Genomic DNA, 116,365 nt, shown 5'->3' on the forward strand with positions numbered 1-116,365 from the left:
AGAATTGTACAAGATAAAAACCTCCAACCCTATCAAAATATGGGGAGACGAAATGAACAGAAGTTTCCTCAAAAAAGAAATACAATTGACCAAAAGACACATGAAAAAATGCTCCACATCACTGGTCATCAGGGAGATGCAAATCAAAACAACAGTGAGATAACATCTCACACCACAGAGACTGGCACACATTCAAAAGAACAAAAGCAACCAGTGCTGGAGTGGATGTGGGGGGGGGAAAGGGACACTCTTTCACTGTTGGTAGGAATGCCCACTAGTTCAGCCTTTCTGGAAAATAATATGGACAGTCCTTCAATAACCAGAAATTGAGCTTCCATATGACCCCACAATACTACCTCGGGAATATATCTGGAGGATGCAATAAAGCAGAGTAGAAATGACATCTGTACCTATATGCTCATTGCAGCACTGTTCACAATAGCCAAAATCTGGAAACAACCCTAGTGCCCTAAACAGATGACTGCTTAAAGAAACTTTGGTACATCTACACAATGGAATACTATGCAGCTGTCAGGAGAGATGACGTCATGAAATTTACTTAAAAATCGATAGACATGAAGAGTATCAAGTGTTTCCTTTGTTGCTTGCCACCAAGGAAACACCAAGAGATGGTTGTGAAGCCACATACCGCACTCAGTCTTGCTTGTTCAAGACATGCACCCCCGATACCTTCATTAACCCCTTGGGTCTTTGAAAACAATCTTTTTCTTGAAAAAGAAATATTTAAGCCTTTTAAAATAAGTATGAAGGAAGAAAAACATATTCTACAAGAATGATAGTGGCAAGAAATGGTAAATTGTCTGAAAAATATAGAATGGAAAAAAATTCTTTGGGGAAAAAAGAAGATATTTTGAGGTAATAGAAAGGTTTTAAGCAACAGAGGTTATTTTGACAATTTGCTTCAAGATAGTTATATAACTTTTGCTCGATTTGCTTGAGTGGGCCCAGTAACGTCTCCATTGGAGACTTTGCTGTTACTGTGTTTGGCATATTGAATACGTCATGGGGAGTTTGCCAGGCTCTGTTGTGCGGGCAAGATACTCTCCGTAGCTTGCCAGGCTCTCCGAGAGGGGCGGAGGAATCGAACTCGGGTCGGCCATGTTGGCTGCGTGCAAGGCAAATGCCCTACCGCTTTGATTTTGCTCCAGCTATAACTTTTAAGGTCAAGAAAATTCTGAATCACTTTGTATTTCTCAATGTTGATGAGCATTTCTGGATATGTATAGAGGTCAGGTAGAATCTCACAAGGAACTTGTAAACAGAGTCTCTATCTTTCTATGCTTTAATTTTGCTCTTCTTTTTCTTTTGACCGCAATCATGAGAAAACATTTGTAGTACCAAACTTGGAACCTTTGTTTAGTCCAATATTTTGCAGAATTTTCTTTTTCTTTTTCCTCAGAATAATTCCCATATTTTCTCTTAAAATACAAACATTATTCAAGATTTATCTCGTGTACTACTGACTCTATAAAATATTTATTTTCATGTTCTTTAAGGATTGTTCATAATTATTAAGTTTGCATTAATATTGTGATCATATTTTGTATGATCACCTGATTATTATTTCATTATAATTATGTTATTGCTCTTTATGTCCTCAGCTAGGCTAGAATCAGTCTCTTGGTATTAATCATTTTTGATGCATAATATGTCATGATATGTAGACAATGACACAGATGATATCCAGAAATTCTGTTTACCTACATTAATGTCATGTCTATGGGAACTCAATGAAATTTTTCTCATATAAAACTGACTTTCTATTGTCTGACAATTAAAATAACTTTTAGTCACAGTTTAATGTTTGGAATTAGTCATATGTAAACTCATAAGACATAATAATAATACCAACTACAATTTGTTAACTGGCTAAATATTAAAATTATGCTGTTTTTAACTTTGCACTCAACCATTTTTAGCCAGATTAATATCAGTGCAAGTTTCATTTTAAAAAATTCTTGATAAATATAAGTAATCTATTTTTATTAGTTAGTCCCTTTTATTGGTTATTCCCTCAAGGTCTTAAAATAAAAAGGCATGGCCAGAGATACAGGGGCTAAGGTGAGGCAAGCATCTGCATCCTGCTGACCCTGTTTCAAATTCCCCAGCATCACATATGGTCATCTCTGCACTGGCAAGGGTCACTTCTGAGCACAGATCCAGGAATAGCCCTTAATAATGCTGGGTGTGTCTCCCTATCCCTCAAACAAATTCATGGGGAAAAAAGATTTAAAGTTTTATAGTTTCTGAATCCATAACTCAGTTTTCCCCAACTCCTTACTACTTATACTTTGCTTTCTTCAAATTGCATGCAGAATTTTAACTTATCATTGATTTTCTTTGCTGTTTTTGTCTCATCTGTATTTGGTGGTCAGAATCTAGATTGAGTACACTGACTCAGGGATTGAATCATCAGCCTCTATCATTAAATCTAAGCATGGTCAATAATATGACTGAAGTAATCATCTCCCAAATTGAATGAAAGATTTAATGAATTACAACATATACTAGTAATTTAATCATTTGGGAGCTATTTGACTGATAACATAACAATTATACTTTTTAAACTATAAGTAAGTTTTATAGTTTTTATATGTTCCAAACTTAATATATATGAAAAATAAAACTCCTAGACTAGGCATGTGTTAAATAAAATGTAGCATATCAAAATATCCTAGTCTATAATTAAAACTGAAGGTGGTTCACAAAATAGCCAAACCTAATTTGTCTTGAAAAATATTGGAAAACATTTCAGCACTAGGCTGACATTTGCCCATACTTGATTTAAGTATGTACTTTCTGTGGAGAATGTACTGGCCTCATGTCACTACTGCTTCCTCTTCTGACACACAGTGCATCAGCCATGGACAGCTGGCCTACATCCCTCACTATATTAACTCTCTGTTCTTACTAGACATGTGAATATATCAATATTTATTTAAGAAAAATATATAAATATTCATTTAAGAAATAATAAATTTATTTAAGAATCACTTGATCACTTGACATCCCATTATTCATTGATTTGCTCAAGCAGGCACCAGTAATGTCTTCATTCGTCCCTATCGCGTGCTAGTGTAGCCCAATGACGTCTGCTCACTTCAGGAATACAAAGAGCCTCAAACTGTTCATTTAGGGTCTTGATGAAGAAGTCTGACCATCTCATAGGTGGACAGCTACACAATCTTTTGATGTCCCATGGAATCCAGTTAGTATTGGCTCTAGTCCAGTGGTCATGTCCAAATCGCATTATGTGTCCAGCCTATCTGATTTTCTTTATTCTACTTTCTCATATTTGGCAGATATTTACACAGATAAAATATTTCACAGTATATTTTACAATGTCTTTATAAAACCTACATATTGAAGAGCATCAGACATTTATACCATTTTATCACATCTTTCATAAATGCATTTCTGACTGTTGCTTTTATATCCTCTATCAGAAATATCCCTATTTCATGATTTTTCTTGAGTAATGATAGCCTTGTCTCCAAATAAAAATTTTATCACGCCTTCTCGAATCTGTTTGGTCTTTACTCCATAAACAATGGGGTTCATTGTAGGGGGCATTAGCAGATAGAGATTGGCTATAATAATGTGGATATGGTGAGGGATACTGTGTCCTCCAAAACGATGAGTGAAAAAAGTGAAAAAAGCTGGGACATAGGTGATCACAATGGCACATATATGAGATGTACAAGTACTAAAGGCTTTGTGACGAGCATCTGCAGATGATAAACTCACCACTGCCCGCAAAATCATGGTGTATGATACAGATATACAACAGATATCAAACACACCGATTAGAAGGGCAACCATGAGACCATAGATAGCATTGACCCTGAAATTGCCACAGGACACCTTGGCCACTGACATGTGGTCACAATAAGTGTGGGGAATGAAATTACCCCTGCAATAAGGCAGACGTTTTGTGAGGAACGTGAAGGGAATAATGAGCATTACACTCCTCAAGAAGGTGACAAGGCCAGCCTTGGCAATGACAGAGTTGGTCAGGATGGTGGCATAGCGTAAGGGGTAGCAGATGGCCACATAACGGTCCAGGGCCATGAGCATGAGCACCCCAGACTCCATCCCAGTCAACATGTGAACAAAAAACATCTGGGCCAGGCAAGCATGAAAGTCAATCTCCTTAAGGTCAAACCAGAATATGCACAGCATATTGGGTACAGTGGAGGTGCACAGGGTGACATCTGTGAAGGCAAGCAGTGCCAGGAAGTAGTACATGGGTCTGTGCAGGGCCTCCTCATGACGAATGAGGTAGATGAGTCCACAGTTCCCCACAACAGCAATGATGTACATGAAGCAGAAGGGCAGGGAGATCCAGACATGTGCTTCTTCCAAACCAGGGATCCCATTTAAAATGAAATATTCAGGTGTCAGGCTGGATCTGTTGACTTTTGACATAATGACTGAGAGGAGGTGAGCATTTTACATTCTTTAGATATGGTTGTTTCCTGGACAAGAAAACAAGTTGAGTGAAAACTTGGAAAGTAAGTGAAAAAAATCACCCATGATTCTTTTAATTGGTAGTATTGATTATGTTTTCTTTAAATCACATTGTTTCATTTCATATTTAATTTTTGCTTCTTTCATTTTTTTGTTTACTTTGATTCTTTTTACAGAAGGCTGTTTGACTTATTATGCCTCAATTTTCTCATTCTCAAATGCTATGCAAAATACGATGTCAAACTCAGAAAATTGTCAGTATTCAATAAAATGCTTTCTATGACACATTGAAACTAGTGAACACACATTAAACGGAAGCAATGTTATTATTGTTATTGCTTTATTATCATTGATCATTTCCCACTATTAAGCATCTCAGGAGATCAAATTTATTTTCATTAACATGAGAAATCTAATGTATCTTCATGCCTTATGTAATTCAGGTGCTAATGTGAACTTCAAGCATGTTATGATTAAATTTTAAAAATTTAGTGAAAGAATTACAAGATTTTAAAAACCTGGCTTACATTGTGTGACTAATAAGTCAACTTTAGAAGACTCTTAGCAGTTTATACCTTAAATAGATTAAAAAAACATTTTCATATTTTAGAGAAAATAAAGCTCTAAGTCCAGTGATGGGGTCCAAGTGTATATCAACCAATTAAATCGCTGCAAGTATCCTACTAGCTGTTGTTAATTGATATCTGCCATTGGAACATTTACAAAGAGACTTGGTATGCAAGGGACACAATCTTCAGTGTTACTTCCTTCAAAGGTAGGCAAAAGGTTCTAAAAGTGACAGGATCATAAAATTAATACTTCGATATTATATCAATGGAAAAAGAACAAGACTTAAAACTAAAGCTAATCACTGTGCAAAACTCTCGGGCCTCTAGAACCATTATAAAACTAAAAAAATGAATCCACATTTATTAAATCATATACAATCAGTATTATTTTTTTCCAGTTTCAGTAAATAATACTCTTTTTACTATGCTTATAATTATTTTGCAGGAGGGATAGTACAGCGGATAGGGCGTTTGCCTTGCACACGGCTGACCTGGCCAACCTGAGTTTGATTCCTCTGCCCCTCTGAGAGAGCCTGGCAAGCTACCGAGAGTATCAGAGCTACACGGCAAAGCTACCTATGGGGTATTCAATATTCCAAACACAGTAGCTACAAGTCTTACAATGTTACTGGGCCCGCTCAAGCAAATCGATGAACGGGAGGATAGTGCTATGGTATCACTCTAATTTATAGGAATACATTGACTAACAGAAACATCTTCTCATTTATAGAACTAAATTTTAATAGGTGTTAATTTTTATTTAAATGTATAGTAACAAATCTACTAGCATAGATGTTATTATATTTATTTTATATACAAGAACTGCAAGTTAAGTAGGACTCAATAAACTGTGAGTTGATAAAAATTTAAAGTTGGAATCAAAATTCAAATCCAAGCTTGACTTTGAGTCCATTTTTAATAAATTTTATCTGATATAATTTTCTAACTCTAATCTTGAGTAATACAAAACTGGGCTTTATTAGATGAAACAAGTTGTGATGACATAAAAAATGCTTTCTTAATAGTATCTTATGGAAGAGATAGAACAAATACTATTTCAGAAAGTTAGTCTTTAATTAAGAGATCTGTCTGGACAGAAGTACCTTATCTGTGAGGGGGAACCTCTTTGTGAGAGATGAATTTTCATTCTTGAACTCATTCATAAAACATAGCACCTGGTAAAGGAGTTGCACAGGCAGATCAATCCAAGGAAGCCCTTCTAAGGATTTCTCTCAATATCTTAGACTTAGACAACACCTAGACTTTAGTACATTTCATTTGCTCACAAAGGCCATTCATTATGAAAGTTCTAACTATTCATTACTGAGTATCCCCAAAATTCTGTTTTCCTCCCATAAGAACCCTCAATTGTCTTGAATTCCATATCTTTGACAAATTAGGAGGTAGTTTTGAATTTATTTTACAGCTGGAGAAACATTTCTTGTCATAAAGTTTAGTCCCTAAAAAATTGGTCATCTCTTATTACTGTCAAGATGAAATACTAAATTTCCAAATCAATCACACCTTAAGCACCCATGATTCTTATGGGAAAAAATGCAAGTACATGAGAATAACGAACTTACCTCAATCTCAGGAAAAAAACGATTCATAAGCATAACTGAGACTTCCGAGCATCAAAGAGTTTTACAACAACCAGATTCCACCAATAAATAGCATCTCTAACCCCTTTGAGGATGCACCACACATGTGACTAGGTCCTGATTCTGATGTCTCGGAGGACTTGAGTCAGAGTAAAGACTCTTTTGATCTTTTGAGAAAACTATTTTAATTAGTTTATGAAACATGAATAAAATCACAACACAAAAAGTTTTAAAATTACTTTCCCTAGGGTATGACTTTGACTTAAAATTTTAATAGCTATAGTACTTGTGTTTCAATTATCTTGCATTACAAAATAACAGTAAAAATACGTAAGTGTAAAATTCCAATCTTTTAGAAAACACTTGCAAAATTAAACTTACCATTTCACCACTCTGAACATATTTTTGAAATGTGTATTTCATGGAATTATGTATATGGGAACATATGACAAAGAACAAGTATATGTATATAATAAAGAGTTACAGAAAGAGAAAATGATAAAAAATATACAAAAAAGAGAATAGAATGTCATATAAGAAGTAATAATAATATTATATGACATATTTCTAACTTAGTTTGTTCAGTTTATTTGAAAAGTTAATAAATACATAAACTCACAGGATTTCACATACTTTTATACATGTTTTATTTAATTTTGAAGGAAAGTCTCACAAGTAGTGCCCACGGTGTCCTGAGGTTACTACTGGCATTGGTACGCTGGGCCTGAGGAAGCAATATTGCTCACGTCCTGCGATTCATCCTAGCAATACTCAAGTGTCTTTATGATACAGAGGCAAGATTCTTTTGTATTACAAAAATTTTGTTTAATTTACTTTTCTTCTTTGATTTTTTATTGTGAAATAAAAAAACAAGTCCTTAAAGGAACAGAAAATTGCCTCAGGAATAAATGAATTACACTCTCAAATCAAAAGTTGTATAGCAGCTAATAGATACACAAAAGCACAAGTTAGATCTAAATGTTATGCTGTCTTGCAGTGACACATTTAATTTTTTTATTAAAATTTTTTTAATAGTGAGACATCATGAGGTACAGTTGCAGACTTACACATTTTTGTGCTTGGGTTTCAATTATATAATGATCAAATACCATCCCTCCACCAGTGCCCACTTCCCACCACCACGCATCCCAGTATCTATCTATCTATCTATCTATCTATCTATCTATCTATCTTGGGGGGACACCTAGCAATGCTTTAGTTACTCCTGGTTCTGTGCTCAGAGATCACTCCTGGAGTGATTCAGGGGGCCTATGGGATGCTAGGAATAGAACCCTGTTGGTTTAATGCAAGGCAAGTGTCCTGCCACAGCCCACTGTACTATCACTCCAGTTCCCTGATACACTTATTTTTAAGAAAGCATGTAGGCAGGAATGGCTGGAAAAAGCTGCTCCAGAAAAACAAATTTAATAGAGCAGGGATAGCTACACTCTAAGCCAAGATCTATACCAAGAAACAAGTAAGATCATTGCATGATGAGAAACAGGCAATAAATTAAAAAGATAAAGCAATTATGAATAGATATGTTCCCAAGATTAGAGCACTTAGATATATTAAACAATGGTTAATAAATCTGAACAAAGAAAAAGAAATACTATAATAGTAGTAAACTTCAAAACTCAACTTTCTGCAGTAGATCAATTCGTCCTACAAATAGAAAAAATATAGACAGGTTTTCATTATACTTTAAACCAATGAATTTATACAAATAAATAGCATTCTACCCAACATTTAAAACCAAGTTTATCAAGCCAACACAAACCATTATGTAAGATTGATCTTGTGTTACTTCACAAAGAAATATTAACAAATTTTAAAGATTGTTATTGTATTAAATATCTTTCTGACCATAATGGTATGAAAATAAATATAGTTAATGGAAATAATTCTGGAACTTCACAACTATATGAAAATTAAACAACACCTCTACCTCAAGACAACTAGTGTGTCAAAAATAAATGAAAGCATAGCTGAAAAGAAATGGAAATAAAATATACTGAATATATGGACAGAGGAAAAAAATAGTTCTAAAATTAAAGTTGTAGAGATGAATGCTACATTAAGTAAAAGAAACACCTTAAATAAATAACTTTTCATCTCAAGATACTGTAAAAATTAAAACCAATATTTGCAGAAGAAATATCAAAGATAAGGGTAAAATCGACGAACTAATAATGAAATAAAATTAATTAGACACTAGGAAATATCACAAAAGGTTGACAAACAGACACATCAACAACTCAACTCTTCTGGTTCACTAATGTTCTCTGCAGAGATGTCAAGCTATGAATAATTTCAGGTAGCTGGTGCCCAGGCTGAGAGCTTTGGTGTCTTCTTGGAGTGGAGGTGGGCAGCCTCCCTCCCATCATCCCTGAAACTCCTTTACTTACAAAGCCCACCACCCACAGCCACCCCCATGTCAACTCATTGTCCCAGGTCATAGATATTGAGGCTCTGGACCATGTGGCCGGATACACAACTATGTGACTCCTCCTAAATCCTCAATATTGAAATTCCAGTAAGAACACACCAAATTAGATGAGAAAGTAACATAGAAGTCAACTAAACTCAACAAACAAAAATAATAACAGAGTAGGCTCAGCTAGCAATAGTTTAGTAAATTCTTAGACAAAGACACTTGGACAACAACACTGTGATGAGATATAACAAATTTCACATAAAATTTTTGATTTTTTGTATTTATCAATTTTAATATTAGAGCCCTATTATCTTATCAATTTTAACTCTAGAATTATATAAAAGATTGGGGCTTTTCAAACTTAATTTAAAAAATAAAATGAAAAAGTTTGGAGGGATAATGGTATCAGTGGTGGTTGGCACTGGTGGAGGGATGGGTACTCAATCATTGTAACTGAAACCCAAGCACAAAAATTTGTAAGTCTACAACTGTACCTCATGGTGTTTCACTAATAAATCACTTGATCACTTGATTTCCCGTTAATCGGCAATTTGCTCGAGCAGGCGCCAGTAACATCTTCATTTGTCCCTGTCATGTGCTAGTGTAGCCAAATGGCATCTATTCGTTCTAGGAACATGAAGAGCCTCAAACTGATCATTCACGATCTTGATGAAGAAGTCTAACTATCTGGTAGGTGGGTGGCCACGCAGTCTTTTGACATCCCGTGGAATCTAGTCGGTAACGGCTCTAGTTCAGCAGTCGTCTCCAAATCTCATTACATGTCCAGCCCATCTGATTTCTGACGCCTTGGAAAATGAGACAGAGTCCCTGATTCTTGATTGTCAACTGAGGTCAGAAGTCCGGATTCTTTCTTTCATTTGAGTGAAACGTGATACTCCAACCATAGCTCTTTTGACTCCTCTTTGGGAGACCTGAATAGCGTTCTCATCCTGTTTGCCTAGGGCCCAGGTCTCAGAGGCGTATGTTAATGCAGGAAGGACATGTAATCAAAGAGATGTGCCCAGAGGCAGAGGTTCTTCGTCCTCTTAGTTATTTCTTCCACGCTCTTGAAGGCGGTCCAAGCTGCTCTCTTCCTCCTGCGCAAGTCATGTGCGAGGTCATTTGTCATGTTGACTTCTCAACCTAGGTACACATAACTATTGCATTCGGAGATGATCAATCCATTGAGAGATAATGGAGCGTCAAGAACGAGGCTGTTTCTCATAAACATTATCTTCATAAGATTCAGCTGTAGTCCAACCTTTCCACACTCACGGTTGAAGTCGGCCAGCATTTGTGCTGCTTAGTTAATGTTTGATGTTATTAGAACAATGTCATCAGCAAAGCAGAGGTGGTGTAGTTGCCGACCATCTATCTTCACTCCCATGCTTTCCCATTCCAGTCGTCGCATGATGTTCTCGAGGGTGGCACTGAAGAGTTTCGGTGAAATGGTATCACCCTGCCGAACCCCTCTCTTGACATCAATGATTACTTCTTTATAGAATGGTGAGATCCTGGTAGTGAATCGATAATACAGCTCACGGAGGATCCTGATGTATTTAGTTTGAATGCTCTGATTGGCTAGGGCTTCAATGACTGCTTCCATCTCAACAGAATCAAAGGCCTTCTTTAAATCAATGAACGTTAGACAGAGTGGCATCTGGAACTCCCAAGAAACCTCAATGAGCTTGATTATCATGCAGATATGGTCGGAACCTGGCTTGCTCGCATGTTTGTCCTTCATCTAGTATTCTGCCAATCCTATTCAGGATGACTCGAGTGAACAGCTCGTAGATGACAGACAATATGCAGATTGGGCGATAGTTGCCAATGTCGTGGGTGTATCTCTTCTTGTACAGTAGTACAGTCCTGCTTGTTGTCCATTGGGATGGAACCTTGCATTCAGGCAGGTAGCATGTGAAGAGCCAAGCCAGCGTATTGATGAGTATTGATGGCAGTTTCTTCAGGTGTTCAGGTCTGACCTTGTCTGGGCCGGGTACTGTTTGTTTCTTTACCAACAAAATGGTGTGTCGGATTTCGGAAGAGAGAACATTGGGAATGACATATTCATCCTGTGGAATTTGGTATGTCGGCAGATGGACATGGCTATCAAAGAGATCTGAATAGAAGTTATGGATAATCTTCTGCATTGCCCTTCTGGAAGATGTGACAGATCCATCAGGATGTCAGAGGGCAGTCATCTTGGTCTTGTAGTTGGCAAAGGAGAAGTGGGTGTTAAGAATATTTTTCCCGGCTTCTGCCACATCTACCATCACTTCTGCTCTTCTCTCTTTGAGGTCTTCCTTGATCACATCTCTGCACTGCTTTGCAAGCTCAGACATTCACTTGTGTTTGCCTGAGGCATGTGCCAAACCACGTTAGCAAATAAGCTCAAGAGTTTTCAAAGACAGGCTTTTTTTTGTGGCTATCTCTCTTGGCATTCCTCGCAGAATAATGGAGGTGCTGTACCAGTCGATTGTATTCCTCACCAATGTTGTCAACAATGGCATCTTCCCATGTTGCAGCAATAGTGCCAAAGAGCTCCAAGTTGGTGGTCATTCTGGGAGTTCTCTTCTTAAACTTTGCAGCTCTTTCTTCCCACTCTGTGAAGTAGAATTTTGCACGAAGGAGATGGTGGTCTGATCCCGTTTGGAATTTTGGGACAACAGTGACATCAGTCAGGCAAAACCATCAATTGAATATGATGTGGTCTATTTCATTGTGGAACCATCCACCGGGAGACTCCCATGTCCAACGTTTAGAATTAGCCTTCTGGAACTGTGAGTTACCATGGATGGTCTTGGTCAACATAATGAACTCAGACAGTCTCTCACCCTGTTCGTTCCATTCTATGCCATGGGTCCTGATGTGGAGTTCTTCTGGCATTAAAATCACCCACAATGATCTTGTAGAAGATGTGGTCTTCTTTATAGAACTTCTCCAGCTCCATGTAGAACTTCTCAATTTCTCCTTCATCATAATTGGATGTTGGTGTGTAGTCAATGAAGATAGAAACTGCCAGCAGTGAGCCACATCTATTCAAGTGTAAACATCCGATTCGGGTTGTTAGGCATTCAAATGAATCAATGCTCATGGCCAAGTTCATGTTGACAAGGACACCAACGCCTCCGATGCCTCTTTTCTCGTATGTTCTGAGGAACACTTCTTCTCCAGTGTCAAGAACAGCGTGATGTGATTGATGCCTTCTTGTCTCAGTTAGACCAATGATGCCGTACTTGATCTTTCGCACTTGTACCATCAGGTCCTCTATGGGTGCATCCAATGCTAGTATACGTGCATTGAAAGTACAGACAATCATTTTTGTCTTCCTTCATTTTGGCAGCCTAGTTTGGCCTTGAGATTTTATCAGCCTCTCCTTCCTCTTCCTTCTCAACGCTGCCATATTGGTGATGCCTTCAGGGTCAGGGGAATGAGAACCATTGTAATTACTGCACTACTTCCACTACCTCCACTACTTCCACAACCCAGCTGCCGCCACGATCCAGAACGCTTTCCGAATGGTAGGGCCGAGACTCAAGCATGACTGAAGCCCTACAGAACAAGATAAGCGGATTTCTGAGACCTTAGTATCCAGGCTCAACGGACCCAGGGACAGAAATTCTCTGCTTGCTCCCACAAACCATAGGTGATGAAGGGATTAAAATCAGGAGCCCTACACTACCCTGCCCTGTCTGCTTCCACCAACTGCCAGAGACCCAGGGACTGGATTGTGCACAGAAGACCCATCCTACCCCTACCGCAATCAGATAAATACCTCACTGAAAGACCTCTACTAACTCCACTACCTCCACTACCCAGCTGCTGCCACGCTCCAGGATGCTTTCCAGACCACGTGGCCACTTTGTGCTGACACATTATAAAACACTTAATATCCATCTTCCAAAATTGCCATACCACATTTGATAGGGTTCAAATATGGTTTGAACCATAGAAACACCTACAAGGGTGATTAGAGGCCACCCTAAAAGCCTCTATTCCTCTCAGAGAGCCTGGCAAACTATCAAGAGTATTCCACCCACATGGCAGAGCCTCACAAGCTATCGTTGTGCATTCAATATGCCAAAACCAGTAATTCACTAATAAAAATAAAAAAAAAAGTTTGGTGAAACTAAGAGCAATTTTTTTTCCTCTTTCGATCACACCCAGCAATGCTCAGGATTACTCCAGGCGGTTCTGGGAAGACCAATCCAGGTCAGCCACATGAAAAACAAACGCCCTCTCCACTGTACATTGCTCCAGCCCCAAGAGCAACTTTTAAAAGGATAAAATTAACAGATTACCAAAAAATTAAGGATGTTAGAAAAGATTGAAATAAATGTAATAGTATATGGCAGAAAAGATATTACTACTGGAAAAGACATTTTGTACACTGTATATGAAAAAAATTGAATTGCATTGAAGAAAATTAAAAATTCCTAGAGCTATACGACTACTGGTATTGTCATGAACAAAAAATGGAAGTTCTACTCATACCAATAACTGCATGTTTAGAAAGTGGATAAAGGATCAAACATGGTAACCTCTCAGGGTCTGTATTGCTAACCATAATGCCCCAAAGTAGATGTATGGGGAATCACGTCTGCCATGGAGGCAGGGGGAGGGTGGGAAAGAGGGGGTATTCTGGGGATATTGGTGGTGGGGAATGTGCACTGGTGGAAGGATGGGTTGTTGGATCATTGAGTGATTATAACCAAAACATGAAAGCTTGTAACTATCTCATGGTGATCCAATAAAATTAAAAAACAAAAAACAAAAAACAAAAACCATTCACCGAACATTGCAACCTTTTAAAACCATGAGTAAACCCAGGTTTCTAGGATGCTATTGTTTTGGACAGCCTAACTATTTTCCAAAATTTTAAACTTCCAAGTAATTTTTTGTGATTGGACAATGTAAAAGCAGCTACATCTAAAAAAAAAGTTTCTCAAGAAAAACCAGAACCAGGTGGAATCAGAGCATCCTACTCAAACAGTACTGCAAAGCTTTAGTAATCAAAAAAGTAGAATATTTATATGACTGAAGATGTATAGGCAAAGAGGATGGGAAACAAAGAAATAAATTCCTAGGTACACAAAACAAAATAATCATTGACAGGAGTACCAAGAACAATTGGAAAATGATAGACTTTAGTAGATGGCTATGGGAAAGTTGAATATTCATGTGAAAAAAATAGAAAAAAACTTCAATAACAAAAATTACCTCGTCATTTGTTTTCCTAGAAACATGGTAGGATAGAATTTAGAATGCATGCTGCCTCTAAATTGTACTGAAGTCAACTATAAATTACCATAAAAACTCATTAGCTCACAGTCTAGTTGACCTGAAAGACCCATGCATCTGTGTATCTGAGAATTGGGAACTATGTTTTATGGAAAAGAAGAGTGGAGATAGATCATTACTTATGGTATTTATAATGTAGTGCTCAATATAAACAGCTCTCATTATTGTTGAATGAGTTGATCCTATCTGAGAAGATTTGAGAGTGTTAATCTTATAGTGCTTAACATAAATAAACTTTGGTTGGATAGTGACACACTGCATTAGAATACTGATAGTAAAAGTTGAATCTTGGTGTTTCAAGATAAAGGCAGAATTCTCAGAGCTGGACCCAGAATTCTGGATGCACTGCTGGTAGAACTTTATATTAGTGAAAAAACACAAAAAATTAAGAACATAAATGTATTAGATAACAAAATGAAAGAACATGAGTATGAAGCAACAGTATGTTATCAAGCAGTGGTTAATTACAATACACATTTATCTGATATATTGTGTAGCAAATGCTTTGTACTCCATGGTTCCTTGTTGGAGTAACAACAGACTGAATAAGTTCCTAAGTTCCAGACCAATGGGGCCAGCAGCCACATCATTAGGAGCCCTAAGGGAAGCCAAGGGAATCATCCCAGTGTGAGAGTAGACCCAGAAGAGCAAGCAGTCTGTGTCCTACTTCTCAATTAAAGAGCACTGGAAAACACTAAAAAAAGAAAGAACTTAAGCCGTATCAACAGAGTGTCAATAGTCAAGGAAGAGCCCATCAACCCTTAATCATTTTTTTTTTTTTTTGCTTTTTGGGTCACACCCGGCAATGCACCGGGGTTACTCTTGGCTCATGCACTCAGGAATCACTCCTGGCGGTGCTCCAGGAACCATATGGGAAGCTGGGAATCGAATCCAGGTCAGCTGCATGCAAGGCAAATGCCCTATACTTGGCACTGTTGTTCCAGCCCCAACAACTAATCTTTTTAATCTTCCTAAAGACTTTAGAACAACAATTGCATCTTTGCTTTAAAAGATATTTGAACAAAAGGAATAACTAAACTTGAAAACTTGAAACATAATAAATTAAAATTAGTTATTAAAGAGTAATTTTTTCTTTTATAAATTTATTATTTTTTAAATTAAATCACAGTACTAATCTTGGTCATTCTTGCTCCATGACTTGGAGGCCAGCCACACATGCTAGGGGAGAAGGCAGCTCAGAGATAGAAGGGAGCACCAAATAAAGGGTGTTGGGAGGATCCTCCCAGGATCGGAGAAGCATGCTAAAAGTAGACTAAAGATAAAACATGATTGCCACTCAATGCCTCTTTTGCAAACCACAACACCCAAAAGGAGAGAGAGAACAGAGGGGAATGTCCTGTCACAGAGGTAGGGTGGGATGGGGGGGATGGGGGGTGGGAGGAATACTGGGATTCGTGGTGGTGGGAAATGGGCATTGGTGGAGGGATGGGTATTTGATCATTGTATAATTGAAACCTAAGCACAAAATTTGTATGTCTACAACTGTACCTCATGGTGTCTTACTAATAAAATTTTTTAAAAAATTGTAAATAAAAAAAAGAAATGTAATCATGTGCTTGCATACAGCATAATGTATTATTTTGATCAAAAGTGATTAAAATTGGTGTCTTAAAAAAAAAGAAAAAATATTAAATCATAGTAATGTATGCACTGAAGGGCTGGAGCGATAGCACAGCTGTAGGGCCCCTTTGCCTTACAAGGGGCCAACATGGCTGACCCGAGTTCGATTCCTCCGCCCCTCTCGGAGCACCAGGCAAGCTACTGAGAGTATCTCCCCGCATGGCAGAGCCTGGCAAGCTACCCGTGACATATTCGATATGCCAAACACAGTAACAACAAGTCTCATGATGGAGATGTTACTGGGCCCACTCGAGCAAATCGATGAACAACGGGAGGACCGTGACCGTGACAATGTATGCAGTTAAAAAGTTATTTATGTTTCAGTTTCAGTCAATATTTCAACACCTTTCCAGTCCCTTCATCAATGTATGTTTCTCACCACTAATGGTTGTTTGGATTTCTCTTTGGGAGACCCGAATAGTGTTCGCATCCTATTTTTGTAGGGCTCAGGTCTCTGAGGCGTATGTTAATGCAGAAAGAATGGTGGAATCAAAGAGATGTGCCTGGAGCTGGAGGTTCTTCGTCCTCTTAGCTATTTCTTCCACGCTTCTGAAGGCATTCCAAGCTGTTCTCTCCCTCCTCTGCAATTCAGGTGCCAGGTCTTTGTTATGTTGAGTTCTCGACATAGGTACACATAACTGTTGCTTTCAAAGATGTTCGTTCATTAGAGCGAATGGAACGTCAGGAATGAGTCCATTTCTTATAAACATTGTCATTGTGAGATTCAGCTGTAGTCCGATCCTTCCACCAAAGTTGGCCAGCATTTGTGCTGTTTGGCTAATGTTTGGTGTTATTAGAACGATGTCATCAGTGAAGCAGAGGTCATGTAGTTGCCGACCATCTATATTCACTCCCATTCTTTTCCATTCCAGTTATTGCATGATGTTCTTGAGGGTGGCACTAAAGAGTTTCAGTGAAACGGTATCATCTCTCTCTTGACATGGACCTTGTGGAATGGTGAAATCCTGGTAGTGAATCATAATACAGCTCACAGAGGATCCTGATGTATTGAGTTTGAACACCCTGTTTGGCTAGGGCTTCGATGACCGCTTCAGTCTCAACAGAACCAAAGGCATTCTTTAAATCAATGAACGTTAGACAGAGCAACATCTTAAACTTCTGAGAAACTTCAATGATCTTTGGTTACCAAGTGGATATGGTCTATCATGCTGAATTCTTTTTTGGAACCCGGCTTGCTCACATGGCTGTCCTTAATTTAGTGTTCTGCCAATCCTATTCAGGATGACTCGAGTGAACAGCTTGTAGCGACAGACAACAGGCAGATCAGGCGATAGTTGCCAATGTTGTGGATGTCTCCCTTCTTGTACAGTAGAACAGTCCTGCTGGTTTTTCATTGGGACAGAACCTTGAATTCAGACAGGTAGTGTGTGTAGAGCTGAGCCAGTGTATTGATGAGTACTGATGACAGGTTCTTCAGTGTTTGGGTCTGGCCTTATCTGGGCTGAGTGCTGTTCGCTTCTTTACCGATGAAATGGCGTGTCAGATTTCAGAAGGGAGAATTTTGGGGATGACATATCCAACCTGCAGATATTTTTTAATATATATTGGTTTGCAGGGAAACACTAAGAATTGGACTCACTGGGTATTATGGGAGATCTATCTCACCTTTGAGAACTCTCCATACAGTGGTTAACCTGGATTATATTCACCTTTTTCACCACATCCAGGCCATCACTGATTGCTTCAGTTCTTTTTTGAAAATTATCATTCTCAATATTGTTTGATAATAGCTCATTGTTTATTTGTTTTGTACTTCTGGCATAGTAAGTGAAGATAAGCACTTTTTTATATATCTACTGGCCATCTGTATGTCTTCTTAGGGGAAGTGTCGTTTATATCCTCTTCACATAATTTAGTGGGATTATTGTTTTGTTTTGACCTGCTCCGTTTCCGACCTGGCCCGGTTCACCCCTCCTTAGGCAACCTGGTGGTCCTCCGCTCCCGGAGGGCTGGAGCAATAGCACAGTGGTAGGGCATTTGCCTTGCACGCAGCCAACATGGCCAACCGAAGTTCGATTCCTCCACCCCTCTCAGAGAGTCCGGCAAGCTACTGAGAGTATCTCGCCTGCATGGCAGAGCCTGGCAAGCTCCCACGTGACGTATTCGATATGCCAAACACAGTAACAACAAAGTCTCCAATGGAGACGTTACTGGGCCTGCTCGAGCAAATCGATGATCAACGGGAGGGCCTTTACTTTACTTTACTATTGTTTTGTTGCTGCTGTTGCTGCTGTTCAGCTTTGCAATTGTTTTATAAACACATAGAGGAAAATTTAGGTCAAACTCTCCAGAAACTCACCTCAGAGGTGTTTTCAATTATTTGATTCCAGAGGTAAGGTAGCAAAAATACACAAAACCAAATGTTACTATGTCAAATTTAAAAAAATGTTTTTCAGAAGAAAAATTAAAACCTCAAACAAAAACATTTTTAAACTACTGAATGGAACAAAACATTTGCTACACAATATATCAGATAAATGTCTATTTAAATTTGTTTTTTAATAATATAAAGTTATGCATTATGTTTTATTTTGGAACATTTGTTTTTGGAAGTCATTTTCATTAAGCTTTTTGTTAGTATCTGAGATAAACTATCACTTTTTCTTCATACTACTTTCCCTTTCTTCATTTTCAACTAGAGCTTAATTTGTCTATTATGTTTTTTAAATGAATGTGTTGTAAATATGCCATTGTTTATTTTATCTCTCATCATTCAAATACTTAAATAGGAAGGAAAGAGTAAAATACTGGCTCCTAGACCAAGGCCTTACTGGGGCCACTCTCCACACACTTGGATAAGCCTCAAACATAACAGAACTGGCAGAGGAACCCAGGTGTGTGGGACCCGGGGCTGATATCTCCAAGCCTGCACGGTTTGGGACTGGACCTGTCAGTAGCTAGACAGTTACACCCTCCAACTGCCGTGTAACCCCAAAAAAGGCCAGGATCCAGAGATTATCACAACAAGCTCCCGGGAGTGCGTGGCCACAGGCCACGCGACTATTTATTTACTTTTCTCTAAATTTTCAGGGTACCTTAAATATCCTTAAATATCCAACCCGCATGGCAGAGCCTGGCAAGCTATCCGTGGTCTTTGCCAAATAGACCAAATTGATATGCCAAATCCAGTAATAAATGGATCTCATTTCCCTAACCCTGAATATGCAGAGTCGAGAAGGATATGGAAGGAGAGGCTGATAAAACACCAAGGCAGACATAGGCTACCAAAACGCAGAAAAACAAAAATGATTGTCTGTACTTTTAATGCTCATACAGTGGCATCTGCTGCATCCATTGAAGACCTTATGGTACAAGCACGAAAGATCAAGTACGACATCATTGGTCTGACCGAAACGAGAAGACATCAATTCCATCATGCTGTTTTCGACACTGGAGAAGAACTGTTCCTTGGAACATGTGATAAAAGAGGCGTCTGTGGTGTCGGTATCCTTGTCAACACAAACTTAGTCACGAGCATTGATTCATTTGAATGCCTAACAACCCGAATCGGACGATTACACTTGAATAAATGTGGCTCACTACCGGCAGTTTCTATCTTTGTTGTCTATGCACCAACATCCAGTTATGGTGAAAGAGAAACTGAGAAATTCTACATGGAGCTGGAGAAATTCTATAAAGAAGATCACACCTTCTACAAGATCATTGTCGGTGATTTTAATGCCAAGATAGGACCAAGAAGATCAGTCTATGAACTCCACATCGGAACCTATGGCCTGGAATGGAACGAACAGGGTGACAGACTGTCTGAGTTCATCATGTCAACCAAAACCTTCCATGGTAACTCACAATTCCAAAAGGCTGAATCTAAACGTTGGACATGGGAGTCTCCCGATGGACGGTTCCACAATGAAATAGACCACATCATATTCAATCGGCGGTTTTGCCTAACCGATGTTGCTGTTGTCCCAAAATTCCAAACGGGATCAGACCACCGTCTTCTTCGTGCAAAATTCTACCTCACAGAACGAGGAGAAAAGAATGCAAGGTTTAAGAAGAGGACTCCCAGAGCAACCACCAACTGGGAACTCTTTGGCTCTGTTGCGGCAACATGGGAAGATGCCATCATTGACAACATTGATGAGGAATACGATCGAATGATTCAACACCTCCATGATTGTGCAAGGAATGCCAAGAGAGAGATAACTACAAAAAACCGTCTTTCTTCGAACATTCTTGAACTTATTCACCAACGTGGCTTGGCACGTGCCTCAGGCAACCACAAGCAAACGTCCGAACTGGCAAAACAGTGCAGAGAAGCCATCAAGGATGACCTCAAAAACAGGAGAGCAGCAGTACTGGTAGATGTAGCAGAAGCTGGGAAAAACATTCGTAATGCCCGCCTGTCCTTCACCAACTACAAAACCAAGATGACTGCCCTCCGACATCATGATGGATCTATCACATCTTCCAGAAGGGCAATGGAGAAGATTATTCATGACTTCTACTCAGATCTCTTTAATAGCCACATCCACTTGCCCACATACCACATACCACATGATGGATATGTCGTTCCCAATGTTCTCCCTTCCGAAATCCAACATGCCATCTCGTCGGTAAAGAAACAAAGAGCACCTGGCCCAGACAAGATCAGACCTGAACACCTGAAGAACTTACCATCAGTACTCATCAATACATTGGCTCGACTCTTCACACGCTACCTGTCTGAATGCAAGGTTCCATCCCAATGGAAAACCAGCAAGACTGTACTACTATACAAGAAAGGAGACATCCACGACATTGGCAACTATCGCCCAATCTGCCTATTGTCTGTCATCTACAAATTATTCACTCGAGTCATCCTGCATAGGATTAGCAGAACACTAGATGAAGGACAACCATGTGAACAAGCTGGATTCCGAAAAGGATTCAGTACCATCGACCATATCCACACAGTAACCAAGCTCATTGAGGTATCTCGGGAGTTCAAGATGCCACTCAGTCTAACGTTCATTGATTTAAAGAAGGCCTTTGATTCTGTTGAGACGGAAGCGGTCATAGAAGCCCTAGCCAATCAGGGCGTACAAACTCATTACATCAGGATCCTTTGTGAGCTCTATTGCGGATTCACTACCAAGATCTCACCATTCTACAAAGAAGTAATCATCCATATCAAGAGAGGGGTTCGGCAGGGTGATACCATTTCACCAAAACTCTTCAGTGCCACCCTCGAGAACATCATGCGACGGCTGGAATGGGAAAACATGGGAGTGAAGATAGATGGTCGGCAACTACACCACCTCCGCTTTGCTGATGACATCGTTCTAATAACACCAAACATCAACCAAGCGGCACAAATGCTGAACGACTTTGACCGTGAATGTGGAAAGGTCGGACTGCAGCTGAATCTTGCGAAGACAATGTTTATGAGAAACAGCCTTGTTCCTGACGCTCCATTCGCTCTCAACGGAACCACCATCTCCGAATGCAACAGTTATATATACCTAGGTCGAGAAATCAACATGATGAATGACCTGGCACCTGAGTTGCGCAGGAGGAAGAGAGCGGCTTGGAATGCCTTCAAGAGCATTGAAGAAATAACTAAAAGGACAAAGAACCTCCAGCTACGAGCACATCTCTTTGATTCCGCTATTCTTCCTGCATTAACATATGCCTCAGAGACCTGGACCCTACGAAAACAGGATGAGAACACTATTCGGGTCTCTCAAAGAGGAATCAAAAGAACTATGCTTGGAATATCACGATTCACTCAAATGAGAGATAGAATCCGGAGTTCTGATCTTCGTCAATGCTCAAGAATCAGGGACGCTGTCTCATTTGCCAAGACATCAAAAATCAGATGGGCTGGACACGTAATGAGGTTTACAGACAACCACTGGACTAGAGCCATTACTGATTGGATTCCACGAGACATCAAAAGATCACGTGGACGCCCACCTATAAGATGGTCAGACTTCTTTGTCAAGACCCTAAATGATCGGTTTGAGGCTCTACATGTTCCTAAAACTAACAGATACCATTGGGCTACGCTAGCACGCAACCGGGATGAATGGAGACGTTATTGGCACCCGCTCGAATAAATCGATGAATAACGGGGACTAAGTGATTAAGTGATTGAGACCAATTGTCATTTTCTGAAAAAATTTGAACCACTTCTCACTTCTCCTGAAGAAGAGTTCTCCTATGATTGCTAATATATACCACACAATTCTCAGAAATAGAAAGTTGCCTATATCATCAATCATAGTAATTATTATTAAAGAAATGTGGGCTAAATGTATACTATATACCCTACATATTAATCATTTCTTTTTAATACCTACTATTTGTATTATTGCAATGATATAAACAATTTCAATTTTCCTTTGAGTTTGTTCAAGGTCGGTATGTATAGTTATCTATTAAAAAGTAGAAGATTAAGAGAGAAATATGATATTTTATAATGTGCTGTCACTATCACTGTTCTCCCCTTGTTCATTGATTTGCTCGAGCGGGCCCAGTAACGTCTCCATTGTGAGACTTGTTGTTACTGTGTTTGGCATATCGAATACATCATGGGTAGCTTGCCAGGCTTTGCCGTGTGGGCGAGTGAGATACTCTTGATAGCTTGCCAGGCTCTTCGAGAGGGGCAGAGCAATTGAACCCGGGTTGGTCGGGTTGGCTGCGTGCAAGGCAAATGCCCTACCGCTGTGCTATCACTGCAAGAAATATATTTCCCACATACAAAAATAATAAGAATGAGCGCATAGAGAAACTGTGCCCAGAAATTAATTGTATGGACCCAGACGCGAGGCCCGCCGAGCGAGCCCCGCCGGAGGAGAGCGCGGACCCCAAGCCCCAGCCCGCGTCCAGATCCGGAGCGGCGCGCCCGGCAGCCCACCGGCCCCTCCCATCCAGGTGGGTTGGAGGACCCCAGCGGAGCCCCGCCCCTGAATCCAGACGCGCGGCCAGCCCAGAGAGCCCCGCCGGAGAACAGCGTGGATCCCAGGATCCTGGGAGGGAGTGGACTGGGATTGTCTAGGGGCGTGGCCTCTAAGAAGGGGCCGTGGCCTCCTAAAAGTGGGCGTGGCCTGCTTCTGAGCGGGCGGACGCTTACACGGCCGCAGGTATATCACTCACTTCAAGCAACTTGGACCTTCATCCTTTCATTCTTTTCATCAACTTGTTACCTAATACCAACCAAAATTTCTCACCTCTTCTACTACAATTCAACAAAATCCCACTTGCCTACTCCATTTCCAACAAAAGTTCAGTTGGAAAATAGCTATACAAGCTCAGTAGTAAATAGTAACGCCTCCAAAAGTTTCACTCAATGTCAGTTATAAAACAAAGAATAACGCCTGATTGAGAAGAAGGTCAGACTCAGAAAGGTAGAAGAGGCGCATTTAGCAGCAACAAAGCTGAACGGCTCCTGGCAGCCTCTCCTCACTCAACTAGAACAGTAGCAGTGAGTGTGAAGGACCAAACCACACTGGTCACAATGGTAAAGCAACGCAAAAGCCCACCAAACTTTCTTATTCACGAGGCTAGCCCAGACGACACCAACAGTAATATAGCGTTAGACAACCTCTCTGACAAGGAATTCAGAATGGAGCTACTCAGGATGCTTAGGGAACTAAAAGAAACAATGGAAACCAATGCCAATAAAAGACAAGAGGATTTGAAGGCAGAAATGAGGAAAATGCAATCGGAAATGTCAGACCTGAAAAATCTGGTAGCCGAATTGAAAACCACAGTGAAAGGCCTCAGCAGCAGAGTAACAGCGGCTGAGAACAGAATCAGTGAGCTCGAAGATCAAGTTCAGAGTCTTGTCAGAAAACAGCAGAAAATGGAAAAGACACTCACAGTTCGAGAACAGATGGCAAGAGAAGATCGTGACGAAGCCAAGAGGGGTAACATAAGAATTATTGGAGTCCCAGAGGGACGGGAAGAAAACCTTGATGAAGAAGAAACTGTCAAAGAAATCATTGCTACAACGTTTCCAGAGCTGAAGAAAACTTGTGACCACATCCAGGAGGCCCGAAGGGTACCGGCTAGAAGAAATCCGAATAAAAATACCCCAAGACACATCCTGATCAAAATGACCAAAACTTTAGACAGAGACAAAATTCTGAAAGCAGCAAGATCGAAGAAAGAAATCTCTTACAAAGGAGCATCCTTAAAATTCACAGCTGATTTTTCTGATGAAACCCTCAGGGCCCGAAAACAGTGGTGGGACATAGTGAAAAAACTCAATGAAATAAATGCTCCTCCAAAAATACTTTACCCAGCGAGACTCTCATTCATAATAGAAGGAACAACACACAGTTTCACGGACAAACAACAGCTCAGGAACTTCATAGACTCAAAACCATGGTTACAAGTACAACTAAATGGGCTACTTTAAGGCAAGACAGGCCTCTCAAATACACCAAATTTCAACAGAACAATGGGACAAAATCCCATAACAATAATCTCTCTCAATGTCAATGGGCTAAACGCACCAATTAAAAGACATAGAGTGGCAGGATGGATTAGAAAATTGAACCCAACATTCTGCTGCCTGGAAGAAACACATCTCAATAGTCAAAGCAAACACAGACTCAGAGTCAAAGGCTGGAAAACAATCCTACAGGCAAACAGCTCCCATAAAAAAGCTGGGGTAGCTATCCTAATATCAGACCACATCGATTTCAGAGTGAAGAAGGTCATAAGAGACAGTGAAGGCCATTTCCTATTGACCAAAGGATCTGTACAACAGGAAGAACTTACAATAATAAATGTATATACACCTAATGAGAGACCAGCAAAGTACTTAAAACAATTACTCATAGATTTGGAAAAAGACATCGATAGCAACACAATACTAGTGGGAGACCTCAACACCGCTTTGTCACCTCTTGATAGATCAACCAGACTCAAGCTTAGCAAGGACATACTTCGTCTTAGGGAAACAATGGAAGAAAGGGGCTTAGTAGATATATACAGGACACTTCATCCACAAAAAGCTCAATACACATTCTTCTCAAGTGTACATGGAACGTTCTCCAAGATAGACCACATGCTGAGCCACAAAACATGCCTCCATAAAATTAAGAAGATAGAGATTGTATCAACAATCTTCTCAGACCACAATGCGCTGAAATTAGAAGTAAATCACACACAAAAACAGAAAACTAAATTAAACACATGGAAATTAAACAGTGCGCTATTAAACAACGAGTGGCTTAGACAGGAAATTAAAGAGGAAATCAAAAGATTCCTAGAAACGAATGAAAATGAGGACACGAGTTACCAAAACTTATGGGACACAGCAAAAGCGGTCTTAAGAGGAAAGTTTATAGCTCTACAAGCATTCCTCAGAAAGGAGGCGCGAGCCCACATAAATAAACTAACCTCGCAGCTTAAGAACTTGGAGAAGGACCAACAAAAGGAGCACAACCCTAACAGGAGGAAGGAAATAATAAAACTCAGAGCAGAGATTAATGAGATGGAAACCCAGAAAACAATCCGAAAGATCAATGAAACCAAGAGCTTGTCTTTGAGAAAATTAACAAAATCGATAAGCCCCTAGCAAAACTCACAAAGAAAGGGAGAGAGAAAACCCTAATAAACCGAATCAGAAATGAAAAGGGGGTCATTACAACAGAAATCACAGAAATTCAAAGGATCCTCAGGGAGTACTTTGAAAAGCTTTATGCCACAGAACATCAAAACCTCGAAGAAATGGATAGACTCCTACAGACTCCCAAGGCTGAACCAAGAAGACCTGGAATACCTGAACAGACCTATCACCATCAAGGAAATTGAAATGGTAATAAAAAGTCTCCCCAAGCACAAAAGCCCTGGCCCGGATGGATTCACCAGTGAATTCTTCCAAATCTTTAAAGAAGACTTACTCCCAATCCTCTTTAAGCTTTTCCATGAAATTGAAATATCAAATGCACTTCCGAACAGTTTCTCTGAAGCAAATATCACACTGATACCAAAAGCAGAGAGAGATAACACAAAGAAAGAGAACTACAGGCCGATATCCCTGATGAACACAGATGCAAAGACCCGCAGCAAACTACTAGCAAATAGAATCCAACTACTCATCAAAAAGATCATACACCATGACCAAGTAGGATTCATCCCAGGGATGCAAGGATGGTTCAAGATTCGGAAATCAATCAACATAATCCATCATATCAACAAAAGAAAAGATAAAAAGCATATGATCATATCAATAGATGCAGAGAAAGCATTTGACAAGATCCAGCACCCCTTTATGATGAAAACCCTAGCCAAAATGGGTATAGAGGGGACTTTCCTCAACATCGTTAAAGCCATCTACCACAAGCCTACAGCAAGCATCATCCTCAATGGGGAAAAACTGAGAGCCTTCCCTCTAAGATCAGGGACAAGACAGGGATGCCCACTCTCTCCACTGCTGTTCAATATAGTACTGGAAGTACTTGCAATAGCAATTAGGCAAGAAAAAGATATTAAGGGCATTCAGGTAGGAAAGGAAGAAATAAAGCTCTCACTATTCGCAGATGATATGATACTCTACTTAGAGAACCCAATAACTTCCACCAAAAAACTCCTAGAAACAATAGACTTGTATAGTAAAGTTGCAGGTTATAAAATCAATACCCAAAAGTCCATGGCTTTCCTATACGCAAACAGTGAGAGAGAGGAAAGCTATATGAAAAAATCAATCCCGTTCACAATTGTGCCCCAGAAAATCAAGTACCTAGGAATCAGCTTAACTAAGGAAGTAAAGGACCTGTACAAAGAAAACTACAAAACGCTACTTCAGGAAATAAAAGAGGACATGAGGAAATGGAAAGACATCCCCTGCTCATGGGTCGGAAGAGTTAACATTGTCAAAATGGCAATACTACCGAAAGCATTGTATAAATTCAATGCAATCCCTATAAGGATACCCATGACATTCTTCAAAGAAATGGAGCAAACACTCCTGAAATTTATATGGAACAATAAACCCCCACGAATAGCTAAAGCAATTCTGGGGAAAAAGAAAATGGGAGGAATCAACCTCCCTAACTTCAAACTTTACTAAAAAGCGGTAATAATCAAAACAGCATGGTACTGGAACAAAGGCAGAACTGCAGACCAATGGAACAGAGTTGAATACACTGACATCTCCCCTCAATCATATGATCATCTAATCTTTGATAAAGGTGCAAGAAATGTGAAGTGGAGTAAGGAAAGCCTCTTTAACAAATTGTGCTGGCATCACTGGACGGCTACATGCAAAAAAATGGGCTCAGAACTCTGCCTAACACCATGTACAAAGGTAAGATCAAAATGGATTAAAGACCTCAACATCAGACCAGAAACCATAAGATACACTGAAGACAAAGTTGGCAAAACCCTCCATGACATTGAGGCTAATGGTATGTTCAAAGATGACACGCCACTGGCTGAGCAAGTGAAAACAGATAGATAAATGGGACTATCTTAAACTAAGAAGCTTCTGTACCTCCAAAGAAACAGTGACTAAAATACAAAGACAGTCTACAAAATGGGAAAGAATATTCGCCGAATACACATCTGACAAGGGGTTGATATCAAGGATATACAAAATACTGGTTGAACTCCACAAGAAGAAAACATCCAACCCCATCAAAAAATGGGGCAATGAAATGAACAGAAACTTTCTCAAAGAAGAAATCCGAATGGCAAAAAAGCACATGAGAAAATGCTCTACATCATTAATCATCAGGGAGATGCAGATGAAAACCACAATGAGATACCATCTCACACCTCAGAGACTGGCCCACATTCAAAATAACAAAAGCAACCATTGCTGGCGCGGATGTGGCGAGAAAGGGACACTCCTTCACTGTTGGTGGGAATGCCGACTGGTTCAGCCCTTTTGGAAAACAGTATGGACGTTCCTCAAAAAATTAGAAATTGAGCTCCCATTTGACCCAGCGATACCACTCCTGGGAATATATCCCAGAGAGGCAAAAATGTGTAGCCGAAGTGACATCTGCACTTGTTTGTTCATTGCAGCACTCTTTACAGTAGCCAGAAACTGGAAGAGACCTGAGTGCCCAAGAACAGATGACTGGTTAAAGAAACTTTGGTACATCTACACAATGGAGTACTATGTGGCTCTTAGAAAAGATGAAGTCATGAACTTTACATACAAGTGGTACAATATGGAAAGTATCATGCTAAGCGAAATGAGTCAGAAAGAGAGGGATAGACATAGAAAGATAGCATTCATCTGGGGGATATAAAATAATAAAATATGAGATTAATACCCAAGAATAGCTGAGAGCAACACCAGGAGAATTACTCCATAACTTAGAGGCCAGCTGGGTATTCTAGGAAAAAGGACAATTCAGATAGAAAGGGAAACACCAAGTGGAGGGTGTTTGGAGGATCCTCCCAGGAGGGGAGATGCAGGTTGAAAGTAGACTGGACTGAACATGTTCGCCACTCAATGCCTCTTTGGCTGATCACAACACCCAGGAGGAGAGAGAAAACAAAAGGGAATGCCCTGCCACAGTGGCAGGGGGGGATGGGGGGATGGAAAGATGGGGGGGGGGATATTATCCTGGTGGTGGAAAATGGGCACTGGTGGAGGGATGGGTATTTGATCGTGGTATGACCGAGATCCAAGCACAAAAATTTGTAAATCTACAACTGTACCTCATGGTGTTTCACTAAAAAAAAAAAAAAAAAAGATATTAATTGTATGTTTATATCTCCTTTGATCCAGCAACAGTGAAGCATGCTTCTTTGGTGTTTCAAAAATTATTTTTATAATAGTGTATTTTCTGTGTTTAGTTCTCACTTAGACTGTATAAATTTTTATTTGCTTTTGAGTCACACATGTTTTAGCTGAGGGCTTATGCTTGTTTCTACAGGGTTCACTCTAGATGCGTGGGGGCATGATACGGTGTGCCACGTATTGAACCACATGTAAGGCAAGCATGTCATCTTCTGGATTCTCTCTCCATCCTCTGAGACAGCGAAAAGAATCTTGACTTTATACTTTGTTCAACTTTTTACATATAGATTATTCTTTCAAACATTTAAGTCATTTGATTGAAGCCTTTCTATAGGTTGTGTTTTTATTTTCTTCATGACTCTCATTTTTCAACTGATTTAATACTTTGATTTTAGTAATACTACAATTTTTCTTTGCTTTATGAGACATGTGAAGAAGTGCTCAAAGATCACTCCTGGGAAGACTTGTGGAAACATATAGAGTGCCCAGAAACAACCTCCAGTGGTATATGCAAGGCAAGCAACTGATCCACTGTACTATCTCTCTGGCTCCAATATTACTATCACTTGATCACTTGAATTTCCGTTAATCGTCAATTTGCTCGAGCGGGCGCCAGTAATGTCTCCATTTGTCCCTGTCGCGTGCTAGTGTAGCCCAATGGCGTCTGTTCATTGTAGGAACACGAAGAGCCTCAAACCGATTGTTCATGATCTTGATGAAGAAGTTTGAACATCTGGTAGGTGGGCGGTCACGTGATCTTTTGACATCCTGTGGAATCCAGTCAGTAATGGTTCTAGTCCAGCGGTCATCTCTAAATCTAATTATGTGACCAGCCCATCTGATTTTTGATGCCTTGGCAAATGAGACAGTGTCCCTGATTCCTTATCTTCTATGGAGGTCAGAACTCCGGATTCTTTCTCTCATTTGAGTGAAACATGACACTCCAAGCATAGCTCTTTCAATTTCTCTTTGGGAGACCTGAATAGCATTCTCATCCTGTTTGCCTAGGGCCCAGGTCTCAGAGGCATATGTTAATGCAGGAAAAACAGTGGAATCAAAGAGATGTGCCAGAGCTGGAGGTTCTTCGTCCTCTTAGCTATTTCTTCCACACTCTTGAAGGCGTTCCAAGCCACTCTCTTCCTCCTGCTCAGCTCGGGTGCCAGGTCATTTGTCATGTTGACTTCTCGACCTAGGTACACATAGCTGTTGCAATCAGAGATGGTAGTTTCGTTGAGAGCGAATGGGGCATCAGGAACGAGGCTGTTTCTCATAAACATAGTCTTCGTAAGATTCAGCTGTAGATGACCTTTCCACACTCACGGTCAAAGGTCAAAGTCGGCCAGCATTTGTGCCGCTTGGCTGATGTTTGGTGTTATTAAAACAATGTCATCAGCAAAGAGGAGGTGGTGTAGTTGCCGACCATCTATCTTCACTCCCATTCCTTCCCGTTCCAGTCGTTGCATGATGTTCTTGATGGTGGCACTGAAGAGTTTCGGTGAAATGGTATCACCCTGCCAATATTACTATAATTTTAAATAATTTTCTATTGTCTAAAAACATATTTGTATATTTAATATTTCCTTATTCATCTATTTTTTTCAGTCACACAGTGTTCCAACAACCATTCCTCCACCTCCAGAGGGATGGGTGTTTGATCATTGTATCACTGAAACTCAAAAGGAAAGCTTTGTAACAGTGATTCAATTAAAAAAAAATAGATGTAGTATTAGGGACACTAAGATTGAACTAGAGGTGATACAGGGGTAGTGGTCGAGGACCATGGGCACTTTGGTTGTATGTGGCAATGGAGTGCAGTAGTTTTTACATCAGCACCATAAGCTTTAACACTATTATGACTATACTACGAAACTATAACAAAAGAACAAGAAAGACAATTAAAAGATCAGTGAAACAGGGAACTCATCCTTTAATAAGGTAAAGGTAAAGGTCCTCCCGTTGATCGTCGATTTTGCTCGAGCGGGCCCAGTAACATCTCCATTGGAGACTTTGTTGTTACTGTGTCTGGCATATCAAATACTCTGGGTAGCTTGCCGGGCTCTCCGAGAGGGGCGGAGGAATCGAACTCGGGTTGGCCATGTTGACCGCTTGTAAGGCGAACGCCCTACCGCTGTGCTGTCGCTCCAGCCCATCCTTTAATAGAATTAGCAATATTAATAAACCCTTAGCTAAGGTCACAAAGAAAGAAAACGCTAATAAACAGAATCAGACATGAAATCATCTAAGTTATAACAGATACCAACTAAATACAAAATAATCATGAGACTACTAAGATCTACATTTTTTACAGGTGAGTGGCCATTTAGACTACATCCAGCTGTGTCCAGGGCTTTGTCCTGACTATGTGCTCAGAGGTTATTAATGTCAGGGCAGAATAGGAAATATATACAGTGCTACCATATGGATGGAATGATGAACTACAGGTTCATATTAAATAAAGTAAATCAGAAGGCAAAAAATAGTCACATGATTTCAATCTTTTGTTTTCGTTTGGCAGCCACACCCAGCATTAATCAGAGCTTACTTCTGGTTCTGTGCTTCAGTCACTTCTGGCTGGTTTGGGGGGCCATATGTGGTGCTGGGGATAAAACCTGGATCTGCCACGTGCAAGGCAAGTGGCCTATCCATGTACTATCTTTACAGTCCCATATTGTCTCATTCTTATTGGTAGATAAGAAATTTATAAAGGGAATAGATACTGGTCAATGAAAACAAGTCAATTTTGTTGACAGACCCAAGGTTATAAATCAGGGAGTGAACAAAAAGGGTCTGATGGGTAATGGTAATAGGTATTTCTGTAGTGATGATTTGCAGCAACATTGTAACCCTAAAACATAAGCATTTACACTCTTGCCAGTCAATGTTACCTCAGTGTATTAATATATCACAACAAATCACAAATCATCCTGTTATTCATCGATTGCCTCGAGCAGGCCCCAGTAATGTCTCCTTCATCCTAGCCCTGAGATTATATTCAAGGCTCTTTAGGAGAATGAGACCCATCATTGTTACTGGTATTTGGCAGATTGGGCACGCCAAGGGGAGTTTGCCAGACTCTGCCCTGCGGGCAGGCTACATTCGGTAACCTGCCAGTTTGTCCAAAGTAGGAATGAGATAATAAAATGTCATAATAAGATGTGCATTTGCGGCCATGCGGTTCCAGGATCTGGTTTTTATAGTCTCTGAGTCTTGGCCGCTGATGGGATTACATGGCACCAGGGGGGCAGTTGGTGGGTGTGACCCCCGCCTACTGGAATTTGGAGGATCTGGGTGGAGGATGCTCGGCCCAAATCTGAGTAGGCTTGGAGATCTCGGCCCCGGAACCTGCGTGATTTTGTCCCTCTGCCAGTACCTTCATATGTGCGGAGAGTGGTCTCAGCATGGTGGTGGCTGGTCCTGGAGGTCTTTGGCTGCCGGAGCCCTGGTCGGGGCAGGGAGGAAAGCTCAACCCGCTCCCCTCCAAGGGGTCCCGGCGAGCGAGGACAGTTAGGAGCGGGGGCAGAAGACTGCACTCTTCTCTTCCGGGATCTGGTTTTTATAGTCTCTGAGTCTTGGCCGCTGATGGGATTACGCGGCGCCAGGAGGGCAGTTGGTGTGTGTGACCCCCACCTACTGGAATTTGGAGGATCTGGGTGGAGGATGCTCGGCCCAAATCCGAGTAGGTTATATTAATTATATTAATATATGATTTCAGAAAATGCAATGGATCCACTTAAGTTTTTACTGTATTTATAAATTTCATTACCAGTATTAATGATAAAAGAATCCCAGACCTACTTAGAAAGAGACCAGCTACAGGTGGAGGGATGGGTATTTGATCATTGTATAATTGAAACCCAAGCACAAAAATTTGTAAGTCTACAACTGTACTTCATGGTGTCTCACTAATAAAACTTTAGAAAAATGTTTGTTTGCCTGTATTGAAAAGACAGTAGAGGAGCTGGAGAGATAGTACAGAGGGTTGGTGCTTTCCATGCAAGTGGCTGACCCCAGGTTCAATCCCCAGTACCCTCTATGTGTCCTGAAAGGAGTTATCTCTCAACACAAAGCCAGGAGTTCACTCTAGCACAGCCAGATGTATGTGGTCCAAAACTAAAAGCACATAGCAAACAAAGAGATTTAATGCAATTATTTTATTAAATTTAAATCAGTTGAATTATCTTACACAAGGACTCTATGCATGAATAATTTATTTTTATTTTTAAGATAATAAGAATTGGTATGATACATTATTTAAATATAGAGATGGGATTATTAATTTGAAGCTCCTAGTTCCCAGAGTAGATATGCTTAATTCTAGTAAACTCTTTAAAGAAAAAGACAAAAAAAGGTTTCTATAATCTATCTAATCTATCTTTTTGGGGAGAGGGGTCACATCTGGTTGTGCTCAGCACTCCTGGTTGCAGGAGGGGGGTGTCGTGCTCAGGGTAGTACATGGGATATTATTGATCAAATCTGGCTTGGTACATGCAAAATCACTCCATCCCCCTCCATCATTTTTTTTTTTTTGCTTTTTTGGGTCACACCCGGTGATGCTCAGGGGTTACTCCTGGCTCATGCACTCAGGAATTTCTCCTGGCAGTGCTCAGGTGACCATAGGGGATCTGGGGATCGAACCCGGGTTGGCCACGTGCAAGGCAAATACCCTACCCACTGTGCTATCGCTCCAACCCCTAAATATCACACTTTTAAAATGTAAGTATTTTTAAAATTAGTATGCTCTTATCCAAATATGTGAAAATTTTATTATAAAAGTACCTATTATAAAAGGTACCTATTTCATAATTATTTGATTGAAAACAATGTGCTATTCAAATTATTAATTTTTATAGATTATAATACATTGCTTTAATATTATTAATATTTCTTTATTCTAATCAATTACTATCTACTTTATGATCACAATGTACTTCTCCAGTTTCCTCTTACCCTCTGAATGCCTTATTTAATACAGCATTCCATTTTTTTTGGTGTTCCTAACTTCTCATCAGTTTTTCCCTCTAAAGTTAATACCAGAATTTCTTGATTGGCAAAATTGTGAACTTCCTTTAAAACCTTTTTCTTTTACTACTTACAAAACAAAATCTTATCAACTGTCTTTTTTAGTATCAGTGTGTCATTGTTTCTCCGCCCCCTTCCCTTTTACCCCCACGTTCCCAAGGATAACTTTCCAAGTTTGGTTGAACCAGTAACTCAGTCATTCCAACTTCATTTGGATGTTTCATAGACTATTCTTTTTTATTTTTTTTCTTTTTGGGTCACATCCAGTGATGCTCAGGGCTTATTCCTGACTCTTTACTCAGGAATTACTCCTGGCGGTGCTTGGGGGACATGTGGGATGCCAGGGATGGGACCCAGGTTGGCTGCATACAAGGCAAATGCCCCACCTGCTGTGCTATTGCTCCGTCCCCTGTTTAGTAGACTATTCATTGGAATCAAAACTATCTAAACAGCAAATTCTAGAATTGAGGACAGAATAACATCCTTAACAAAACAAAGATGTTCAGGTTTTACATAAATGCGGAATAAAAAAGGAAAACAAAGTAAGAACAGAGGTTCTGAGGAAGTGATATGTGCTTCCATATAATATACAGGACAGTTTGCTTATGTGTATTCATCCATAATCTGTGACTTTTCTTGTCTATCCAAACTTCATTCATTCTGTCTACTCTTTCACAGTTTGTAGATCAAAGTGCTTTAATAATTAAAATTTTATTTGATGTGTGATAACCTAACTATTCCATTCTGCACAGCCACTCTAAATAGCCAAAACATGTGGTAAATAAAATAATTTCTATACATATGAGGTCTCAGTATAAAGATTATGTAACTGTTTCATTTCATAGAAGAATATTTACATGTAGTCTCTTCTGCTTTATGGCTATGGAATTTTCTTTTTCTTCATTCATGCTTTTTCATTTTATCTAAGCTAACTGCATACTTTTGTAACATAGTAATATACCTATATTATTTTGTATTCAAAATATCTTTCTCTCTAGAAAACAGTTTAATCACTCCTTCACGAATCTGCTTGGTCTTCACTCCATAGACAATTGGATTCAAGGTGGGAGGCAGCACCAGGTAGAGGTTGGCTATAATAATGTGGACATGATGTGGTATGGTTTGAGCCCCAAACCGGTGGGTGAAGAAGTTAAAAAAGGCTGGGACATAAGTGATAACAATAGCACATATGTGTGCTGTACAGGTACTGAAGGCTTTGTGGCGAGCATCTGCAGACGATAGGCTTACTACAGCACGAATAATCATGATGTAAGACAAGGAGATACAGACCATATCAATTCCTCCAATTAATATGGCAATTATGAGACCATAGATAGCATTCATCTTTATATTACCACAAGATAATTTGGCCACAGCCATGTGGTCACAGTAGGTGTGGTCGATAAGGTTGCCTCTGCAGAAGGGGAGGCGTTTGATTAGGAACATGAATGGAATCATGAGTAACGCACTTCGAGTGAGAGTAATAAGCCCTATTTTGATAATTACAGTGTTGGTGAGGATTGTAGAATAGCGTAAAGGATAGCAAATGGCCACGTAGCGATCCAGCGCCATAAGCATAAGCACTCCAGACTCCATGGCCGTCAGCATATGGATGAAAAACATCTGCGCAAGGCAGGCATTAAAGGTAATCTCTGTGAGATGGAACCAAAAAATGCATAGCATGTTTGGAACAAATGAAGTGCATCCACTAATATCTGTAAGGGATAATAAGGCTAGGAAGTAATACATGGGCCGATGCAGTGCCTCCTCATGGATGATGAGGTAGATAAGTCCACAGTTCCCCACCACCGCAATGCTGTACATGACGCAGAATGGCAGGGAAATCCAAACATGTGCAGCTTCCAGGCCAGGGACCCCATTAAGGATGAAATATCTTGGTGTCAGGTGGGAGCTGTTGGCTCCATTCATTATGGTCAATTGCAAGCCATGCTACTTTTTCTACCAATAAAGTTATCCTGCATAGAAAGAGAGTAATGACATTATTTTCAGCCGAAGATAAAAGATGCACAAATAATTTGCACAGTATAAATGCTTGTTTTTGTAACTTTTACTAATTTCTCTATCAGGAGTCTTCTTTGAAACATTGATTCTCCTTACTTATATCATCTTTATTTTTCAACATTATGTCAAATGTGTCTACTGGTTCACTTAGATTATATGAAGGCTTACTTATGACCACGTGTTTTATAGGATAGAGCAAATTTTTTCACAGCTATAAATACAGAAAACTAGATTTCCTAAATGAATAAATTTGACTGGTCAAAAAATTATGTAAGTTGCAACATAAAAAGTAGGAGCGGGGCTGGAGTAATAGCACAGTGGGTGGGGCGTTTGCCTTGCTCACAGCCAACCCGGGTTCGATTCCCAGAATCCTATATAATCCCCTGAGCACCGCCAGGAGTGGTTCCTGAGTGCAGAGCCAGGAGAAACCCCTGTAGATCGCTGGGTGTGACCCAAAAAGCAAAAAAAAGAAAGGGGGGGGGTATGTACATGTTGCATTATATCTTTAAATAGTTCTTGCTTTACAGCTGAAATATTTTAGTACTTTGATGACAGTTAAAATAATTGTCATAGATTGATTGAGTCCCTCAGATTTACAGGTGTATAAAATGGTTAATAAATAACAATTTTAGGTCTTTATTTGGGGGGTGCATTATCTTTTGTCTCTTTAGATTCTTGAGAACAACTAGAATTCCAGTTTTTTAATTCTGGGGTTTAGATCTAGCATAAAAGCCATTTTATTAGAATACTAAGACTGAGTTTTTGGTAAAAATTATTTTCTTGTGTTTTTAGAAGTCCGTTCTCAATTTTTTGTTTTAGATTATCAACTTCAGTTATTTTTCAACAGAATTATATTGTTTATTTCATTGCATTTTCAATCGTTACTTTATATATTCTTTCTATTCTATTTTAATTTTTCATTTATAATCTTAGTAGTTTTTAGATTTTGCTAGGGGGTTCTTCTAATCAGTGCTCAGGGTGCCCAGAAGGTACTCAGAACGATACTCTGTCAACTGGGCCAGACAATGGGTGTTTCTCAGACCCTGAAGAACTGAGAAACACCAGAGCATTCCCTGTGGTGTTTGTGGCCTCTAGGGCTATTAGTTGTGATGTTGATAGGGTCCTGCATATGCAAAACATAAACCTCGAACTACTCATATGTGTTATCTCTCCCACTTTTCATATGTCTTTTAAAAAATACAATTAAAAAAAATATTTTGGTTTCTTTTGTTTTGGGTCATGCCTAATGGTACTTAGGGCTGCAACCTGTCTCTTTGCCTAGGGCTGCCTCATGGCAGTGCTCAGGGAACCATGTGTGATGCTGGGAATTCACCCTGGTAGGTCATAAAGCAAGCACTTTAACACTTGTACTATTTTTCACTTGTGAAAAACATTCCAAGTAACGCAATATAAGACAGTATTGGGGGCTGGAGCGATAGCACAGCAGGTAGAGCGTTTGCTTTGCATGCCGCTGACTTGGGTTCAATTCTCAGCATCCCATATGGTCCCCCAAGCACCACCAGGAGTTAATTCCTGTGTGCATGAATCAGGAGTAACCCCTCTGCATAGCTGGGTGTGACCCAAAAAGCCAAAAAAAAGACAATATTAATACAAAAACATGAAATCATTTTCTAGGAAACAAGAAAAACTTAAACCTCGTGACTTTTAAAATACATTTTCTAAAATTTGTAATTCATGCTAGGGGAAAAGGGAGCTCAGATAGAGAAGGGAACACCAAATAAAGGGTGTTGGGAGGATCCTCGCAGGATGGGAGAAGCATGTTGAAAGTAGACTATAGGCCAAACATGATTGTCACCCATTGCCTCTTTTGCAAACCACAACACCCAATAAGGGAGAGAGAACAAAAGGGAATGCCCTGCCACAGAGGCAGTGTGGGATGGGGGGGGGACTGGGGGGTGGGAGGGATACTGGGACCCGTGGTGGTGGAAAATGGGCACTGGTGGAGGGATGGGTGTTTGACCATTGTACAATTGAAACCCAAGCACAAAAACTTGTAAGTCTACATCTGTACCTCATGATGTCTCACTAATAAAAATTTAAGAGAAAAATAAAATTTGTAAGTCTACAACTGTACTCCATGGTGTTTCACTAGTAAAATTTTTTAAAAAATAAAATAAAAACTCTATCAAAAATACATTATCTACAAAATACTTTTAACTTTTAGTCACTTTCACTGTCCTGTTGTTCATCGATTTGCTGGAGTGGGCACCAGTAACATCTCCATTGTGAGACTTATTGTTACTTTTTTGGCACATTGAATATGCCATGGGGAGCTTGCCGGACTTTGCCATACAGGTGGGATACTCTCAGTAGCTTGCCAGGCTCTCCAAGAGAGATGGCGGAATTGAACCCTGGTTGGCCGCGTGCAAGGCAAACACCCTACCCGCTGTGCTATCACTCCAGCCAAACCTTCAGTACAATAGACCATAAATACTTCACTAGAGGTCATCATAGCATATTGTAATTGCAAGTATTACCATTATTTTGTTTTATAGAATAATTGTAGGTAGAAACATGTGTATCCTTTTCTTTATCCACCATATACTTACATCTAATTCAGCAAAAGTCACACACTTTTTAAAATAATATCTGATACAATTTGAATACTTTTAAATATTTAAATAAGTCACCCATTGAATCTATTTCCATCTATTTCTCAGTCTGGAAGTCTGGAAGTTTCTCAAATTCCCATATATGTCCATGTTCACAGTTCAGGGCATTCATGATAGCTATTTTCACTGTCACTAAAGTTCTTCCACCAAGCACACATCTTCAACAGATATAGGTCTCTTGGCAGTATAAATTATAAAGCAGGACTTTTGTTTTTTGTTTTATTGTTTTGGGGGCTATACCAGGCAGTGCTTAGGTTTAACTCCTGGCTCGTTGTTCAAGGATCACTGGCGGGGCTCAGGGACTATATGTTGTGCCAGGAATCAAACCTGAACCGGGGTCAGCTACATTCAAGGCAAGTGTTGTACCTGCTGTACCATCACTTTGGCCCTAAAGTAGGACTATTTTTTAATCTTTTAATGTAAAATTATAGCTCCCTGATTCCTGCCATTCTTGGCATGGTATACCCGTTTCTGGCTGCAAGTATTAGTATTATATGCAGCCCATTACAAAAATATACACAGACATTTATATATATGTGTGTGTATATATTTATATATTTAGCTCATACTTAAAATAGAGACTGACAAGAAAAAATCACATAATGTATCAATGACTTTCAAATATTCCTTTTGGTACATCCTGTTCTGCATAAATACCTTAACATATTACTGTGCAATTAGAAAATAAATATGTATTTGAGCAATGGCAGCTTATTTTTAAAATATACAGATTCCTAAATATTTAAAATCAATGAAAGTAGAGATAATTAGAATTGGGATGAGTACAGTAATAGATGCTGGCATCTAAATTTTGTATTATTCTGTGTTTTTTTTATGCTATCCATATGAAGAACAGAAAATGTTACATTAAAGTAGATTTGGATTTTAGTAATACTATTTGTTCATGCAGTCATTAGTCTCTAGTAATATTGCAAGGTTATGACCATCATATCTATTTAAGCAAAGAGGCAATGGCATGTGTAATTAATGCTACTTTGAGAAGGTTGGGCTACATAGCCACCAATATTCCAATTCTTGCACCAATACATTTTCATTGGTAGAGGTCTTGCCACTTCCTAAGGGATATTTCTCTCACCAGAGAGAGCAGGGTACTTTTTCTATTAGTGCACAAAAAGTTGATTGTTTGAAATATTTCTTTGGTCTTTATCACAACAGCATACAGAGTTTTATGTCTCTGGTGTCTAAATTATATTTATTTCTCCTCTTCAAGGACATTTGAAAATATCATTGACTACATAAGTTTAAAAAGTCAACAAAGAAAAATACATTAAAAATTAGGAGAAGATCTGACAGGCATATTCTGGGAAGACATTTAGATAACTTGTGGCATATAAACAATTGTTTTTGTTACTGATTATCAATGAAATGCAAACCAAACCAGCAAAGAGGATGACATATTTAAAAAATGAGAAACAACTACTGCTTTCAGAATAGTTGAGGATAAGGAATCCTCATTCATCATGTATAGAACTGGTTACCTTTCATAGTCAACTATGAAGTCAACTATAATTGTTAAAATCTAAAAATACAGTATGGAGCGTTCACAAAAATTAAAAAGTGAACATTTAGTCACTTTTTACTCTTATGTGTTTATTTTACCACCAGAAAATCAATTTTTAAATATATATGTCTAACAATGTTTATTCTAATATTATTTACAATAGTCAAGATCTGGAAATAATTCATGTACTAAATTAGTAGATAAATAATTTGTGGTTTGTGTATATAATAGAATATTATCAGCTATCAGATGAAGTCTTGACATTTTCTACATCACATATTTAACTGAATGTTGTCATGCTAAGCAAAATAAGTCATAAGGATAAAGACAAATACTGAGTGATTTCATTCATATATAGAATATAAAAAAAACAAAGCATGGGGATAGACAATGTTTGATGCAAACAAATCCTAGGGTCTGGGTCTGTTCTGTAATATTCTAACACAAAAACACAGATATTTACACTTTCGTAAGCTGGTATTAGAGAATACTAGTAAATTAACAACAATAATCAAAAGAATTTTTAAAGTCTAAAAATACAGTGAGATAATTCTATCTTTCTTATTGAACCACCATGTTATGAATGTTCCCTGTTGAGAGTTTTTATCTTATATATATTTCTAATTCAAAATCACTTAGACTCACCTTGACATCAGATGTTTTTAGATACCTATTCATGCTTGATACTGCTCATAAAAATTGCAACACTTTGGTATGGAACCTTATATAACAACACTAGGTGGATTCACAGGGGATTTTCCAAGTAAAGAGCTAAACTTTGGGCTTTCACAGAAAGATATCACATGTCTCAAAGGAGAGAGGAGTAACTTTAACTTCACTGAAATTAAATTTATATTTAGAATATATTAATGCTTGGGAAAGCCTCAATAATTATCTTCATGTTTGTGTAATATTTTCTCTCATGGGATATAGGAACAGTGTCTTCTTATATACATTGAATTATAAACTTGAAATTATAATGCTTCAATTGTAGCTTCATAAATTTTGTCATTTATTTGTCTTCATCATGTGTAAACTTTTACTGAACTCTCTGTTAAAAAGTCAGCAAAGAAAAATATTACAGAGATTCAATAAAACATATTCTATTCAGTCAGACCAGGTTCATCTGCAATTATTAAACATGACCTTATCAAATCTCAATAGAAATACAGTACTCTAAAGTGTTAGTTCCGTTAGTAGAATTTGATCAGTTCCAAGGAAGTGTAGAAGGAATTGAAATTTTCATACTATTGTGGAAATTCTGAAAATGAAGCATATAGGATATTATAACCATGATATGATAACATATTTTAATTTGTAATATGAGTGCAGGATATTAGAAATTAAAGACAAAACAAAAAAAAAGGTGTAATAATTCATCTTTATTTTAGAACAGGCAGATACAATGGACATAAAGAACAAATTGAGAGGCTGGAGAGATAGCACAGCAGGTAGGACATTTGCCTTACATGCTGCCAACCCGAGTTCGATTCCCAGAATCCCATATGGTTCCCTGAGCACCGCCAGGAGTAATTCCTGAGTGCAGAGCCAGGACTAACCCCTATGCACTGCCACCTGGGTTCGATTCCCAGCATCCCATATGGGGACACGCAGGGGGCTCAAGGTGTGTCCCAAAAAGCAAAAATAATAATAATAATAATAATAATAATAACAAGTAGATTTTTTTCTCTGATGGTAAACTAGCCCACTTACTAAAGTTCATAAATATGTTTCACATAACAAATAACAGAGCCCATAATGGAGTCTCAATTATTATGAAATAAGACATGGCTTCACTTTAAATACAAGTATAGTTATAATAAATTAAAAGTGCAGAGTTAAGCTTTGTCTAAATATGCTGTTATAATATTAATATAATTATAGACTAATGTTTAAATGAGAAGTTAAAGCTGGAAGAATATGATTTTTCCTAGTGCACTGCATTATGGGTCTGAGCATTGAATTATTTTAGGGTGCTATAGCTAGTCCCAGATCCTCTGAAAATTGCTTGGGAGATCTTCACCCTTTCTCAAGTGGAAAAACTCGAGTTGAAAACTGTCATGGAAATTGACTTCAATAGAAAATTGTCACTTTAACACTATTGTTTTGATAAAGGAGAAACTGGTGATTTCCACAGTATCAATTTGGTTTAGATAGAATTGGATTTCTTATAATTGTTTTTCTCATTTATTGGTAGCCTAGAGTTGGACAAAGAGAGTTTGCATTATATTTGTAAGTAGAGCAATGCAGCAGTCATGTCTCTCTATAAATCATTAAACATAGTAAAAGACAGACAAGAGGTGATGAATATTTGTGCTTGCTCAATGTCTCAAATGTCACCACAGAATGCAACTACAGAAATGCAAATCACTTTTTAAGGTTCAAACTAATATTTAAAAATAAGGAAAAATAGGGTCTGGAGAGATAACTCAAGTGATAACACACATGCCTAGACTGGACAAGGCTCTGAATGTAACACACAATAACATATATACACAATGAAATCATATTCATGCATGTAAAAGAAGAAAACTTTACAACATGGATGGATGTAACACAATAATAAGCAGGTAAGAAAGATACTATATGGCCTTACTTGTGTAACCTAGAGTATGAGTAAGAGTAAATTTCTAGGGGCAGAGATCCACATGACGAGATGCTGATCAAGGTGTAAAATACACAGTTGTAAGATGAATATGTTGAGCATTTAATTTATTGCAAGATCATTATAGTTAATGCTGCATTGTATCTAAGTTGATATAGGATCCGAGATTAGGTCCTCACCATAACAATAATAAAGTGATAATTATATGTGATAAGATGTGTGTCAATTAATCTGAATGATAAGCATTGCAAGACATATGTGTATAAAATATCATATAGCAAGCCTTAAATGCAAAAGTTATATGACAATTTGTCTCAATAAATCTTGAAAAGAAGTATCCATAAAATCTATGTAAATATTATATGCAAAGATTATGGTAATGATTTTATAGTAATTCAGAATTATCTTTTCTTAGCTATGAAATTAAACTTTATTAAAAACTTAAAATGTTATTTCAGGATATGTGGGTATATATGGGATATATTTAAAATCCATGTGAAGTTTATCAACTTGGGAAAACAGGGACACTTAGAAATTACTGTAGAAGCAGTTGGCCAAATGTGATTTATTTATTAATAATGATTTTATCATTGCATAGCTGCTTTTCCCCACTGTAGCATAAGTTCATCTTCAAATAATTGTTTGAAAGTAGGAGCATATAAGGGTCAGAGAAATTATGCAGTAGGTAATTTATTTTGCAAGCAGCTGACCCAATTCAATTCTTGGCACCCTATACGATGCCAAGAGCAAGACCAGAAGTGATCCCTAAGCACTGTTAGGGGATAAGACCTGAGTACCAACAAATGTGGCCCAACAACAAACAAAAGAAGACATTAGAAACATATATATTATAGCAGATTTCAATACATCTAATTACCATTAATGATTCAAAGATTTCCATAATCACCCTATAAAATATGACACATAGCCATATTTAACCCCTTCACCCCATATGGTCCCTTAGTCCTGCAATGAGTATAACCTTAGCACTGAAGCATGAGTAAGTCCTGAACACCACTGGATATGGCCCCCAAATGAAAATAAATAAATAAATAAATAAATAAATAAATAAATATCACATATAACCAAATCAATTTTTAAAATGTCAAAAAATACAAGCGGGAGAGACAAAATATTTTGTATTCACAATGACAAGGAGTATATTTAAATAATTTGAAATAGTCTTTAGAACCATTGTTTAAATTGATATTTATCAATGACACTAGAAATGTCACATATAATTTCATGCAAACATAAACGCTTTTCTCCAATAATATATTAAGTACAAATTTTGTTCATGACATTCTTCTGGGTTTTGAAATAGAGAATATGTGTTTTTTCAAAAAGATATAATTCCCAAAGTCCAAATTATTTCAAATAAACTTTTTCCCCATATAATTTCAAACCTACAAGTCTTAACTATAGTGAGAGATAAAATAATTCCTAAGATATCAATCAGGGATTGAGATGGGATCTTTGGGTCCAAGATCTAATTCTTAAAGATCTAATTCCTAAGTGTCCTTTTATCAAATTATAGATACCACATACACATAGGAAATCAGTTCTCTTCTGAGATTACCTTAATTAACTACACACACACACAAACACACACACACACAAACAAAATATTCCCCTACTCCACCCCTGTGCCTATTATTGATCTCCATATATTCTTCTCTCTTTCAAGTGGGACCAAGGGCACACAAAGACATGAATATGACTTAATCCATGAATATGTCTTTAGTTCCTTGAAGAGCTCCACTGACTTTCAGGGTGAGAAGATTTCTAAATTGGGCGTGTGTGTGTGTGTGTGTGTGTGTGTGTGTGTGTGTGTGTGTGTGTGTGTTCTTATTAAAGGGGTAGGTTCCGATTATAGTAGCTCAAGGTGAAGAAGAGTAAGAGAGTTGTCATTTAGGGTTATTCTTCTAATGCTTAAAATGGTAGAATGTACCAACCATAAGACTATTTATACTTGCTAGCTTGTATTTTTGCTTTGAAACATACAGTTATATTTGATCTATTGAGATAATCCTTCTGGAGAGCAGTTAAAAGAAAAGGTAATCAATCCTGCCAACTGTGAAAACTGAAAACAGCATTTCTAAGAGAATTTAAATAGAACCATTTTTAAATTGTAATAAAGAAAGGGGTGATGGTAGGCATATTCTATATTGGATTGTTTTGCTCACTTCTCCTTTCAAGGAATTGCATCTGTCCAACATCACATTTATGACATTTCATGTCATAAATTCAAATTATATTAGGCTTATCTGTTCAATTTTTATGTTTAAAAATTTGAGTTATCGGCAAAATTGAAGAAAGAACAAATTTTACATAACCATAAACTTCCAGTGAAAACACCTCTGAATTTGTCAAATGGATTGCCTATTAAACATCCAGAAAGCACTTTAAATTTCAACACAGGTATAAAATTTTCAAAGACACTGTTGCTTTCTATTTTAAATGCTTTTTTGTATAAACATAAGTTGAATCAAACTACTTGCATATTTTTTAAATCAGTATATTCCAGTTCATATTTGATTTATATATCCATCCTAAAGGACTTTGTTCTTATTGCCTCACAATTCACTAATACACTAAATAATTTCCTTTTTACTACTCAAGCATTTTTATCAATTATTGTTCTCTCAAAGGTTCTTTTTATCTCAAATATTTTGAGAACTGAAGTGATAATATAGCAGTTAGGGTTAGGTCATTTGCCTTAAATGGACCAAGCCGGGTTAAATCCCTTGGTGGGGTCATCTGAGCCCCACCAAGAGTGATACCCAAGTGCAGAGATAACCATAAGCCCTGAGCACTGCCAGGCGAATAAAAAAGGTGAATATCTCCTATATAATAAAAATTAGTTTTATGTGCTGCTCATATAGAACAAGAAATCTTTGACTTGTGACTTTCCAAAGCTGTGATCTGAACAGAAAATAAAGTGTTATATTCTAAATGCATTGCCTATTCTGTTTGTGATTAGAATATTTATTCTTCAGTTAATTTCTAGAGACCATTAAGACAAGACCTTTATTATTTAGGAAATCATTAAACTTTCATGTTATCATTTTCAATGATTCTTAGTCTATGCTATATAGTGATACTTATCAAAGATGCTAATAGGTGACATTTTGATGGTATTGGGAAGGATATATTTTTTACATTTAAGATTATTGTATCACAAAAGAAAGCTATTGACACCGGGTATAATTTTCAGTTTTCTCAATTTAGATTCCTGAAAACTGAAAGAGCAGAAATCAAGCAAAACTTAGGTTCAAATTATCAGCTTGTGCTATGTGTACAGCAGATTAACTCTGGAAAGTGACCCTATAAGAACCATTGAAGATTGCTCACATTTCAGAATGGAATAAATATCTCCTATCAAGATGGCAAGCACCTAGAAAACAGCAAATTTTCACTCTGTTTTTGTTCAGTTGGTTGTGTACTTTCAACTGCCATCTAGAGAATGAGCTATGCCACATGAAAAAAAAGACATCAGATCTACCACATCAATGGGACTTGGACTTGTTTATGTCATGTACTTCCCCAAAGCCCTTATGAGGAAGAGAATCTTGCCTGCCAGTTAATTTCTAAACTTATTTTTATCTTATGCTTACAGAAAGAATAATTCTGTAACTGCTATATCATAAGCCTTTATTAGTCATTATGCTATTTCGAAACACTACGAGCTTAAATCCAACTACATTCATTTTAAATGGTATTCCTGGACTGGAAGAAGTACATTTATGGATCTCTTTTCCTCTGTGTACAATGTACAGTATTGCACTTATAGGAAACTTTGGCATCATATACCTTATTTACTCTGAAGAGACCTTACACAGACCTATGTATATCTTCCTTGCCCTTCTTTCCTTCACTGATTTGCTCATGTGTACCAGCACTCTTCCTAACACACTCTTCATATTGTGGTTCAACCTCAAGGAAATTGACTTCAATGCCTGTTTGGCCCAGATGTTCTTTGTTCACACCTTCACAGGAATGGAGTCTGGGGTGCTAATGCTAATGGCCTTAGACCGCTACGTAGCTATATGTTACCCACTACGGTATGCTACTATACTCACTAATTCAGTTATTGCCAAAGCTGGGCTCCTTACTTTCACTAGAGGTGTAATTCTTGTTATCCCTTTTACTTTCCTCACAAAGCGCCTGCCGTATTGTAGGAGCAATGTCATACCACACACCTACTGTGACCACATGTCCGTGGCCAAAATATCCTGTGGCAATGTTAAGATCAATGCCGTCTATGGTTTGATGGTTGCCATCCTGATTGGTGGCTTTGATATCTTGTGCATCACTATCTCATACACTATGATTCTTCGAGCAGTTGTGAGTCTGTCATCAGCAGATGCTCGACAAAAAGCTTTTAGTACCTGCACTGCCCATATCTGTGCTATTGTCATCACCTATGTCCCAGCCTTCTTTACCTTCTTTACACACCGTTTTGGGGGTCACACCATTCCTCCACACATACACATTATTATGGCTAATCTCTATCTTCTTATGCCTCCCACAATGAATCCTATTGTGTATGGAGTTAAAACCAAGCAGATACGAGAAAGTGTCATTAGGTTCTTGTTAAAGGGGAAGCATAAATCTGCTCATAATATTTAAATAAAGTGTTTTTGAGAAGCTACAGTTCTCTTAGCTAGGTTAAGATTACAAAGGCATTAAGAAATTCTCCTAATGAGAACAGAATCTAGTCACAGGGAAAAAATATGTATGACTTAGATTTTTCCACCTCTAGAGAGAGTGTTGCTATGCTCACATAGGCAAAACATGCTTTTATAAAATACTATGTTCTTCAAAGCTTCTATAATTTTAGAGGATTTCAATTTATTTTTTAATTCAAGATTTCAAGTTGCTTTATGGTACACTGACTTTGTGGTACAGTGGTTAAACCATCATGATTAGAGATTTTTGTTTTGGGGGATTATGTTTTAGAAGTTTTAAGTCTCTGGATAAACATGAGCTATAATCATTCATGGCTGTGAGAATTTATTTAATTCAATATTCTCCAGCCTAAAACATTGAGTTGACTTTACTTCCCAAAGTCTTACCTCCTACTTCTTTCTCAAGCACTTTTAGATATATATATACACCAGTGTATATGTATGCTCAACATAAAAGTGAAAATATAAAAATGATAATCAGAAATTATTTCCCAAAATAAAATTGAATAAATTAATAATTGTGGTCTGTCAAATAAAGAAAATCATGCATATTATCATATATTTAGTTTATATTACATTCCCAAACACACAAAGCTAATTCATTGTGCTAGAAATTTGTATAATTAGGCCAGAGATTTGGTACAGGGATTAAGGTGCTCACTCTGCATGCTATTAACCCCACCTGGATTCCCAGCACTCTATACTGCCCTTTAAGCCACGTCACTAAGAGTGATCCCTGAACAGAGTCAGGAGTAATCCCTGAATACAGTTGGATGCAGCAGAAAGAAAAGGAAGAGAAAGAAAGAAATAAGGAAAGAAAGAAAGAGAAAGAAAGGAAGGAAGGAAGGAAGGAAGGAAGGAAGAGAAAGAGAGGAAGAAAGAATAGGGAGACAGAAAGAGAAAGCGAAAAAGTGAGGGAGAGGGAGAGTGACAGAGAAAGAGAGAGAGAAGAAAGGGAGGGAGAGAAGGAAGGAAGAAGGGAGAGAAAGAAGGAAGGAAGGAAGGAAGGAAGGAAGGAAGGAAGGAAGGAAGGAAAGATGGATGATGTTGAAACTTGAGAACAAGAGTCCAGGTTAATGGTTGAAATCAGTACAATGACAGAAGGATCCTTCTAAGGTGCTGGGAATAATTTATTTTTTTATCTGAATGCTGATCATGATGAATACAAGTGATATGTACCTACTTTTGCATCTTTGTTATATTTTAGTAAAATATCTTTAAAATAATATGTCATAAGCATACTCTGACCTCTTTATGTTTCTTCCTTGACTCCTATACCTATGTGTTGCAAATGTACAATATTTTTCTTTAAGATGTATAAAAATATTATAAAATACGTGTATTTGTGTAAATTATAAACAAACAAAACATAATAAAATATCATTAATATTTTAATAAAAGCAAGGAAGAAAATAAAAAGTTTTTAAAAAAAATTTTTCCATTTAGTTCCTTCACAGAAATGGTCTTTTGAAAATATGTGTATATTTTGTTCATTTTTGTCTTTACTTCATAGTTTTATGTTTGAATTTTTATTTATCAATTATCTTTTATAAAACCAAGCTTATTAAGCTGTTGGAGTTGTGGAATTGAATCTGGGGTTCACATAATATTTGGTAACAGCAATATTGTGAGTGTGCAATAAACAAAAATTATCTTAAAATAACTGCTCATTGTTCCCATTGTTCATTGATTTGCTTTAGTAGGCACTAGTAACATCTCTATTGTGAGACTTGTTGTTACTATTTTTTGGCATATTGAATACCTCACAGATAGCTTTCCAGGCTTTGTCATGTGGGTGGAATACACTCGGTAGCTTGCGGGGCTCTCTAAGAGGGATGGAGGAATCAAACCCGGGTCAACCACATGCAAGGCAAGCCCTACCCACTATGCTATTGCTCTGGCCTTAAATCTATCTATCTATCTATCATCTATCTATCTATCTATCTATCTATCTAAAAGACTTTTTATTGCATTTTGTTCCTCTCCCTCAAGACATTATAATCTTACCTTAAATCTCTGATACCTTCCTTGCAGTTCAGTGTATTTATGTTTGCTTGATAGAAGCCTATTATTTTTTAATCATGATATTTGTACAATGTTCACTTGATCACTTGACTTCGCATTAATCATCGATTTACTCGAGCAGGAGCCAGTGACGTCTCCATTTGTCTCTGTCGTGTGCTATTGTAGCCCAATGGTGTCTGTTCTTTCTAGGAATGTGAAGAGTGTCAAACCAATCATTCAGGGTCTTGATGAAGAAGTCTGACCATCTTGTAGGTGGGCAGCCACACGGTCTTTTGACGTCCCATGGAATCCAGTTGGTAACGGCTCTAGTCCAGTGGTCATCTCCAAATCTCATTACATGTCTAGCCCAGCTGATTTTCGACACCTTGCAAATGAGACAGCGTCCCTGATTCTTGACAATCGATGGAGGTCAGAACTCTGGATTCTTTCTCTCATTTGAGTAAAATGTGATACTCCAAGCATAGCTCTTTTGATTCCTCTTTGAGAGATCTGAATAGCGTTCTCATCCTGTTTGCCTAGGGCCCAGGTCTCTGAGGCGTATGTTAATGCAGGAAGTACAGTGGAATCAAAGAGAATGCGCCCAGAGCCGGAGGTTCTTTGTCCTCTTAGCTATTTCTTCAATGCTCTTGAAGGTGTTCCAAGCTGCTCTCTTCCTCCTGAGCAACTCAGGTGCCAGGTCACTCATCATGTTCACTTCTAGACCTAAGTACACATAACTGTTGCATTCAGAGATGGTCATTCTGTTGAGAGCGAATGGAACATCAGGAATGAGACTGTTTCTCATAAACATTGTCTTCATGAGATTCAGCTGTAGTCCGACCTTTCCCCACTCATGGTCAAAGTCGGCCAGCATTTGTGCTGTTTGGCTAATGTTTGGTGATATTAGAACAATGTTATCAGCAAAGCAGAGGTGGTGTAGTTGTTGACCATCTATCTTCACTCCCATTCCTTCCCATTCCAGTCGTCACATGACTTTCTCTAGGGTGGCACTGAAGAGTTTCGGTGAAATGGTATCACCCTGCCGAACCCTCTCTTGACATTGATTACTTCTTTGTAGAATGGTGAGATCCTGGTAGTTAATCTATAATACAGCTCACAGAGGATCCAGATATATTGAGTTTGAATGCCTTGGTTGGCTAGGGCTTCAATGACCACGTCCATCTCAACAGAATCAAAGGCCTTCTTTAAATCAATGAACATTAGACAGAGCAGCATCTTGAACTCCCGAGAAACATCAATGAGCTTAGTTACCGTGTCAATATGGTCAATTGTGCTGATTCCTTTTTGGAAACTGGCTTGCTCACATGATTGTCTTTCATCTTGTGTTCTGCCAATCCTATTCAGGATGACTCGAGTGAACAGCTTGTAGATGACAGATAATAGGCAGATTGGGCGATAGTTGCCAATGTCGTGGATGTCTCCCTTCTTGTATAGTAGTACAGTCCTGCTGGTTTTCCGTTGGGATGGAAACTTGCATTCAGACAGGTAGTGTGTGTAGAGCCAAGCCAGCGTATTGATGAGTACTGATGGCATATTCTTCAGGTGTTCAGGTCTGACCTTGTCTGGGCCGGGTGCTGTTCGTTTCTTTACTGACTAAATGACTTGTGGATTTTGGAAGGGAGAATGTTGGGAATGACATATCCATCCTGCAGAATTTGGTATGTGGGCAGGTGGATGTGGCTATCAAAGAGATCTGAGTAGATTATCCATCTACTGCATTGCCCTTCTGAAAGATGAGATAGCTCCATCAGGATGTTGGAGGGCAGTCATCTTGGTCTTGTAGTTATGGTCTTGTTATTCATCGATTGCCTAGAGCAAGCCCCAGTAACATCTCCTTCATCCTAGCCCTGAGATTATATTCAAGGCTCTTTAGAAGAATGAGACCCATCATTGTTACTGGCACTTGGCATATTGGGTACACCACAGGGAGTTTGCCAGACTCTGCCGTGTGGGCAGGCTACATTTGGTAGCCTGCCAGTTTGTCCAAAGTAGGAATAAGATGTTATAATAAGATGTCCGGGAGCTGGTTTTTATAGTCTCTGAGTCTTGGCCACTGATGGGATTACACGGCGCCAGGGTGCCAGTTGGTGGGTGTGACCCCCGCCTACTGGAATTTGGAGTATCTGGGTGGAGGATGCTTGGCCCCAATCCGAGTAGGCTTGGAGATCTCAGCCCCGGAACCCACGTGGCCAGTTGTACAATGTTACCTTCTAAAATTTCCTGCTTATGCATTTGAATTTGTTTTTAAATAGTCCTGTAGGTGGCATTGTAACTTTAGGGATGGAACACTCTTTTGTCTAAATTGTTAGAGAAAAGGTCATTGCTATCTCAAGGCGATTCAATAAAATTTTAAAAAAAAGAAAAAAGAAAAAAGAAAGAAAAAATCATTAGATTAAAACAAAACAAAACAAACAAAAAACCCATATCACAATAATTCTAATGGAAAGATGAGAGAAAAGCAAGCCAGTGGCCAGTTCTATGCTGCTCTTTCTTGTTGTGAGCAACACGAGACCAGGTCCCTATCTGTGCAAAAGTCACTGTTAACTTTTTTGTATTTAAACCATTGTCTGTCATATCTAGTTCTCTAAAAAGTGAGTGTGAGCAGACTTCCTTTAGAACATCAGGACTCACCTTTTTTTGTCCCAGTGTTCATATTTTGTGCTTTTCCCCCAAGAGTAAATATACTGGCATTTTGCATTACAATATCCACTCTATTTTCCCCAAGAATGGGAGAGTTTGCCAAAAGCAAAGGTACGTTATACAACATTTCCCCAAAATGTCTTGGCCTGGAGTTCTCCACATGAAAATTAATATACGAAAATTAATCTAAGAGTTGTCATGGGAACTGGAGTTGGATATATATACCAAGGACAGTAGAAATAAAGGCAAGGAGGATTAGTCCATAGTTGGAAGCCTGCCTCAAGTACTGGGGAAGAAAACAATTGGGATACAGACCATTTGCAAATCCTGACCATTATGACAAAGATAGTTGGAAATGAACACTGCTTAAGAACTGTGTGCTATTAAAAAAAAAAGAACTGTGTGCTGAAAGTAGGTATAAAGAAACAAATACGATAACCTCTCAGTATCTGTATTGCAAACAGTATCTGTATGCCCAAAGGAAAAAAGAGAGAGTGAAGAGAGAAAGAGAGGGGGTGGAGAGGGGCAAAGAAAAATGCCTGCCATAGAACCCAATAGGCAGACTGGGAGAGGCAAGGTGGTAGGAGGGAAACAGGGGTCAATGGTGGTGGGAAATGGACACAGTTGTAGGGATGGGTGTTGGATAATTGTATGATTGAAATCCGATCTTGAACAGCTTTGTAACTGTGTATCTCAGGTTGACTCAATTAAAAAAAAAGTTTTCATGAAAAAACTTGGATTCTTGGGGGCTGGAGTGATAGCACAGCAGGTAAGGAGTTTGCCTTGCATGCGGCCAACCCAGGTTCAATTCCCAGCATTCCATATGGTACCCCAAGCACTCCCAGGGATAATTCCTGAGTGCAAATCCAGGAGTAACCCCTGTGCATTGCCGGGTGTGACCCAAAAAGAAAAAAAAGACACTTGGATTCTTGGTGCACCTTTCATATTCTTATGGTGATATTTAGGTTCTCCAGTAGCTTTACCGCACAGAGGAGCCCCACCCCTTCTTTGGGTGTTGCTTGGGATTCTGCATTTGGGTAATTCCTCAGCTTCTTCTCCATCTCCAAAGGACTCAGGATTTGCATTTCAAAGGAATGAGTTCCTTCTGCCTTTGGGCTACTCCAGGGCTGGACAGTTTCTCCATCACTTTTACACTTTCTCAAAAACTCATTACAAGACCTCCCAGTCTCAAAAACTCATTACAAGACCCCCCAGTCTATCTGCTTGCAACATAGGTGTGCTTATATTAGTGTACTTGTGTATAAAAAATATATGTGAGGTAGGGAAATAAACCCAAGTTGTCACTGTCACTGTCCTCCCGTTGTTCATACATTTGCTCAAGCGGGCCCAGTGATGTCTCCATTTGTTGTTACTGTGTTTGGCATATTGAATACGTCACGGGTACCTTGCCAGGCTTTGTCATGTGGGTGAGATACTCTCGGTAGCTTGCCAGGCTCTCTGAGAGGGGGAGAGGAATCGAACCTGTGTAAACACACAAAAAACAAAAAGGCCGGCAGTCAGGCCGTTTCCCCACTCCAGAGAGGTCGATGGTGATGGTCAGGTGAAGGAAGGAAACGAGGCCAAGCTGGTTGGTCTTAGCAGCAGTTTATTACATGGAAGAGATGTATGTCATGGAGGTCCCAGGATCTCTCAAGCACGTGCACCTTTGTTCTCTCAGCTTTTGTCCTCAACCCCATCTTCCAGGTTCTCTGATGCACATGTCCCCCAGAGAGCCCTGAAATATCCTTTATATTGATCTCAGTACCTCTAAAGGGCGCAATATAGTGAAGTCATCAAAAGGAGTTACAGAAAGAACATTGAGGGGCAAACCATACATTGTTTCTTTACATCAGCAGGCCAGTAATCCTGGCCTCACCTTTTACAAACTTGGATTAGCACAACAAAGACCAGTCAGCTAGAGTTTGGAATCTATATCTCCAAGATCAGCCTGCCTGGAGCCAGACATCTACATCCCAAAGATCAGGCCTGGTTTAGCACCTGGGATCTGCATACCTAAGACTAGCTAGGTTCCTGTGAGTTAAGGGAAACTGCCTCAATATACTGAAATTATTTACTGAAGGCAGTTTGAAGGGGAGAAAGTTCAGTCTCATCCAAGCTAGTCAGGACACACGGGAAAGCAGTTTCTAGGGCAGATTCTCATTTAGCAGATCAACTCACCCTAGAACAGAATTCCCTGGGTGTGTTTCTCCTCTCCTTGTCCGACCAACATATAAGCATACATAATATAAATCATTTTGTATGGACACAATAAGAAATACTTTAAGCTTATAGAATTGATCTCATAGGGCCATCTTGATCTCAGACTGCAGTGCTCAGGCCAGATAGCTTTCCTATTCTTAGCAGCAGGGTCCTAGTCTCGTCATTACTTTTGGATCATGACAGCATTTGCCTATGATCAAACTCTTAACGTATAGTTAAGATCGTGGCACCTTGGCCTGGCCCATCGTGATGCGAGGGTAGCACATAACTTACCGGCTTGCCCTGGTTCCATCCAGTCCCACGTCGGGACCCTGCCCTTGGGGTGGTAGGAAGTGAGGGCAACTGAGGCTTAAGTTGAGAAAGCAGATGCCCAGGAGTGAACAATATTCAAAGCCAGTCAACTCCTAAGTTACAAAGCATAATATTAATTAATTGTCTTCCTGTATCTATACAAAAAGACATTGCATTAAGGCAAACTATTCAAAAGACATAAGGAGAGGAGAAAGGCAATATTAACTTACAGTACAGCTTCAGTGTCTAAGAAGGATGAGACCTTACAAATTGGTTGGGGAAGAGAGCACAAAGAAGTAGTTACAGACAAAGTAATGGGAGTGACTCGGGAGCACTGTGATGGGTGCAACCTGATAAACAAGCTTCTTGTACTCCAACAGAACCCTGCTCAGCCGGGCCAGCTGTGCGCAAGGCAAATGCCCTACCACTGTGCTAGTTAGTTTTAATAAATGCTTACAATTTAACATTTTTTGAAGTAACTATTAAAAGATTTCCTGTTTTGTTTTGGGGCCACACCAGGTAGTTCTGGCAGTATGATGGAGGTGGGTGGGCTTCCTGAAAGAAAAGTATCCTACCCATTTTATCTCTCCAACCCCAAAGTCCTGTAAGTCTGGAAACTCAGAACTTTAGAAAGCTTTATCATTTTCATACACATTCATCAGTTCTTTGAACTGGTCAAGTGAGATTGGTGGTGAATATTATGGCACTGTAAAAATTCATTACAACCGAAAATTTGATGCTCAAATTTTTGAGATAATGAGGACAGTGATTCTGACTAATTATAAGTACAAAGAACTTTTATTAGTTGCTAAGTATCAAGACTTTTTAATAGTCTACTAATTTCAATAGTTGGTATACTTATTAATAGTGCAAATAAAAATGAACTTGTAGTGGGAAATGGGCACTGGTGGAGGGGTGGGTATGTGATCATTGTATAATTGAAACCCAAGCACAAAATTTGTAAGTCTACAACTGTACCTCATGGTGTCTCACTAATAAAAATTAAAAAAAAATAAAATAAAAAAATGAGCTTGTAAGGAGATGAAATATCATTTAATTTTTAGGTTTAAAGGTAAATTGTGATACATTTCTTTTGTTTTACTTCCACTCCATTGTTTTTTATTATTATTTTATTTATATATTTATTGCTTTTTGGGCCACACCCAGCGATGCTCAGGGCTTACACCTGGCTCTGCACTCAGAAATTACTCCTGGTGGTGCAGTAATGAGGTGAGACTCAGGCTAAAATATAGTAAGCTAAATATAAACAATCAGAGAGTAGCCCAGGGGCCACCAGAACCACACCCAGAAATGTTTTGGGGGTATGCAGTATGGGGAATCAAGCCTTGGTCCTTGCACATGCAAAGAATGCACTGCCCCAAACTGAGCTACCATGCTGGACCTATAGGTTTCTTTTTCATGAAGATTTTTCTGATAGTTAAGATTCCATTCATCAGTTTCATTATCTTTGGGGGGGAGTTTAATTATTAAATTATTTATTCATTCATGAAACAAGAATCCTGGTACTAGTTTAAAAAGCCACCACATACTTTTCATTCTACTTCCTTTTAAAAGAAGTATATAATATAACAAATAGACATGAAAGAAAATCACAAAAGCAAGCACTTTAGGCAAATTAAGTTTTTTTTATATTCACCTTGAGAACCTTATATAAACTCTGCCTAAGTTCTTTGTTCTTGAGAGCATACACTATTGGATTAAGGGCAGGAGGAATGACACTGTGGAGTACATTGACTAGAACTGGGATAAGAGGAACTGTCTTTGATGCACTATGGGTGATAGAAAGGACAACAACAACAGAGTAGAAGAAAAGGATTAGGATGAGGTGGGAAGAGCAGGTACTTAAGGCCTTTGATGCTGCTTCTGCTGAATTTAGCTTCAGCACAGAGTGAAGTATCAAAGCATATGATAAAATAATCAACCCTAGATCGCCTCCCGTGATTGTCCAGGCCAGAGCTAGCTCATAGATGTTGTTGATTTTTCTGTCATCACAGGATAGACGAGTAACTGCAGGATTAGAGCATAGAAAGTGCTGAACTTGGTTCTGGGAGCAGTAGTGTCTTTGAGCAGCCAACACAGGCACGGCCATGGTAGAAAGACTATTTCTGAGTGTCATGAAGACAGTAGCTTTGATAACAAATGATTCTGTTATGATAGATGAGTAGCGAAGAGGATGACAAATGGCCACATATCTGTCTATACCCATGCAGACAAAGATCCCTGATTCCATGGCCAAAAAACAATGTATAGCATACATCTGAGCAAAGCACTCAGGGAGACTGATAGCCATAGCTCTGAACCACAAAATAGATAAAATCTTGGGTATAATGGTGGTGGTCAGGCCCATGTCTACCACAGCCAGGACAACCAGGAAATAGTACATAGGCTGATGCAACGTTGCCTCTTGTTTGATGATGATCAGGATAAGGATGTTGGCACTTATTGCTAAGAGGTAGAAAAAAGCCAGGGGCAGGGAAAGCCAGTGTTGCCAGCTGTGAATGCCTGGGAATCCCATCAAAATGAACTCAGAGACCTGGTTCTTAGAGTTGTTGGAATCACGGAGGTATTGGAACATCCTTCACTAAGAAGAAAAATAGTCAAGGTTAGTATTCTTAATAATCCCTATGACAATACTTTTTAATTAAATAGGTCCATGACTTAAGAGAGAGGAAACCTTTATCTTTTGTCTCATCCCTTCATGAACAGTCACTTGACATTTTTAGTGAAGCACTAATGTGGTAGTCTTCTCTTCATGTAAATTACAAAAGCTTCTTAAGGTAGGTCAAGTGATACTTTTTCTGCCTTTCTCATTTCTATATACATATACATATGTGTATATATATCAGAAGCAAAAATAAGGGCATTGACCATTATTATGAATACTATAAGTCATCTTATAAGAGGAAAGCTGTCAGATATCAGTCATCATAGTCCTGTGGTTTTGCTAAAGGGATGGCTAGTAGACTTCTTATTATACAGTTAATTAAAGAACTTATTTGGATGGAGAAGGATTTATCCACACCTGGTAGTGTGCTTGGTGGCTACTCCCAGCTCTGTGCTAGTGGATCAATCTCTGCAGAGAAGAAGTCATGCAGTGCCAGGGGTCTAACCAGGGTCACAGCATGCAATGCACATGGCTTAGCCCCTGTACTGTCTCTCCGGCTTCCCATTAAAAAAAAACAGAGAATAGGAGTCAAACCCAGTGGTTCTCTAGAGGCCCAGTATCCACTCCCAGTGGTATAGGCCTAGTTGTTGGGTACTTGGATAGATAATGTGTGTGGCTCAGGCCCAGCAGTGCTAGAGGTCTTCAGTGTTACTCCTGGAGCTTCTCAGTAATTTGGGGGTTTTCAGGGGCTGAATTTAGCACCTTGCATGTACAAATGTTGTTTCTGCCCTTGGAACTATCTAACTAGGGAAGAATTAAAGGTTTCAACACAAGGAAACATTTAGGTTGTTTGTTTCTTATATACTATACTTTATAGTATATAAGAAACAAACCTAAAAAGCTAAAATCTAGTACATGAGAATTAGTAAAATACTCATGAATATTCCTTCGTTTTAATATCACAATTAAGTTACTAATGTCCTTTTGTTGTTTTTTTTTTTTGTTCGAGATGGCCACACCCAGCAATGTTCCTGGCTCTATGTTCAGAAATTACTCCTGGTGGTGCTGGGACACCATGCAAATTGCCTGGGATTTAAGGTGGTTCAGCTGCTTGAAAGTGCCTTCCTGCTTTATTATTAGCCCAGTATTGTCCTTTTTGGGGCACAAAAATGCTGTGAAAGTTTTCTAATAAACTGTATATTGTCAAGTAACTGAAACAGAATATAAAAGAGAGAAATATTTTCTCTATTTGGAAATAATTTTGATTAGCATTGTTGTGTATCTAGTCATATTATAATTAATAAAGATGTTTTACCAAGGGAATTTGATATGCTTTGAAGATCAGTTTCTTAAAATCAAAGGCTGTATAATAAATCTTCTTGAATTAAACATTTATCTATTTTTATATAAAAATTTAAAAAACTCTTTTTCCAGGTGTGTGCTCTTTATTTGTTTTCTTTCAATATATTGAACCAGTAAATATAATAAGACACAATATAGAAATGTGTCAATCAAAATTATAATCTACAAGAGTATAAATGTGAGTATAAAGTTTATTTGCAAGATCCATTGAAACTAATTCAAAAAGTTACATTTCATTACTTTTAACATAATGAAGAAAGATAAATGAAAGAAAATTATAGTTAAACTATTTTTTTGCTAACACTTTTATTAATACAAAATAATTTTGAATTATTTACTTGTATAACTCACTTTGTTTCTCTTAACATTGATTTAGAACTGTTTCTCAAAGATCTTGCATCTTGATTATTAATATTAATAAAAAGTTTTATATATTATATATGTATATGTCTTATCCGACCAATTTGTATGAGTTTTTAAAATATTCCTTTAGTGATATCTTCTGTTTTATTTTTGAAATTTTAGTTATGGGCTGGAGTGATAGTACAGTGGGTAGGGCATTTGACTTGCATGAGACCGACCCAGCCGACCTAGGTTCGATTCCTCCTCCCCTCTCGGAGAGCTTGGCAAGCTACTGGGGTATCTTCACCCACACGGCAAAGCCTGGCAAGTTACCCGTGTCATATTTGATATGCCAAACACAGTAACAAGTGTCACAATGGAGACTTGAGCAAATTGATGAACAATGAGAGGACAGTGACAGTGATAGTTATCAGTTTGGCCAACGACTTTAATTTGCACAGAAAATAATCTACTAATCTACCTGTTAAAGAAGGGCTGATATTCTACCCTAGAAAAAGTAGAAGGAAATTATAAATCTCACTTATAAATATGAATATTGAATTCAAACCTTTCATTATTTATATTTCATGTGTAGGCCTTCATTCCCATTTTTATCTTTATGAGTAGTACATGCTAATGTCTTTTTTAAGACTTAGCTTACATGACATAAGAAAACAACATTATCTAAAGCATTGAATTCATACCATGTCAAAGCATAAACACTCAATTCTTTACCAATATCTCTATTTAACCTCTTATAATAATAATAATAATAATAATCAGTAAAATATTAGGTACTGAATATGCAACTTTCTTTTAAATAACTGGTACACATAAAGCATACTAATTAATAAGAAGTGCTTTTAAAGATATCTCCGATATTATCATAAGCTCTTAGAGTTATGCAGAAGCCAAAAGATAAAAACCCATTTAGAGTTTATTCAGAAAACATCAAAGAGGAAAGTATATGTTTTTAAACCAAAATATGATTACAGGATTGTTACATTAGTATTCTATTCTGTTCTTCCTTGTTATTTTATATTCACATCACATGAATTATTTTACATTTGTGATTTTGAAATCTTCTATTCTATTTTATATCATCTCAACATCAAAGCTATCTTTAATCTTCTCATCCATGAAAAATATTTAACTCTGAAATAAAAAAAAGAAAACCTTCCAGAATTGGAGAGACCATAGAAAAGTCACAGAAAAGTTAAGGTGCAGGTTTTGCAGGCACCCTGCATAGGTTCAATCCACGATACTGCACATAGTCCTCTGATCACCACCAAAAATGGTCCCAGACATAAACCCAGAAGTAAGTCCAGAGCACTGCTGGGTGTGTTCCAACAGCCCACTTAAAGAGTCTACCTTAAATCCTTCTAGTTTGATAAATTAGAGAATTGGCAGTCTTTGTATTAGTAAAAGCAGCTGTAGATAAAATAAATGTTAATAATATTCATAATTTAATAATGGTGCAAAAATATTAAAAACAAAAACAGTTTGATTTTTATTAAAACCAAATTATATTTTGAATCAATGACATTTTATTCCAAATCTTAATGAGTGGACATATTGTATTTATATTTGTATTTAGTTCCTACCAACATAGCATGAGCATATTAGTTAACAAATGTTTCTGAATAAACAACTGGTAATGGATAAAAAAATAAATTTTTATAATATAATTTAAGAATTATTATAAATGAGCTAAATATTATTTTTACAGTCAGAAAATGAATCATCAAAAACATTAATAATGTTTAATTAATAATCAAGAGAAAACATAGATTTCTATAAAAAATTCATTATATATAACAAATATTCTGGCTTGAAAACAAAGCTGAGTTGACTATAGAGCAGTTAGTTTGTAAACATAGCTACATATGAAAAAGCAAAGAAAGCAATCTCAGAGTATATGCAACTATGGTTTTAGAAGCAGAATCATATTAAAATACTAAACTTATACTCCAAAACTAGAATGATTAATGTCAGAAAAAAATAGTTAAAACAAATAAGTATTAATTAAACATTACCTTTGAAAATTATGTTTGAAACCTCAATTAATGATTAACTAAATTATTTCATCTTCATATTTTGTATGGTTTCTTCAAAGACAACGGTAGAAAACTCTGAAATTAATTTTTACTTTATTAGTACACAGTAAACTTTTTTTCATTTTTTCAATGTCAAAAGCTTATTTTAACTTACACAATTATAGGTTTACAATACTGGTTAAGTTCATAGTATTTTTGCAAAAAGTTACCACATACCACCTCCACAAATTTTCCATGACTCCCTACCACTGTCCTGTGGGAATAAGGATATGGTTAAGGATATGTTTGTCCTCTAATTAAACCTTCTTTTATTCCCACCATCCCTCATTTATTTGTCTATGAAGAGTAATAGTTTGGGTTCATACTCTTACCTCCCATAGGTAAGAGTGTTCCAGACTCTACCTATTTTTCTGAGTTATTTCCATTATTTTTTCAGTTTCTAAACAAATTACACTTACAGACTGATACTCAGTTTCCTTTTAAGCATGAGTGGTATCTAATCAAGGAAATGATTGTGATGCTAGCAAAAATCTGTAATTTGCACTATAGGTCACGAATAACATGAGTTTTCAATAGAATGTAATATCTCTATATACTCAAATTGCTAAATAAAATATTTCTAAACAGCTTTTCAATTTTTGCTTAGAGTTTTCTTCATATACTGTATTTTTACATCAAAATTATCATTATAAGCAATAAATTTACATAAGAATAAATTTATTAGGGCTGGAGAGATAGTACAGTGGGCAGTGTGCTTGCCTTGTATTTGGTAGATTGGGGCTTGATCGCTGGAATCCCATATGGTCCTGGAGCTCCACAAGAAGTGATTCCTGAAGTGCCGATCCAAGAGTAAGCCCTGAAGCACTATAAGATCTGATCCAAACACCAAAAGAAAATGAGAAAATAATAATGAAAATATCCACAGATATTTGTACACACATATATGTTTGATTAGTAAGTAAGATAAGTTTTGAGATACATAATTCATATTTCACAAGTGTGTACAAATTGTTAAACTTGTTAAAAACAAGGATTAATGAGGCCAGAGCTATATTACAATGGGTAGGGCACTTGCCTTGATGGGTTCAACCTGAATTTCATCTTCAACATCCTGTATGGTCCCCTGAGCACCTTGAGGAACAATCCCTGAGTGTGGAGCCAGGAGCAAGTCCTGAACACCACTGGGTATGGCTCCCAAATCCTCCCCCCAAAATGCATAGGGTCAATACTTATTTGAATAGTAAACTTCTTAATTTTATCTCAATGACAATGAAGGACTTGAAGAATTATAAGAATTATAGAAATTATAGGCACTGAAGAATTAAGAAAAAAATAAATTTCTGAAGTAATTACTATTCTTACAAAAATATTGCCTATTTATAAGATATGCATCCTATTTATGTATCTCATATATAACATTTTATTGTGTTCCTTGAAATGCAATTTTATACTAAGTGGCAATTTATAAATCACAAATTGTATGATCTAAAATAAGTTCATACTATTTAATATATTTAAATATATTACAGCAAATTTTCTATAAGGAAAGTGAACTTCTACTGACGGAATGAATTCCTACTGATGGTGGGCAGACATACAGAAGTCATAACATTAATATAAAAAGTATTAGCACTTTTGTAGCATATCGTATATTGTTAGCTGCTCTCATTCCAAACCCCATGAAGAGTAAGTTTTATTCCTCACTAGACTTAATTTTACAATAATAAAATTTTTGTCCTTAATCTTTTACAAAATACCTTTTTAAATAAATGGATAATGTTTTTCCCCAAGCTTGTTTTTGCTATCTAAAACTGACTGAATTCTTCAATAAAAACCTCCCTAAATAAAGCAAGTTCATCATACCTCATTTTGGGAACAATGGACAACCAGTCAAAAGGCAATATATTGATATTACCAATATGTACTGCTTATTTCTGCACTTCTTGTCTTAGTGATGATTATATCTGACTTCCACTATAACAACTGATTATTTCAATATTAATAAGATAATATATACATTCATAGCTTATGAATTGATTGTAATTATGATAGAAAGTTTCATTGAACTGTAATATATGATAATAGGGGAAATAAATATATCTTTTTTGCAAACAACATTTTACGTCATACTAAAAATCAGTGGATTGAATTAAATCTGAAATTCTAAAAATGTAATACTTCATAAGTATAAAACCTCACGGCAATTTAATACTAACACAGCAACAGATACCTGCCAACAGTCCTACTTTAAATAGTTCTCTAATGCCTTAGTTTCTTGCCTCAAAGCAGTGAGAAAGAAATAGTTAGCCCCAAAAGTTTAGGACATTGGCAAAAAAATTTATGATCCTACCTTATATGTGGCTGCACAAACTCTAACCGGTAAATCCTCTGATAGATATACTATTGAAATGACCTTTAAATAAAAGCGTTATGTACCCATGAGGATATTGCACACCAGGAGCATTGGAATGGTATGGGAATAAAGTAAATCCCTAATTGTAAAGGAAAATAAGAAATCAGTTATTAGCACATGCAAGATACATAAATAAGAGAAACATTTCATATTCATGTATTTATAGATACTTGAATTAAGGAATATCTGCAGAATGAGAATAAAAACAAAAATGTTAATCAACAATACTAATGATACTATATATTAGTTTTGTTCTCTTTCAAGATTTTTAGAATGTGTGCTAAAGTACTTCAAGTGATTCAATCACTCTATTCTTTATGGTCTCCTTTATTTTAAAATTTCTATTTTATGTAAGGATTATGATGAATACTATAGCAATGTAGAACTTTACCAAGTTCAAATTTTTGTGCATACATACTAATTTAGAAATATTTACGCACCCAAAATTTGAGATAATGGTAGGTAGTGCTGATAATATAATTTACAATAAAATACAATTTCATAAAATTCAGCTTAGTTTTAATTCTTTTGGTTATATTTTATATTATTTTAGTTATCTGATAAATAAAAACATGAATATAATAATTTAAGAAGAAAAATGAACTTTGAGAAAAAACTTAGATATTTGAATCTTTAAATTGAAAAGTACAGACTAAACATGCACTTGTTGCATATTTTTAAAAAACATTTTGAAAATTTCACTCACTGAAACATATATTATATGTTAAGTTATATTAGCATATCCGAGGCAGTAATACTCATTGCAATCTCACAAAAAGACAAAACAAAGTAAAGCATAAAAATGATTATGACCATAGCGAAGGTTTTTTTTGATATTTATTGTTTGTCATATTTATATCAGCTACACAAGCTGCTCACAAATTCTAGGGGTCAATAATAATATAATATTATACTTTATAGAGTTTTTTTTTTAATTTTTATTAGTGAAACACCATGAGGTACAGTTGTAGATTTACAAATTTTTGTGCTTGGGTTTCAGTTATACAATGATCAAATACCCATCCTTCCACCAGTGCCCATTTTCCACCACCATGGATAATATCCCTCCCACCCCCATCCCTCCCATCTCGCCCTGCCTCTGTGGCAGGGCAATGCCTTGTGTTCTCTCTCTCTTTTTGGGTGTAGTGGTCTGCAAAAGAGGCTCTGAGTGGCAAACATGTTCAGTTCATAGTCTACTTTCAACATGCATCTCCCCTCCTGGGAGGATCCTCCAAACACCCTTTATTTGGTGCTCCCTTCTCTATCTGAGCTGCTCTTTCCCCTAGAATGCCTGGCTGGCCTCTAAGCTATGGAGTAATACTCCTGGTGCTGATCTCAGCTATTCTTGGGTATTAATCTCATATTTTGTTACTTTATATCCCCCAGATGAATGCAATCTTTCTATGTCTATCCCTCTCTTTCTGACTCATTTCGCTTAGCATGATACTTTCCATGTTGTACCACTTGTATGTAAATTTCATGACTTCATCTTTTCTAACAGCTACATAGTACTCCATTGTGGAGATGTACCAAAGTTTCTTTAACCAGTCATCTGTTCTTGGGCATTCAGGTTTCTTCCAGTTTCTGGCTATTGTAAAGAGTGCTGCAATGAACAAACAAGTGCAGATGCCACTTCAACTATACATTTTTGCCTCTCTGGGATATGTTCCCAGGAGTGGTACTGCTGGGTCAAATGGGAGCTCAATTTCTAATTTTTTGAGAATCGTCCATACTGTTTTCCAGAAGGGCTGAACCAGTCGACATTCCCACCAACAGTGAAGGAGACTGTTGACTGACAGTATAAATCCAAAGAAACAACAAAATTTAATATTTTTCTGTGTAATTACATGCAATTAATTCATAATGAGTAATTTCTCTAAAACCATAAATAATACTTTAAAATATTTTTCCAAATATAGTCACCCAAGAGTCATCATTGGAGTCCTTTGAATGAATTGCCTTAGGCAGTGTAATGGTTCTTAATTATGTCTTAGTTTAACAAGATGAATTTTGCTATATTATAAAATCTTTTGTAGAACTTGGGTAAATACTCCTGGCATAGTGAAGTCAGATTTTTATAAAGCCTGTTCATAGATCAAATGCTTAATTCCAGTGCCCACGTACCCAAGTATGTATGCTAATTCTCTGATTTCTTTAACTCCACCTCATGCCAAGTATATTTTATTCTTTGAACTATGAAATATACTCAAAGGGCCCTACAAAATCAGGATGAGAACACTATTTGGGTCTCCCAAAGAGGAATCGAAAGAGCTATGCTTGGAGTATCACACTTCACTCAAATGAGAGAAACAATCTGGAGTTTCGACCTCCGTCGACGGTCAAGAATCAGAGATGCTGTCTTGTTTTCCAAGGCGTCAAAAATCAGATGGACTGGACACATAATGCAATTTGGAGACAACCGCTGGACTAGAGCCGTTACTGACTGGATTACACAGGATGTCAAAAGATTGCATGGCCGCCCACCCCCGAGATGGTCAGACTTCTTTGTCAAGACCCTGAAATATTGGTTTGAGGCTCTTCGTGTTTCTAGAACAAGCAGACACCATTGGGCTACACTAGCACGCAACATGAAAAAATGGAGACATTGCTGGCACCAGCTCGAGCAAATCAATGAGTAGTAGGATGTCAAGTGATCAGGTGATTTTTTGAACTATATATTTCATTCATTATAATAATTTTATTCGCATGAGATCTTATCTATTTTTCATGACTCAGTGTATAAGGATACTGTTCAAATAATGGTCACTAAATTTTGAAATAATTGTTATATCTTATTAAAAATTGAGCTACAGAATTTCAAGAAAACACTAAAGTGAGTTTTGTACAATAAGAATTTGACAATAATAATTTTTCTCACCTCTGGTGCTCTTGATACCTAATGCTAGCCTAAGCGTTATTGCCTTCTGCAATAAACAATTTTTTTTTCTGACATGGATCTGAACTTAACTTACCAGAAATTAACCCTTCTGATCTCTTGATCACTTGACTTCCTGTTAATCGTCGATTTGCTCAAGCAGGCACTAGTAACGTCTCCATTTGTCCCTGTCACGTGCTAGTGTAGCCCAATGGCGTCTGTTCATTCTAGGAACACGAAGAGCCTCAAACCTTGATGAAGAAGTCTGACCATCTGGTAGGTGGGCAGCCACACGTTTTTTTGACATTCCGTGGAATCCAGTCAGTAACAGCTCTAGCCCAGCGGTAGTCTCTAAATCTCATTACGTGACCAGCCCATCTGATTTTCGACACCTTGGAAAATGAGACAGCGTCCCTGATGCTTGATTGTTGACGAAGGTCTGAACTCCGGATTCTTTTTCTCATTTGAGTGAAACGTGATACTCCAAGCATAGCACTTTCAATTCCTCTTTGGGAGACCTGAATAGAGTTCTCATCCTGTTTGCCTAGGGCCCAGGTCTCTGAGATGTATGTTAATGCAGGAAGAACAGTGGAATCAAAAAGATGTGCCTGGAGCCAGCGGTTCTTCGTCCTCTTAGCTATTTCTTCAACGCTCTTGAAGGTGTTCCAAGCTGCTCTCTTCCTCCTGTGCAAGTCAGGTGCGAGGTCATTTGTCATGTTGACTTCTCGACCTAGGTACACATAACTGTTGCATTCAGAGATGATCATTCCGTTGATTATGAATGGAGCATCAGGAAAGAGGCTGGTTCTCATAAGCATTGTCTTTGTAAGATTCAGCTGTAGTCCGACCTTTCCACACTCACAGCTGAAGTCGGCCAGCATTTGTGCCTCTAGGCTAATGTTTGGTGTTATTAGAACAATGTTATCAGCAAAGTCGAGGTGGTGTAGTTGCTGGCCATTCCTTCACTCCCATTCCTTCCCATTCCAGTCATCACATGATGTTCTCGAGGGTGGTACTGAAGAGTTTCAGTGAAATGGTATCACCCTGCTGTACCCCTCCCTTGACATCAATGATTACTTCTTTGTAGAATGATGAGATCCTGGTTGTGAATCCATAATACAGCTCATGGAGGATCCTGATGTATTGAGTTTGAATGCCCTGATTGGCTAGGGCTTCAGTGACCACTTTTGTCTCAACAGAAGCAAAGGCCTTCTTTAAATCAATGAACGTTAGACAGAATGGCATCTTGAACTCCCGAAAAACCTCGATGAGCTTGGTTATCGTGTGGATATGGTCGATGGTGCTGAATCCTTTGCGGAACCCAGCTTGTTCGCATGGTTGTCCTTCATCTAATGTTCTGCCAATCTTATTCAGGACGACTTGAGTGAACAGCTTGTAGATGACAACAATAGGCAGATCAAGCGATCATTGGTGATGTCGTGGATGTCTCCCATCTTGTACAGTAGTACAGTCCTGCTGGTTTTCCATTGGAATGGAAACTTGCATTCAGACAGGTAGCGTGTGAAGTGCCGAGCCAGCATATTGATGAGTACTGATGACAGGTTCTTCAGGTGTTCAGGTCTGACCTTGTCTGGGCCGGGTGCTGTTCGTTTCTTTACCAACGAAATAGCGTGTCAGATTTTGGAAGGGAGAACGTTGGGAAAGACATATCCATCCTGTGGTATGTGGGCAGGTGGACATGGGTATCGAAGAGATCTGAGTAGAAGTCATAAACAATCTTCCCCATTGCCCTTCTGGAAGATGTGATAGATTCATCAGGATGCTGGAGTGCACTCATCTTGGTCTTATAGTTGGCGAAGGACAGGCAGGTGTTACGAATGCTCTTCCCAGCTTCTGCCGCATCTACCATCACTTCTGCTCTTCTCTTTTTGAGGTCTTCCTTGATCACATCTCTGCACTGCTTTGCAAGCTCGGACGTTCGGTTGTGGTTGCCTGAGTTATGCGCCAAACCACATTGGTGAATAAGTTCAAGAGTTTTCGAAGACAGGCTTTTTTTTGTGGCTATCTCTCTCTTGGGTGTCTGTACCTGTCAATCGTATTCTTCATCAATGTTTTTGACAAAGGTATATTCTCATGTTGCAGCAATAGTGCCAAAGAGCTCCCAGTTGGTGGCTGTTCTGAGAGTTCTCTTCTTAAACTTTGCAGCCCTTTCTCCCCACTCTGTGAAGTAGAATTTTGCACGAAGGAGACGGTGGTCCGATCCTCCACTACCTCCACTACCCAGCTGCCGCCATGCTCCAGGACGCTTTCCTGGATACATTATAAGACACTTAATACCTATCTTCCAGAATTGCCGTACCATATTTGACAGGGCTCAAATATGGTTTGAACCATGGGAACACCTACAAGGGTGATTAGAGGCCACCACAAAAGCCCCTATCAGAGAGCCTGGCAAGCTACCGAGAGTATTTCGCCCGCACTGTAGCGCCTTGCAAGCTATCCATTGTGTATTTAATATGCCAAAACCAGTAATTACATTGGGTCTCATTTCCCTGACCCTGAAGGCATCACCAATACGGCAGCGTTATGAAGGATGAGGAAGGAGAGGCTGATAAAATCTCAAGGCCGAACTAGGCTGCCGAAACGAAGGAAGACAAAAATGATCATCTGCACTTTCAATGCATGTATGCTAGCATCAAATGCATCCATCGAGGACCTGATGATACAAGCGTGAAAGATCAAGTACGACATCATTGGTCTGACAGGGACAAGAAGGCACCAATCTCATCATGCCGTTTTCGACACTGGAGAAGAATTGTTCCTCAGAACATGCGATAAAAGAGGTGTTGGAGGCATCGGTGTCCTTGTCAACACAAATTTGGCCACAAGTATTGATTCATTCGAATGCCTAACATCCTGAATCGGACGTTTACATTTGAATAGATGTGGTTCACTGCCAGCAGTTTCTATCTTCATTGTCTATGCACCAACATCCAATTATGATGAAGGAGAAATTGAGTTCTACATGGAGCTGGAGAAGTTCTATAAAGAAAACCACACCTTCCACAAGATCGTTGTGGGTGATTTTAATGCCAAGATAGGACCGAGAAGATCAGCCAAAGAACTCCACATCAGGATCCATGGTCTAGAATGGAACGAACAGGGTGAGAGACCGTCTGAGTTCATCATGTCAACCAAGACCATCCATGGTAACTCACAGTTCCAGAAAGCCAAATCTAAACGTTGGACATGGGAGTCTCCTGGTAGACGGTTCCATAACAAAATAGATCACATCATATTCAATCGACGGTTTTGCCTGACTGATATTGCTGTTGTCCCAAAATTCCAAACCTTTCTGATAAGAAGTGAAAAAAAATTAGAATGCAAGAGAACTCAATTTACATAGACGGGTTAGGAATGAGTACGAGAACCATAAGAGGAATTATATAGCATTTAGGGGGTGTCAGTTTTGTAAGATGTAAAGATCTAAAGATAAGTTACATAAAAACCACGGGCTGGAGTCATAGCACAGTGGTAGGACGTTTGCCTTGCAAGTGGCCAACATGGCCGACCCAAGTTTGATTCCTCCTCCCCTCTTGGAGAGCCCGGCAAGCTACCGAGAGTATTTCGCCCACACGACAGAGCCTGGCAAGCTACCCGTGATGTATTCGATATGCCAAACACAGTAACAACAAGTCTCATGATGGAGACATTACTGGACCCACTTGAGCAAATTGATGAAGAACGGGAAGGACCGTGAAATATAAAAACTATATAATTAATACTATTCTATGCTTATGATGTTTACATTGGTAATTTTGAGCTTATCTTCTTTATCACAATAATTAAAAATATGTGCTAAATTCACCATTTTGAGCATCAATTATTATGATATAATTGTGCTTTGGGGACATAACCTGTGGTGCTTGTGGAGCCTTGTCAGGGTCTTGGCAATGGTAGGAAAGTTCTCTACTCTTTGAATATGCTCAAAAGACCCAGTGATTGTGATTTAGAAGATTGTAGAAAATCTTTGATAAGGAAAAATAGGCTATTTCATGTATTTCAAGAAAAATTAAAGAACCCTGAGACTACAAGCTTTCAACCAACTTTCTGATCAAAAGAGGACTTTGAAAATCACTTCCAGTCTGTAATGGAGCCGACTTAGAGAACAGAATACCAATCCTACTTTACTATTCTTCTCATTAAGACTCAAATATACATTAACTAACATGTCCCTTAGCTGTATACTTAGATGCTAATGATATGTGACATGTATGAGCAAACTAGTCTTACAGGCATATACCACTTTAACACCTCAATTTTCTATTTCCAATTATGTGTGTGTATGTGTGTGTGTGTGTGTGTATTTCCCCCTTTAGTTATCTCGCTTTCTTCAAAATTTTAATCCTAGAACACAGTGTGTGATTCTCCCTTGGGTTTCTGCATCTAATTGGTTATGTACTATCTCTTTAATAAATCTACATTTAGCTACACTTAGTCTTATTCTCTATTTTTTTTTCCTTCAAAGAACATTTTTGGCTAGTAGGGGGTGGGTCACAGGAATCATACTTGCATCTTTCTTTCCGGAACAAAAAGATTTTAACCTTTTCCCATCATCTATGTTTTCTAGAGATCTGCATTTCATCTGCAGGGACAGAAAGTTGATATTTTCCTTAGCTGCTGTTTTTCTGCTGTTCTAGTGTTGACCCTTTGTTCTACTTTTTAATGTGATCTACTGTAGTCTTCATTTCTGTAACTTCTGAATGTAGTGTTCTCATTTATGTTCTTATACTCTCTTGTGATTTGTTGTTTCTTTGTGCCAATTGTTTTTTAAGCTCATCGAACACTTTCAATATGGCATCACAAATGTCACTCTGAGAATTTACAGAATTGGTTTGGATGAGTAGAACCTTTCCAGTTACTATTTTTGCTCAAAGAGCTTGGTGGAGTTCTTCGAATCTTTTTGTGTTCACTGTCTCCGTGCTGTACTGAGGGCAAATCTTTGGGGTTAGTCCCCTTGAGAGTCTCTGAGAAACTAGGTTGTGCTTTTTGCTTTTCTACCTGTCTTTAATGGGTGACAAGAGGTATTAAACGTGATCTGTGTTTGGTGTGATGAGTAAAATTGTGAAGAATTCGCATATTCAGGATATGTAGAGATGTCTGATTGAGAAGATGGCAAAGAGTGCCTAGCGTGGAGATAGCCAGGACCCAGTTAAAAGGGAATGGAATCCACTTCTGGATCAGAAAAGGCCCTGGGAGGTCAGTAGGGAGGTTAGGCTCTGCTGGGGTTTGGAAAAGCAAGCAGAGATTCAGAAAATGAGGCAGCTGACAAAGAAGATGGCAGAGGAGGTCAGTTGTGGAGGTCAGCTCCCAAATCCAGCTGGAAAAGAAGAGAATTAGCTACCATACTGGAAAAAGGCCTGGAAAGTCAACAGAAAGGTTAACCTCACCTGGGGGGTTGTAAAAGCAAGCAGAGGGCCAGGGGATCAGATTTGCAAATTTTAAGAATATTTTCAAATGCCAGATCTGCTTTATTAGTTTTCTCATTATGTTTCTGGGGCTGGAGCCATAGCACAGCTGGTAGGGCATTTGCCTTGCACGAGGTCGACTCAGCCAATCTGAGTTCGATTTCTCCACCACTCTCAGAGAGCCCGGCAAGCTACCAAGAGTATCTCGCCCCCACGGCAATGCCTGGCAAGCTACCCATGATGTATTTGATATGCCAAAAACAGTAATAACAAGTCTCACAATGGAGACATTACTGGGCCCACTCGGGCAAATCGATGAACAATGGGAGAACAGTGCTACAGAGCAGTACTATTATATTTCTGTGTTCAATTTTATTGATTTGATTTTTTCCTTCCTTTGCTTATTTTGTATTTATATTCTTATGCTTTTCCTAGGATAAAAGTATAAGTTTTTTCTCCTGAACTCCAGCCTTCTTGTTTCAGTTACTGGAAAGCACCAGAACTTCAGACTTAGCATATTCAAATCGAGATGAAATGACCAGCCCTTTCCTTTGCCTACTGACTTTCCCAATGCCAGAAAAAAAGTATCAAAGACAGGCAGTTGCCCTTGTTCAACATAAGACTTTGGAAGTTTCTCCAATTTTTTTACTTGCCTGAATTTCCTGGGCCACTACTCCAGAGCAGGCCATTCTCCTCTACTGCCTGAATAATTAGTTGGCCCTCAGTTCCTCAAACTTTGCCCTTTTCCATAATATTTTTTTAATGAACATAACATTGTTTCCTTGATCTTCTAGAGAAAAAAATACATCAATTTATTGATGTTCCATTGGGCCAGAGTGATAGCATAGCGGGTAGGGTGTTTGCCTTACACACAGTCAACCCGGGTTCGATTCCTCCGCCCCTTTGGAGAGCCTGGCAAGATATTTAAGAGTATTATGCCCCCATGGCAAAGCCTGGCAAGCTACCTGTGGTGCATTTGATATGCCAAAAACAGTAACAACAAGTCTCAAAATGGAGACATTACTGATGCCTGCTCGAGCAAATAGATGAACAACGGAGGACAGTGACAATGACAGTGCGGTTCCATGCAAAACTACCTCCTTTGTGAAGCCTTGAAAATGTATGGTCCATAAGGTCTTTTATTGATGGTATTACATGGCGACCTGGAAGGGTGGCAGTTGGTAGGTGTAACTGCCTAGCTACTGGAAGGTGGGGGATCTGTGTGGAGGAGGCCTAGTCCCGATCAGAGCAGGCTTGGAGATTTCAGTCCCGGTCCTACACACCTGGGTTCCTCTGCCGGTTCCTTCATGCATGAAGCTCATCTGACCCAAGATCCAGAGAGTATAAAACCAAGCTCCCAGAAGCAAATAGCAGCCACTCGACCTCTTATTGTCTAGTTCTTGCTGCTGAGAGTATCCTGCCAGCATGGCAGAGTCTGGCAAACTCCCAGTGGTGTATTCGATATGCAAAAACCTAGTAACAATGATGGGTCTCTTTCCCCTGACCCTGAAGGAGCCCCAATGTGGCAATTGCTACAATCTCAGAGATAGGACAAATGGAGAAGTTAATGGTGCCTAATTGAGCAAATCAATGAACAACAGGATGGCAGTGATACAGTGACAGTGATACAGGGTCTTTTATTACAGAACACTGTAATATCTCCTGCATAGGAGAAAATGAGTTCATGTATTTAAGAGATAAAAGAAATATGTTGTGATAAAATATGCATTGGGAATTAAGATCTTGAATAATTGTGAAAACACAGTCACTTTTTTTTTGTTTGTCTGTTTGGTTTTTGGGTACCACCCAGCAATGCTCAGGGGTTACTCCTGGCTCTGCACTCAGGAATTACTCCTGAAGATTCTCAGGGGATCATATGGGATGCCGGGGATTGAACCCAGCTGGACCATGTGCAAGGCAAATACCCTCCCCGCTGTGCTATTGCTCCACCCCGAACACAGTCACTTTAAGCAATTAATTGGTTATAAAGGCCTTCCGGTTGATCGTCGATTTGCTCGAGCCGGCCCAGTAACGTCTCCATTGGAGACTTTGTTGTTACTGTGTCTGGCATATCGAATACTCTTGTTAGCTTGCCGGGCTCTCCGAGAGGGGCGGAGGAATCGAACTCGGGTCGGCCATGTTGGCCGCTTGTAAGGCGAACGCCCTATGTGGAGCCAGAGATAAAAAGGGAGGAAGGTGCTTGCCTTGCATGTTTAATTGAGCTTGGTTTAATCCCTGGCACAACATATGTACCTAATACTGTTTCAAAAGAAAAAAGAAAACCAACCCTAAAACAAATGTGCCAATTCCTGTAATGGGTCTAACCAGTGTAATATCTTTAAGTGCTATACTTAAAAAGCCACAAAATCACCTTGATCATATGCTATCGACCAAATTATTTAGCCTAAATACAGTTTTAAGAAGATAATCAGAGAAGCACAAATTGGGGACATACTGTAAAACTGCTAGTCCCCACTTTAATCAGGCAGTGTCTTTAAAGATACTATTCCTCCTCCAAAGGTGACTAAGGAGTGATGACAGTCGAATGGCAGGTGTGATCCTTGACTGACATAAAGCAGCTCTAATAAACATTATTGCCAATTGGGAAAATGGTGTATAGATCAAATATTAGATAATAGCATTCTGTGTTGAATCTCATTCACACAAGGACCATCTTGTCACAGATAATTGTGTATGTGGGGAAATACACTTCATTGTCACAGTTACACATGTTGAAATATTTAAAGATGGAATGTCACAATGTGCACAACAATTCTTTGAATTTTTCAGCAAAAAAGGAATTTGTGGGCTGGAGAAATAATATAAAGTTTATTCAATGAGTGAGTGTGGGTGCTCTTGCACCGCATGTATTAGGTGGCCATGAGCTGCTTCCGCACCTGACCTGCAGCCGCCACCAACAGATGCATGATGGAGGGAAAAGGGCCTTGAAGCTTGTTGGTAATCAGCTGCCATCTATTCCAATCTTTGTCCCTCCATTTGTTCCATTCTCCCTGTGCACCTATTCCAATCTCACTGAACACCCGATTCCAGTCTCACAATGCCCCTCATTCCCATCTCTTCCTGTCCCTCATGCTACTCTTCCTGCACCCAGTCTGGAAACCTTAGTCAAGAGCCCAACTTTCCAGGTTGGGGGTAGCTACAACACCTAGGTCAGGTAGCAAAATCAACAAATGTAAAGCCTTTCAGTTCCTTTTGGGGAAGCCCTTTTAAGACAAAGACCTCATCTTGCTAGGAGATCCACTCGAGGGCGGAATTTCATCTAAAGATGAAATTCCTTTCATCTTTAACAATCTCCTTTAACAATCTCTCCTTTAACAATCTATCTTAATTATAATCTCCATTAACAATCTATCTTAGATTTACTTCTTAATAATTTTTCTAGTCCCTCTCGGAGACCCCCCAGGCTACCGAGAGGATCCTGGCCTCAAGGGCAGAGCCTGGCAAGCTCCCCATGACTTATTCAATATGCTAACGTGATAACAATAATAGGTCTCAGTTCCCTGACCCTAAAAGACCCTCCAATCGTTGGAAAAGACAAGTAAGGAGAGGCTGCTAAAATCTCAGGGCTGGGAGGAATAGAGACATTACTGGTGCCTGCTCGAGTAAATTGACAAACAACAGGATGACAGTGACAGTGACTGTGAAGGTTTTCCTAGAATCTTGATGTGTGAGCCTAGGTTATGTCGTGGGAAACTTTCTCTTATATATGCATTTAGTGCTTTAAATTACATTTTCAAAGATATTTAATGTATTGGAAAAATTTTGGTACTTATTTTTATTTAGTCAGTGTTTCTTTTAATTTCACCAAGATTTTCCTTTGACTCATGAATTATTTAGAAGGCTTTTGCTTAGTTACCAAGAATATGCAGAACCTCTGATTTTGGTTATTAATTTATAATATGAGCCTACTCTAGTTGGAAAATAAGATATTCATTCTTCCAATTTTTTAGATATTTATTTTATTTTAAGGCTTACAGGCTTTCCTGCCTTGGTATTTCCATGAGTTTTCTTTCCCCAGTTAAGTACTTTTTGGTTTCACATTTTAAGCTCTTTTAGTTTAATATACATATGAATAAAATTTATTAATTAACAACTTTATTGAGTTTTAATACTCTCCCGTGAGTTAATTTTCTTTGAACTGTATTTTATCTATAATCAGCTTAGTTAAACCTAACTTACTTTGGTAAATATTTTCATGATATTTTGGTCATTTTGCTAATAATGACTGTATATAAGATGTTGCGCAACCGCAAATGCGGCTGCATGCTTCTGGGAGCTGAGTTTATAGTCTCTGGGTCTTGGCTGTTGATGGGATTACCTGGCGCTGGGGTCAGTTGGTGGGTGTGACCCCTCCCTACTGGAAGATGGAGGATCTGGGTGGAGGATACTTAGCCCTGATCCGATCTGAGCAGGCTTGGAGATCTCAGCCCCCGGACCCGCATGCCTGTGTTCCTCTGCTGGTTCCTTCATGCATGTGTAGAGTGGTATCAGCATGATTGTGGCTGGTTCTGGAGGTCTTCAGCTGCCGGGGCTCTGCTCGGGGCAGAGAGGGAAACTCAACCTGCCTCCCTTCAAGGGGCCCCGGCATTTGCAGCCGCAGGACATCTTATTATCTCATTCTTACTTTGGACAACCTGGCAGGCTACCGAATGTAACCTGCCCACATGGCAGAGTCTGGCAAACTCCCCGTGGCGTATCCAATATGCCAAATACCAGTAACAATGATGGATCTTATTCTCCTAACCCTGAAAGAGCCTTGAATATGGCACTTTTTAAAATTTCAGGGTAGGACGAAGGAGACCTTACTGGTGCCTGCTCGAGGCAATCGACGAACAACAGGATGATTGTAATCGTGACTGTATATAAATAAAATTTTACTTTTATATACATAAATATATCAGTCTACTGATGTTATGTAACCAACACAATAAAAATTATTCATCTCTTTATATTTCTACCTGCTCTCCTGTTTGTTTGATATATTTTAATTCATAAATTTAGAGCCAAATAATTGATTTACATACATGTAAAAGTCTCTTCAATTATCAAAGCTAATTTAGAAAATTAATACTTAGTTGAAAAATAGTTGCACTTTTACACTTATTTTGCTTACTATATTAATTCTTTTTCTCAGACCCCAAGATTTCTTCTACAGAATAATTATTTAGATTTTATGTTTGATGATTTTATTATATTTCAGAATTCTAGAGAAAATATGGTGAATTTATTTCTAACTTATATTCCAAAAGCTGAAATTTCATTCCATGAATGACTTTATAGTATATTTACTATTTTCTCTTTAAGGAAGATAATACTGAGAAAATAGAGAAAATTTAGAATGATGAAGAAATAAGCAGATTTTTTTTTCTTTTTGTGTCACACTCAGTGATGCACAGGGGTTATTTCTGGCTTTGCACTCAGGAATTACTCCTAGCCATGCTCAGGGAACCATATGGGATGATGGGAATTGAACCAGGGTTGACCATGTGCAAGACAAATGCCCTACCCGCTGTACTATGACTCCAGCCCCTGTAGATATCTTCTTATAAAAAATTAGCAGCTGTCCTTCAGCCTGAAAATCCCAGTCCCTATTTGAAAAAAAAAAGAGAAATAAAGACAACTAGGAGAAAATAATCTTTTTCTGATTCATTGCTTTATTTTCAAGGGATCTTGTGTTAGTGATGAGATTAATTTTTCACAGGGGTGAAGTAAAAAAAAGTAAAAGAAATCCTCACAATGAGGTAGGCGATAATGCCACTAAATTTAATAGACGGAGGCACTAAATTCTCCACTAAAAGCCTCTCTTTGCCTTTCTGAAAAAGGCATCTTCAGATTGTTGCTGCATAACAAACAGAGCTTTAATTATTTTTTCTTCCTCTCTTCCTGTTCCAACTTGAAAAAAAAAAAGTTGTCTCAGGTGCTCTGTGATTTGGTGTCCTTAGAACCTGAAAGGATTCTTATGACACAATCCCTTATCTGCTTGGTTTTCACCCCATAGACAATAGGGTTCATGGTAGGGGGTAAGAGCAGATAAATGTTGGCCACAATTATGTGGCAAGATGGAGGAATTGTGTGGCCCCCAAAACGGTTGAAAAAGAAACAGAAGAAAGCTGGACTGTAGGAGAACACTATGGCACATATGTGGGCAGTGCAGGTGCTGAAGGCCTTCTGTCTAGCATCTGCTGAGGAAAGGCTGACTACTGCCCGAAGGATCATAGTGTAGGAGATTGTAATGCACAGGATATCAAATCCTCCAATCAGAAGGGCGATGGTCAGACCATAGATCACATTAACTTTGATATTTCCGCAGGATAATTTGGCTATGGACAGCTGGTCACAATAGGTATGATGTATTATATTCCCTCTGCAATAGGGAAGTCGTTTGGTGATGAAAATCAAGGGAGTGATGAGCAGCACTGCTCTCATAAAAGTTACAAGACCAACCTTGGCAATGACAGAATTCGTGAGGATAGTCGAGTAGCGCAAGGGGTAGCAGATGGCCACATAGCGGTCCAGGGCCATGAGCATGAGCACCCCAGACTCCATCCCTGTGAAAGTGTGAATGAAGAACATCTGAACCAGACAGTCATTAAAGCTGATTTCTTTGAGGTGAAACCAGAAGATGCAAAGAGCTTTAGGGATTGAACTAGAGCACATGACAAGATCAGTAAATGAAAGCATACCCAAAAAGTAATACATGGATCTGTGTAAGGAGTCCTCAAAACCAATGAGGTAAAGCAGTCCACAATTTCCTACCATGGCCACAACATACATTGTGCAGAATGGGAAAGAAATCCAGAGGTGCATATCCTCCAGTCCTGGTATCCCATTAAGGATGAATGAGAGTGGTGTCATATCTGTTTGGTTCAGCATTATTATGACGAGGATTGCACACTCATTAGTAAGTTTGCAGAATTTGGGGTGATTTTTTATTTTGATTTGGTTTTGATTTTGGTTTTGACCCTCCTATATTTGGAAAAGTTTAAAAAAAACATTAGTTATGAGCACACACATTCTCTTTTTTATTTTATTAAAATATTTTAGAATAATATAAAATATAAATGCAAGAAATTTTTACTTAAACCCAAATTTTAATTCAAGAAAATACTTGTAATTCATAATTTTAAAATTTATTTAAAATTACATATTAGCACTACAGTGTTCCAGGTTCTATCACAAATATTGTGTCAGCATTATTTTGAATCAATTGGATACAGATTATATTTTATTAATTTATAACCAAATATAATTTTACTGTGAGCTTTCCAACAGAGTTTTGTAAAGTATCTCATTTCAATATTAATTGTTTTATTCACTTTATAGCTATACCTTTTGAGTCTTCTTTTTAATAAAGTTTATTGATTTATTAGTCAGTGACACATAGGTATGATTACGTATATATACTATTAGTAGTATTATTTGTATTCTTTATGACAAGTTTATAGTTATCTTTACTATATATCAGGCAAATGTCCCAATAATTCTGTAAATGTCAAATCATTAAATTCTCACTTTAAGTTCAAGAAGTATCTTATTTTAATCTGTACCTTATCATGGAAGTAAACAGAACTTCTTTATAGACGAAGTTTCTTTATGCCTCAATTTCAAAAGCATTCTCAGTTTCCCTGCTTCATTTGGGACCATGTTGATTTTGATTCTCTTTACACTTTACTCTTTACACATTTGGTTGATTTTTAACTTTAAGTAATCAAAAAAATCTAAATTTACCAGTAACGTTTTGATAACAGGTATATGTGAGCAAAATAGAATAAATATGCTCCTAAAGTTCTCTTCAAAGATCTCTTGTTATGGCACTATAATAGTCTTATGTTTATAATAGGGGCAATTAGAGATAACTAAGTAAATTTTAAAGAAATTTAGAAATTAAGGGACTGGATCGATAGTGCAGTGGATAAAGTGTTTGCCTTGCACACAGCTGACTTGGGGCCAAATGCTGGGTTTGATTCCCAGCATTCCATATGATCCCCTGAGCACCGCCAGAAGTAATTCCTGAGTGCAGAGGCAGGAATAACCACTGTGCATCACCGGGTGTGACCCAAAAAAGGTTAAAAAAAAAGAAAAAAAAGAAATTTAGAAATTAAGAAAACATTTATAGGAGGAAAAGACAATTGTTCTTCAATCTGAAGAATGGTTGTAGTCTGACAAAATTAACTAAGCAGAATTCTCTTGTTGATTTCTACTCCTATCCTAGTAATATTTTAGTCTGGTGATGGTATAGAGTTATCTTCTTTGACATCTTCACTAATAGACTCTAATATAATATTTTTAGGAAGATTAAATTCTGGGATAGACCCGAGTGCCAAATTCTAAAGTTTTAATATAAATAATAAAACACTAGACTTTAGTTAAGGAAAAGATTGCATATGCGATTAATTTTTCTTATTTTAATATGTTGATATATAAAATACTCTATGTTCTTGAATCATAAAAAAGTAACAAAATTCTTAATATATCAGAATATATTTCATATCTGCAGTATGCAAGTAATTCAGAGAATATTCAATGTCAGTATTTTTGAGTGAACAAATTGCATTTATGAGCATTGATTTGAATTTATCTAAACTCAAAATAAGGGACTGGAGCAATAGCACAGAGGGTAGGGCATTTGCCTTGCTCGCAGCTGACCTGGGTTCAATTCCCAGCATCCCATATGGTCCCCTGAGCACCGCCAGGAGTAATTCCTGAATGCAGAGCCAGGAGTAACCACTGTGCATCGCCGTGTGTCACACAAAAAACAAACACAATAAATAAATAAATAAATAAATTCGAAATAATTATTTGAAAATATGTACATTGGAAAAAGAGGTATATGAGGCTGAAGAGTCTGTACAGGAGATAGGGTACTTGCCTGACTCTGTTTTAATTTTTGGCAGCATGTACAGTCCTCCAAGCCCCACCAGAGGAAATTTCTGAGATCAGAGTCAGAAATTAGCCTTGAAAAAAGAAAAAAAAAGAAATTAGCCTTAGGCACAACCAGGTGTGGTGGCCTCAAAGATCAAATTAATTAATTAAAAAAGTTTATGTGTTTCAATTTTTTTTGTCTTTAGTTTTGGAAATGTTTGTCTATAATCCAAGGACTAAAATATACTGGAATATATGAGTCTTTTCACTTTATTCACAGTGGTTTTTAACGTGCAACATTCACTTATATCAAATGACAGTTTATTAGCTAATCCAAAGTTCTTGCGAAACTAATAAAATCTTCACAATTTTCATTTAATAAGTAATACTATAGCTCTAAAATATAAAATGTCTTTTTTATGAATAAACAAAATTGTCAGTAAGTTTCTTAAAAACAGGATTATAAAAGTGTGATAAACATTTTTCATATTGCTAGCACAAACATTATTGAAATACATTTAAATAATAATTATATATGCTTATGATTGAGCATATATTATTACCAGTAAAATAAATGTTGGAAATTACACTTGAAAAATGTTCTATTCACATACCAAATTGTCATGAGTTGTTGAAAAGTGCTACGACCACTTACTTCACTTTTTAAAAATATTTTAACAATTTTTAAACAATGAAACAGAGACAAGTAGAGAGATTTTAAAAAGTATTTAAACATTCAACTAGAAGCAATATTCTTTCTGAAATTACTGGTGCTATGTTATGAAGACTATTTTTTATTTGAATAAGAAATATATAAATGACTTTAATATTAATATTAGATAAAATATCCTATACATAACTTATGTCTTATTTGATTGCTGTATTTTTTCCAAGAGTAATATTTGCTACATAATAAACTTAGATATCCTTATTTATTTATTTATTTATTTATCTTTTTGGGTCACACCCGGCGATGCTCAGGGGTTACTCCTGGCTTTGCACTCAGGAATCACTCCTAGCGGTGCTCGGGGGACCATATGGGATGCTGGGAATCGAACCCAGGTCGGCCGCCTGCACGGCAAATGCCCTACCCACTGTGCTATTGCTCTAGCCCCAGATGTCCTCTTTCATATATTTGTAGAACTGTTAAAGGTCCAAAGAAATATGATACTAACCACAAAATAAAACATTTGCCAAACCAAATTAAAAAAAATTGCAGTCTATTACATTTTAAATTAGTCTTTGTTAGGAAAAATAACTAATAATATCTGTTAAATGTGAACAGGTATGTTGCGTTAATAATCTTAGCATGAAAATATTATTTAGAAAGCTCAAACTTATTATCATCTAATGTTTCCCATTTCCAAACCCCATAGACAATATGTCTGTTTTATGACTAGACTGTCCTCAATCTTTAAAACTCATAGCCCTCTCTCCATATGACGATAGCTTCCTCTAGGCAAATGTCATTTTAAATATTTGGAATAAAATAGATTTGAACAACTAGTTGTATTCCTATTCTGAGGAACAAGTAGCAGGTAGATAAAAAAAATTAGGGTTCATATAAATAACAATGATTGTGATTAAAAGCTGACATTCACTAATATTCTTTTTTGGTTAAAAATTTGGTTATGAAAATAGCATAGATATTATCTATTGCCATGGAAAATTAAACTAAATTCTACTATGTGACTTGGGAAAATAAGATTTTTCCAACATCCCCAGTTCTGCAATTTATTATCTTTAAATATCGACAATAAATTTGAATCTGTACTTTTTGAGAGTATAATAATTAGTATGTATGCAAAGCTCTATTTTATCTTACTGTCTGGAAAGAACTCATGCCACTAGTCCCATTTATATATCCTTCCAATACCTTATTTTCTGGAGATTAAAAGAGTCAGTTGAATTAATCTGATTTAGCAGTTCAGAGTCTTTGCCAAAAAATCTCCACAATTCTGTAATATAAGTACATGCAAAGTTTTTTAACATCTAAATCCCTTGATATCTGCAACACTTAACTGGGTATTTATGAAAAATATGTGCTTCATATCTCAAGGGGAATGTTCAAACTATTAGAGATACAGGGACTAGCTTAGGAATAAAGTTATCCTTTATGGGAGAGAAAGAATGCAAACTTTTCACTCTTATTTGCTCTGTTATACACTATATGAATTATTTCAGATGCATGCATCCGTATAAGAGTGCTTGTCTGTGAAAATGTATTTCATGGGGAGGAATTAAAACAAATGATTTTAATTGAAATGAATTATTTTTGCACTTATTATAATCTCTTCATGTATAATACTTTGTGAGAGATAAACTAATAGAGGATGATTTGCTCAGTTACGGATCCATCAACATTTTTCTTTTACTTGCTAATTTTTTAAATTTTTGAAAAAGCACCAAATATCTAATTCTCTCATAATTATGCTAGAAACTACAACATAAAAAAAGATCTGATAAGGGGGTATGTTGCCACCAGCAGGTCAAACTGTACTTGTGAGGCGAGTGCATCAGCAGCCTGATGGCGCCTTCAGACTTCCAGATACCCCAAAATTGCTGATGTGCCTTTGGCCAAGAACCCAAAAACTTGGGACAAAATTTACCAAGAAAGTAAACAACCAAAAGTTAGGTATGTGGGAGACACACCCACTAACCACCTCCAGCTCAGCTATATAATTGGAGGCATGGCCTCTCTGGTTCCTGATCAAGCCTGCTTAACGGCCATGATCCCAGAGACTCAGAAATAAATCTCGAAACCTAGTGGCTTTTGAGAAATGCATCTGGACTGCGCAGTAAATTACTGTTTCTGGGCCACCCCAGAGGGAAAAGGGTGCTGTCCCTCCACCTGCTTTCCCTTGGCGGTTAGGTGGCCGCCATCCTCCAGAGGCCACTGGACAGTCAGGTCTGGGCCCGAAGTGACGAGATGCGCGGGCCTCGCGGGATTGGGGTGGAGCCGACCCTTTCCTCCCCATCCAAACAAGACCCTGAGTCGCCGCCCACTAACAGCCTCTCTGGCTCCTGATCAAGCTACTTAATGGCCATGATTCCAGAGATTCAGAAACAAATCTTGAAACCCAGCGGCTTTTGGCAGAAATGCGTTCAGACCTCGCAGTAAGTTACTGTCACCGGGCCATTCCTGGGGGGATAGGGTGCTATTCCTCCGCCTGCTCCCCCTAGGCAGCTCGGTGGCCATCATCCTCCAGAGGCCATGGGACAGTCAGGTTTGGGCCCTCAGTGATAAGACACGTGGGGCCTCACGGGATGGGAGTGGAGTCGGCCCTTTCCTCCTCATCCCAAGGAGACCCGAGTCGCAGCCAACAAATGGCCTTTCTGGCTCCTGATCAAACTGCTTAACAGCCATAATCCAAAAGATTCGGGAACAAATCTTGAAACGCAGCAGGTTTTGGCAGAAATCCCTCCAGATTTAATTGTTAAAATTTTGGAATTTCAAAATTGTGCGGCCACTGCTGCAGCCACGTGACATCATATGTTATTCATAACCAGCAATAGAAAACAAATTGTCTACTGTTGGCTTTTCAGCAGATCTGAGTGTTGGGGTAAAATACCAAATGTTAATGGTGGGTCTGGTGTCAAAATATTGAATGTAATCAAAGTAGAGAGAGAGTAATGTGGAAATCGTCTGCCCCACAGGTAGGAGGAGGGTATGGGATGGGTGTATACTGGGGTTTTGAGGGGTGGAGAATGGACATTGATGAAGCTATGAGTGTTTCATTGTATGACCAAGACTTAAACCCGAACGCTTTTTAACTGCTCTCACGGTGATTCAATAAATAAAATTATAAAAATGAAAAAAAATCAGATATATGCCTGGATTTTCAAAAGAATCTGCTTTCAATTGAAGTGGATGATGATTATTATGATATGCTGAAAAACTAGAAAAATTTCAGAATTAGTCACAAATATATTAAGGTAAGAATAATTAAATGCCTGAACTGTGATGTAACAGTAAAGATAATGATAGCCTTAATAATAGAAACAACTATGACTAGTGATAGTAAAATGGGCAGGGTGCTTGCCTTGTAGGCAGCCTACCTTCAATCCTCTGCATCCTGTATGGTCCTCTGAGCATGACAGGAGTGATCTTTGAGCATAGAGTAGCCCTGAACACTGAAGGGTGTGGCACCCCAAAAAACACAGAAAAAAAATGAAAACTATTCAATTTTATATTCTTTAGATAATATGAGTAACACCTTAAATTTTGATTAATTTATAAAAATAGAAATGAGTTTTGAAGGAGTTAAAAATATTCAATAGTTTTTTATCTTTGATTGCTTTTATGACTGACATGCAAATTTTCTATATATATTTATTACTCAAATGTCATTATTTAAATTTCTGTTTATAGATTTTGACCACCTCTGAGGATTATTATTTTTACTGTTGTATACAGAGATAAAGAGACTATATCATGCAGCTATTTTTCTCATAGTCCATTATTGTCTTTCAGTTTTTTAATATGAAAGTTTGAAGGGCAATTTTTTTTTAAATTGTAATGCTCTCAAATTTTATTTCCTTTTTCTTAACAAATTATTTGTCATCTAAAAACTATTTTCGGTGTTTCACTAATAAAAATTAAAAAATAAAAAATCAAAACTATTTTCTCTCTAAAGAACTCTATCTAGTCCTGAAACCTAAATAATTATCCAGTTGATTTTCTAAATATTTGCATTTTACATTTATATTTATGATTTTATACTTCTAGTTAATTTTTGAAATTATTAACCCAGATATTTAGGTCATTAGTTGACTTTTAGTCTAAGAGTCTAGCTGATGTCCTTGAGCCTCACAGGTGGCTTATGTGAGGTCGGGAGGAGAAAGACCATCACTTTTTCCCCTATCCGCTTTGCCTCCCAGGGCCCAGGGTTACTAGGTTCTTGTTTCGCCTTGCAGAAAAGAATTTCAGGAGTAGACAAGCAGTAAAGTAAAACAGATTTTATTTGGAGGTTTTTGAAGGGGAGGATGGAAAGTAAGTGGGAGAGAGAGTAGAATAATTCATCCATGACAGAGAAGCCCTTACACACATTCCAGCATTAGGCATGAAAGTACACATCTCAAGAGGGGAAATGTGGGCATCCACATGGGTTTGGCCACTGGACTCAAGTAGCACATGGACTTCAGCAGCATATGCCTGCCCTTCCTTTGTTCCAGGTGCCTTTTATAGGGTTTCTCCAACCAGACCCCAGGTAGGACTTCTACTTAGGTAAAAGTCCTTTGTTAAGGAGATTGCCAAGGGAGTTGAGAGTGATGATGGTCTTCTTTGAAATTCCTTTCCTGGCCTTGGCAAACAAGACAGCATCCCTGATTCTCGATCGTCAACAGAGGTTGGAACTCCAGATTCTTTCTCTCATTTGAGTGAAACGTGATACTCCAAGCATAGCTCATTCCTCTTTGGAAGACCTGAATAGCATTCTCATCCTGTTTGCCTAAGACCCAGGTCTCTTAGGCGTATGAGAATGCAGGAAGATCAGTGGAATCAAAGAGATGTGCCCAGAGCTGAAGGTTCTTCATCCTTTTAGCTATTTTTTCGATGCTCTTGAAAGTGTCCCAAGCCGTTCTCTTCCTCCTATGGAACTCAGGTGCGAGGTCATTCATCATGTTGACTTCTCGATCTAGGTACACATAACTGTTGCATTCAGAGATGGTCGTTCAGTTGAGAGCAAATGTAGCGTCAGGAATGAGGCTGTTTCTTATAAACATTGTCTTCGTAAGATTCAGCTGTAGTCTGACGTTTCCACACTCACAGTCAAAGTCGGCCAGCATTTGCGCCACTTGGTGTTTGGTGTTATTAGAACAATGTCATCAGCAAAGCAGAGATGGTGTAGTTGCCGACTGTCTATCTTCACTCCCATTCCTTCCCACTCCAGTTGCCGCATGTTTGTTCTCGAGAGTGGCATTGAAGAGTTTTGGTGAAATGGAATCACCCTGCCACACCCCTCTCTTGACATGCATGATTACTTCTTTGTAGAATGGTGAGATCCTGGTAGTGAATCCATAATAGAGCTCACGGAGGATCCTGATGTATTGAGTTTGAATGCCCTGACTGTCTAGGGCTTCAATGACTGCTTCTGTCTCAACAGAATCAAAGGCCTTTTTAAATCAATGAACATTAGACAGAGCAGCATCTTGAACTGCCGAGTAACCTCAATGAGCTTGGGCTGCAAAGTTTAAGAAGAGAACGACCACCAACGGGGAGCTCATTGGCACTATTGATGCAACATGAAAGATTCCATTGTTGACATCATTGATGAGGAATATGATCAACTGGTTCAGCACCTCCATGATTATGCGAGGAATGCCAAGAGAGAGATAGCCACAAAAAAACTCCTGTCTTCGAAAACCCTTGAGCTTATTCACCAACGTGGTTTGGCACATGTCTCAGGCAACCACAACCGAACGTCCGAGCTTGCAAAGCAGTGCAGAGATGCGATCAAGGAAGACCTCAAAAAGAGAAGAGCAGAAGTGATGGTAGATGCGGCAGAAGCTGGGAAGAGCATTCGTAACACCTGCCTGTCCTTCGCCAACTACAAGACCAAGATGTCTGCACTCCGACGTCCTGATGGATCTATCACATTTTCCAGAAGAGCAATGGAGAAGATTGTTCATGACTTCTACTCAGATCTCTTCGATAGCCATGTCCACCTGTCCACATACCACAGGATGGATATGTCGTTCCCAATGTGTCCCTTCAGAAATTCGACACACCATTTCGTAAGTAAAGAAACGAACAGCACCTGACCCAGACAAGGTCAGAACTGGACACCTGAAGAACCTGCTGTCAGTACTCATCAATATGCTGGCTCAGCTCTTCACATGCTACCTGTCTTAATGGAAGGTTCCATCCCAATGGATAACAAGCAGGACTGTGCTACTGTACAAGAAGGGAGATATCCACAACATTGGCAACTGTCACACAATCTGCCTATTGTCTGTCATCTACCAGCTGTTCACTCGAGTCATCCTGAATAGGATTGGCAGAACACTAGATGAAGGACAACTGTACGAGTAAGCCGAATTCCACAAAGGACTCAGCACCATTGACCATATCCCCTCTGCCTCCATGGCAGACAATTTTCCCCATGCTCTTTTCTTATGGAAACAACTTTATATTTCTGTCAGGTATCATTTGGGAATCATTCTGTAGGTCTTTTTCCTTATCTTTTTTCTGTTCCTTTGGTTCAAGGACTATCCTCTGCCAGTCCTTGATTAATACAACTATTGTAGCACTGTGGCACTGCACTGTCCTCCTATTGGTTCATCGATTTGCTTGAGCGGGACAGTAATGTCTCCATCATGAGTCTTGTTGTTACTGTGTTTGGCATATCAAATACACACAGGTAGCTTGCCAGGCTTTGCCGTGTGGGCAAGATACTCTCGGTAGCTTGCTGGGCTCTTCGAGAGGGGCAGAGGAATCAAACTTGGGTCACAACTATAGCAAATCTTCAAATTTCTAAACGTGTCCTCAATTCATTATATTTTTTACTTTTCTCAGTAATAATAGTTGTTTTGGCATTTGAAAACTTTTAAATAATATGTCTGAAAGGTTTGGGAGGGTGTCTTGTAAAGGAAGAAATGAAGTTCAAGAAGAAAACTAGCCTGAAACGGGGTTTATTGGAAGGAGTGGTCTGATGGGATCTCACAAGCCTCAAAACACGCTTAATGATGGCTGCCCTCACCTGTGTTTGAGGGTGGAATGGGTTTATATTGAGGGTGGGTTGGGTTTATATTGAAAATTATATTGAATCATTTATAAAGTTACCTTATTTCTCTTAATACAAAATCAAGCTTCTTTTATTTTAGCATGTATTTGCTCATGACATAATTTTCTTATTTTTAATCCATGAATAATGCTCCATTTTATGTACATGTCACATATCTTTGCTCCCTTATCTACTTAAGCACATTTGTTTTTCCACAATTTAGATAACATAAATAATCCTGCACTGTGCATGGTAGGGACTATATCTGATTGAGATTCTATTGTCAATTCTATAATGTTGTGTAACCAGAACTGAAGTTATTGTGTTGCATCATAATTATGTCTAACGTGTTGAGGAAAATACAGTCAACTTTCCATAGTTACTGTACAATTTTACATTCCCACTCTCAGTGTTCCCAATTTTTCCACATCTTCAACAATAAATTTGTTTTTATCATTGCAGTACTAATAGAATGTAAGGCTCTCCCTCATTGTGGTCTTAAGTGGGGCTTAAGACCATATGAGTACTGTTAAGTATCATTGTCAATTTAATTTTGAAAAATTTTTATTAAAGCACCATGATTTACAAAGTTATTCAGAGTTGGATTTTTTATGTACTATGTTTCAGCACCAATTGCACCACCAGTGTCTTCTTCCCTTCACCTGGGTTCCCAGGTTCCCTCCCACCCATACTCTATCACTAGTCTGCTACCTTGACAGGTATACTTTTAAGTTCGGTGTTGAATTTTTGTTTTCTTATTTTCAGTGTTGTTGAAGCTGAGTTTGTATATTAGTTATACTGCTCCTTTGCATCAACAGTGTAGGAGAATCTCTTGATGACTGTTTCCTGATCTTGCCAAAGTCCAGCTGTGGCAAATGTTCAGGATCCCTGAAGGTAGGCTGGTGGAGTAGGTGAAAGAACACAGATAGTTTTTTCCAGAGTTGAAGGAGCTCTCTGCTTTATTCCACTTTGTATCTATATTTATATTCATTTTCTACACATGCATCTAACTTATGACTTCATTACAGCAGATTAGGCAAGAAGCTTACTGTCTTGCTTGTTGTAGTTGCACAAAAAAATAAAATAAGTTGCTCAAGCATAGAAATGCAGGGTTCACAAATACAAATCATAAATCTCATCAAATTAGCACAAAGCATACACTAAACGTTGGTTTATATCTTACTATATTTTCAAGTAATATATCCGTGGTACATTTGATATGCCAAATCCAGTATAAAAAATGGATCTCATTCCCCTGACCCTGAATATGGCAGAGTTGAGAAGGATGTGGAAGGAGAGGCTGATAAAATCCCAAGGCAGGACTAGGCTGCCAAAACAAAGAAAGACTAAAATGATTGTCTGTACTTCCAATGCACATACGCTGGCATCTGATGCATCCATCAAGGACCTGATGGTACAAGTGCGTAAGATCAAGTACAACATCATTGGTCTGACCAAAATAAGAAGACATCAATCACATCACGCCGTTTTCGACACTGGAGAAGAACTGTTCTTTGGAACATGTGACAAAAGAGGAGTCGGTGGTGTCAGTATCCTTGTCAACATGAACTTAGCCATGAACATGGATTCATTCGAATTCCTAACAACCCAAATTGGACGATTACACTTGAATAGATGTGGCTCACTGCCTGCAGTTTCTATCTTTGTTGTCTATGCACCAACATCCAATTATGGTGAAGGAGAAACTGAGAAGTTCTACATAGATCTGGAGAAGTTCTGTAAAGAAGATCACACCTTCTACAAGATCATTGTGGGTGATTTTAATGCCAAGATAGGACCAAGAAGATCAGCCGATGAACTCCACATCAGAACCCATGGCCTAGAATGGAACAAACAGGGTGACAGACTGTCTGAGTTCATCATGTCAACCAAGACCTTCCATGGTAACTCGCAGTTCCAAAAGGCTGAATCTAAATCTTGGACATGGGAGTCTCCTGGTGGACGGTTCCACAATGAAATATGCCAGATCATATTTAATCAGTGATTTTGCCTAACCGATGTTGCTGTTGTCCCAAAATTCCAAACGGGATCAGACCACTGTCTCCTTCGTGCAAAATTCTACCTCACAGAACGGGGAGAAAATAATGCAGTTTAAGAAGAGAAATCACAGAACGACCACCAACTGGAAGCTCTTTGGCTCTGTTGCGGCAACATGGGAAGATGCCGTCATTGATAACATTGATGAGGAATATAATCGAATGATTCAGCACCTCCCTGATTGTGCAAAGAATGCCAAGAGAGAGATAACCACAAAAATCGCCTTTCTTCGAATACTCTTGAACTTATTCGCCAACGTGGCTTGGCACATGCCTTAGGCAACTGCAAGTGAATGTCCAAGCTGGCAAAACAATGCAGAGCAGCAATCAAGGATGACCTCAAAGACAGGAGAACAGCGGTGCTGGTAGTTGCCGCAGAAGCCGGGAAAAGCATTCGTAATGTCTGCCTGTCCTTCACCAACTACAAGAACAAGATGACTGCCCTCCGATATTCTGATGGATCTATCACATCTTCCAGAAGGGCAATGGAGAAGATTATTTATGACTTCTACTCAGATCTCTTTAATAGCCATGTCCACTTGCCCACATACCACATTCTGCACGATGGATATGTTGTTCCCAATGTTCTCCCTTCTGAAATTCAACACGCCATCTCATCGGTAAAGAAACAAAGAGCACCTGGCCCAGACAAGGTCAGACCTGAATACCTGAAGAACTTACCATCAGTACTCATCAAAACACTGGCTCGGCTCTTCACATGTTACCTATCTGAATGCAAGGTTCCATCCCAATGGAAAACCAGCAAGACTGTACTACTATATAAGAAGGGAGACATCCACGACATTGGCAACTATCGCCCAATCTGCCTATTGTCTGTCATCTACAAACTGTTCACTAGAGTCATCCTGAATAGGATTGGCAGAACACTAGATTAAGGACAACCATGTGAACAAGCCGGGTTCCAAAAAGGATTCAGTACCATCGACCATATCCACACGATAACTAAGCTCATTGAGGTTTCTCAGGAGTTCAAGATGCCGCTCTGTCTAATGTTCATTGATTTAATGAAGGCCTTTGATTCTGTTTAGACAGAAGCGGTCATAAAAGCCCTAGCCAATCAGGGCATACAAACTCAATACATCAGGATCCTCTGTGAGCTCTATTATGGATTCACTACCAGGATCTCATCATTCTACAAAGAAGTAATCATCCATGTCAAGAGAGGAGTTCGGCAGGTGATACCATTTCACCAAAACTCTTCAGTGCCACCCTCGAGAACATCATACGACGACTGGAATGGGAAGGAATGGGAGTGAAGATAGATGGTCAGCAACTGTACCACCTCCACTTTGCTGATGACATCATTCTAATAACACCAAACATCAGCCAAGCAGCACAAATGCTGACCGACTTTGACTGTGAGTTTGGAAAGGTTGGATTACAACTGAATCTCAAAAAGACAATGTTCATGATAAACAGTCTTTTTCCTGATGCTCCATTCACTCTCAATGGAACCACAATCTCCGAATGCAACAGTTATAAATACCTAGGTCGAGAAATCAACATGATGAATGACCTGGCACCTGAGTTACGCAGGAGGAAGAGAGCGGCTTGGAATGACTTCAAGAGCATTGAAGAAATAACTAAGAGGACAAAGAACCTCTAGCTACAAGCACATCTCTTCGATTCCACTGTTCTTCCTACATTAACATATGCCTCAGAGACCTGGGCCCTACGAAAACAGGATGAGAACGCTATTCAGGTCTCTCAAAGAGGAATCGAAAGAGCTATGTATGCTTGGAGTATCACGCTTCACTCAAATGAGAGATAGAATCCAGAGTTCCAATCTCCGTCAATGCTCAAAAATCAGGGACACTGTCTCATTTTTCAAGGCATCAAAAATCAGATGGGCTGGACACGTAATGAGGTTTCGGACAACCGCTGGACTAGAGCCATTACTGACTGGATTCCATGGGACATCAAAAGATTGCGTGGACGCCCACCTACAAGATGGTAAGACTTCTTTGTCAAGACCCTGAATGATCGGTTTGAGGCTCTGCATGTTCCTAGAACTAGCAGATGCCATTGGGCTACACTAGCACACAACAGGGATGAATGGAGACATTACTGGTACCTGCTTGAGTAAATTGATGAATAACGGGGTATCAAGTGATCAAGTGATATTTTCAAGTAATATATTTTTAAATTTTTATTTTTTATTTTATTTATTTTTTATTAGTGAATCACCATGAGGTACAGTTACAGACTTATAAACTTTCATGCTTGCATTTCAGTCATACAATGTTCGAGTACCCATCCTCCACCAGTGCCCTTTTTCCACCACCAATGGTCCCAGCATCCCTTCCACCAACCCCACTCCATCCTCTCCACCCCACCCTGTATCTGTGGCAGGGCATTTCCTTTTGCTCTCTATCTCCTTTTGGGTGTTGTGGTTTTCAATAGAGTTATTAAATGACCATCATGTTTGGTCTATAGTCTAATTTCAGTCCACATCTCCCATCCTGAGTGGGCCCTCCTAGAAGCCTTTACTTGGTGGTCTCTTCTCTATATGAGCTGCCTTTTCCCCCAGCATGTGTTTAAGCTGTACATATCTCTGTTATTCTTGGGTGTTAGTCTCCCATTCTGTTACTTTATATTCCACAAATGAGTGCAATCCTCATGGAATTTGCATATAGGTGGATCAACATGGAAAGTATCATGTTAAGTGAAATGAGTCAGAAAAGAAAGACAGACATAGAAAGATTGCACTCATTTGTGGATACTCAGCCATTATATGACTGAAATGCAAGTATGAAAGTTCGTAAGTCTGTAACTGTACCTCATGGTGATTCACTAATAAAAAATTAAAATAAAATAAAATAATTTAAAAAAGAAGATATTTATATGAATTCTGCCATTTTCAAAGGACATTAAATGTAGTTTCAGATAAAACTATTCATTACTACATATTGACATAATGAAATTACATTCGGGCTGGAGTGATAGCACAGCAGTAGGGCCTTTGCCTTGCACGCAGCCAACATGACTGACCCGAGTTCGATTCCTCCGCCCCTCTCAGAGAGCCCCGGCAAGCTACCGAGAGTATCTTGCCTGCACGGCAGAGCCTGGCAAGCTCCCCGTGACGTATTCGATATGCCAAACACAGTAACAACAAAGTCTCCAATGGAGACATTACTGGGTCCGCTTGAGCAAATCGATGATCAATGGGAGGGCCTTTACTTACTTTTACTTTACTTAAAATTATATTATATATAAATATATGCATGATAAATTTAGGTAATAGATACTATTCATGTAATATATATTTATATATAATTTTAATGAAAAAATATATTAGTTTAGGCACATATACTGCCCGAGTCCATGTGCTGCTTGTGCCTGCATGCAGTACTTGAGCACATGTCTTGCCCGCATCTCCCCTTTTGAGATGTGTACTTTCAAGCTTTCCTATCTATCTAATGCTCGGATGTGTGTAGGTGCTCTTTCTCCACTCTTGGAGAAGCCTGCTTTTTCTCCTGAGCGCATCTCTCTCTCTCTCTCTCTCTCTCTCTCTCTTTCTCTTTATCTCTCACTCACTCTCTCTCCTCTCTTTCTCTCTCAATCTCTCCCACTTTCAAAAAACATTCCAAATAAAATACCTTCCAAATAAAATCTGTTTACTTCATATATATTTGTTTATTTATAATATATATACATGATTACTTTAACCTTTTAATATTCATACACATATATTTTTCTCTTGAGAAGAGAAGCTCCAAGCAGTCCTCAAGTGATCTCAGAGCCATTCCCAGTGACAATCAAACAGGAAAGGCAATTCAGTATTAATATTTGAGGTTGCTAAGCTACTAGGGACTTCACTTGTCCTTCCCTTGGTTTCCTTTATGAGTCTATTTTTGTAATTCTAAATTATTTTTTTTATGGGGTTGGTTTTCCAACTATAGCTCAGGGAACCCCAGGGTATCCCCTGGTGATGTTTAGTCAACTAGTAATTGGTTCAAAGCTACGAAGCAGTGATGAGGTGAGACTCAGACTCAAAAATGTTAAACTAAACCAGGACAATCCTAGAGTTGCCCAGGGACCACCAGAACCACACACAGCAGTGTTTTGCAGGTATGCAGTATAGGGAATAAAACCTTGGTCCTTGCACATGCGAAGAATGCATTGCCCCAAACTGAGCTACCTCCCTGGGCCTGTATGTTTTCTTTTTCATGAAGATATTTTTTGATAGTTAAGATTCCAGTACTCTGCTCCAAGCTCTTTTCACTTGGGGCACCCCAGAGGGAGGCAGGTGAGAGTCTTTCCCACCTCAAGGGACCCTGCCCCGGCAGCCGACCTCCACTACCCAACCGCCGCAATGCTCCAGGCCGCTTTCCAGACTCTCAGGCCAAGTCTCACGCATGAACAAAGAACCAGAGAAACCCAGATAATGTGCTTTGCGGCCACTTGACATATCTTAAGACCCTTCCTACCTGTTTTCTGTACTTACCATACCATGTTTGATGGGGTTCAGATAGGGAGCAATAAATCATAGACAGAATATATATATATATATATATATATATATATATATATCGGAGGCATATATCCTGCCAGCATGGGCAGAGCCTGGCAAGCTCCCGTGCAGTATTTGATATGCTTAAACCAGTAACTTTAGCAGATCTCATTCTCCTGACCCTGAAAGAGCCTTCAATCATTGGAAAAAATGAGTAAGGAGAGGCTGCTAAAATCTTAGGGCTGGGACAAATAGAGATGTTACTTGTACCCACTCAAGTAAATCGACAATCAACAGCATGACAGTGATGCAGTGATGGTTAAGATTCCATACATTAGTTTCATTACATTTGGGGGAAGTTTTATTATTAAATTATTGATTCATTCATGCAACAAGAATCCTGGTACTAGTTTAAAAAGCCACCACATACTTTTCATTCTACTTCCTTTTGAAAGAAGTGTATAATATAACAAATAGACATGAAAGAAAATCACAAAAGCAAGCACTTTAGGCAAATTAAGTTTTTTTTATATTCATCTTGAGAACCTTATATAAACTCTGCCTGAGTTCTTTGTTCTTGAGGGCATACACTATTGGATTAAGGGCAGGAGGAATGACACTGTGGAGTACATTGACTAGAACTGGGATAAGAGGAATTGTCTTTGATGCACTATGGGTGATAGAAAGGACAACAACAACAGAGTAGAAGAAAAGGATTAGGATGAGGTGGGAAGAGCAGGTACTTAAGGCTTTTGATGCTGCTTCTGCTGAATTTAGCTTCAGCACAGAGTGAAGTATCAAAGCATATGATAAAATAATCAACCCTAGATCGCCTCCCGTGATTGTCCAGGCCAGAACTAGCTCATAGATGTTGTTGATTTTTCTGTCATCACAGGATAGACGAGTAACTGCAGGATTAGAGCATAGAAAGTGCTGAACTTGGTTCTGGGAGCAGTAGTGTCTTTGAGCAGCCAACACAGGCACGGCCATGGTAGAAAGACTATTTCTGAGAGTCATGAAGACAGTAGCTTTGATCACAAATGATTCTGTTATGATAGATGAGTAGCGAAGAGGATGACAAACAGCTACATATCTGTCTATACCCATACAGACAAAGATCCCTGATTCCATGGTTAGAAAACAATGTATAGCATACATTTGAGCAAAGCACTCAGGAAGACTGATAGTCTTAGCTCTGAACCACAAGACAGATAAAATCTTGGGTATGATGGTGGTGGTCAGGCCCATGTCTACCACAGCCAAGATGCCCAGGAAATAGTACATAGGCTGATGCAACGTTGCCTCCTGTTTGATGATGATCAGGATAAGGATGTTGGCACTTATTGCTAAGAGGTAGAATAAAGCCAGGGGCAGAGAAAGCCAGTGTTGCCAGCTGTGAATGCCTGGGAATCCCATCAAAATGAACTCAGAAACCTGGTTCTTAGAGTTGTTGGAATCACGGAAGTATTGGAACATCCTTCACTAAGAAAAATATTCAAAGTTAGAATTCTTAATAATCTCTATGACAGTACTTTTTTAAAAAAATTAAATAGGACTATGATTTAAGAGAGTGGAAACCTTTATATTTTGTCTCATCCCTTCATGAACAGTCACTTGGCATTTCTAGTGAAGGCTAACTATGGTAGCCTTCTCTTCATGTAAATTACAAAAGCTTCTTAAGGTAGGTCAAGTGATACTTTTTCTGCCTTTCTCATTGAAAAGTACTATATATATATATGTCAGAGGCAAAAATATGGGCATTGACCATTATTATGAATACTTTAAGTCATATTATTAAGAGGAAATCTGTCAGATATCAGTCATTATAGTCTGGTGGTTTTGCTAAAGGACTGGCTAACAGACTTCTTGTTATATAGTCTAATTAAAGAACTTTTTTGAATGGACAAGAGTTTATCCACACCAGGCAGTGTGTTTGGTGGCTATTCCCAGCTCTGTGCTAGGGGATCAATCTCTGCAGATTTCTAGGAATCATGCAGTGCCAGCGATCTAACCAGGGTCACCATGCAATGCACATGACTTAACCCTTATACTATCTCTCTGGATCCCCATTTAAAAGTATCTGGACCGAACCTAGTGATGCTCTAGAGGTCCAGTAACCTCTCCCAGTGGTCTAGTCCTCATGGTTTGGTACTTGGATAGACAACGTGTGTGTCATAGACCCAGCAGTTCTAGAGGTCTTCAGTGTTACTGCTGGAAATTCTCAGGGATTTGTGGAGTTCAGGGATTGAGTTTAGTCTCTTGTATAAAATTTTTGTGTTTGAGCCCTTGGAACTATCTAATTAGGGAACTATCTAACACAAAGAAACATTTAAGTAGCAGTTAAAAGATAGTACATAAGAAAAAAATCTAAAAAAAAAATCTAGTACATGAGAATTGGGCTGGAGCAATAGCACAGCTGGTAGGGTGTTTGCCTTGCACATGACCAATCGTGTTCAATTCCTCCATCCCTCTCGGAGAGCCCAGCAAGCTACCGAGAGTATCCTGCCTGCATGGCAGAGCCTGGCAAGCTCTCGTGGTGTATTCTATATGCCAAAAACAGTAACAACTCTCACAATGGAGACATTACTGTCAACCACTCGAGTAAATTGATGAACAATGGGAGGACAGTGCTACAGTGCTACATGAGAATTAGTGAAATACTTATAGATATTATTTAATTTTAGTGTTAAATTAAGTTACTAATACCTTTTTTTGTTGTTTTTTGTTTTGGTTGGACCACACCCACAATGCTCAGGGATTACTCCTGGCTCTGCTTTCAGAAATTACTCCTAGAGATGTCGAGATACCATATAAATTGCCTTGAATTTGACCTGTTTAAGCTCCTTGAGAGGCAAATAAGTGCCTTACCGTCTGTACTATTAACTCTATTGTCCTTTTGGGAGACACAAAAATGATCAAGTTTTCTAATAACCTACAAACAACAAGTAACTGTGAACAGAATATATCAGAAATATTTTTTCCCACTTGGAGATAATTTAAATTAGCATAATTATGCATATGGTCATAATTATAATTAATAAAGATGTTTTATAAAGTTTTATATGCTCTAGAGATCAGTTTCTTAAAAACAAAGGCTGTATAATTATGCGGAGCTGGAGCAATAGCACAGCAGGTAGAGCGTTTGCCTCGCACATGGCCGACGTGGGTTCAATTCCCAGCATCCTATATGGTCCCCTGAGCACTGCCAGGAGTAATTCCTGAGTACAGATACAGGATTAACCCCTGACCATCGTCGGGTGTGACCCAAAAAAACAAAAAAAACCCTTCATATAATAAACATTTACTTATTTTTTTATAAAAATATGCTTTTTTTAACCAATCGTGTTTTCTTTAATATTTGTTTTCCTTCACTAATTTTGAAACATTGAGTCTAATAAGACACAATGTTTGTGTCTTATCAAAATTATATGCTACAAGGCAGTTATGTGAGTATAATGTTCAAATGCTTAATCCATTTAAACTAATTCAAAAAGTAACATTTCATTACGTTTAACAAACGAACAAAGATAAGTTAAAGAAAATGATAGTTAAATAATTATATTTATTATGCTAACATTTACTATTTTCTTAATAAATAATTTTGATTTACTTACTTTTATAGATAACTTTGTTTCTTTTAACATTGATAAAAAACTGTTTATCAAAGATCTTGCATCTTGATTATTAATTCATATTTATGAAAAGTTCTTAGGAAACTGATTTGAGATTCTGAGTTTAATTTGACCAATTTGTATAATTTCTTAAATGTCTTTTTAGTGATATCTTTCTTTTATTTTTGAAATTTTAGTTATAAGTTTAACTAGGGACTTTAGTTTTTACACAAAATAATTTACCAATCCACCTATTAAAGGAATATTAAATGGGTTGACATCTACCCTAGAAGTAGAAGGAAATTGTAAATCTCACTTGTAAATATGAATATTAGATTCAAACCTCTCATATTTAGATTTCATGTGTAGGCCTTCATAACCACTTTTTTCTTTATCAATAACACATATTAATGTTCTTTCAAGACTTACCATACATATCATAAGGAAACAGCATCGTTTAAAACATTGAATTAGTGCCATGTCAAATCATAAACACCCAATTTTTTACCTATAGGTCTATTTTTTGCTGCAGGTTGACTTTGGGTTGACCTTGTGACCATTCAGAGCCTGGCAAGCCACCCACGATATCGCACCCACAGAGCAGAGCCTGACAAGCTCCCTGTGGTGTGTTCGATATGCCAAATCTTTAATCCTCTTAGTTTGATAAATTAGAAAGTTGACAGTCTTTGTATTACTAAAAGCAGCTGCAGATCAAAGTAAATTTTAATAATAGTGTAAAATACAGTAACAATAACAGGTCTCATTCCTCTGACACTGAAAGAGCCTCTAATGACATCATTGGAAAAGATGAGTAAGGAGAGACTGCTAAAAACTCAGGGCTTGGACAAATGGAGACGCTACTGGCCCCTGCTTAAGTAAATCAATGAACAACGGGATGACACTGATCTCTATTTTACTTTTAATAATAATAATAAAAATATATGAAAGATTAAGCATAGAATATGCAACTTTGTTTGGAAATAACAGGTTCACATAAAGGATACTAGTTAATAGAAAGCACTTTAAAGGATTCATTTGATATTATCACAGGCTCTTAGATTTATGCAGGAGCAAAACCCATTAGAGTTTATTCAGAAAATGTGAGAGGAAAATATGTTTTTGCACCTAAAATATGATTGCAGCATTGTTCTATTACTTCTAATCTGTTCTTCCTTGTTATTTTATATTCACATCACATGAATTATTTCACATTTGTCATTTTGACATCCTCTATTCTAATTTATACCATCTTAACATCAAAGATAAGTTTAATCTCCTCATCCACGAATAATATTTAACTCTTCAATAAAAAAAACTTCTGGAACTGGTGAGACAATAGAAAAGTTAAGATGCAGGTCTTGCAGGCACCCTACATAGGTTCAATCTACGATACTGCATGTAGTCCTCTGATCACCACCAAAAATGGTTCCAGAGCATAGACTCAGAAGTAAGTCCTGAGCACTGTTGGGGGTGTTCCAACACCCACCTAAAAGAGACTATCTTTAATCCTCTTAGTTTGATAAATTAGAAAATTGGCAGTCTTTGTATTACTAAAAGCAGCTGCAAATCAAAATAAATTTTAATAATAATCATAATTTAATAATAGTGTAAAATATTAATAGCAAAAGCATTCTTTTGTTGTTAATAATTTGATTTTTATTAAAACCAAATTATATTTTGAATCAAGGACATTTTAATACAAATCCTAATGATTGGACATATCGTATTTATATATGTATTTAAAGTTTCTACCAACATACCATGAACATAGTAGTTGTTAATAAATGTTTCTGAAAAAAACAATTGGTTATGAAGAAAGAAATAAAATTATATAATACACTTTAAGAATTATTACAAATAAGCTAAATATTACTTTTACAATCATAAAGTGAATCATCAAAAGAAAATTGTAATGTCTAGTTAATAATCAAGAGAAAACATACATTTCTATAAAATATTCATCATTAATTATATAAAGTTAAAAAGCAAGAAAAATATGACATAACTTAAAGACAAATATTCTGGCTTGAAAACAAAGCTGAGTTGACTATAGAGCGATTAGTTTGTTAACGTAGATACATATAAATAAGGATAAAAGCAATATCAGAGTAAATGCAACCATATTTTTAGAATACAGAATCATTAATATACTAACCTTACACTTCAAAGATGAATGATTAATATCAGAAAGAAAAAAATAGTCAAAATAAGAAAATATTAACTAAATATTATGTTTGAGACACAAGTATGCTTGAAACCTCAATTAATTGATTAAATTATTTCATCTCCATATTTGATAAGCTTTTCTTCAAGGAAAACAATAGAAATCTCTGAAATTAACACTTGTACTTTATTAGTACACAGTAAGCTTTTTCATTTTTTTTAATTTCAAAAATTTATCATAACTTACAATTATATGATTACAATACTGTTCAAGTCTATGATATTGGTGCATAAAGTTGATCCATAGCACCTCCAATAAGTTCCCATGACCCTCGACCAATTGTCCTTATGTCATCTTTGGTCAAATATTCTTTTATTCCTTTCATTCATTTATATTAGGGCTGGAGCGATAGCACAGCAGGTAGGGCATTTGCCTTGCACGCAGCCAACATGACCGACCCGAGTTCGATTCCTCTGCCCCTCTCGGAGAGCCTGGCAAGCTACCGAGAGTATCCTGCCCACACGGCAAAGCCTGGCAAGCTCCCCGTGACGTATTCGATATGCCAAACACAGTAACAAGTCTCATGATGGAGACGTTACTGGGCCCGCTCCAGCAAATTGATGAACAACGGCAGGACAGTGACAGTGACAGTGACATTTATATTGAGTAATGGTTTGGGTGCAAACTCTTACCTACCTTAGCCATCATCCAGATGTTCCAGATAGACCCTCTACCTATTTTCCTGTGTTGTTTTCAGTTTCTAATTAAATCATACTTACAAGCTGATTCTCAGTTTCCTATATAGCATGGTTGGTGTCTAATTAAGGAAATGATCGTGAGGCTAGCAAAAATCTATAATTTGCACTATAGGTAAAGAATAACATGAGTTTTCAAGAGAATATAATATTCCTATGTACCAAATTATTAATAAATTCTTATAATCAACTTTTCAATTTATACTTAGTTTTCATACACTGTATTTTACATTAAAATATCATCATAAACATAAATTCACTGTCACTGTCCTCCCATTGCTCATCAATTTTGCTCGAGCGGGTCCAGTAACATTTCCACTGTGACATTTGTTACTGTGTTTGGTATATCGAATACATCACAGGTAGCTTGCCAGGTTTTTGCCGTGGGGGCAAGATACTCTCGGTAGCTTGCTGGGCTTCCGAGAGGGGCGGAGCAGTCAGCCAGGTTGACTGTGTGCAAGGCAAATGATACCCGCTGTGCTATAGCTCTAGACCAACATAAATTCACAGAAGAGTAAATTTATCAGGGCTGGAGAGACAGTACAGTGGGCAGGGTGGTTGCCTTGCACTTGGTAGACTGGAGTTTGATCTCTGGCATCCCATATGGTCTTGGAGTTCCACCAGAAGTGATTCCTGAGTGCAGATCTAAGAGTAAACTCTGAGCACTGTTAAATCTGGTCCAAACACCAAAAAAATAGATGAAATAATTAGTATATCCACAGCTATTTGTACACAAATATACATTTGGTTAGCATATAAGATAAATTTCAAAACACATTATTAATATTTCACAAGTGTGTACAAATTGTGAAACTTGTTAAAACAAGTATTAATGAAACCAGACCTAAATAACAGTGTGTAGAGCACTTGCCTTCCATGGGTACAATCTGGGTTTGATCCCTCAAAACCTGTAAATTCCCCTGGGCACTGTGAGAAGCAATCCCTGAGTGTGAAGTGTGGAGTAAGTCCTGAATACCACTGGCTTGTGGTGCCCAAACCAAATACAAACAAAACACACATAGGATCAATACTGATTTGAATAGTAAACTTCTTAATTCTATCTCAATGACAATGAATTAATTGAAGAATTATAGAAATAATAGGCACTGAAGAGTTAAGAACAGAAAATAAATTTTTGAGTTAATTTCTGTACTATTCTTACAAATGCATTTCCTGTTTCTAAGATACATATTCAAATTATATTTCTCATATCTAATACCCTATTGTGTTCCTTGAAATGCAATTTTATACTGACATTTTATTAACCACAAATTGTATGATTTGTAAAATAAATTCAATACTATTCAAAAATATTTAGATACATTATAGAAAATTTTCTATAAGAAAGTGAACTCCTACTGATGGAATGAACCCCTACTGATGGTAGGCAGACATAGAAGTCATAACATTAACATAAATAATATTAGCACATTCATAGTATATTATATATTATTAGTTATTCTCATTCCCAAACCCCTTTTTGAAAAGTAAATTTTATTCCTTACTAGACTTAATTTTTTGCAATAATAATAATATTAATAATAAATTTTGTCCTTAGTGATAGCACAGCGGTAGAGTCTTTGCCTTGCACGCGGCCAACATGTTCAATTGCTCTGCCCCTCTCGGACCCGAGTTCAATTGCTCTGCCCCTCTCGGAGAACCTGGCAAGCTACCGAGAGTATCTTGCCCATACGGCAAAGCCTGGCAAGCTATCCGTGATGTTTTTGATATGCCAAACATAGTAACAACAAGTCTCACGGTGGAGACGTTACTGGGCCCGCTCAAGCAAATCGATGAACAATGGGAGGACAGTGAATTTTTTACAGTAATAAAATGCTTGTCCTTATTTTTACAATAATTTTTTTAATAAATAGAATAATATTTTTCCACAAGCTTGTTCTGTTATGCAAAATTGCTGAAAGATTAAAAAATAACCTCCCTAAATAAAGAAAGTTGATTATGTCTATTTCTTCATCATGCGAACAATATAAAAGCAGGCTAAAAGCAAGATATTTGTGTTATCATTATGTACTGTTTATTCCTGCACTTCTTGTCTAAGTGGGATTATGTCTTACTACAACATAACAACTAATTGTTTTAATATTGATGTGCTAATATATACATTTGTAGGTTATTTATAGGCTGGAGTGAGAGCACAGCGGGTAAAGTGTTTGCCTTGCATGTGGCCAACTTGGCCAACCTGAGTTCTATTCCTCCACTATTCCTCGGTCCCTCTCAGAGAGCCCAGCAAGCTACTGAGAGTATCTTACCCACACGGCAGAGCCTGGAAAGCTCCCCGTGGCTGGCGTATTCGATATGCCAAACACAGTTACAACAAGTCTCACAGTGTTACTGGGCCCACTCGATCAAATCAATGAACAACGGGAGGACAGTGACAGTGACAGTGGTTATACATTTATAGGTACTGTAATTATGATAGAAAGTTGCATTGAGTTATATAATAATAGGGAAAAACATTTTTTGCAAACAGCATTTTACAATCTTATGCTAAAAATCAGTGGATCGAATTAATTCTGAACTTCTGAAAATGTAATAATTTATATGTACAAAACCTCATGGCAATTTCATACTAACACAGCAACAGGTACCTGACCACTGTTCTACTTTTGAAAGTTCTCTAATACCTTAGTTTCCTGATACAAAACTGATATGCAAATAATTAGCCTCAAATGTTGAGGATATTGGTTAAAAAAAATCATGAACCTACCTTCTATGTGGCTGCACAAACTCTAACCCGTAAATCCTCTGATCTTTAAATAAGGGTGTTAAGTACCCATGAGGATATTGTACATCAGAAACTCTGGAATGGTATGGGAATACATCTCCATTGTAAAGCAAAACAAGAAGTTAATTATTACTACTTGCAAGATACATAAATAAAAGAATTATTTCACATTCATGTATTTATATACATTTGAATTAAGGAATATCTGCAGTATAAGAATAAAAACAAAAATTTAAATAAATAATAGCAATCATACTATTTATTAGTTCTTGTTCCTCTTTAAGCTTTTAAGAACGGATGTTAAGGAACTTCAAGTGATTCACTCAATTTCACATATTCATTATATTCTCCTTTATTTTTAAATTTTTATTTCATGTGAGGATGATGTTTGAATACTTTATAGAATTATTATTACTTTATAGAATTATTATAGAACTTCAAGTTTTCGTGCATATATACTAATTGAGGAATATTTAAGCACCCAAAATTTGAGATGGTAGTGTTAATGATATAATATATAATAAAATAAAATTTAATAAAACTGAGCTTAGTTTAGGCTGGAGCCATAGCACCGCAGTAGGGCGTTTGCCTTGTGCTCAGCCAGCCCAGGGGAGCTGGGTTCGATTCTTCCACCTCTCTCGGAAAGCCCGGCAAGCTACCGAGAGTATCTCACCTGCACAGCAAAGCCTGGCAAGCTACCCATGACATATTCAATATGCCAAACACAGTAACAACAAGTCTCACGATGGAGATGTTAATGGGACCGCTCGAGCAAATCGATGAATAACGGGAGGGCCTTGACTGTGACCATGAGCTTAATTTTATACTCTTTTAGTTCTGTTTTATATTATTTTATTTATGTGATAAATATAAAACATGAATATAATAATTTAAGAAGAAAAATAAACTTTGAGGAAGAACCTTAAATATTTGAAACCTTAAATTGAAAAGGACAGATTATTTAGTATACTCTTATTGCTGTCACTGTCACTGTCCTTCCGTTGTTCATGGATTTGCTCGAGCGGGCCCAGTAACATCTCCATTGGAGACTTTGTTGTTACTGTGTTTGACATATCGAATACATCACGGGTAGTTTGCCAGGTTTTGCCGTGCCGGCGAGATACTCTCGGTAGCTTGCCGGGCTCTCTGAGAGGGGCGGAGGAATCGAACTCGGGTCGGCCATGTTGGCTGCATGCAAGGCAAACGCTCTACTGCTGCTTTTGAAAATATTTTGAAAATTCCGTTCATTAAAACATAAATTCCATATTAAATTGTATTTGTTATTTGAGGCATTCATACTCAGTTTCATTTAATTATTAATTAAATTTTCAATCTCACAAAAAGACAAAAAATTGAAACATGTTTATATCTGTTTTACAAAATAAGACATAAAGTGATTAATATCATTGTGAAGGGTTTTCACTGACTCACAGTATAAATCCAAAGAAGCAACAAAATTTAATACTTTTCTGAGTAACTACATGTAATTAATGCATAATGAATAATTTCTCTAAAACCATAAATAATATTTTTAAATATTTTTTAAAAGCATAGCCACCCAAGAGACACTATTAGAGTTCTTTGAATGAATTGTCTTAGACAGTGTAATTGTTCTTGATTATGTATTAGTTTAACAAGATGAGCTTTACTATATTATAAAATCTTTTTTAGCACTTGGGTAAATACTCCTGGCATAGTGAAGTCAGACTTTTATAAAATCTGTGCTTAATTCCAGTGCCCAAATAAGCATGTTAATTCTTTAACTCAACTGATGCCAAGTTTGGGTATGTTTTATTATTTAGACTATACATTTCATTCATTATAATAATTTTTTCTTATAAGATTTGATTTATTTTTCAAAACTCAATGTATAAGGACACTGTTCAAATAATGGATACTCAATTTTGAATAATTGTTATGTTCTATGAAGCATTTAGCCACAGAAATTCAAGAAATCACTGAAGTGATTTTCCTACAGTAAGAATTTGACAGTAATCATTTTTCTCAGCTCCAGTGCTCTTGATACCTAACAATAGCCTAAACTCTAAACCTCTGCAATAAAACTAATTTTTTCTGACATGAAACTGAACTTAACATATCAGAAACTAGCCTTTCAGGCAAGAAAGTAAAAAAAAAAATTGAATGCAATTAGAAGAGATGGGTAAGGAATGAATAGAAGGGACATAATATAAGAGGTGTTATATAGCAAATAGGGGGTGTCAGTTTTGCAAGATGAAATTGTCTAAAGATATGTTATTTAACCACCATATAATTAATGCTATTCTACACTTATGATGTATAATTGGTAATTTTAATGTTATCTTTTTTATCATGATAATAAAGAATCTGTGTTAAATTCTCCATTTTGGGAATCAAGTATTATGATATAAGTGTGCTTTGGGGACATATCCTGTGGTGCTTGCGGAGCCATGGGATCAGGGAACAAGGTCAGGGCCTGGCCAATGGTAGGAAAGTTCTCTACTCCTTGAATATGCTCAAAAGACCCAGAGATTGTGATATAGAAGAGGTATAGAAAATTTTTAACAAGGTAAAAAATTTCATATACTTTTTTATTTCATATATTTCAAGAAAAATTAAGGAGCCCTGAGATGACAAGCCAGACAACCAACTTTCTGATCAAAAGAGACTTTGAAAATCACTTCCAGTCTGTAATGGAGCCGACTAAGAGAACAGAATCACTATCACTGTCCTCCCGTTGTTCACTGATTTTCTCGAGAGGGCCCAGTAATGTCTTCATTGTGAGACTTTGTTGTTACTGTGTTTGGCATATCGAATAAGTCACGGGTATTGTCAGGCTTTGCCGTGCAGGCGAGATACTCTCGGTAGCTTGCCGGGCTCTCCGATAGGGGCGGAGGAATTGAACACATGTTGACTGTGTACAAGGCAAATGCCCTACCTGCTGTGCTATCGCTCCAGCACGGAGAACAGAATACCTATGCTATTTTACTATCTTTCTCATTAAGATTCAAATATGTGTTAATTAACATGTCCCTTACCTGTGTAGTTAGAAGCTAATGATGCATGATATGTATGAGCAAACTAGTCTTATAGGCATGTAACATTTTACACCTCCTCAATTTTGCTACCTATTTCCAATGCCATGGCAGAACCCCTGCCCCGGTGGCAGACTGTCTTCACCAGGCCCCTCAGAGTGGGGCGGGTTGAGTTTACCTACCTGCCCCAAGCAGAACACTGGCAGCCAAAAACCTCCAGAACCCAGACACAGCCATGCTGAAGGACACTCTCACACGCTCAGAGGAGCGTCTCACGTGAAGTAACCCATAGAGTAACCCAGGTATGCAGGACCCAGCTGAGATCTCCAAGCCTGCTCAGATCAGGGCTGGGCCTCCCCCACCCAGACCCCCAGTTTTCCAGTAGCTTGGCAGTCACACCCACAAAGTGCCCCCAGTACCATGTAATCTCATGAATGGCCAAGATCCAGAGACTATAAAACAAAGCTCCTGGAAGAGAGCAACACAGTATATCCTGGAGCGCATATTTCGGAGAGCCCGGCAAACTATCGAGGGTATCCAGTCTGCATGGCAGAGCCTGGCAAGCTACCTGTGGCTTATAAGATATGCCAAAAACAGTAACAATAACGAGTCTCACTACCCTGACCCTGAAAGAGCCTCCAATACAGCAGCATTGGGAAGGACGAGTAAGGAGAAGCTGCCTGAATCTCAGGGCTTGGATGAGTAGAGTTGTTACTGGTGCCCGCTCGTGCAAATCAATGAACAAGAGGATGAGAGCGACAGTGATTTCCAAAGCCATATATGTATGTATGTATACAAGTTTGTATGTATGTGTTTCCCCCCTTTACTTACCTTATTTCTTCAAAACTTGTATCCTAAAACACATTTTATGATTCTCCCTTGAGTTTCTGCACCCACTTAGATATGTACTATCTCTTTAATAAATCTTCTATGTTTATATATACTTTTTCTCTAATTCTTTTTTATTCAAATGTGTTGGGTGGGGAAGATGGTGGGGCATAGAAACTATGCTTGCTCTTCCTTTCCAGAACTGAAAGATTTTAACCTTTTCCAACTGTTTTTTTTTTTGTAGGGTGCTTCTACATTTAATCTGAGTGGTATTTGATATTTTTCCTAGCTGCCAATTTTTTGCTGTTCAGACCCTTTGTTCTATTTTTTAATATATCTACCATAATCTTTATTTCTAGAACTTCTGAATGTAGTGTTCTCATTTCTGTTCTTATACTCTCTTGTGCTTTGTTGACCGCCTTGCCAGCTGTTTCTTTGAACTAATTAAACATCTTCAACATAGTGTTCAACTGTCACTCTGAGAAATTATAGAATTGACAAGGACTGGTAGAACCTTCCGAGTTACTATTTTTACTCAATGACCTTGGTGGGTTTCTATGTGTATTCTCCTTTGTGTTCACTGTCTCCATGCTGTGCTGAGGGCAAATCTTTGGGGTTAGCCCTGCTGAGAGTCGCTGAGGAACTAGGTTGTGCTTTTTGCTTTTCCACCTGTCTTTACCAGGTAACAAGAGGTGTTGAGAGCTGTATTTCGTGTGATGGGTTAAATTGGGAAGAAATCACATATTCAGGATATGTAGAGATGTCTTATTGAGAAGATAGCAAAGAAGGCCTAGCATGGAGACAGCCAGGACCCAGTTAAAAGGGAATGGGATCCTTTTCTGGACCAGAAAAGGCCCTGGGAAGTCAGCAGGAAGGTTAGGCTCTGCTGGGGTTTGAAAAAACTAGCAGAGATTCAGGAAATGTGGAGGTAGCTGACAAAGAAGATGGCAGAGGATGCCACTTGTGGAGATTGCCAGGACCCAGCTGGAAAGGAAGAGAATCAGCTTCCACACTGGAAAAATTTGTGTAAATTCAACTGAGAGGTTGATCTCACCTGCGGTGTTGGAAGAGCCAGCAGAGGCCCAGTGGATCAACTTATTAAATTTTCCAATTTTAACAATTATTTTTTCAAATGCCAGATCTGCTCTATTAGTTTTCTTATTGCATTTCTGTGTTCAATTTTATTGATTTGATTTTTCCTTTCATTACTTATTTTGTATTTGCATTCTTATACTTTTCCTAGAATCTTGATACGGGAACTTAGGTTATGTCTTCTGAAGTTTTCACTTGTGTATTTAGTGCTTGAAATTGTGTCTTCAAAGTTATTTAATGCATTGCAAATTTTTGATATCTTGATTTTTATTTAGTCAGTGTTTTTTTTTATTTCACCAAGATATCCTTTTTGATTCATGAATTATTTAGGAGCATCTTGCTTGCTTACCAAGAATATGCAGAAACTTTGATTTTTGTTATTAATTTATATGACCCTATTCGAATATAAGATATTCATTCTTCCAATTATTTTTAAATTTCAATTTAATTTAATTGCCATTTATTTATTTTATTTTATAAGGTTATTCACAATAGTTCATTACATTTAATATTCAAACACCAATCCCACAACCACTGTACCTTCCCACCACGTTTTTCAAATGTTCGTACCCTGAATCCTAAATCATGTTCCCAAACAGAGATAATATAATTAACTTTGTATAGAGGAAAGTGTATAAAGATTGTTGTATGAAAGATGTTGTATTTCTTTCCACTTTCAACCCCATCAAATGTGGTGTGCTACTATCAGTACATCAGTGGTATAGAGTATGAGATCTTACTCCAGGAATTCTACAGCAGATTCACTCATGGGTGACGCTCCTCCTAGCCTGTGGAGAGCAGCTGTGAGCAAGATGGAAATGGAATTCCAGAGTTTTCCAGCTGCTAGGGCTCTGTTGGGGTGGGGAGGAGAACTTGGGAACTCACCCTCCCCACCCCCCTGCCCCCGAGTTGCCTTGGATGAGACAGCCTGGCATGGGGTCTGGAGGCATGTCCGTGGCATGTTGTTCTATATTGCTCTCTTCTGAGAGCTTTATTTGAGTCTGTGGATCAAGGCTGTTAATGAGATTATATGTTGTCAGGGGGCAGTTTGTGGGCATGATTGCCAAGCCACAGATAAGCTAGGGAAATGGGGGAAGGTCACCCATTCCCAACCTATGTGAGCTTGGAGATTTCAGTCACCCTGCAGATTCAATTCTGCAGATTCACTCATGGGTGAGGCTTATCCATGCCTGTGGAAAGCAGCCAATTTTTCCAATTATTTTTAAATATTTGTTTTATTTTAAAGCTACAGGCTTTTCTGCATATGTTCATAGGTACTTGGAAAAGAACATATTTTCTAATACTTTTGTATAGAATAATTTACAATACTTATTTAGTTTCTAATTGGTTGATGGATTGAGTTTGGTTGTTGAGTTTTTGTAGGTTCTTACAGACTTCCTATTGGTGATCTGTCTTGAAAGATATTTTGAAATTTCCATTTTTTTTCTGGGAGATTTATTTATTTATTTCCAGTTAAGTACATTTTGGTTTCACATTTTGACTTCTTTAGTTTAATATATATGTCTGTCACTGTCAGTGTCCTCCCGTTGTTCATCGATTTTTTTGAGCAGGACCAGTAACATCTCCATTGTGAGACTTGTTATTGTGTTTGGCATACTGAATACATCAAGAGTAGCTTGCCAGGCTTTGCTGTGTAGGCAAGATACTCTCGGTAGCTTGCCGGGCCCTCTGAGAGAGGCAGAGGAATCCAACTCGGGTCAGCCATGTTGGCTGCATGCAAGGCAAACGCCACACCCACTGTGCTATCGCTCTAGCCCATTAACTTTGTTATTATTATTATTATTTTGCTTTTTGGGTCACACCCGTTGTTGCATAGGAGTCACTCCTGGCTCATGCACTCAGGAATTACTCCTGGCGGTGCTAGGGGACCATATGGGATGCTGGGAATTGAACCCCGGGTAGCTGTGTGCAAGGCAAATGCCCTCCCTGCTGTGCTATAACTCCAGCTTAAACTTTAACAGAGAAATAAGAAATAATCTCGACCTCAGAATTTATCAGAGTAAAAAAAATTTAAGGGTAGTTTTATTAACTTTGAGGTACTGTGAACATCTGAAAATAGCACATTGTAAAGATTCTGTTACCGTTTTGAGATCAAAGAATTTGCAAAAGTTCTTATTTCCTTTGTAGTTATTACGGAAAAGAAGACGGTTATCCATAAAATGGATGGAAATCCCTGAACTTCCCTGTATTTTGGACCTCCACATCCTGGTACTTCCAAAAGACCCAGCAGCCACGCCCATGTCACGCCCCTCCACCACCACTTTATTCATGGAAATATACACATATCCTTCTTACAAGGATAATAAAAGTCTAAACGTTGTTAATTGATTCCTTTACTAAGCTTTAATACTCTTCTATGAGTTAATTGTTTTAAATTTATTTATTTTTTATTAGTGAAACACCATGAGGTACAGTTATAGACTTACAAATTTTTGTGCTTGGGTTTCAGTTAAACAATGATCAAGTAACCATCCCTCCACCAGTGTCCATTCTCCACCACCATGGGCTCCAGCATCCCTCCCACCCCTCGTCCCCACATCCCACCCTGCCTCTGTGGCAGGGCATTCCCTTTTGTTCTCTCTCTCTCTCTCTCTCCTTTTGGGTCTGGTGACTTGCAAGAGAGGCATTGAGTGACAATCATGTTTGGTCTATAGTCTACTTTCAACATGCTTCTCCCATCCTGGGAGCACTCTCCCAACACCCTTTATTTAGTGCTCTCTTCTCTATCTGAGCTCCCTTTTCCCCTAGCACGTGTGGCTGGCCTCCAAGTCATGGAGCAAAATTCCTGGTACTAATCTCAGTCACTCTTGGGTGTTAGTCTCCGATTTTGTTACTTTATGTTCCCCAGATGAATGCAATCTTTCTGTGTCTATCCCACTCTTTCTGACTCATTTCACTTAATATGATACTTTGCATGTAGTACCACTTGTATGTAAATTTCATGACTTCATCTTTTCTAACAGCTACATAGTACTCCACTGTGTAAATGTACCAAATTTCTTTAGCCAGTCATCTGTTCTCGGGCACTCAGGTTTTTTCCAGATTCTGGCTATTGTAAAGAGTGTTGCAATGAACAAACAAGTGCAGATGTCACTTCCATTATACTTTTTTTGCCTCTCTGGGATATATTCCCAGGAGTGGTATTGCTGGGTCAAATGGGAGATCTAATGGGAGATCGAAGTTTTGAGAATCGTCCATACTGTTTTCCAAAGCGTTGGACCAGTCGGCATTCCCACCAGCAGTGAAGGATGATCCCTTTCTCGCCACATTCGCGCCAGCACCAGTTGCTTTTGATCTTTGGGATGTGGGCCAGTCTCTGTGGTGTGAAATGATATCTCATTGTTGTTTTAATCTGCGTCTCCCTGATGATTAGTGATGTAGAGCATTTTCTCATATGCCTTTTAGCCATTCGAATTTCTTCTTTGAGAAAGTTTCTGTTCATTTCCTCACCCCATTTTTTGATGGGATTGGGTGTCTTCGTCTTGTGGAGTTCAACCAGTACCTTGTATATCCTTGATATCAACCCCTTGTCAGATGTGTATTTGGCGAATATTCTTTCCCATTCTGTAGACTGTCTTTGTATTTTGGTCACTGTTTCTTTTGAGGTGCAGAAGCTTCTTAGTTTAAGATAGTCCCATTTGTCTGTTTTCACTTACTTGGCCAGTGGCGTGACATCTTTGAAGATACCATTAGCTTCAATATCATGTAGGGTTTTTCCAACTTTGTCTTCAATGATCTTTATGGATTCTGGTCTGATGTTGAGGTCCTTAATTCATTTTTGATCTTACTTTTGTACATGGCGTTAGGCAGAGATCTGAGCCCACTTTTTTGCATGTGGCCATCCAGTTTTGCCAGCACAATTTATTAAAGAGGCTTTCCCTGCTCCATTTCACTTTTCTTGTCCCCTTATCGAAGATTAGATGATCATATGCTTGGGAGGAGATGTCAGTATATTCAACTCTGTTCCATTGTTCTACAGTTCTGCATTTGTTCCAGTACCATGCTGTTTTAATTATTACTACTTTGTAGTAGAGCTTGAAGTTAGGGAGGTTTATTCCTCCCATTTTCTTTTTCCCAAGAATTGCTTTAGCTATTCGTGGGAGCTTATTGTTCCATATAAATTTCAGGAGTGTTTGCTCCATTTCTTTGAAGAATGTCATGGGTATCCTTATAGAGATTACTTCGAATTTGTACAGTGCTTTGGGAAGTATTGCCATTTTGACAATGTTAATTCTCCTGATCCATGAATAGGGGATATTTTTCCATTTACTCATGTCCTCTTTTATTTCCTGTAGTAGCATTTTGTAGTTTTTTTTATACAGGTCCTTTACTTCATTAGTTAAGCTGATTCCCAGGTACTTGATTTTTCTGGGGCACAATTGTGAATGGTTTTGTTTTTGTCATGTCACTTTCTTCTCTTTCATTATTTGTGTATAGGAAAGCCATGGATTTTTGGGTATTGATTTTATAGCCTGCCACTTTACTATATGAGTCTATTGTTTCTAGGAGTTTCTTGGTAGATGTTTTAGGGTTCTCTAAGTATAATATCATATCATCTGCTAATAGTTAGGCTATTTTCATGTCTCTGTGCTCCACTCTGTCCTTTCTTCCCCAAAGCCCATAAGAGTTAAGGTATCCTGGAAAAAAGACAATGGAAAGGGAGAGTCTGAGGAAAAGAAGGGAGACAGAGCAGAAAAGAAGACAAAATTCAGTATGGAGTAGTGGTGAATAAGACCAAAATAAAAAACAAATTTTCCTAGACTCATGACAGAGAGAAAAGCACACAAAAATTAAATTTACTCTTGAAAAAGTATGTTTAAATAAAAATTTAATAGTATTCCCGTATTAAGATGAGACTGGAATATTTTTAAAAAATAACAAAAACAGGGCCGCAGTGATAGTACATCGTATAGGGCTTTTGCCTTGCACATAGCTGACCTGGGTTCAATCCCTGGCATCCCATCCCATCAAGCACTGCCAGGAGTAATTCCTGAATGCAGAGCCAGGAGTAACCAACCCCTGAGCATTGCTGAGTTTGACCCCCGCCCCCTGCAAAAAAGCAAATAAATAAAATAACAAAAACAAAAAAACTGGAACCAACCTGTGTTGTCAGTTATGTAACAAAATGAAAACCCCATTCACTAAGTGTTGGTGAAAACAGTTTAAAGAATGACTGCTCCCTAATGTTTTAAAGGAGGAATTCCCAGATTAACTTTAACCCCAGAGTATAGGGAGAAGAAAGAAAAAAAGAAAGACTGGAGGGATGTGGGAGGAGAGACAGATAAGAAGCAGTAGGGGTCAGGTGAAGGGATTCACGTACAAAGGTAGTTCTAAGGAATGACAGAGACAAATATCAGCATCACCGAAAGCAAGAGATCCAAACTTTAACAACCAAACTTAGAACGGGGCCTGTTAAGAGAATAGCCTGGGCATGATGGGTGAAGAGTGGAGATACAGTAGGGGAGATATGGCAGGGAATCTGGAATGAAGTTGACACAGCGGTGGATCAGTGCTGTGATATTGTCTAAAACTTGACTATAGATAACTTTGTAAATCACAGTGTCTTGCTGAAAAAATAGTTTTAAAAAAAGAGGTAGAATTGCTCCCAGAGGATGCTGGTGCAACAGCAAGAGCAAAGGCAGCTACAAAAAAAAACAAAAATTCACAAAAAAAAAAAAAAAAAAGATCTATCCCAGAATTGTTCCCTGGGTGGTATGTGCTAAATGTTGTTTCTTATAACCTGCCACTAAAGCCAATAAAGAAAAAATTTACCAAGAAAAAAAAACAAAAATGACTGTTGGAAGAGCAGGGAGAGGTTGCCAAGTATTTTCATTTTTCTTGTATTTTTAGAAACTATATTTTGTCTTCTGGTTTATTTTTTAATAGCACACTTCTATTGAGATACTGCTTTCCCCAAAGCAAGGCATTTTTGAGGCAGCCAGTTCAGTTCCCCCACACTTTCAAGAAATTTTTTAATACACAGAAATACTTTAGTAACATCCAAGATCTATGTTTACTTATAGTTATTCTGTAATTTGGGTATTAATTCTTTAGCTGATTTTTATCATCATTCGGATGTATGCTTCTAGAATTTCAAAGATATTTTATTATTAATAATTTTCATTATTAATTTTAATAATAATTATTCTAGGTAATTTTCACACCATTCTGTTGAGATTTTAGGAAGGAAATGATAAATTTTAATTTTCTTGAGCATGTTTTCATCATCGGGCTGGAGTGATAGCAGGGTTGGAGCAATAGCATAGCTGTAGGGCGTTTGCCTTGCACATAGTCAACATGGTTGACCCAAGTTTGATTCCTCCACCCCTCTCCAAGAGCCCGGCAAGCTACCGAGAGTATCTCGCCCGCACGGCAGAGCCTGGCAAGCTACCCGTGATGTATTCGATATGCCAAACACAGTAACAACAAAATCTCCAGTGGAAACGTTCCTGGGCCCTCTCGAGCAAATCGATGAACAGGAAAGGATCACATTTTCATTATTGCTTGAGCTTCATTGTATCAAGTTGATATGTGAAAAATGCTTTGTAAATAATTTCCAAAATTTTATTGACAAAATCTCAAATTATGCCTGTAATTATTTTAGATAAGCAGTGAATTACATAGGTTTCAAGTGAAAAAATTGAAGACTCGCTTAATCTTCATGATATTAAGGACAAAATGATTTGTCTTAGTTTTCACTTACGCAAACCAATATAACTGCTAGTATCTATCATGTAGGGTTAATTTGAAAATTAAATGAGGTAACACAATTAGATAATTTAACACTCAGTAAGCACTCATAAAATTTCATACAGTTTTATCAAATTTAATTATCCTTTTTGCATTTGTATATGTATTTGATTTTTATTTTTCTTTCTTTTGAAAATTTTCTTCTATTTTTTCTCCTCAATTTTCTGATTTTTCCATAAAGACATTGTTAGTTTTTTAAAGTCATTTAAACAGCTTTAACAGGAATTTTTTTTATTGGTTTGTAAATGTTTTTCATGAACACCAAAGTATTTTATGGCCTGGCTTTTTACTTAGAAGAAATCTATAATCACTTTTTTTAAATGCCTCTGTTTTATTTGACCTTTATAAGTATTGTTTGTGTAAATTTCATACATCTTATTTAGAAAATAATCACCTAGATGACTGAAATCTAATCATGAACAGCTTTGTAAGGGTCTATCTCACAGTGATTCGATAAAAAAATTTTTTAGAAAAGAAAATAATCACCTGGTCACTTTTTCTTTACATTTCCTACAAAGTGTTGTTTATTCTATTTTCTTCCTCTGTTGGTTTACATTATATTCACCTTCTCCTACTTTCTGCATACTCTTTGGCCACTGAGTTTCGGCACAATCCTATTTCCAACTGGATGTTAAATTTGTTCTTGCAGTTCCTACACCCCAAAAGTAATTTAATTTTTATTTTATATAGAATTTTATTTA

The 116,365-nt window shown here is 38.1% G+C and overlaps 6 protein-coding genes across 6 annotated transcripts; 1 reads left to right on the forward strand and 5 right to left on the reverse strand.

The window, feature by feature from the left end:
* Positions 1 to 3,480: 3,480 nt before the first annotated feature.
* Positions 3,481 to 4,449, reverse strand: LOC130025422 (olfactory receptor 52N2). The gene has a single exon (XM_056116372.1). It carries the CDS (start codon positions 4,447 to 4,449, stop codon positions 3,481 to 3,483), a length of 969 nt encoding a protein of 322 aa, XP_055972347.1.
* Positions 4,450 to 34,758: 30,309 nt separating this feature from the next.
* LOC130025230 (olfactory receptor 52N2-like) lies at positions 34,759 to 35,721 on the reverse strand. Its single transcript, XM_056116176.1, has one exon. The coding sequence runs from the start codon at positions 35,719 to 35,721 to the stop codon at positions 34,759 to 34,761; it is 963 nt and encodes a 320-aa protein (XP_055972151.1).
* A 10,519-nt stretch (positions 35,722 to 46,240) lies between these two features.
* Positions 46,241 to 47,206, forward strand: LOC130025233 (olfactory receptor 52N1). Its single transcript, XM_056116182.1, has one exon. It carries the CDS (start codon positions 46,241 to 46,243, stop codon positions 47,204 to 47,206), a length of 966 nt encoding a protein of 321 aa, XP_055972157.1.
* An 8,871-nt stretch (positions 47,207 to 56,077) lies between these two features.
* On the reverse strand, positions 56,078 to 57,037 carry LOC130025330 (putative olfactory receptor 56B2). The gene has a single exon (XM_056116289.1). It carries the CDS (start codon positions 57,035 to 57,037, stop codon positions 56,078 to 56,080), a length of 960 nt encoding a protein of 319 aa, XP_055972264.1.
* Positions 57,038 to 77,479: 20,442 nt separating this feature from the next.
* On the reverse strand, positions 77,480 to 87,497 carry LOC130025423 (olfactory receptor 52N4-like). The gene is made up of 2 exons (XM_056116373.1): positions 87,456 to 87,497; positions 77,480 to 78,532 (listed from the first exon to the last, which is right to left on the reverse strand). The coding sequence occupies exons 1-2, from the start codon at positions 87,495 to 87,497 to the stop codon at positions 77,480 to 77,482; spliced, it is 1,095 nt and encodes a 364-aa protein (XP_055972348.1).
* A 7,702-nt stretch (positions 87,498 to 95,199) lies between these two features.
* On the reverse strand, positions 95,200 to 96,159 carry LOC130025329 (putative olfactory receptor 56B2). The gene has a single exon (XM_056116288.1). It carries the CDS (start codon positions 96,157 to 96,159, stop codon positions 95,200 to 95,202), a length of 960 nt encoding a protein of 319 aa, XP_055972263.1.
* Between the last annotated feature and the right edge of the window lie 20,206 nt (positions 96,160 to 116,365).

This window comes from Sorex fumeus, unplaced genomic scaffold (assembly GCF_029834395.1).
Source record: "Sorex fumeus unplaced genomic scaffold, SorFum_2.1 ptg000030l, whole genome shotgun sequence".
NCBI classification, from domain to species: domain Eukaryota; kingdom Metazoa; phylum Chordata; class Mammalia; order Eulipotyphla; family Soricidae; genus Sorex; species Sorex fumeus.

Bases quoted from the DNA above. Each gene is read 5' to 3' on its own strand.
- LOC130025230 (XM_056116176.1), bottom strand. From the start codon at position 35,721: ATGAATGGAGCCAACAGCTCCCACCTGACACCAAGATATTTCATCCTT.
- LOC130025233 (XM_056116182.1), top strand. From the start codon at position 46,241: ATGCTATTTCGAAACACTACGAGCTTAAATCCAACTACATTCATTTTA.
- LOC130025330 (XM_056116289.1), bottom strand. From the start codon at position 57,037: ATGTTCCAATACCTCCGTGATTCCAACAACTCTAAGAACCAGGTCTCT.
- LOC130025422 (XM_056116372.1), bottom strand. From the start codon at position 4,449: ATGTCAAAAGTCAACAGATCCAGCCTGACACCTGAATATTTCATTTTA.
- LOC130025423 (XM_056116373.1), bottom strand. From the start codon at position 87,497: ATGGTCAATGGTGCTGAGTCCTTTGTGGAATTCGGCTTACTC. The intron at 78,533-87,455 runs GTACAGTTGTCC...TTCCAAATATAG, and splicing joins TTGTGGAATTCGGCTTACTC to GAGGGTCAAAACCAAAATCA.
- LOC130025329 (XM_056116288.1), bottom strand. From the start codon at position 96,159: ATGTTCCAATACTTCCGTGATTCCAACAACTCTAAGAACCAGGTTTCT.